General features: G+C 43.5%; 9 protein-coding genes across 19 annotated transcripts; 4 read left to right on the forward strand and 5 right to left on the reverse strand.

Annotated features, from left to right (window-relative positions):
* The first annotated feature begins 800 nt into the window (after nt 1–800).
* On the forward strand, nt 801–6,952 carry LOC105275226 (protein yippee-like 1). The gene is made up of 5 exons (XM_011331925.3): nt 801–1,063; nt 4,038–4,362; nt 4,474–4,517; nt 4,674–4,782; nt 4,870–6,952. The coding sequence occupies exons 2-5, from the start codon at nt 4,261–4,263 to the stop codon at nt 4,957–4,959; spliced, it is 345 nt and encodes a 114-aa protein (XP_011330227.1). The 5' UTR covers nt 801–1,063; nt 4,038–4,260; the 3' UTR covers nt 4,960–6,952.
* A 192-nt stretch (nt 6,953–7,144) lies between these two features.
* On the forward strand, nt 7,145–11,512 carry LOC105275227 (tonsoku-like protein). Its single transcript, XM_011331926.3, has 2 exons — nt 7,145–7,503; nt 7,578–11,512. Exon 2 carries the CDS (start codon nt 7,629–7,631, stop codon nt 11,370–11,372), a length of 3,744 nt encoding a protein of 1,247 aa, XP_011330228.2. The 5' UTR covers nt 7,145–7,503; nt 7,578–7,628; the 3' UTR covers nt 11,373–11,512.
* A 72-nt stretch (nt 11,513–11,584) lies between these two features.
* Nucleotides 11,585–12,854, reverse strand: LOC105275231 (U6 snRNA phosphodiesterase). Its single transcript, XM_026973962.1, has 4 exons — nt 12,705–12,854; nt 12,396–12,538; nt 11,903–12,237; nt 11,585–11,798 (listed from the first exon to the last, which is right to left on the reverse strand). Exons 1-4 carry the CDS (start codon nt 12,818–12,820, stop codon nt 11,607–11,609), a joined length of 786 nt encoding a protein of 261 aa, XP_026829763.1. The 5' UTR covers nt 12,821–12,854; the 3' UTR covers nt 11,585–11,606.
* A 157-nt stretch (nt 12,855–13,011) lies between these two features.
* Nucleotides 13,012–39,473, forward strand: LOC105275230 (serine-rich adhesin for platelets). Of its 4 annotated transcripts, none has more exons than XM_026973957.1 (16): nt 13,012–13,175; nt 17,076–17,816; nt 18,158–18,747; nt 21,636–21,723; nt 21,791–22,137; nt 22,220–22,438; nt 24,245–24,284; nt 29,388–29,521; nt 32,109–32,157; nt 35,213–35,350; nt 35,447–35,599; nt 35,660–35,838; nt 35,914–36,117; nt 36,206–36,352; nt 36,430–36,523; nt 36,611–39,473. In XM_026973957.1, the coding sequence occupies exons 1-16, from the start codon at nt 13,154–13,156 to the stop codon at nt 36,919–36,921; spliced, it is 3,456 nt and encodes a 1,151-aa protein (XP_026829758.1). In that variant the 5' UTR covers nt 13,012–13,153; the 3' UTR covers nt 36,922–39,473. The 4 variants fall into 4 exon arrangements, with proteins under 4 accessions (XP_026829758.1, XP_026829761.1, XP_026829759.1 ...); XM_026973958.1 differs by lacking the exon at nt 13,012–13,175 and adding an exon at nt 13,605–13,744; XM_026973959.1 differs by lacking the exon at nt 13,012–13,175 and adding an exon at nt 14,061–14,188.
* LOC105275229 (WD repeat-containing protein 74) lies at nt 38,625–41,979 on the reverse strand. 4 transcript variants are annotated; one of them, XR_893205.3, is made up of 11 exons: nt 41,459–41,979; nt 41,219–41,366; nt 41,036–41,131; nt 40,642–40,948; nt 40,456–40,553; nt 40,172–40,373; nt 39,841–40,104; nt 39,675–39,732; nt 39,462–39,483; nt 39,129–39,350; nt 38,625–38,864 (listed from the first exon to the last, which is right to left on the reverse strand). XR_893205.3 is itself a non-coding variant. In XM_011331930.3 (11 exons), exons 2-11 carry the CDS (start codon nt 41,514–41,516, stop codon nt 39,335–39,337), a joined length of 1,269 nt encoding a protein of 422 aa, XP_011330232.1. In that variant the 5' UTR covers nt 41,517–41,611; nt 41,712–41,979; the 3' UTR covers nt 38,625–39,334. The 4 variants fall into 4 exon arrangements, 3 of the variants coding, with proteins under 3 accessions (XP_011330232.1, XP_011330231.1, XP_011330233.1); XM_011331930.3 differs by having other exon boundaries at nt 38,625–39,350; nt 41,459–41,611; nt 41,712–41,979; XM_011331929.3 differs by having other exon boundaries at nt 38,625–39,350; nt 41,459–41,627; nt 41,712–41,979.
* A 122-nt stretch (nt 41,980–42,101) lies between these two features.
* Nucleotides 42,102–46,120, forward strand: LOC105275234 (D-glucuronyl C5-epimerase B). Of its 3 annotated transcripts, XM_011331942.3 has the most exons (7): nt 42,102–42,347; nt 42,558–42,843; nt 42,992–43,139; nt 43,237–43,365; nt 43,445–44,158; nt 44,267–44,454; nt 44,561–46,120. In XM_011331942.3, the coding sequence occupies exons 3-7, from the start codon at nt 43,002–43,004 to the stop codon at nt 45,090–45,092; spliced, it is 1,701 nt and encodes a 566-aa protein (XP_011330244.1). In that variant the 5' UTR covers nt 42,102–42,347; nt 42,558–42,843; nt 42,992–43,001; the 3' UTR covers nt 45,093–46,120. The 3 variants fall into 3 exon arrangements, with proteins under 3 accessions (XP_011330244.1, XP_011330243.1, XP_011330242.1); XM_011331941.3 differs by having other exon boundaries at nt 42,102–42,355; nt 42,558–43,139; XM_011331940.3 differs by having other exon boundaries at nt 42,558–43,139.
* Nucleotides 46,121–46,266: 146 nt separating this feature from the next.
* On the reverse strand, nt 46,267–49,247 carry LOC105275233 (neurogenic locus notch homolog protein 1). The gene is made up of 7 exons (XM_011331939.3): nt 48,688–49,247; nt 48,302–48,450; nt 48,086–48,217; nt 47,800–47,973; nt 47,418–47,671; nt 47,077–47,299; nt 46,267–46,985 (listed from the first exon to the last, which is right to left on the reverse strand). Exons 2-7 carry the CDS (start codon nt 48,393–48,395, stop codon nt 46,615–46,617), a joined length of 1,248 nt encoding a protein of 415 aa, XP_011330241.1. The 5' UTR covers nt 48,396–48,450; nt 48,688–49,247; the 3' UTR covers nt 46,267–46,614.
* Nucleotides 49,248–49,600: 353 nt separating this feature from the next.
* Nucleotides 49,601–53,085, reverse strand: LOC105275232 (polyadenylate-binding protein-interacting protein 1). The gene is made up of 9 exons (XM_011331937.3): nt 52,914–53,085; nt 52,411–52,778; nt 52,222–52,340; nt 51,919–52,131; nt 51,669–51,848; nt 51,448–51,560; nt 51,144–51,363; nt 50,677–51,068; nt 49,601–50,545 (listed from the first exon to the last, which is right to left on the reverse strand). The coding sequence occupies exons 2-9, from the start codon at nt 52,541–52,543 to the stop codon at nt 50,458–50,460; spliced, it is 1,458 nt and encodes a 485-aa protein (XP_011330239.1). The 5' UTR covers nt 52,544–52,778; nt 52,914–53,085; the 3' UTR covers nt 49,601–50,457.
* A 14,054-nt stretch (nt 53,086–67,139) lies between these two features.
* LOC105275235 (inhibitory POU protein) lies at nt 67,140–102,901 on the reverse strand. 3 transcript variants are annotated; one of them, XM_011331944.3, is made up of 4 exons: nt 101,838–102,900; nt 83,713–83,769; nt 78,978–79,166; nt 67,140–75,961 (listed from the first exon to the last, which is right to left on the reverse strand). In XM_011331944.3, exons 1-4 carry the CDS (start codon nt 101,997–101,999, stop codon nt 75,197–75,199), a joined length of 1,173 nt encoding a protein of 390 aa, XP_011330246.1. In that variant the 5' UTR covers nt 102,000–102,900; the 3' UTR covers nt 67,140–75,196. The 3 variants fall into 3 exon arrangements, with proteins under 3 accessions (XP_011330246.1, XP_011330245.1, XP_011330248.1); XM_011331943.3 differs by having other exon boundaries at nt 78,960–79,166; nt 101,838–102,899; XM_011331946.3 differs by lacking the exon at nt 83,713–83,769 and having other exon boundaries at nt 78,960–79,166; nt 101,838–102,901.
* Nucleotides 102,902–106,122: the final 3,221 nt, after the last annotated feature.

Genomic DNA, 106,122 nt, shown 5'->3' on the forward strand with positions numbered 1-106,122 from the left:
TATTTTGTAGCGTAACACAAAACCATAGCGGTATACTAATGTAGCCATTTATAGTTGCCATTTTGGTATGGATACTGATATATGAAGGAAATGTAAAATATTTAAAGTGCAAGGAGATTTAAGTGCGTTAATTTTACATTGAAACAAAAATGATCAGTACTCTCGTTTCCCGCTTGTTTGATCTTGATTTGTAACTTTGATTTGTAATTTTGATTTGTAACTCGTTCGTTGAATTTGGAAATTCGAAAAGAAAGATAAATGCTACGATCTTACGTAAGTAAAAGTAAGCGTGCATGTACCACGTGAATTGTACAGTATTTGTTTTAATGGCAATGTATTAACAAAATTATGTCTCTGTCTCTTGGATTGATCGAAAAGTGTTTGTGTTTCTCATATCAGAATGAAGAATCACGCGAGAGGGAAATGTTGCAAATTATATATAATTATTGCACTAATGTAATATTTTTAAAAATATACAGATTAGTGTATTTTCTTCGCCGTTTTATTACATTTATTTCAATTAATCAAATTAGAAAATAGTCGGTTTGCAAGAAACGCGTAAAACATTTCAAATAATTGTATGCTTGTAATAGTTGTAATCGGTCAAATGGAAATTTGAGTAAAACACGCCAAAGCAGCTAAAGCGCGCGGTGCGCACTTCCCGAGCTCTCGACGCGAAGGTGAACGACGCTTCGAACCTTCGAAGCGACAGCGGGCAGCGGCGTTCGCGTGCTCTACCGGTGATGTCCGAAAGCAAGACGCGCCACTCGGCGCGTGCGCACGGGTCACCGTATGCGATTCCGCCTGCGGACGAACCGAAATAAATCGAACGACGCCGAGTCGATCAGCAGTACGTTGTTGGCCGTACGTGAGCGTTTCTTGCGTCAGTAATGATCAAAACGAACTGTGGTGGTCGTCGTGGTTGTTTGTGGTACTGCACAAAGACGAAGCAGCTGTGATTGGCAGTTTGTGTCCCGAGCTACGAGACGCAAGGTAGAGAGAGGATCGAATACTCGCATCGTCGCTCGCTCGCTCGCTGCAGCGCTCACGGATACATATGGAGGTACGTAAAAAGCTTCGATGCGATCCCCGATTTATTTCCGTGCACGCGTCTTTGTTTACTTTAATAATGCCCCCGCTGTGATCGCGCGATCATAACGGACGATGATGCGTCAGAGTCGAATAGTGATCCCGATAGTAGCGGTAACGCGATAACGAAACGCGTCGTTGGTAAAGTTGGTCGACGCATCGCAGCGCGACGCCGTGCAAGCGCAAAGCGCGGTACTCGGAATTTCGGAGCTGTTTCGCTCGTTTCACCGTGTTGCGCACGTTGTATCACGAGAATGGCTCTTTTATCCTGCAACTCGCGTCGCGGGTGGTGCGCGATCGTCGAGTTTGCCCCCAACTACGCATTATCGCATTTTCCAATTTCTGTCAAACGTAGCGAGAAACGAGCAGGAGCTCGTCCAGCATCGAATCGCTCGACGATGCTCCTGCCTGTAGGCGCTGCACGCGCGTTAAAGCATCGGGCTTGTGTACATTCTCAGCTGATGGAGCCTGTCAGCTGCCTCGTTCGTCGTGCCTTGCCCCGCCGCCTCGCCTCGTCTCGATCTTATTTCATCTCACCTCACACCTCGTTTCGCTCCATCTTGCCTCGTCGTCTCGTCGTACGTGACCTACCTGACTGTAACCGTATCACTGTGACAGTTGACAACCTCCTTTTCCCGTTATCCATCGACATTACTCTCGATCGATCGATTTTACCGCCTTTCTCGCTCGCTCGTCTATTAATCTCTCGTTTTTCGAATCGTCCTTTTTACAGGATCGCGCGTATTCTCCATTACCTTTGTTTTTCGCAGTTTTCACCGTCGCTTATTGCGACGCTGGTGCCGAATTGCAATTCGTGCAACGCAGTTCTATTTATTTATGTACCGTTTTTGCAAGCGTACACGAGCGCGTATACGAGCGTAGGTGTATGATAAGTGGATGCGAATACGCAAACGGCAGTGTCACGAGATAATGCGCATCGACTTGTTTTGTATACGTTCACAGCTGATCCCAACTGCCGCGTCATAAAAATATCGAAGCCATTATCTCTCGAGCAAGCTCCAATACTTGTACGGTAGCTGCGCGCACGCGCGCACATGTCGCGACTATTTCTCATAATAATTTGCTACATCTTTCATCGAGCGATTATTCCGATTATTAATAAGCGAACGTCTTACCATTCTATCCGCGTGTATTAGCATCGTCAAAGATGAATAATGCAAGACATATATATAAATTAACCGCGCTCCATGCGTGTGCATGTGTATGCGGTCCGCTAGATGCGTGATAGAGATTCCCTCTCCCTCGTTATTTATACAAGTTGTCGCGATATGACCGCGCCATAAATACCTTGTTTTTCGTACGTATGTGCAATTGTGCGTCAAACGTCAACACTACAGTCTGTAGGTACTCTTGTATCGCGTCGCGGAGCGCATCAATGGCACGCGATGACGAAAGAATGTCTCCTTATCGCGCGCACTCTGCGTCGTGTACAGAGGAACGTGAGCTTGACACGGGTCTTCGCAAAGGGAAAAGGGGAAAAGGGGAAAAGGGAAAAAGGGTCGCGCGTTGTCCTTGCGAATGCGGACACATTGATGCACGCAGCTGTATGCGCGCGGCCGCGTGAACCTGTTGGACAACGGTTTTGTGTACATTTACAGCTGAGTTGACTGTCAGCTGACTGCGCGACAGAATGTGCCGTGCGCGCGTGCGTCTTTCCTCGCCTCCATGTTTCTTTCTCTCTCCCTTTTGGGCCATGTCATTTTTCACTTTTATATTCTTTGTTCCGTTTGTTCCGTTGCTTTTTCGATATTCGTTGGTGCTATTTCAGTATACTCTGCTCTTTCTCTCTCTCCCTCTCTCCCCTCTAATCGGTGCGTTGCGGCAACGTGGCGACGACGAGGGCAATGGCTCCCGCCCATTTCATCTTCGGACCAACCCCGCTCGCGTTCGTACGTATCTAATGCGGGGTGAAGGGTTACGACTGGCATAAATTGCACAAAGGACGGTTCATAAATAACTGCGGCGAAGGAGGGCCTCGTACGCTTCGACCCTCGGTCATCAACCCTTAACTCGCCGCTCTCTCTTCTTCCTTTCATTTCCTTCAAAAGTATTAGTAATTCGTCGCGGTGTTCCGAGAAATTACGACCGACTTTTTCGGTCAGTAAAACGACTATAATAATAATATAACAGTGATATAATAGTAACGTAATAGTAATATAATAAGAGAAAGAGATGATTCAATTGTTATCTTTGCATTTTTCTGTTATTTCAATTACGTTATATTATTCGAACGTCGTGGAATAGAAAGGTTCAGCCGTTCGTCGTGACGCATATTTGTGCAAAGAGAGTAAAAAAGACGCCAGTGCGTCTGCAATGAGTAGCAATGACCTTGACTAGTGTGTTGACTCGCAAGCTCTGTTCTCTCTTTGTTCTCGGGCTCGTCCGTTAGAAAACTCGTTCTCTCGTTCGGTAAGAAATTCCGTTCACTTGTGAATTGGTCGACTGTGCGCAAATCTCTCGATAATCGAAATGCTCTTCGTTAATCAATTATCGCGACATTACTAGCAAATATTAGCGAAACAATTGTAATTTTTTACAAGATGTAGACAAGGGTAGAGTATCCGTTTCGAGGACAAGCAAATAAGACGCTGAAATTGCTTGTATCGTTAATGATTTCTAACAACGTCCTTGTCTCTTTGTTTGAATGCGCGTCAGTCGATACGCGGCACACCCGATGCAGTTGCTCTCTGAAAACCACGTTGCTTTCAACGTCATTTTTACAGTTGTCACAAAATATTAGAAAAAGTTGCGACGACACGTGCACCAATCAAAAAGCGCCGAAAAAAGGACAATGTTTTCTCGTGATGCAGACTTTGACATCGCGACGAGAGAGAGAGAGAGAGAGGGGGGGGGGGAGGATCGATTCGATTAATTGAAAACATTCGACATAAAGACGCACGATTCTGATATCAGGTCGCTGCTTACAGGTGTCCCCGAACCGGCGCTGTCTGAACCAGCTCAACAGCTGATCGGAGTACGAAGCGGCGGTGAACGGGGCTACAATCGCACCACCACCCCGCGTTTCCGAGAGATTGAATCTTGTGTCCGCTAGGTAAAACACGGATATCTTGGCGGAGAAGACGGATCTATCCTCGCGCGCTTCGCAGAAGGATAGAGCGAAGTGTGTCTCGCTCGCTTGGATACGCCATCATGGTGAAAACTTTTCAAGCGTACCTACCTTCCTGTCACCGCACTTACTCGTGCATTCACTGCCGTGCTCATCTCGCTAATCACGACGAACTCATCTCCAAGGTGAGCGATCGTCGTCTCTCCTTGCTGATTCCTCGCGACAAAACTTGACGCAATGTCTCCTTTCTTTTTGTCACTGTCATTCAATTACATTTTATCCGTTTTACGTTTCAGTCCTTCCAGGGCAGTCAAGGTCGTGCCTATCTCTTCAATTCCGTGTAAGTACAAATAATCGGACGATGGGGAACACACGTTGCTGCGGCATCAATAAGCCGTATCGATGAAATATTCATTTGGCTTTGAAAGTTTTCCTTTGAAATGGAAGCTAGTATACTTGTGTTGAAGTTTGATAATCGTGCCATCTGTATATACAGGGTGAACGTTGGTTGCGGTCCCGCGGAGGAGCGAGTTCTGTTAACTGGACTGCACGCTGTCGCTGACATCTATTGCGAATGTTGCAAAACCACCTTAGGATGGAAATACGTTAGTTATCGAATTTAAGAAAAGTTGAAAAAAAAAAGAGAGTGAGATTATCGATGGCATTAATCACATGTAACGATGTATTTTTAGGAGCATGCGTTCGAGTCAAGTCAGAAATATAAGGAAGGAAAGTTTATAATTGAACTTGCCCACATGATCAAGGAGAATGGATGGGAATGAAGAGCAAAAGGGAATAGAACAGTTCCCTGTGCCTCTCGTCAAACTTTTCCTAATAACGCCTACAACGTTGTTCTAATTAACAATGTGCGGCCCCCTCTCTACTCGAACCACCAACGAAAGTCTGTGATTTCATTTGTGATTTATAATCTTAATCTCTCGTAATCTTCGTTTCGGACAATTCAACATCGGTTTGCTTCTCTGATCAAATCGAGTTAAGCGAGGGCGATCTGTATTCGCCAGTGAACACACACACACACACACACACACACACACACACACACATCGCAACAATACATGTACACGTACATCACCGGGTGTTGTAAAGAAATTATTTTTCAAAGGAAGAAAAGATAGTAGAGTAAGACGATAATGTCGAGCTACGGTGGAGTATGAATGGGGAGTATGATGAAGGTGCCATGGTGGAAGTAAAGAAGCTAGATCGCTCGGTACGAGCAGTGGGGTGCCCCTCCTCTCTAATTTTGATTCATTATCTTTGTAGACATTGCGTGGCGGCGTGTGTCAACACTGTGAATGTTAAAAATTAAACGCGCGGGGCACCCCGACAATCAGTTTTATCCACATTTTCTCGCACTGGAACAGCGCAAGTGCCACAGACTTTGCCGGACTGATTGCCTGCCTGCCGCGTCTATCATTGGAATTTCACTGCCGATATTCCTAATACTAATTAAGGATTACTACGTCTCGCATCCTGACGTGGTGACGTACTATAGTCTCTTAGTTTAGCGTACATTATAGAATACTAAAGCCTATATTACGTTATTATAGGACTTTGTGGATATAGAAAATAGGAATAAATCAGAGTGATGCAAGGGAAGCACGGGGAATAAAAGAAAGAGAGAATAAATGTAATGTAATGCAAATGAGTCGTCACATATATATGTGACATATATACATATATGAAAGAGAGAATGTAGAAAAGACTAGTTGTGTGTCACGTGTTACGTTTGGTGTTACGTTCACACGTTTTGCCAGACTATCCGTTCATCTGCCAGTCGCCACCGTTACTGCAGTAGTACCATCTTCTAATATGTTTATGCGTTTTCATCAGTTGGGTAGAGCGTGGGATGATTGGATCTTTAGTTGTAAACTTTTACAACTGCGAAACTTCCTATGTGCACGTAATATATAATATTCGAAATATAGACAAAGATAATTGTACGTTTAACATTGATTTCATTAAGGTAAAGATTAATCATCATGATTACGCGAATCCTACTATTTGCAAACAGATTATTTACGAGAATACGAGGCTTTTTTTATTCATTCGCTGAACATTGCAACACGGTGTATAACTGAATCGTCGCGTTAGCGAAATGTCTTTGTAAACAAGATGATGATAAATTTATCACGTTTCACTCCTTGACGAGTTCTTCCGCCTGCCAACTTTCTTGCTACGATTATCGAAACGATAACGTTAGTAAATTTACGCTGACATCAACTTTCCGAAACTGTTTCTCGTTTTCGTGCACGTGTTACATTAGTGGCAAGTTGCGCCCGTTGCATCAAGAGAGAGAGAGAGGATTATAATTTGTACCGCATAAAATACTTTATGCTATCGATAATCTTTTGCACCATTTTTCACACACAGAATTATGTCTAGATAAAGCATATGTATTTAGCTTTCGACTGCATACATACGAAAGTGTATTTGCGCGTATGTAGGGAAATGTCTGCCTGCTTATCTGCAATCCGACCGTTTGCTCGACTGATTGATGGAATAAATTGAATGAATGTTTGAATGAACGAATGAATGAGCTGGCCTAATATTTACGCTGTCACTCAAAGAGTACTTTTTATATTAATGTACCGATCCCATTGCTCCTTCCCATCCGCACTCACCTTTTCCGAATCTTGTTAAAATGTACCTATCAACACTAATTCCGTAGTCTTCAGCTCCTCCACAACTTCCACCGTCACAAGATTTGCTTTGTAAAACGTGTTCTTAATAAAAGAAAAAGAGAAGGAAAACATATAGAGCGTTGCTGATAATTTGATCGTCCGCGCTCCTCGAAATCTATGTAAATTATCAATACCTCTCGCGAGTCTTTTATATTTTAATGTAAAATTTAATCTGATTATATTTTTGCAATCTGTATTTTTGTATAGTAGTAGAAAACATTGGCAATTCGTAGGAATGTGTGTGTGTGTGTGTGTGTGTGTATTATTATATCTGTATTAATAAATCATGACACTCGACAACGAGTATCACGCACTCGTACGTTGCGAGAAATGTCGAGTCGTACTACTATCCCATTTGTATCGGGCAAAGATGGTGTGGCGACTACCCCAGTTGGCACTGCAAATGCTACGAAACACTACCGTCGCACAAAATTCTGACAGATGGCGTCATGGCTCCATGGCGCGAGAATTGTAGAGCATGTTATCTAACCTCGAAAACCAAGAAAATGACACTTTTAATTGAAATAACAATTTTCGTTGAGTAATTATTATAACCAACTTCCGAAAATTTACTTATCAAGACATGTCAAGCGCAAAGTCAAAATATTCTCATTGAAATTGAAGGTACTGTTTTCGAAACGTTTACCGCGTAAACATCTCGAGTGAAAAAGTTAATAATACAACAATTATTCTCGTAGGATCTTGATAAAGAAATTGTTTATCTCCATCCTCCATCGAAAGCCGTTAAGATGAGCATTGATAAACTTATAAAAAAGAAGCAGCATGCCAAACGAGAGGGGAATCTTTGTCAGTTGGCAGAAATCTCAAAGACTCTCGGAGACACGTACTTTGAGAATCAACAGTCGGAGGAAGCTCTACGGGAATATACGGAGCAATTGAGCATTTGTGAAGGTTTACAAGACAAATTGAACAGTGCGATAGCACACAGAATGATTGGAGAGGTCTATGCGAGTTTGGGAGATTACGAGGAAGCACTGATGCATCAGAATTTACACTTGGAAGGCGCTAGGGAAATAAGAAATTTGATAGAGGAACAACGCGCGTTTGCTACTTTGGGCAGAACTTACTTTTGTCTAGCCGAGAGTTTGAGCAGTCAATCGCACAAGTACAACGAGGCTTTAGCAAACGCAAAGATGGCTTATGTGAAAAGTATGGAGTTGTGCGACCAATTGACAGGGACCGAGATCAAGCTGGAGGAGAAACTGCTGATGCGGGCAAGACTGTTACTTAATTTAGGCTTGACACTGGAGGCACAAAAAGAGACGGGACAGGCGATTGATTTAATTGAGCAAGCGACTGAACTGTGCGTATCAAAGAATTTTCAGGAGGACTTGCATCGAGCATGTATCTCTTTGGCGGGCATTTACGAACGACAGGGCAATCAGGAGCTAGCGTTAAGTTACATCGAAACTGCGGGTACTGTGAACGACACACGTTTGAAGGCCGAAGCAATGATGTCGAAGACAGAGTTACTTATGCGAACTGGACAATGGATCAAAGCGCGTAAAGTATTAATATCTCTGTACACGAGCAGCGGATTGCCAAAGGACATTGATCGTTGGGTGGAGAAATATCTAAGGATCATGGTAACGTTGTGCCGAGCCGAAAACAATCTTCTTCTCGAGAGCGATATTCGAGCGAAGGAAAAATTGTACGAGACTTTGGGCGACGCATCGGTTGCTGCGCAATGCTTCGAAAAGGGCGTGGAATATTACCGGCAGATGCTAGCTTGTGCGGAGAAGACTGGTAGCGAGATAGGTGTTTCCTTGGTAAGTCTGGCTCAAACGCTAAAAGACGCGGGACGTTACGAGGAAGCGCTGCCGTACGCGCGGAGGGAACTCGAGCTTTGTACCGATCCCCGAGAAACGTGCAGGTCCGCATTGTTTCTGGCGGATCTGTCGATAGAGACTAACGCCCGTGAAACGGAAATTCGGGAGTATTACGCTTTAGCATCGAGTTCAGCAAACGAGAGCGACAACAATGCTGCAATTAAGCTGCAAAAGTCCGTTACGAAGGAATTCGCTGGCTACTTGGAGAGTATAGGCCAGTTCGATGAGGCGAGGGACGTGAAGCGAAAAGCGGAAATGTCATTGGAGGCACCGAGTGATACGGAGAGCGAAGCATCCTCCGATGGAAGCGACAAGATTGGCGCCGATGTCTGTCTGGAGGATTTGTCTGATCTGGAAAAGGACGAGGAAACTGTCAAGGTAACGAAAAGGAGGCGAAAGAGAGCATCTACGATCAAGAGGAACGAGAAGGGTGAGACGCAGCTGCACGTAGCGTGCATTAATGGCGATATCAATGCCGTCGAGAGGCTGTTATCGTCCGGTCATTCGACGAACGTTCGAGATCATTGTGGTTGGTCGCCTCTTCACGAAGCTGCAAATCACGGTTACGTAGATATCGCGGAATTGCTTCTAAAGCATGGTGCAAACATCAACGATCCGGGTGGTGCATCCTGCAAAGGCATGACACCACTTCACGACGCCGCGTGCTGCGGGCATTTTTCGATGATGCAGCTTTTGACGCAGCACGGAGCAAGTTTAACGCTCAAAACTCACGATGGCGATACAGTGTTGGATTGTTTGGAGGAATGGAGAGATCGCGTAAACGACTTGAGCCCTGAGGACTTGGTGGAATACGACGTGATGCATAAAAAGCTTTCCGCAGTTATTCCAACGAGAAATAGAAAGCGAAAGAAATGTGATATCGTTGAAACATCGGACGAGAGATCTGAGCTTCGGCAGGTGTCTGCTGGTGAAGATTACAAAAGAACGATCGCGAATTTGAGATGTTTCAACAAAGCTAACAAAGCTGCTGCTGCATTGAAAAGCAGCGACGAGTCGCGCGCACCCTTGGTAAATGAACAACGGATTCTTGCCAATGACGACTGGCTCGAGGACGACGTCGGAAGCATGACAAGGAAAAGGAAAGCGTCAAACGGTCACACTGAAAAGAACGTCACGACATTGAAAAGAAAATCTGCTGATGGAAACGTAGAGAGTGAAAAAGCTACGAAAAAATTAAAAGTTCAAACTAAGGAGGAAGCTTCTGATGCGAGCGAAGGTAGCGACGATAATAGCGCGAGCGAAATCCTTGAAATATTTAAAGAGGTGAAAAGAAAACGACAAACTTGCTTGATCTCGAGTGGATTTACCGTGTCTCGTAGTCCATCTCCGGTGATTAATTCGCAGTCGTCTCCACGGTACAGTGACATCTCGACGAATTCGAAAGAATACGTGCGTCTACGTACGCGTGTCAAAGAGATGGTACTCGATCTGAAGGTAGAAGTTTGCGAAGACGAGCAAGAGTTTTTAACGCGAGTTACAACCGCTGCTGAATGTACCTTCTACCATGAAACCGGCTGCACAGCCAAGTTGCTGCTACAGCCGATAAATGGATGTACCATGGCAAGTATTTTACAAATTGCGAGAGAAAATACGAGCGACAAACTGGAGTGCGAGATGGTCGAGCTGCAGATTCCATCGACCGTCGAGCGATATAAAACCATTTGTCATACTCACGATACAGCTCCCCGCGAGATTACGCTAAAGTGTTTAAAATCATGCGAAAATACACGCATCTTCCGCGTGAAGCCTGACGATACCGATAAAGAATTGCTCGTACCGTTGTTACGAACCTTGGCGTACGAGAGAAACGTTAGGGTGTTGCAGTTGTCGGGCATGGCGTTACTGACAGCAGGAACGTGTTTACACCGGTGTCTCTCGAATCTGTCGTTGTTGCAGGAACTCTGTTTAAAAGGCTGCGATATTGATTTTGCTTGCTTGCGCGAAATAGACTCGTTGCCGACTCAGTTAAGAGTCTTGGACTTGAGCTACAATCCGTTGAGCCCCAAGAGTTGCGACACCCTGCGAAAACTAATTGCACCTCTGCGATATTTGCAAACCCTCGATTTACGTTACTGCGAGCTGGACGATCTTTGTCTTCCGCTTGACAATCCGAATCTGACGAGTTGCGACATTTCGTGGAACAGACTAAATCGTCATGCAACCACATGGTTCCTGAGTAGACAGTTGTTTGATTTAAATCTATCCAACGTTCTCTCTTGCGACCAATCCGTCTCGAGTTTGGACGTAACGAGCACCGTTCTCTCACCTAGTCTCGAATCGTTGGAGCTCTCATTCTGCGACGTAACGGACACTGATGTAAAGATTATTTTAGCACAGCTGCCTAGGCTGTTAAAACTGATACTCCGCGGAAACACAAAGGTCTCTCCGTCATCTGTAAATGCGTTGTTGGCTCGCCAACCCACGTTAACTTATATCGACGTTAGTGGTTGCAAGAGTATCGCGAGTAGTCCAGATGCAGGATTAGTTATACAGAATCCCGAAATGTGTACGCTATTGGCTAGTATGGTGGCTGATCTATGCGACGCCTGGATTAAATTATGGCGAGACACAGCTACCGTAACGAGATTGCCACACAATTTGGCGATTTTCAGACCGACGTAACTTAAGATGGATTAATAAAGATTATAGTTTTAATGTACGAAGAATAGCGCGTTCCTCGGATGATACGACTTGCATCTTGTAATTGAAATCGTAACAAATCGTAATAAATGAAGCGGTAATGTCACCGCGTTTGCGAATTAGTAATGAATCCGTTTCTTTTTTGTAGAAAAACAAGAACGAGAAATTATGCAAGTTCTTTAAAAGAGAGATTTGACAGTTTACTTGAAAGTTGTGTTATTTCAGTCTAAAGACACGATACTTGTTGCCAACTTTACAACATATCTCGTTGACGCATACGCTGGTATCCTCGGGGTTCTCTGCGAAAAATTCACTTAAACTCTCGGTAAGCGATGGCAACAGTTCCTTCAGGTACGCTTCCTCGTCTCCGAGGCACCAGAAGAAACTCACGTGATACGACGAGTCATCCTGCACAGTGGCACAGCGATTAATTTGAATGCGGAATGCGAGTTGTAAAGTAAAATCATCATTCACTAGTGTCCGTGCTCAAACGTTGCACGTGCGATGTTTACCTCGGCAAAAGGCAGCAATCGATATTCATCTAATACACAGGTGATAGCCGCTATTAAGTGTCGTTGCATCTCGTCGTCATTCTGACAGCGGATTCCAAGAAATGTGCGAGTCCTCTCTTCGTTACGGTATACTCTTACATCGGTGAGCCGTAAAACAAATTGGTTGCACACGCAACACACATCCCTCAGCCTCTCGATGAACGATGGGATCCAATGGTACTTTAGGACCAACGTACGACTGAGACTAACGTGAAGATCGGAGACAAGGTGACCTTGGACCGGTAATTTATTTAATGTAGACTTTATCCAAGCGTAAAAACGTTCACTGGCTGTGTCTACAAAGAATTAGTACGTTTGCATAAAAAGATACGGTCGGTAGTATTTGTGAAAATTTCAATACTTTTCGAGATGTGTGATCTGTCGCAACGTATCGATGAATACTATTCTAATTGTAAGCGATTCTAAGCGCTCTCGACGCAAACAGAATACTTACAATTTACATAAATGAACGTTGCCCAATTACCCCGCTCGTGTTTAAAACTGCGCGTTCGTCCATCGTGTAGGAACGGATCGTCGACCAGTTCCTCTGAATACGTGACTCCTTTCCACGATAAAATAGTTTCAGGTACAGCTAATCTAATTAATGGAATGGATTAATGGAATGGATTAATGGAATGTTTTTCATTTAGTGTTTTTGTCTCGTAGTGTGTCTTTCGGACGAATTTTCGTTGAGCAACACTCGTTCTCCTCCATTCGTGACTTTACGAACTTTTGCAAACACCTGATAGAACATTCGAAATACCTGTTGTTTACTCGTCTCGTTGTCCTCGTGTCGACGTTGTCGTCTTGTTTCTTTTCATCGCACCTATCCTCATCCGAGTCGGAAGAATAGGTTTTTATTAACTGTAAACCGGCCATAACTTGTTTAATTTAACGTTTCTTCTTCTTATTATTATGATTACGATTATGATCATTACTGTTATTCTCTGTGACGTGAATCCACGATTTCGGAGCATGCTAACGCTCCGTCACATAGTTTCGATAAACTGCGAAAGGTGGCGACCATCTCGAACGAGGTTTCAGGAGAGTCCGCTACGCGCCTACACTGTCCTTGCTAGAAAAGTGGGACAGTACGATTCAATGGCGGGTTGAGCGAGTGATTTCTATTTTCAAGTAGCACGATCGAACGAGCGAGAGAAAGGCTCCGTTACTTAGCGAGATGAAATGAGAAGAATCGCGACAACTTGATCAATGGCTCGTCCGTACGTACGCGGTACGGTAAATGGAAAATATGCCAAGTAGATGAAAGTAAGGGCAAGAGCGAGCTACGGTGGCGCCGTACGCGCGAACGCGCGTATCGCGTGTCTCTCGACAGTGGCGGCACAGTGATGGCCGGAGGGCGACTGATCGGCGCCTTCTCGGTTGATCCGTTTCCCGTTACCTGTACAGGCCCGATGTCTCGCGCGTGCTCTAGCCGGGTCTGATCTGGCCTCTCCCTTCTGGGGTCGTGGCCGTCGTCGTACGCGTATTCGCCGGCGGTGCTTACGAAGCGCGTAGCCACAGCTCGTCGTAGTCGGTTTAGCCAGCGCGGCGACAATCAGCTGGTCGTTCGTCGCGAGACGTCAGTCGATGTTAACCGGTGCTCCGGGAAGGATGCGCGCCGTACGTTGCCGGCCGCGGAGCGGCCTTTGAGAGCGCGGTTACAGCCTTAACAATATCCATAATAAATCCTTTCTCGTGTGGGTGTCGTGATTGGTGCGTGCCAGCGAGGATCGATCGTCACGAGAGGAAGCACTCGCCTCCGCCATCGGAAAGAAAGAGGATTCTCCCATCTTTCGCGAGGTCAGAGGTTATGGTGTTTCGAGAGTCGTAATTAAAGTTTCAGTGTATCACGATTTCTTATACGTAATAACGTCGCCGGTGATTGCTTGGCAGTTGCGATCACTATCGGATCGCGCGATATCTTTTCGTTTTAGTAGCAACGGGCTGAAAATTGTTGACAGCCGCCGCGGTCGATCAGACCAGATGCGACTCGGAGAGTTATCGCTCGACTGCCCGTACCTAACCTCCGCGCGCGTGGATGCGAAAGTACGAATATGAGAGAATCGATCGACCGGGAAGCTATTTCGAGAAAACTGCTAGACCATTTACGGATTTACGGTGATTCGCACAGTTTCGATAACGCGCAAACCGTCTAACTCACCGTCGTCTTTTGTCGTCGATGTATCAGGAGGAGGCAAGTTCGGTTAAAAGGCAAGCTGCCGAGACGATTGGTCGGCGATCAAGGTAACCTAACCATTTTCATTGACGAAACGTTGCAACGTTTGTTCGTCGGGCACGCGCGCGCTATCGATTACTTGTCTTAATTATCTTGACACGTGGTCGCCTGCTTTATTTTTATCATTCGGCACGGATGCTCTTCCCGTGTTATTTCGATCTCGGTGCGAGAACGTTCTAGCGTCTCGCTGGTTTGCTGATCGCGATTACCGGACGCGTCGTCAGCGAGTATTTAGCAAATATTTACGATGCGTGCCACGTGCATTCTCCGATTACTCGTCTCCCGTAGTTTATTCCCGATTGCTGTCATGTACGCGACAAGCTGATGTGGATCAATCGCGAGATCGCTACCGGTGGTCTATTTTATTGAAAACACATGGTGAAAACGCCGCATCGATGCGTAATTGCTGCCGCGATTATATACAATGGTGTGGTAACGCAAACCGCGACATCGTCGCTCGCTTGTCTTGTACAGAACGACTACATCGACATGGAATCGTTCCGGAATCCAGACGTTCATTTGTACGACGTTTGTACGGCGATAAATGGCGAGGTCAAAGACTAATTAGTCGTGATTGTTAGACAGGCGAGAAAAGAGAGGCCAAATGTTCGTTTCCACAATTTACATATCGGTTGATTACGTATGAGAGAGAGAGAGAGAGAGAGAGAGAGAGAGAGGTAAAACAATTACTTTACCCTTTCAACTTGACGCTGTTTATGCATCAACTCAGAAGCGACAAGGTTCTTTCATCCTCGTGATAAAGAAAATTAACAAATGTAAGAAACAAGAAAGTTGACGATTTGACGTCAAGTAACGAGATTGTTCGTGAAGGAAACCATCGAGACTGACAATGCGGCGACTGGGATTTACCCAACAAATCCCGCTTCGTTCTCGATAACGTTTCGTTTGTGCAAACTTTTGGCAACGTATCGCAAATCTCCATTCTATTGTTGCACGATTTAAGTGCGATCGATCTCTTCAAGCCTTCAATGGGAATACAATGTTTCCATTCTTTTTCTCCGTATGCCGCGTTTACGTGTGCGTCTTGTTTCGGGTCCTTTACCAAAGAAAGCTGCCAAAAATAAAATTATATGCGCACCTGTACGAGTGACTCGTCCAAAATTCTCGGTATAACTGTCAGCTTGGCTGATTTGCAAACGATGCAAATTAGTCAGATTATAAGCGCGTCTCAGTATGGATCGAGACGTATACGTGTATTATAATCTATAATTTCTGCTCGGAGCCACGGAACAATCGCGTTCGTCCGCGGTATTAACGACATATCGTTAATGACATTAACGTTCGCGAGAATCTCGCAACCTTAGTCAATTCGCACGGTATTCCCTGATTCGTTACGGTCGCTTTATCCACTTGGACGGTAATTGATATCGAGCACGTGCTTACCAGTGATCGTCACGCGCTCGAGCCAAGATGAATCGCCTCGTCGTCATCGCAGTCAGCCACTTGGATGACCGCGCGATTTACGCGAAAATGGCCAACGTAATAACGCGCATCGAACTAAAACACACGATGATAAAGTGATAAAATTCCGAGGGAGATTGATAATTTTTTATGAGAGTCGCGATACCTCCTCGAATTAGGATCGAATTAGGATCGAATTAGGATCGAATTAGGATCGAATTAGGATCGAATTAGGATAACCCTGGCAGCGGATTATTCGCGGTGTACAATACACGGTAATCTTATCGCGAAAACTGACCGCGTGGTTACGATGAGATCTTTTTACGTCATTTATTGGCTGATGAAACAAAACGCCGTAAAAAAGGACTTTCTCACGTTTATTACTCGCTTTTACTACGCTCTCAAAGAGAGAGTGCATGTGTCATATACGTGTACATGTCGCGTAATCGTGACGCAAGATGACAGAACGGTACAATTGGAATAAGTCTGCGATTGTGCATTCAAGGGTACGACGATGGTGGGCGTCGCAGCCTTGAATCAGCTGTTTGTTTTCAATGTCGACAAGTATTAATACACGGCGCGTCCTATACGTACAAGAGACGCGTACTCGCGCGAGTTACGTGCGTGAACGCGCTTCGTCGTCGAGCGCTTTTCAGGTGCGTTGCCTCGCTCGAACGAACGTTTGTGAAACTCTCTCACGGACAATCACGCGTGACTTCGCATCCGGAAACACCTGTTGATCGAGTCCTCGAGGAGAATTGAAATAATTTCGCCAAATACCGAAGATATCTGCGTGTATTGCTTATCGAAATATCTTAGAACGTCAAACGTTGCGTTTCACGTCGCGGACGACGTCCACTATTTTTTGCGCATTGTGTACGTGAGATTGGCACATTGCCGCGTGGTACACGGCTTAACGTCGTCTCCGCTGATGAATTTTCTTGCCAAATTCTCGAGATAAGACAAAGATGTGCATCTAGGTGCACGTAGGAAATTGATCAGTGATAAGCTGTCTTTTCAAGTTTGCTCACTCGCGCGAGGCTAGAATCATGTCGCGTGTCCGGCGTTAAACTGATCATTCGGATCGGTCCACGAGCCGAATAGCGTTTTACGTCACGCGTTAGCAAGTACCGAGCGGCGGAGGTTGGCCAAAGATCTGCTAAAGTTTCATCATCGCCTCGCGATTTTGCGTACGATACGACTGGTTTGCGTGACTCATGCACGCGCCGGCCACCCTTGCAAATTGAATCGCACGTTTCGTGAATGTTTCCCAACGAATTTTCCCCGCCGCGTGCGCTATCCCTCGGAGTATCTGCCGAGTATCGAGAGGAGATTGCAGATAACGGGTCGCGTAACGCGAATCGCGGATGTTGCAAACGGGAATAGGCGTTGACGCATTGCGGCGAGTACGCGTCGACGCGCATAGCTAACTAGCGTGTTGCTCTAAAAACAATAATTTACCCTCTCTTTCAGTTACCTCGATGGAGAACTCTGGTAACGATAAGCAAAACGAGTCGGATGATTGCGACGTGAGCGAGAGGAAACGGGAGAACGCCGATCGAAACATGAAAACGGAGGCCAAGGAAACGGGCACGGACCCTTTGATAAATATGAATGAGAAAAACGAGATGAAAACACTGAAGAAAACGCTGTCGACCAACGAGGACGATGACGACGACGATGACGAGGAGGACGAGGAGGACGACGATGACGATGAGGACGAGAGAAGCAAAGAGTCCGCCGATGAGGAGGAACGCAAGGAAACGAAAACCGAAAGTGAGAAGAAGGAGCAGGGATCGTCCACCAGCGACAATACATCGACCAGTACTTCCGACGACGAATCCGAGACTAGCTCGGATGACAAGACCGAACCGGCCAAGTCGAAAACCGCCGCGACCGAGACGGCGCAAGCGGAAACGACAAAGGAGGATTCGAAGGAGAGCGCGACCAAGAACGAAGACACCACGGACGACAGCGACATCGAGGATGATCTGGTCTCGGCGATCAATTACAATACCATCACTTCGCTGGCGGCGCTCAAGGATATGTTGCAGTCCTCCGGGGAGGACTCGGACGGCGTTGACAGTTTCTTTCATCATTATTTTCTGTCGCACGTGAATCGACTACCGTCGCGAAATCAGACGCACAGTCCGTATCCCTGGGGCAGAAGATTGTCCGAGTGTCGAGAGGAGGACGAGTACGAAACTGAGGAAGGTGAGATTCCAGCGATTACGAGCAAAGCGTACGAGATACATAAGCTATTACGCTCGTCCAATGAGAGCTAAGATTAGCTCGCGTGCTAACGTTTGGCAACGCGCGATGCGAAAAGTCACTCCACTTGGGTAACGTAAGCGTATTTATAACGCGCTGCTTCTCTCTTTCTTAAAGGTACGCGGGCGCGATCGTCTTCCTTGTTTTCTCACACACACGTAATTATATAATCGCGGATCGCAATCACCTGCCTTTGCGACGCTTCGTGTCCTTGAGACTTTGCCTCGCTCGGATAGTGAAAGCTTTCTCGCGGCACCTAGATTTATGGTAGCGTAACTTTTCAGGCAAAAACACCGATGGCCCAAATACCGAAGCGAAAAAAGACGACGCGACAAAGACGCAGAGCGAGAAGGCCGACAGCGTCTCCTCCAAGACGTCGAAGGCGTCGAGCCCGTCATCCTCGGAGAACTCGAGTTCGGAAAAGATTGACGAAAAGTCTCTGCCGACGTCCAGTGTCTCGGAAGCTAAGCCACCTTCACCGTCGTTGTTGACGACGACAACGTCAGCGACGTCAACGGTAGCGAGCGAGCGGATCTCGGTCGCGACTACGACCGCGACGTCAACGTCCAAGTCTGGTAGATTTACCACGTCGACGGTGACATCGCCTACCTCGACGACGAAGCCTCCCCTTCGGAGAAGACACACCACTGGTCCGGGCATGACGTTTCCCGCTACGGATCCCCCTTCGTATTCTACCAGCATGACCTTCTCGAGAACCAGCCCGTTACCCAGCCCGCATCTCGACAAGAGGTTCTTCGACAGCAGCTTGATCGAGATGAAGAGCCAGGCGAGCAGCACCAGCACCCTCGATTACGACTCCACGGAGGAGGTGTGGGTGCGTCGAATGGATTTCCTACAGGAGAGGAAACGGCGGGTGAGTGTCTAAATTCCGTTATTCGCGACAGCGGAAGGAGAAGATTTTATTACAAGTATAAGCGATGCTCACACTCGCATGCGATCTTTTAAACAGCAGGCTCGAACGAGATGTCTCGACGAGTTTGTCGATCTCTTTTCTCGCTTTCTCCTAATCTCCTGACGTACGCGTTATCCCAGTCGACGTCCTATTTGAGCTCTCGCTATAATTGCATCAATTAACCAATTGCCGCGAGGCGAAGCAGTCTCACAAATTTGTTTACCGCGATCTCTCGGCGACTCTCGATCGACGCGACGACGTATCGTAGAGTAATCTCGTATTTATATCTGCAAATCGCTCGTTGTTCTCTTCCCAGTTGCGCTGCGATCAATCAGCTCACGAGCAGCGGTACGTAACGAAACGAAATTGGATTCGTCATCGTATTTCCACGGCATTTCTCTCTCTCCCTCTCTCAATGTCCTCTGCAATGGTAATCGTTATCGTACAAACGGATGAAAAAATGCGTCGCGTTTCGCAGCAATAACGTTTCCCATTCGAGAAACGTGAAAGGAACGGTCTAGTTTAAATGTCGCTTTAAACTGTCCCGATGTTTATTCGCTGAAACGCTTTTCGTCTTTTCGCAAAAAGTCTCTTTGCAAACTCGTCGCGAACGCTACCGACGCGATAAGATTGCTCTCGCATAGATATTCAGCGTGCGCGCGCTCAAACAGCGCTTCCGTAAACAACGAGGCTAATGTCCGATCCGCTGGGCATACTTTGAAAAGCGGGGTCTTTTCCTTTCTCCTCATCTTCCAAGCGGAGAGCGGATCGAGCTGACCCAACACTGAGTTTTTGCACGCGCGTCGTACGCTCGGAAAATTGGAAAATTGCTGTCTAAAAAAACGTGGAAAAATGAAAAGATATAAGAATTTACCGTTGGACGCGAATGAGTTTGTACAGTCGTCGTAACGCCGGGCACAACATTCGCGAAGCGTGTCCCAGAATCGATCTTTGCGAGTGGTATAACGTGGTGGTGGGAGGGACATCTTTACGGCCGGCGCGGCGTTTCAATCGCGTTAAAGAGTTCGGAGTAACCCGTCGTTTGTACGCTCGTGCGCTCGGGATTGATTTAGCTGTAAGAATTTAGCCACGGCTTCGAATCTATCGTTGCATCGTCGTAAAGTCGTTGTTGTTCGGTTTTGCAATTGGCATCGGTGTCTTTGCATTTCGAGTAAGAAACGGTAAAAAGAACCGGATGATACGTCTCGTAGTCCGTGTGCCCCAGATTTCAATGTGCCGTTAGCGTCTGGCGAAAAGGGTGAAGCGAAGTGGTACAAGGCTTCCTTTAAGCTCTATCGATTCGTTTGAGAGAGGAATTACTATACCGTGCGAGAAGCTCGCACATATTTTGACTGCTACCTCGCGTGCGTCATCGTACGCGTATAACGACGGCAAACCTTTCCTTAAACGCCAAAGTTCATAAACGGCACGCTTTGTATAATGGACGTGTAACATTCGTATCGTACCGATAAGGATAAGCATAAACGAGGCGCGATATTCACTTTTGTACTAGGAAGAAATTTCAATTTCTTACTAGTGATAATTCAGAGACGTATTGGCATATCTCCAGGCCTTGAAACCTTTTTAAGCCTTTGTGGTGCAACTATTAGGATTATATATTAAGGACAAGACTAACGATCAGATTTTTACGACTAGCAAGCTAGTTGTATCGTGATAAAATATTTGATAAAAATGGATTGGCACGCAGCTGCACGGAATTATCTTGATAGCCGGAGATAACGGCGTTATGACAATTGTCCAGGAAATATCGCTATCGATATGGCACCGTCAGTAATCGGACAGACACGAGTGCGCTTCGAGATACCTCGTATCCACGTTGGATCACTTTTATTATTAGTTTTCGGATACATCCGGTCCGTTTACGCGAAAGTCGTTCCGATAACGTACCGCGCGAAGGTAGTGTACTTGTTATCGAGGGACGCTTCAGCGTTTCAGCCTCGAAATCTCAATGGAAATATCGTGATCGTGAATATTTTACGTTGTTTTCGCGTTGAATTCGCGAAGAAAAAAATGTCGGTATCTCTCGGGAGAGTACGAAAGTACTCCCTAGTGCCGTATTTGGATCGCTGCCCGGAGTATCACGGGACTTACAAGGTATTAAATATTCTTTCTTTAGCGATTTACGTTTTGCCCCACGACTAGATTTGCGACTGCAGATACCAATGCAGAAGGCGAAAGACGGATGGGGATGGATGAGAACCTCTCGAACGTCGCCGTGCTGTCGCATCCTGCTTCGATCTCGTCTCCCGCGTTTTGTGCTACACGGGAATTGGCATAAATGCGCGTAACGAACAACTACGGGATATCTCGTCACGTAGCGCGAGCTGTTATTTTTACATGCATGTTACATTAGGCTAAAATAGCATAACGGAAATAGACTCGAGTTGGACACGTTAGAAATTGCGGACAAAGTGGAATGATCCCGTTGGATATTTCCCAGAGATAAGTCTTTCTTCTCGGAACAATTGCAAAGATATACTTAATATTACGTAACTTGTGAACGGTCAGGTAGCGTTTTTCTCCATGTTTGGATTGAGGTTGAACCTCCCCCAACTCGCAACTAGAGTTATTGCGTTTTACGCGTGTGAGAAGCTTGCGTAGATATAATCGCTATCAACTATCGTTTCATTTTAAACGGTGTTTTATCTAATCATCTTGTCGCGTGTTAAGTTCACGGCTTACGATAGCTTGCAGGATTCGCAGATTCTCTTAACAAATACCCAGTACGTATACGTACGATCAAAGATTCAATCCCGACAATCAATTCGATCGTTTTAAAATCCAAGAGCAAAAATGTTATCGTCGTTTTTTTTCTTTTCTTTTTTCAGGAACTAGGCTCACAACCACTTCCGACGATTGTGACCGAGGACGCAGATAATTCCAGCCATGTCTCTCAAGGTCATAGGCCACGGGCGGGTGAGTTTTAGCGGGTGAAATTAAGCGCCATTAAAGAAAGAGGGTAATAGAATAAGGGAGCTTACAGATACGTGGGGTTCACACTCAAAGACCATCAGGAAGTCGTCCTATGGCAGCGCGCCTAGTTCTGGAAAATCGACGCCTCTTCCGCAGCCGACCGAAGCAGCGTCGAGCTCATCCAGTTCCGGCAAGGATGGTCGGAAGACGTCCGGCACTCGATCCGGTTCCACCAGTCGCAGTAATAGCCGCAGCAACAGCGTCGAACGTAGAAGAAGCGGTGGTGGTGTTGCGGATGAGTTGACGGCCAGTCCTACGCGAAAGCCAGCGCTCTTTGACGCTTTCAGACCTAGAAGCAAGTCGGACGCCGGCAAGAGAAAACCCAGTATTATAGCTAATATGAAAAGTGCCGTTCAGGTAAAAGAGCCTATTCTAGTTTAGAGAATTACAGAATTCGAAAAATCTCTTGATGCGTATCTCTTTTCCTGCCGCTGTTTAGCATTCGTTGCACAGAGGATCACACGGAAGCTCGTCGGTGGATGTACATACGGAGAAGGAACATCATCGGGACGGTCAGAAGGAACAAAGAGAGAGCAAGGAGCAAGGTGGACGACCTAGAGCTGGATCCGAGAGCAGCAGGAATCCCGTGAGCAAAGTCATGGATCTCATCAGGCACAGAAGCCACAGTGCCTTGAGCGCGGAGGACAAACGGAAAGCGGTAAGAGATCTCTTACCGTCTTACGTCCATCGCCGCGACCTTGCGTTTTGCGCATCGCACTCGCGGTGATGGAATTTGCATTGCTAGAGGTAGATGTCTCTAGCGTGAGAGACTCGAGCGTAGGTAAAAGCATTTTCTTCCTCTTTTTTTCTTAATCTCTTTCGATTGTCGCTTCGAAATTCTTGATGAACGAAATTATCCTCCGTCAAAAATGCAGGACAGAGAATATCAAAGAATAAATCGTGTCGTCAAACGAGACGAGAGAGAGACGGTATGAAGCACGGGTAATTGCGATTGAATAGATTATATTCTTTAATTGAATTAAAGACATTTCGATGACGATCGACACGTTGAGATGCAGTACGGTTTGAATACAGCCTTGAGACAATCTTTTATGAATATGAATGAATGAGAAAGAGAGGAGGTCCTTTTGTGCGCATCGCAAGGTGACTCGGCGCCTATGCGGTACCCGGTACGGTTCGGCGGTTAGGCTCGCAATATTTGCGCCGAGAGAACAGGTGCCTCGCGAATGTTTACAAAAGAACGCGTCGAGCTACCGTTAGTGGGAGGTAACACGTGTGTCCATACGTGTATGGATTGAGCAGAGAGAGAGGGCAAAACGACACGTTTGCCATTCAGTGACTCGCCGTACTTGCAACGCCAAACGTGTAAAAAAAAACTTCCGTCCTATCTTTACGAGTGTCGATCAAGATAACAGCGACGCGAGCAACGAATCGTTTTTTCCTTTCTTCCGGGGAAAAGTTCTACGAAAAGTTTCAACCAATCAACCCGGAGTCGCGTGATCCGCGTTTGAATTCGTAAGCGTTCAAAATTATCCAATCGGCACCTTTTTGAATAACGATACATATAAAAATGACATAAATGATCAAAAAAAAACCAAAAACTTGACGATACGGTATTTTGTCGTTACGATGATCTAGATGAGTCTTCGATCTTCCGATTGTAAGCTACAGTTGCTCTCGTAAAACGCTAAATGCCACGTCGGGTTACCGAGAATGCGATATTTGCAACGGACAAATTTCGAGCTGTGCTTTTGAAATGGTGATAATAGCACCAGTGGGCAAACTTCATGCGTGCAGGAATGATTAAAGAACGCGAGACAAGCCTGGCAGAATGTGCGTTGCACCTGTAGCATATGGGCCACGGCGCGTATTAGTAATCGTCTTCTTTATCGCGTAGACGCGACACGGTACGACGTTGCGTCACGATCGTGAAATTTGCGTGAATAATTCTTGCGTGAATTATCTGACGCATTTTCGAACGCGGTGAGTGGAAGGAAGCGGGTCCACGACTGGTCGATTCCTCAATTCCGGTGCTCGACAAGAGCCACGGAGAACCGCGTATTTGCAATTAGGGAATTACGCGCGTCGCGGCGAGTCGAGTCCATCGAGCGGCATAAAGTGACTCCGTGTCGCTTGGTCGTAGCTCTTTGACCGTTGGGTTATGCGCGATCGACCGATAAGGACGATAAACGCAAGATCCCGTGATGTCTTCGTATTTTCGATGGATAAAAAGCGGCAAGAAGGACGATCGTTTCGGCGCAAAACCGAGAAGCCGCTCCTTGGACACCAAGAGTCTCGAGGCGTCTGGCATTCGACTGATTTTGCAAAACGTATATAAATCAAATCAATTCTCTCTTTCTCCGTAATGCCGTGCAACTTTTGCAACTGTTCGCGAATTGATGATGATGGAAATTTTATGCAATAGATTCTCGCAATCGCGTCACGGTGGTAAACATAAAATTTCAAACGACTCCACCCGTTTCTCTTTCCGTTTCTGTTTCAGAGAGCGGCCGTGCAGCATCAGACACAGATAGCGTCGCAGAGTAAGTCCCTGCAATTAAACTGCATTAAAGTCTGTTTAATCTCGTCGGTTATCACGTAGACGCGCGCGTCTACGTGATAACCGACAAATTTGGCTCGAATTTCTATTTTGAGCGGAAAAGGACATCTTAATGAATCTCGACACAAAGAAATCCTCGAGTATCTTCTTCCTGCGAGAGCGTCATTTGTGCTGCCACCTTTGTGACGCGGACGCGTATTGACGATTGCGTTATTGATTTATGAGATTTTATTCGCGGTCGATCGCGGTGTCACGCGAGTATCGCCGAATGCGTACGTACCGACCGAGCACCACCTCGCCTTCCGGCGTTCTTGGCAAGATGGCGGAATCGACGCGAACGTGCATCGCAGTGCGGCGCGACGCCGAGCGGTACGCCAGACCAGTCGCGACGGTACGCGTTCTCGTTCGCGTCTACGGCGATCGATGCCCGCGAGACTCGAAATTGCTCGACGTGACGAACGAAGCATTGCTTTGTCGAGAAAGCGACGTTTTCGTGAATCGCGGCTTTTTTTCGCCGTGTCATTGCGCGCGTACCCGAGCAACGTGCGGAACGAGAGACTCTCGTCCGTGAACATCGTCGTTGCGTGTTCCCCGCGGCAGCGAGCAGGAGGAAGAAGAAAAAGAAGAAGAAGAAGAATACGCGTGGATCGTGTACGGTGGACGGCACAGTGTATTTTCGATGAATCGTACAGCGCGATGGTATCGGCTTCTCGTTAATGCGACGTACGAGTACGTGCATCTGATACGCGCATTTTGGAAATCGTCGTAACCTCGAGAGAAGGTTATAAGTGAGTGAGAGAGTGAATTTATTACGCGAGCGTTGTCCGGCCGAGAGACGCGTCTGTAAAAAAACTGATAAGATTCGCATCGTGTCGCGCATCGTATTCCACGTTATCTCCCCGCTCGAGAGCGAGAGTAAACTACGCGCGCGCGCGCTCACGAGAATCGAAACGAGAGAATCTTTCCGGTATCTTGTCGGTATTTGACCATTTCTTTTTTCTCCTTTATCGTGCCGTTGCGTGCCAGAGAAAAGGAATCGTTATCATCAGTTGTATCAGGAATCGAGTGACAACCGGCGGCGTTTTACCTTTGTAAGACTTTTCTCGTCGCTACTTGCTCGTAACTACGCCGTTTCCGACGAGAGCGTCATTGCATCTCCGTCCTTTTCAGTCATGTGCGCGCGGCGTGATAATTAGCCGTCGAGAAGAAGAAGACGAGACGAACTGTTGAAGGAAAAGAGAGTAACGTCGAGTCGAGCAGAAACATGAACGAGTCTTTGCAATTTTTTGGCAAACTTTCCTCTCGAATGAACAAATACGGTTTCGCACTCGCGATACGTATGTAGGTCGCCAGAGAGAAAAATGTCATCTCTTTTACGTATTAAGGAGCATAGCACCGATATGCGTGCTCGATACAGGAGGGTCTTCAAGATTCGCACATTGGTAGTTCCTTATTCGGAACCGGAAACGCTTTAAGCGTATCGTGCACGCACAACATGTCGCGACAAATTTTCAAAAGTCTCGTGCTCGCTCGCACTTTTGTCTCTTTGGTTCTTTCGCGGCTCACATTTCCATCGCAATCGCGCGTATGACACGTTCGATAAGAGTGCAGTTTTGATAACATTTGCGGTCGTGGCGAGTCAAACGATAGGTTTTAAACTCGGCAAGTAAATACCACGACGTAACGTGGGTGTAGCGTAAATTTAACCCGCTGCTTCGAAGCGGGTGACAGCGGAATTAAATTTGGAAACGGCTCTCGGTAAATAACGAATTCTACGTCTCTTATGTAACACGCGTAATTAGAGTAAACAGAGTGCGAAAAGCAAAAATCAGTTGCGCGATTGTATTCGTAGCGCGTTGTCACTCGACACACGTGACTTTTTTCGTCACTTGGTATCGTATCGCACTCGAAATAATAGTGGCAAATTACGCGCTTATCGACGCAAGTCGAACAAACGTTTGCGTAGTAGATTGTGGACAAATACCAAAAGCACGTATCTACTCCACGAGATACATATTCTTTATCGCGTTATACGTGTAGTCTAAATCGAATTACCGGGGTCACGAGATATCCGTGGATACGTGATCCTTAATCCGTAACTCGAGGTCTTCGCGAGGAAGCGCGCACGTCGACGCTGTCGTTGCGATCATCGCCACGCGTTTGATCAGAATTTTTATACGTTTCCCTCACCGTTTCCATCACCGTTTCCATCACCGTTTCCATCACCGTTTCATCGTGATGCGTCTCTTTTTGTTTTTTTTCCTTTTCAAATCCGTTCATTAACAGTCTCTTTCTCTCTCAACGCTCGCCTCTCGACAACTGGCCTTCGATCGATACGACCTACTTCCTCACCCTCGACCCCGAAATTTAGCGGTGACCCGATTGCAGCATTATTGAAATACTGTTTAAGGAAGCGATATTGGAAGCGATATTTCAACTACTTCTATTATAATCTAGTCTAATCGCGAGTGCTTCTCTTGCTCTTCCCCTTTCCCTTGGTTGTTTAATAATTGACGGCACTGACTGCTTCCGCTAATCACGCAATCAGTCTCGTGTCGTGAACGTTTCCTTCTTTTAATCAAACGTTTTCTTTTCCTGTTTTTTCTTTTTTTTCCGAGTAACTTTCGTAAAGCCCTCACGTCGTCACGAGGATGCGCAATCGTCTCACAGTAGGTTTCGATCCAATTGATGTAATAACGATACGTTTAGGTAGAGCATATTAAATTACGTTGCATACGGAGAAAAAGTGTTATTCTTTTAACGATTACAGAAGAAAAAAGTATCGTGAGATGAAGAAAAAGCACATCGTGCAACAACAACGAAACGTTTCTCGTCATTTATTTTGCTTCAGTTGCTGAAATAAATGTATTCCGAATTTGAAAGTTGTACGCTCCAAGGTTCGCACGATGTGCGAAACAGGAAACGCTCATAAGCGAACGTGTGCGATGCGCGAGAGCAATTAACGACTGCTATCGTTCGTGTCTCTCGGCCGAAGAATAACCGGCCGGTTGTTCCGAAATTATTTGACGTAACTCTTCGCAGATTCGACGTCCGGCAAGCGTTCGATGAGCGGCTACCTTCGCGACGCGACGTTACGGAGTTATTGTTCTCGTCTCGCGTGAGATGCACGGAATGAGCCACCTTTTGTCTCACCATCATGACTCCGACAATGGCGGTGATACCAGCACGAGTTCCATCTCGTCGGACACCCGGAATCAGGACACGCGATTCCTGCAGGAGCTGTTGAAGCACGACAACAAACTGTACTTCCACGAGCGACACGTCTCCCGTGGCTCGGTCAGTTCCGCGTACTCGTCCTACGGTTCCAACTCGTCCAATCATCAGTCTCTCTATCACACGATCCACGGTAACGGCCATCCTTTTCATCATCATCATCACCATCGGACGGCGAGCAGCGATAAAGCGTCATCTACCTCTCCCAGTCCGACCAACGAACACGAGAAGCAGCATCATCATCACAGCATACAAGAGATGATACGACATTTCGGTAGGCGGTTGGGACACATTAGGCGACAGAGCGAGAGCCACGAGACTCCGAAGAAACGGGAGGAAGACTTTAGGAATCGTAGTCAGAGCCTCGACGGAAGCGCTAGGCATCCCGTAAATCCTCGGGATGCCGATTGCGAGACCACGTACAGGATTTATGAGAGCATACTCAGGCAAGGTAACGCGAGCGAACGCAAACACCTCTACGTGACATGCTACTACGCACCGTTTTTCAACGGCGCCAACGGCACGTGTCGCCTCTTTCGATACGTAATGATAATACGTGATGTAACAATAAAGAACGATAACTTGTTTTGTAGGCAGCGAGAGAGTCACTCGTGTCCGGACTGCCGACATTGCGAAGCGATGTCACATCGCTCTACTATACTAACGAGACGAGATTATCCATTTCGTATGAAGCATCCTCGAATAATCGGCGATCTTTGTTAGCAGACGAACGTTATTTTCATTTTCCCAGTGCATTTTGTTGCACGATGTGTTTTCGTCGTAATGAGCATGCGGAAATTTCTTTCGCGTGTCGTTAAATTGATCATCCGAGTGACGCGAAATAGTGAATATGGCGATGATACAAAAGAATATGTAACAAATCGAATCACGGCATGCACGAGATCAATGTGTGTGTATTTTTTATTTGACACGAATACGTGATGAAATGTGACGGAGCCAAGCCAAATTTAATGTGGTTAAATTTACGTAAATCGTTCACTGTGTAACGATTTAAGTAATTTGCAAACGTCTGGTCAATATCTATCTCACTCTTGACGACGACGACGACAACGAACGAACGAATAAACGTATCGTGAAACAGACACCGCCGATAAAGCGGGATATCGCTGGAACGTCTCGCGCTGAGGAAGCGGATTTAATCGTAGAAACGTGCGCAAACGGCCTTCATCGAGAGAAAAACAAAATTCCAAGACCCCGATCACGGACCACGGCTCCGCTTTCAATCTCATTTCTATTTTACGTGAAATAATGACCGAAAATGTATCATCGGAAATAGTCTTTGATGATATCGGCGTCTCAATGGAACGCCTGTTAGAAGCGAACGATAAATGTTTATATAACGTATAGTTTTTATAGAGCTTTTATACTACTCCACGGGATAAGCACATGTTTCAATTACATAAATGACACATAATTTTTAAATCTTGAAAGAGATAGTACAATGCTAAAGATGAATTATACAGACGAGTACAAGTAATTCCAAGGGTAAAGAATGAGACGTGATCTCGCTCGCGTTTCTTCCTAGTGAGAATGTAAATAACGTAGTTTTGCACGTAGTTTTGCACGTAGTTTTACGTAACCGACGATGAGAAATTCTTCAATGTTTTGACTAATGGAACTGGACTAGGAACCTAGGACAATTGAACGGTTAATTGCAACGGTCGACGATAATAGAGTACATGTGACATAATCGGTCAGAGTCGATCAACGTTGTTTAAACATGATAAACACATGCGAAATGAACAATCAGTCTGGTGTTTCAGGGAAAGATATAAGGATAAGCTTTTCTCGTCGTGAAATATCATGTGCCAAATACGTCGATTGGTTTCAGGTGCGCTCAGAAGAGGTTCACTGGATCCTACGGCTCGAAGATTGTCCCTCGGAGCTCCTGCGATTCCTCACCGAGCGTCCGACGCTTGCCTAGATCCGGTTCACGCTGCCATATTGTTCAGAGATGCACGGGGAGTAAGTATTTTCCCTGGTCTTTATTTCGCTCTCGTCTTTCGAAACTCTCATTGTCATAAATTTCCAAATTAATTCAAAGTGTTCCCAATGATTTGATCCATTATGAAGAATGGTAAAAAAGCTCTCTTGGATTATTATTACCACGCATGGGTAAATGGCAAGCGATAATCTTTCTTACCATCGTTTCGTGAATCTGCTTATCGACAGTCGCACTTTAGTATCTCAAAGATGTATGTATCATCATGCACGACAGATACTACTCGGGCGGGCAATTTTGTGTCTTTTCTCTGTCTCTCTTGATTTAATTTGCCTCGTTGCACATTGAAATGCGTCTTATCGCGCGCGCGTGATGACGCTCGATTCAATGACTCGACGGATAAAGAACATCCGTGCGTGAATGTCACGATCACGAGAGACCGACGCCTAGTTCCATCACTGGAAAACTCGTTGAGAGCAATGCGTTATCACTGTCAGAATCGATCGTCCCAGATGGAGGATGCGTTTGCCGTCGAACGCGCCGATAACCGATGCGCCGTAAATTTCACACGCAACGTGTCGCAAGCTCACCGACGGACCGTACGCCGAGCGCCATCCTGGACGGTGATCCAGTCGAGCACGAGCGACCGAGCTGGTGCTGATCGCGAGGGAACCTCTCGCGTCGCGTTCCTTTCGGGCAGATCTGGCGGGGCGATCTCGTCTCGTCTCGAGTAACAGCGATGTAACTGCTTATGGATCATCTTTGCGCTTGCATCGATTTGCGCGACTTTTTATCCGGCAAAATTCTCATGATGATGAGAATGATGATAGTGCGGTGCAAGTTGCATTTGGAGAAAAGATGTTGCGCGATCCTCCTAGTGCTCGGTCGTTCCCGAGTCAAGTTTGCCATCTCGTCCGAGTAAATGTAAATGAGCTCTCTCGGAAATTTCACTTACCAACATTTCTATCGATGTTTCGCATAGTTTTACGCGCGTGCTTCTGAAGCACGTTAGAAATACCATGCTACACCATTATCACCAAAGTCTCGCAATCATTTTCAGAATAGTAATTGAATCCCTTGGCGTAAAAGGCCAACACTTGTTGCCACAACGATGCTGCACGTGTCTGAATGGATTAAAAGGCATCGGGCTTCGAATCGAGTTTGCGATCGAGCACGTAAACGTAAACGAGACGACGACAACGATAGCGGGATAAGTAAGGGATAACGTTGAGCTTCTTCGAGATTCTCAATTTCGTTTCGTCTCGTTGGCGACTTGTTCGTCGTTGGGAAAGTGGGAGAAACGGGTTCTCCGTGTCGTATGCGGACGCGGAATATTGCACGTTTCATATCGCGTCATAGTTGCGATATCTCGTCCATCGAATACTAATGTCCCAGCTGTTTGTAAACACAATCGCTATCCACCTTTATATTTAGATACTGTTGCCCGTTACTCGATCAACGAGCCCGCGCTTGGATAAAACTGCTACGCCCGTGCATCGTACAACTACGTCGCGTAGTTATTCCCAGAGTCCATGAAACAACTCGAGTTTCCTCACGTTTGGCTTCTACTTTGCCTCTGAATTTATAACTTGAAATAATGACGATCAATCGGTTTGCACAACGCGACATCATCTTAGCGAGCTTCGTACGAATCGCTGTCTCGGTGGTTCTCGGTTTCTTGATCGGTCGCCGTGGGCGTTTTCAAGCGTACGCGACACAGGCCGCGTCGCCTTCCACAGCTCGGACTCGGACTCTGCTTTCGAGCATTTTCGCCAATTTTTTTCCATTCGCTTTCGCGACGTCAAACGTCATTCCTCGGATGATTTGGATTGATTTGACTCGTAACGCGCCCACGCGTCTTTTTTGCAAAAATTCCTGACAGAAACGCCCATTGTGCACTTGATCGCACGGATCAGATATTTCCTACGTTCGTGGTATGTTCGATTGGTCGATTCGATGAACCATTGACAGGCTGTGACCAGCGCGAAAGAGAATATTCCGAAGAACGCGCTCGCGTTCCATTCCGCGAGTGTGAAAAGCGTCGCTCGTTACGACGACGTGGGCATCACGAGGTGGCAAAATCTAGAATCGCAGACTCCCGCCACCATTAACTCGATTGTTGCAAAACATTCGTTGAGTGCAATTTCTTTAGGATCCTTAAAATAGCCTCGCGTCCTCAGCTTTAATCGATACTCGAGATGTTATTTCGACGTCAAACGAGCGAACCAACCGGAAGTATCACTAAGAACTCGGATGTGGTGCAAGCTGCAAATTCCGGAGTCCTGGCGAATTGGTATACGAAGATCAAGAGACGACACACCTTCAGTCCGAGATCCCTATTGAAACGGGCTTTGGTATATTGTTTTTCCATGCAATTTCTAATTTGCGTATCTTTTGTAAAGGTTGCTATGAAACCGTCTGTGGTGCGTCTCTCGTGACGATTTCCTGAAATACGTTTTCTCGATTTTGCCCTTCACGTTAATTCAGAAAAAACTAAGTTATTGATTTAGAGAGCAAATCTTTTTTTAGCCCTTTCGATTTTTCTTTTCTTCGTAAAAAGATTGTTAACACATTTCGAAAGGAACGTCAATTTCTTCTTCTATTTTGCAGTTGCCAGTGGTGGATCCCTTTTTAGAGAAAGTGTCCCTCTCCGACCTTGGTAAGTTTTGTTATACCACGCCAATTATATTGTTATTTTCTCGATCTTTGTCAAACTTATTTGCTTCGTTCAAACTCGGAAGGTTGAATGTTTATTATGATTCAACATGTATTGAGATTGCAACGTAGCGTGTGCGTGTGCGTGTGCGTGTTAAACGTTTCCTCCTCATCGGAAGAATATATAACTTTTCAGGATACATATCACGTTTTTCTTGCTTGGCGTAATACGGATTAAACAGTGCTTTTTTTTATTTACGTATCAACGGATTCTAGGGCGGAATTACAGCATAATTCGGATCTCCCACGTGTTGCCCGAGTCTGTATGGCTTTCCCTTGAAATCCTGGTACTGCGTCTTCCAACTAGGTATCCTGGTGGATGTATAATGTACATAGAAGCGATCGATGAGTTCCCGGGAGGCCAGCTGGCGTTAACCCGCGAGAGGGTGGGACTCGGAGCGATACAGCTTTGTGCGCTCGCGTTCTACGTCGCACTTGCACGCTCCTTATCTAGGTCTAGGTCATGGTAGACACCGCTATGTCCAATAACTTATTACGTAGCATAGTATTTACGTCAACCAGTTTCCACGGGGATTTGTTTGACGATGAGATTCATTGTCGCCGCCTATTTTCATTCGCGTATTTTGGCACGTTTATTTTAGTTTATGTAGGTTTTGAAATTAAGGTAATGAAAAAAAGATGTGCAATCCGAAAGAACAACATAATATTTATTATTATTACTTAGACCACTAAGAAGTTGGACGTGGACATGGATCGTGGACGAGCCCCCTCGATTGGTACAGGTCCAATTTGTTTAACTCGGTTAACGAGTAACGTACATCGTGTCGAAAGCTTCAAGGAAGCGATGTAGAACTCTACGCGCGCGCGCACATTTTCCTTTTCCTTTTGGCAAGACGGGCCAGTTCGGTTATTCTTGGCAAGATGCTCGAGGTCGAGAAAGCCGAAACTATCAAGAGAGAAAGAGATGGATAAAGATGTTAACGATGGACCGAGACTGACTAGACAGTTGTTGCGTTCACCAGCGACGAAGCTGACGATTCCCGAGAGAACTTTGATCCAACGTTGCAGAAAGGTGATGAAAAAGGGATTTTCGTGACAAAGGAACAGAGTTGCGAAAAGATGACAAACTGAAAGGGACCCGTTTCGATCTGTACTGGTGACTCTCGAAATGTATAATAAATTCGAGGTCTTTATGGAGAAGACACATTGTAGCGATCACGAATTGCACCAAGTAATTTATTAATCGTCATACGATTATCGACGCGGAGGGTTCGACGATGTTAAACGATGCTGACCTTGCACTACTACTCAAATTCCGAAAGCGTTCGTGCCGCTTTAAGACAGGTCGCGGCTGCATGGTGGAGTCAGGACGACGATCCCGTGTATTCGAAGGATCTCATCAAGGAATTTGAGGTGGAGAATCCTCCCCTTGAGGACGAACTTGCTTGGATCCTCTCCAAAGGTACCGCCGCGATATACACGTATCAGATTGCGCGACTATTGCCAAAAATACATCAAGAGCTTGAGGAGCTTATTTCCCAGACGAGAGTTACAATTGCAATACGTTTTCCTTCCAACGAATTGTTTCGACAATGACGGTACGTTGTTTCTGGCTAAGTAACCATCTTGTCACGTCCATAATGCGACATATTTTGACCGGACGGTTAATGCATTTCCCGCAGCACGACTGCGTTTCTTCTGACGTCTCTCTACGTCTCTCTACGTTTGCATCTATGTGTATCAACGTACACGCAAACCAATGTACTTTTAATTCGTTCCGCTCACTGCAGCTCTATTCGTGAGAGCTATTCGTGAGAGTTATTCGTGACTCCGCCGCGTTCTTCGCTTCCAGCCAGTCGCGTTGTAACCGCGTCCCACGGCCTTTCCAACTTGGCCGAAGCATATCGAGACTCTAGCAGTTCGAGAACATCGTTGAATCTTGTGCAAGTGTAAAAGCATATTGTGTAAAAGTTTACTTACTGTCTTTCGCTTGTTATCTTTCCTTCCTTGACGCATCTTCTTTCGTTCGCGTTAAGGGGAACAGAAAGAAAGCAACTTTCTAATTTAACGCAGAGTGATGGAAATTTGCTCGAGATCGACAAGTGGGTTATATAAAGATGCTTCAAGTTTCAAAGAAAAATCGATCAGTATCAAAGTGACCAGATTATCTTTCCTCGGTCTCGCAATCAGTGTTGTTCTTCTTTAAGTATATGGATGTGGAATATATAGTAAGTATATATACGTGGAAGAACAATTACATGTGCGGTTAACGATAATTATCGTTTGTTGTGCATTCCATTTAGTACCATGTTTCATAGAATAATACAATTCCGAGAAAATTGCAACTACGTTCTTCTTCACCGTTGTCTTTTATGTCGTCACATATTTAATGGGAGATGATTATTCTACAGCTTGTTCCGTATTCTTTCTGTATGATATAATTTATCGGCATCATTCATTATTGTCCACTTCATTCGTCCATTTACCATCGCAATTTTTTCTGTATTTTAGAGTACTTGGCACGAAATCAGTAATATTTTCTCACTATTAATCATCCACTGGAAGTATAATGAAGCTTTCGAGACGCTTAATCGCGAGTTATTGATCGTTCAATCGAGTTTTATTGTCACGTATAATGTCGTTAACCCGTGGCAACTTTAATTATTGGGTCATCGAGATCCATGTTATCACCATGTGAAAGGGAGATGCGTATCACTGTATTTATTATGCAACATTGACGTTTTTTATCTTTACACCGATTCATCATTATAGGCGAATTTGCTATTTTATATTATAAAATAAGAATTTTCTAAACGGTACGATAGAAACCGCAACTCGTTCAGAAATAGTGAAAAAGTTATATTGTGTGATTCGAGTAATGTAAACTCGATCGATTCCACGCGCCGAGAAAAGTCTGTTGTATAAATGTTGAACGCGCACACGCACGACCAGACATTGCGAGAATTTCGAGCGTCTTGTTAAAATGTTACGTCGAAATCAGAAGGCACTTTTCTACTGTGAACTGTTTGGACTTTCAGAGGAGGATGAATCGCAGATCTTTGTTAAATTCTTCAAGTTTCACAAATGCTACGACCTAATACCGACCAGCGCCAAGCTAGTCGTCTTCGATACACATCTCCTCGTTAAAAAGGCCTTTTTTGCTCTCGTCTATAATGGTGAGCGAATTCAAGTTTGTCCGATTACCAGAGAGATGTGTTTTCTATCCAAGAGACAATGGTTAAAATAACGCTGGAATGTTTTGTTTTTTTCAGGAGTGAGAGCCGCACCGTTATGGGACAGTTCCCGACAACAGTTTATCGGTATGTTGACCATAACGGATTTCATAAAGATATTACAGATGTATTACACCAGCCCGTCGGTAACGATGGATGAGTTGGAAGAGCACGAGTTGGATACGTGGAGAAGTAAGTTGTTTTGCGCCTCACGGTGTTTAAGAAGCGTTGAACAAACGTGAACTTTTTCAGAGGTCTTGAAGGATCAAGTTCATCCCCTCGTGAGCATCGGACCGGATGCGTCCCTGTACGAGGCCATCAAGACCTTGATACAAAACAGAATCCACCGATTGCCTGTGATAGATCCCGATACCGGAAACGTCCTTTACATCTTGACACATAAACGAATACTTAGGTTCCTTTTTCTATATGTGAGTTGAACGCGTTTCTCTCGAGGACTCGCTGCCTTGGCAGGCATTATTATACGTTTTACATTTGGATTGCAGATTCACGAGTTACCAAAACCATCGTTTACCAATAAAACGTTGAGAGAGTTGAGGATAGGTACTTTTGAGAACATAGAAACAGCTACCGAAGAGACTAGCATAATTTTAGCACTAAAGAAATTCGTCGAAAGGAGAGTCTCGGCACTACCGATCGTCGACATCGAGGGAAAGTTAGTGAACATTTATTCAAAGTTTGATGTTATTGTAAGTCACATTTTTTTTTATCACTCGTAAGAAATTATCACGCGTCTCGAATTATAACGGCCAACACGAAAGGTGTGACTTTTTTCAGAACTTGGCCGCGGAGAAGACGTACAACAATTTGGATGTTTCGCTGCGCGAGGCAAACGAGCATCGTAATGAATGGTTCGAAGGTGTGCAGAGCTGCAAGTTAGACGAGACGCTGTTCACTATAATGGAAAGGATCGTCAGAGCGGAGGTAGGAGAGTTTCTTTTTCGTCTATTGTGCGTCCATCGAAGAGGGGTAACGATTAATTTTCGTCTTGTGTACCTTAGGTCCATAGACTAGTAGTGATCGACGATGAGGATAAAGTGATCGGTATAATATCCCTCTCTGATCTGCTCTTCTACCTCGTTCTTAGGCCTTGTGGTGAGTCGAACACGGAAGACGTAAATTGGAACTTGAACTAAGGATTCTTTAGCGAGCGACCTACAATAATCTCCTTGTTGATTCTAGGTGAGGATGGCAGTAGCAATAAAGGTAGTTGTATATCGTTGCGAGCACAGGATTCTCTCCCGTCGAAGGCTCCGAGTTCCGCACAATCGGAAACGTCGCTCGCTGACGGAGAAACCGAGCAAGATGCCGCCGCGGAGCCGAATCGCGATCAATCGGAAGAAGCGCCCGCGACGCCTAGTCCACCGTCGAGCCCGGTCGCGTCAGACCTCTCGGAACGAACCTCTCAATCGACATTAGTGAATCAAACTCAGGAAGCGACGTGGCGGGACGTGATAAACATCTGTGTCTCGGGTGTATCGGGTGGAGAGTGAGGCACGTGTTTACCGTGTATTCACCGCACGTGTCTCGGACTGAATCGGGATCGGCGCTGCGTTTTGCTCGCAGCGACCCACGAATAATATTACGTATTTGTACATCTTTTGTTGTTATCGCTCGAGCACGAGCACGATGTTGATGACGCGATCCACGAACGAAGGGTGAAGACATGCCCGTTTCAGAAATTTTAGCAACAGAGTGGCGCATTAATGGGAAAATTTGTTGAACGTGACACGTGTTGTAACAAATACGATGCTCTGTATAGTGTATAAAGTTGTTTAAGCTTAATTTTTTATGGTACAAATGCTACACTTGCTAGACGTTCGTGCTTTCCGCCAGGGACGATAGCTGCGCCGTTATTTGCTCGGAATATTCTTTAAAGATTCTTTGCGCCCCTCTATAATCGAGCGCTAAAAGTAGATTTTGTTTCATTTACCTTCTCCGAAGCTGTAGATATTTGTTTCGATCGGTCAGTTTTAATTAGGATACGTCAAGGTTAGAGAAGAAGCAATTGTTGGAGAATACACAAGTGCGACCTGTCCTCGCGTGAGGTCTTGTGGGTTTCTTTCTACAATCGTGATATATCGCCAAATTAAAATGTCTCTTCGACCAATGTCCTACGTATTTACGTCTGTCGGAACCACATTTGTGCGACTCTTCCTTGACTCGATCGATTGCCGTTGGAAATGTAGTGAGTGTTAGAGATACCCAATCCAATTAATTACTGGACCTTGCATAATAAATGGATCATTTTAAATACACCTCTATGCTTGTGAATAAGCGTGATACTTTTACGTTTCGGATATTATTATTTCCGCGAGATTGTGTGTAAGTCGATATAATCGGTTACAAAGCTAAACGCAAGCAGCTTGAGTCTTGAAAAATTCCGTCTCTTTTATTCCGTTTTGATCTTTTTCATTATTTTTCATGTGTCATTGTCAACGCACGAAGTCGAAAGGTAGATTGCTCTGCAAAAAACAAAGCAGAAGAAACATTTTTGCAATCTCTTTTTTACTCTTATAATATTAAAATCATGTAATCGTAATCACACACACGGTACTACGAAACGGAAGAAAAGAGCAGGCAGAGAACTCCAGTATTGACAGGATGCGGATGGAAGCGTAACGATACGTGGACAAGATTATTTCAGTTGTATATTCTCTGAAAGTGCATAAAAATTTAATCTACCAAAATGGTTTTGCCTACATCATAATCTGATTGATATCACCGACTGTTATATATATCTTTCCTTGAGTGTTTATTTTGAGAGAAAAAGAAGAGTATTGTATAGTTAAGTAGCACGAAATTATCATGTGATATTTATAAATATATCTATTATATAAATAATATTTTAAAATACACCGAAAAGATTAAAATATATTAAAATACTCGAACTTTAATGTGATATTTGACTAAATTCATACATTGTATAATGATTGCTGACGATACGACTGATTATTCAAGGTGTTGGGATAAGCTTCTTGACTTGTATCGAACAATTTTAATTAGGCGAGTATCGACGCCTCGTTGAAAGAATAAGAATACATTTTTTGGGCGATTTAATTGAATTAATCCGTATTCGATGTATACGGAATTAAACGAGGGCAACAGACAAAAGGGTTTGTATTATTTAGTAAATTCAGCTGTAACTATATTAGAATTCGTGTCATATCGTGAGGAGAGTTTTAATCCACACGTTGCGAGGAAGAGGATTTTATTGATTATAAGTTTTACATTACGATTTTTTTTGAGCATAGAAAGCTCCAAGATGGATCACGTGCATTTTTGTGGAGATGCTGCCGATGAGTGTCATTGAGCGAAACATTCTTTCAAAACAATTGTTGATTCTATATAGTTGAGTTAGCCACCTAACCACCCAGAGTAATTTTGTTTGGAAATCACGTAAATAATCTCTTTGTTGAAGAAAATGGAATATGTCCTGAAAACAAGCGAAACTTTCACTCTTGTTACTTTCTCACGTAGGAATGCAGGTGATGGTAGTTAAACTCGATTTTGAAGGGGATAGTGCCTGTAAATGTAGCAAGTGTATTTCTCAACACGTTGGAATGCGCGCATAAATATTCTGTTTGAGATCTAGACGCAGTCGGGATATGACAAAGCTAAAACATTAGCGTTAATCGATTAACGGGAGATGTAGTAGAGAAGATGTGTGCAGAAATTTTTTTGTACAGCTGAAGAATACCATTTAATGTGCTGTAGTCGCGAGCATCGTTTCTTCTTTAGTACAAAATACGCCGCAACCTTGCGAATTGTTGCCACGTTCTCACTCCTTCTACTTGATAAAGTTATTAAGGATTACGCTGTAGCCTGTGCAGCATATACCGCGTACTTGGCTTCGACACGACTTGTTACTTGTTGAGAGCACGTAGAAATTGTCGAAGGAAATGTTTAGCTTCTCTTCAGTCTACGTAACATTAGAGAGACGATTAAATTCGGTGCGCGCTGCATCTAAGAACCAAAACAATACAAGCTATCGATGCGCGCTATTAATGATAAATAAACTGTATGATACTACCTTCGTTCCTTATTAAGTCTTTCTTTATTTTCCCATCCCAGCACAAAAGGTGCAAAATTGCAAGATTTAAAGTTAATTAACATTGATCGTATCAAGGAGATATGAGGATTCACGATATATATATATATATATATATATATATGTATATATTACTTTAAAAGATTAATTTTATTTACGTAAAATTACGTGAAACATTAACTCTTTTTGCAATACCTTGCTTAATCTCTTTTCTGTTCTTCCTGTTCCTTGTTTTTGTCGAATCTTGGGACCTCTAACATAAGAGAGGAAAAAAAAAGAAATAAGCGTGATAAAAGCACATAGTAGCAATAATGTAAAATAATGACGACGTGTGTAACAAGGTTATCGCGACTCTACTTACATCACGCTCGATCGATGACCGCTCCTCTTGCGTCAGTTTAATGCGTTTCCGTCTTTTATTGAATTCTACGCGCTCACTATCTACCGCTTCCATTTTGTTGAACAGTTCGTCGTATTCTTCTTCGCTGGCCACCTCATTTCCGCAAGATCGCTTGTCGATATTATCGCAATGCAGCTCTACTACTTTCTGTTTATCATCAATTATACTTTCTATGGAGAAATCTGATCTCACTACCAAACACGTCAACTTGGACGTTAAATAAATCTGCGAGGTAAAATAATTACAGATATAGATTCTTTAAATACTCGATTGTTCGAAAAGTGGATGTTACCTTTTTCAAGACTTCTTTCGTGTCGACGTGATGTATTCGTAGATACCTGTCGAGACTAACGCTCGCAACGTATGGATTACTCATGCTACAAGCCACTCCGGTTACACCACCAGCAAATCCCTTATATGTGTTTAGTATAGTGCCCGATTTTCTCAGATCAACGAGATTCATCCGTCCTTTGCCTGAACCTACTATGATATGCCTACAACGGAAGCGCAGCAAGTTGATACAATAACAGTAAAACAAAAAAAAAAGAGAAAATATTTCGAAAATATATGCCTCACCTTTCTGCGGGTGTAATGCACAGGCAAGTTAAAGCTTCGTCTTGAATCGTTGTATTTATCACAGGACGTCTTTGTGCACGCGGATCATACAAGCGTATCTATATACAATATATATATATATATATTTTTGCAGTCGCAGACAGTGTGTGAGAAACTAACTCTGTAGAAAAAAATTAAATTCTTTACATGTCCATATCTACCGGCTGTGACTATTTGTTGAGTTGCCGGTAGGAAGTTCAAGTCTGATATCCAGATAGGTATTCTTAACTCCAACCAATCGTGAGAAAGATTTTTTTCGCTAAATATTAACGTTCGTTTCTCCAGGTCAAACAATTTCAGCCTATTTTCCAATCCCCCAGTTGCTATTATATTCTTCTGCACACGCGAGTGACACATTTTATCTAGATTCTCTCCAGCATTTACCAATATCTCTTCCTTCCCATTAAACGGCCACGAGCTTACCTCACCAGATTTAACAGCTGTTAGGATCGATCTGACAAAATCAATGACAATGACAATGACAATGACAAGTTTTATCATGTAACAATTTCTCGAGTTGTTTTACTCGTAATTAACTTACTCATTGTATCGTGATAGCCCATTTATGCTTCCTTTGCCCGTGTTACAAGGAAATGAGCATGTAAATTCAGAGCTCTCAGAGTCATAAACCTTTATTCTGGAAATCATTCGTTCATTCATGCTTACATTCTACATTAATATCAAACGGAAATAAATGTGCTTTCTAACGAGTAAAATGTATTACCTCTTATCCTCTTTCACACCACATGCGATTAGAACATCTTTTTCATCTTCGTTACTCCACGAAATGGTGGTGATCTGATCGTTTTCTCTTATCGAGACCAAGTCCTGTATATTTTTTATTACATTCGCCTTCTTCTCAATTTTAATTCCTAAAGTTCATCATTGACACAAGAATAAATAAATGAAGCAACTTGTAGGCTATATAACCTAGCTATATAATACTTGTGAAATGTGTAATTACCTTTAAAAACACCCGACTTTCCACCGACGAAAACGTTAAAATTGTCTTTATAGCTCATTATGGACGCACAGAATTACATATATCAAATACAAATTCACGTCAACGACACACTGACACACTGCCACACTGCACGTGTGCACCGTTGCACGTGCGCTGCGAAAAATAAACACTTAATATATAGTGCAATGTTTAGTTATATCAGCTGAAAGTAAGATTATCTCTGACCAACTATCGAGTTGTATTGCTAGTTCACCTTTTTTTCTGTTTATTCAGAAAAAGAAGAAAGAAGCTGAAAAGTGAAAAATCATGGGCCATGTGTCATAGACTAGCTCAACTCACTAACTTTTCGAACAAAACTAGTGGAGACTCGTAGTGGAGGTTTGCGGAATTAATTCTTACAGCTCGTTTGTAATTTTCAACCGCAGTACTTTTATTTCCCTATTAGATATGGCTGATTGAATCGATCAACGGTGTTCATACTCTTACTAGAGGCGCACACTCTGCATCTCTGGGGGTCTATCTCTTCTTCATGGAGTGAAAATGTGAAAAATGAGTAAATTTACTAGAATATTTATAATTTAATTGGTCAACACCTAGTGAATTTGCTCACTTTTCGCATTTTCACTCCGTGAAGAGATACGTAATAGACCCCCTGCAATGAACATTTTATTCAAATGTTCAAAATTTAGTTCAACAAGGAGCCGCTACGAGCCTCTACTGTGTTTTTACTGGGAAATGAGTGATATGAGTGATGCAATTGAATGACGGATCTCTCAGAAGAAGTAATTTTATTTTTAAATAGTGACGCTCAACGACGGATCAAAAAAGCAAATTTTATTTAAACTAGAACTGTTTAACCGTGGATTACAAGAAAGGTTTTAATTTGCAGGTAATAATGTAAGTTAAAGTATAGACTTTTACTTTACATGTTAGAATATTATATGGCAGCTAAAAGTTTATACACATTTTCTCGATATACATTTTTTCTTTTCTCTCTCTCTCTCTCTCTCTCTCTCTCTCTCTCTCTCTCTCTCTCTCGATTTTCGACAAATCGTCACGTGTGCCACGTGGATCGTAACCGCTAATGTAATCTTTGCAGTGATATGCAGTGGTAATGACGATTTCGAAATACTGTCTCGGTACGTTGCACTCGGTGCATCTACGAGGTTTAGCCTTGAACGAAAGGTTCAATGGATAAATGCCTTAAAATTGCAATCAAATGCATTCTGCATTCAAGAATGATAGCCGCACATGTCCCTTTGTGCAAATCCTTTGTAGTTATCAATGTTGGGAATGAGCTGTGGAAATGGGACAATCCTGCTTTTGAGTCGTCTCGTTCGATGTAAAATTGCAAAATGATGAAATGTTTATGACGTTCACTCGCAGTAAGTTTACAGCGACCTCGAGTTAATAAGCACGCTGAAATCACTTGGCTAGTAGCTATCTACGTAGGACAGCTGCTATTACATGGCCCAGTTAGAATATATAGCGATGCATATGTTTATGAAGAGATACGATGTTTGGTATTGATAGGTTTAGTATAATGATGCGATTGAACTTCAAAACAATCTTGCTTATATTGGTTGTCGCAACATTGAGTTCCTTATTCACCTCGTGGAATAATTGTGGAAGCAGCTTATTGTTCCATACTGCAGATTGGAAGACAAAGTATCAGCATAAGGTAAAGCAAATAAAGCAAATGTTCATCATGTTGCGAGTTAGAAAGCGTTATCTCGTGCTTGTAACACGTTTTATTATATACATGGATTATCCCACAGGATCGTGCAAGTACAGAATTGGGATATCAGGAAATAGACTGTCATATAAACGGTGATTATTCGATAGGGTGTCGTAAAGAAGGCGACGAAGTATACGTACCGTTCTCATTCATCCACAAGTACTTTGAGGTCAGTGAAAACAAAGTATTGTAGTCGTCGACGTTGCATTCATAATAATTTGTTTTGTACAACGTTGCACGTGTTGCAGATTTATGGAAAATTAGCTACTTACGATGGCCTGGAAAGATTCGAATGGTTGCACAGCTATTCGAAAATAGTGAATCCCAAGGGAAAATATGATCCACGTGGTGTATTTATGACCTTTGAAAATTACAACGTCGAAGTGAGGGATAGAGTCAAGTGTATCAGTGGCATCGATGGTGTACCGATATCGACACAGTGGGAAAGCCAAGGATATTATTATCCCACGCAGATCGCTCAATTTGGATTATCGCATTATAGCAAAAATTTAACTGAGCCAGAACCACATAGAAAATTAATCGAGGACTCGGATAAAGTTAAACAGAATTGGAACGTTCCTCAGGGATCAATTATCACTAGGGTATACGACGAGCAAGTTAATAGTTACGTTTTGAAATTTGCGACGCCCGAAACCAGTAGCTCTGGGATTTCTTTACAATTGGATCACGTGTTGGATTTTGTCCTGAAATGGGATCTCAATATCAAAGACAATGGAAGTATCACGATCACGCTGCAGTCGAGAGAAAAGAAAGAGACGTATTATCTTCACTATGTTACGAGCAATACGGTGTTACATAATTATAACGATCACGTGTATTATGGAATCGGCCAAGTTAGTCATCAGTGGAGACGTCTGACTAGAGATCTTGTAGTTGACTTACAAAAAGGTCTTTATTTGAATGACAAGAGCAGAAAGAAGTTACCTCGATCGAAATTAAAGGTAACCACACACGTGGTGGTCGTGGATATTTTATCTCTCCAATGTCCAATATCCAATCTAATGAATGTAACATTCAAATGATTTATAAGCGAATCGCCACTATTGCAGGTAGTACGGATTACTTTGTACGGTTCTGGTATGATCGACAATATGACATTATCAACCAGTGAACATATGGAACAATTTTATGATGCAGCGAGATGGTTCGTCGCTAATCAAAACATCACCTCGGGTGGTTGGCCGAATCCAGTCAGAAGAAAAGTAGCACCTGGAATGGCTGTCCTCGAACCTGGGTGGTACGTTTATTTTGTAGCAAAAAATATATATATATATATATGTATGGTATCTTCAAAAGCCGATCCGCAGATTGCAAATTCTGAAAGGAGAAATTTATGTTTGCAGGTACTCGAGCATGGGTCAGGGTCACGCGATATCGGTATTAGCGCGCGCGTATTACCATTCCGGGGAGGCAAAATACTTACAAGCCGCTATTAGGAGCTTGCGACCCTTCAGACTGTCCTCGATTAAAGGAGGTGTAGCTGCGCTGTTCTTAGGCAAATATGTTTGGTACGAGGAATATCCTACGACTCCTTCTTCTTTTATATTAAATGGCTTCATTTATTCGCTTATTGGCCTGTACGACTTGAAGAGTATAGCAACGGGTAAAGACGCGGAGGAAGCATCCAGACTCTTCAATCAGGGTATGACATCGCTAAAGAATATGTTAACGTTGTACGATACTGGTTCAGGTACTACGTACGATTTGCGTCATTTTACGTTAAAGACGGCGCCAAACTTGGCTAGGTGGGATTATCATTCTACTCACGTCAATCAACTTCTTCTTCTCAATTCCATAGATAACGATCCTATTTTTATCACGACAGCTGAAAGGTGGATAGGCTATATGAATGGCAAAAGAGCAGCGCATAATTAATCGCTGATTTCAATTATATCATCGCTTCTCTCTTTGTTATTTATTTCTCCACTATTGTTATATATATTTCCTCTATTTTTGTTTTCTCATGTAAATTTGTTGTTGTTTTTACCTACACCAGATACCAGATGTACATGTACGTCGTCATATTTTCGTCGTTGTAACGAGATCCTACAATCATTTTTGTACAATATAATTTTTATTTTGTGCATACATGTCGAAATGGTAGTCACGCGATCAAAGCGAATGTATAATTAGTTTTGATATTATTTATTAAGCTAACATATCCTATTGATATTGTTATGAGAAGCGAAATAACCGTAACAATATAGAGAGTTCCGAATGTACTTGTAAATTAGCCATTCGTAGCAGTTGAAGCAACTGAAGCCTTCTGGTTAAAAATCATATAACGGTGCTGCCACTAATTATAGCGATCAATATGTAGCGTGATTGTACGCGACTCACCTAGCAATCACGATACATTTAATAAGCACAAATTCGGCGTACTGTCAGAGCAGACTGACAGCAGATATTGTCATCATATTGATGCTATTTATTGAAGCTTGTGGACATAACGTTACATGGCCAGAATCAAGTTAAATCTGCCAAACGTAATGTAAACGTAAATAAACACTGTAGATTTCTCTCAGTTTTTATAAACAATCTGCTACTGTTAAACGATCTGCTGTTAAAACGCATCGGACAGACGCTGCCACCGATTATAGTGATATTTTGCTGATGGATTGCTAGATTTCTGTCAGCATTCTGTCGATCGAACAATGTTGCATGACAAGCATCGACGAGATTTGTAGCAGATATTTCGCAATCTCTCCCCTCAACAGATTTTACTGCCAGGGTAATTGTAATACAAGAAAGATTGTAATTATTTATTTTTTAATAGTAACATTAGGACAAGTGACTTTTCTCTAAGGAACTCACCTAGTTTTGCAATAATTGATTTACGCTACATCTACACACTAAACGCGTAACGTTAGATTTATTTATTCAATAAAAATGATTGTTTCAGTTGTTGTGTGTGCAACGCATAATTATAAATAATTTGGATTTCTTCTTTTCAAGTAATATATATATATAATCTGGCAAAAAGATTTGCACACGTGAAACGAGGATAGGCAAGAAAAAGTGGATGGATCAGGGGGCAAGCAAGAACGTGTCCTGTTACGTGTATTTATTTCCGTTATCAAGACAATCTAAAAGAACGAGACGCGCGACCAGTCGCAGCTTGTAAAGAGATGTCGAACTTTGCTACGAATGGAAGGAGCAGCATTAGAGCAAAAGATAGTACGGTTTACGGCTTCGTTGTTACCACTCGCGTAAAAAATAAGCGATACGTTTCACGCGCAGAAATCGTTTTTCGCAGAAATGTGCGGAAATATTAAGTGTAAATACAATATGTAAATACAGCATGTAAATACAGCATGTAAATTAGCGTGAAACGTGGAAAGTTGAGAAATTGAAAGGTCGAGTCGAGTAGCCTTAAAAGCGAAATTGGTTTCGTTGACTAGTAGTAGCGGTAACGATAGGCACGTCCGTAATTGTATACCGATTTGCTCTCGATTGGATTACAGGTGTACAGGGCGTCGCCTCTGGTCCCTTGCGGACACGTGCAGACCGCTATGTGATGTCGGGGCGTGCACGTGGCACTCGGGCCGCACTCGCGACCGGTACACGGGTTCCTGCACGTAAAGTCGATGCACGCTCGATTGTCCGGGCATTCGTTGTCGGTGAAACACTCGCCGCGCTGGCAACCCACCAAAGCGTTGCCGATGTAACCGGTGGGACATGTACAGACCGGTCTCTCTTTACCGGTATTGTCGTGGCCCGGAGTACAAATCGCATTCGTACCACAGGGATTCGGTTCGCAGAGGTCACCTGAAAGCACGTGTAAAGCGTCGTTAAAGCAGCTTCTTTCTTTTTCCTCTTTTTCTTTCGTTTCGAAATTCGGAATTATATCATTGCTCACGTGGTTCAAACAGTCTGCAACTGACGAAAGGATTGCCAGTCATGTGCTTCGGGCAACTGCAAACGGGAGTGATGCCGCGTAGGTTGCAGTCGGCGTTTACTCCGCAAACGCCGTCGCACGGATTCACGCATTTCTGATAGAGGCAGGCGGGTTTGCCCAGCGGACATTCCGAGTGGGTGGTGCACTCCGGTCGACACGCGACGTACGGATTTCCCAGCCATGTCTGAAACGAGAAATCGTTCCCACCACTCTATTTCGTCTATTTCGTCAGAGGCAATCTAAGTCTCGTACAGTTTGCGCTCTCGCGCCGTAATTCCAAGGATAAAGCGGAGGCGTCTTACTTTCGGGCAGCTGCACGTTGCTTGATGATTAACGACTTGGCATTCCGCGTTCTCGCCACATTTGCAGGGGCTCTCGCACCTGAACGACGACGAGCACGCGAGATGATGGGAGCACTCACTGTCACTTTCGCACTCGTGTCGGCATCCAGCCAACGGCGAGCCTCTGTAGCCCGGTAAACAAGTGCAGACTGGTACTTGATTGATCACCTCGCACTGGGTATTCTCTCCGCACGGGCTGGGTTTGCAAGCGGCTTCTACATTACATCGATATTCGATATCCGATATCTTAATCAAGGCAAGAGGGTCCAACATACAAACGCGTTTTTCTTCAAAGACTTGAAAAACGTTTGTCTCTTGAAGAGAGAAGCAGAGTTTTACGTACGAGGATCCGCGATGTGGCAACCTGAGAATGGATCGCCAACGTGTCCTGGCAAGCACTCGCAGGTACCTATGTGATTTCTCGTCTGGCAGTTTGCGTTCGCACCACATAGACCGACGCAGGGATCGACGCATCTGTTGTTCGTGCATACTCTGTTGTACGGACAGTCGTCGTTAACTAAAACGCCAAAGAGAAATAAAAATAATAAGTAATTTGTAATTTGCAGTTTAGTTGAGACGAGGGATTAGTGATATCTCGGGAGAACAGTGATATTCGGAGGTCCACTCACTCAGACATTCGACCCGCACGCATCTCGCGAGTGGATCTCCCATATGCAGATTCAAGCACGAGCATACCGGCCGTCCTTCGCTCATTGTACATCTCGCGTTCACTCCGCATGTCGCATAACTGTCGCAGCCGCCTGCGTACATAATAACGCGTGCATAAATCGAGAATGATTCACATTAAACGTTTCAGTTTTGCGTAATGGGAAAACAGGACTTACCAGATGCGATTATTCGCGATTGTATGTATCGACTACCGTTGACCACTACGACCAACAGAGGCAAGAGTAAGATTGCACCTCGCGAATAACGCATTTTCCCTTGTGACTTGACTCGATCTTTCCGACGCGACGCGACGGTAATAATGATCCTGACGATAAAGACGAAGGAGGAATTAATGCAACTTTAAGATGTAAAGGAAAATCCAAATACTAAGAATAAAGATGTACAATAACAGCACGAGTCGACTTGCGTTACAAACATATTTTTCTTGCAACAAATACCTCGTTTCTTTGTATAAAAAATAGGCAAATCGTGCTGTAGTTGCATTATTCCAGACTCGAAATTGTCATTTTGTTATACAATATTAAACAATAAAACAATTCACCTTCTCTTATACCACTTGCAACCTTACTGCGGTAGAGCCGCGACTAACTGATTTACTCGTCGATCACGGAGATGATGAAGGTGCGGAAGGACAATTTGATCCCACCATGCACGACCTTCAAATTTCCCACTTGAAATCGCCTACGCACGACCCTGATTATTTCTCAAGGTGCTCGATCAACTTCGCTTACATATTTATAACGCGTTTGTATGCACGGCCATAAACGTATAATTTGAAATTTCTGAAAAAACGTATGTTGGTGTGCCACAAAGTGGATCTTCCTCTTTGACTCGCAATTTCTTGGCATACGACATTCCATATACGCTGACAACACAATACGTCACTCCAAACAGGCATGAGTAATCACGCTGCAGCTTCCTATTTGGAGTCGTACGACTCCGATGAATCCGCTTGCGCGCCAAAGATGGACCTCTATGCGTGTGTGTTTGATGCTAGCTACGCGACGTGATTCGAGTAAACTGTAGCATGAATTTAACGCTTGACTGCAAATATGATACGGTATGTTCTTTCTCTGCTCAACAGCTTCTTAGTCGTCACATTTTGTAAAATTTGTAATCGCGCTGATCGAGAATGCACAAAGTGGACAAAGTAGGCTAGAGACGTGCGTCACATATGCAAATGTTGTGAATAAAATGCTGAGATAATGAGTCGATATCATTGTTTAGTAATCATCTCCGTTTTATTATATGTGTTATGATTCGTATCTTAATTTCAAAGACATTTATTTGCGTGTTTAAATTCTTTCATTGATGCTCATTAATGTCAATCTTGATGAACGCTGATTTATTCCAAAAAGGGAGACTATTTCAAAGTAATTTCGTGAAGAAATGTTGCTTCAGAATCTCAGTAGCTCAGCGTTACGTATGCTTGCAAAATTAAATGTACAAACAAGTATTATAAAATCGACATTATGTATTTAAGAAACTGTTTAAATACACGCACGCGCATATATATATATATATATATATATGTTTAAATAAAACAAAATATATAGTAGCAATCATACGGAACATTTATCTATATACATGATGATCCATCAGAAAACGAAATAGCCAAATAATTCTTCAAATTTAAATATATGTCAAACAGAATATACCTTGAAAAAGATTCTAGAGATATCTCTCCAAGCATCCAACTTAATGACAGTATCAGAAAGTTATAAAGACATGGCGAAAGCTGAAAAAATGAATCTTAAGATTCCTTCTTGTAAAATGGCTGTAAAATGGAAATTTACATAAGCATGACTGTATCTTCAAGTGCAAGTTATTCAGTGCAAGGTATCTCGTTTCAGTCGTTTCTGATAGATCACGTGCCACGTGCCACATATATATCATATATGCTATACACACGCTGTATGTAATCTCGTTATTGCTATCGTGTCTATACATGACGAACATGACAAGTTGAAAATTACTCGCGTTTGCGTGTGTTTGCTCTGTTCGCTCTAATGGTATTCGCATAGAGACTACGTACATAATAAATATATTTTATCTCTTTTAGTGGAAATATCCTCGTATTTAACTCTCGTAGCGTCATTGCTTTGCGTCGCTGAATCCAATTTTAAAACAATGAAATTATTAGTGATAGTGATATTGCATAGGGTGCAAAGTACTATGCGTATCATAATTACTATGAAATTAAATAAAAAGATTACATATTTATATATAGCGAGATATTTGAACCACTACACATTGTCACATTGTCCGTATGAGATTATAGTCCATAGATATCCCAGTTTGCCTTGGTCTTTTATTTCGACTTGTCTTTTAAAAACTCTTCATAAGCAGTTGCAATTTCGTCGTCGTAATTGTCGTCCACAGAAGTGTCTTCAGACGTTCTGTGCAATTACAACAATATATTAATATAATATATTAATATAATATATTAATATAATATAGCAATATCGCAGCAATACCATTAATATCTCGTGATAGCGTATATGAAAATTTCACTTTCATTCAAACTTACTCTTGATCATCTGGCTCTACCCTTATGTGATCTTGAAGAAACTGACTTTCTTCCGCGGATAAAATTTCGCCATCAGGACCGTACATTACTGGTAGATTGAGCGAGTGGTCTACTTGACGGGCTAGTGCAATGCCCGTTTCAGAGAAATCACGTGTGGATGCGCTTGGTTGCTCCGACTGTTGTTGAACGTCACTCGACGATACGTTATTCGTCTCAGAGGAGGTACACCTAGCACTTCTTCCCCAATCCTTCCGTAATTCGTGGACACTGTTTACCATATTGCCTACATGCGTGTCAACTTGTCCATTATTCACCAGTTCCGTTAATGCACGCATCATATTTTCCATTTCTTCTTTCCTGTGCTCGTCCTTTTCCAATATACGGCCTGCCAGCTGCGATACGTGCAGTCGGATGAATCCGAGACTCAAGAAGGATCACCGTGTAATCATTCGTGGGATGTGACTTACCTTGAGCGCTTGGCATATATGTTTTACCGAGTTTGACGCTGGTTTTAGCAATACTTTACTGATAAACCGTACCAAAAGTTCTCCTATAAGAAAAGCGTAAGGTTCATCCATCTGAGCGACCAACTCGGATAAAAACAGTATCAGTCCATTGCACTTCTTTTGGTCGCGTTGACCCTCGTTCTGCCAATTCAGTTCTTGTAATCGAGTCTTAAGCTTACATCTAACAATCCGTAACAATATATCGTTAATGACGATAACAAGTCGACGACTCGAAATCATTTTCAGATGAAACATTTGGACTTACTGATAATACAACATCTCCCTGTACATCACTCTATCTGTGACCGTTTTTGCGCTAGTATCGAGATACTTGCAGAACCGGGCTCCATTGTATAAAAAATTACTTTCAGTCATAGCCTGCAATCAAGGATAACGATAGTCTATACGACACACCGATCGTCAACTGGAGTCAGTGTGCACGTTCGTTGATTCTCGTTGATAAAAAATCAATTTTTGTTCCTTTACCGATTCCATTACGGTTGCTATAACTTGCTGGCAACGCACATTTTCGTCCAATCTAAGTCTGTTCACGAATGGCGGGACCAAGATAGTAAATTCAGCAGGACTCATGATTAAAGTCTTGATGATACTTTCCAAATGTTTAAAAATCTCGTAATTGTAAGCTTCTTCTTCTTCGTTCCCCTCCTTTTTCCAATGAAAATATTAACGACACGTAGGACAATCTCCTATGGTGAAAAGAGCACAGTCGTGTTACCTTGTTGTTGTCCCAATAATCTTGGCTTTCACTATTGTAGTCGTCGTAATGATCGTAATTTGCAATCTCCGAGTGTTGTTGCGCGTTGTATTGCTGAGCGGCATCTTGGCAAACGTGATTTTCCATTAGGATTTGAGAAACATATACATTTGGTGGTGTTTCACGAGCGATTCTGATTCGATCTTGTACAGAGCTCTTTGGAATCGTGAATTGCTATGGACAAACCGTTAGATCGAGAGAGTTATCAATGCGATCGTATAGTTTGACAATATTTCATTCGACGCTGTAACGCGAATCGCTTACCGGGATCTGTGATGAAGACTGTAACTGTTGTATGTATCTTGGGACAAATTCTGCCGCTTGTGGTGACAACAAGGACTTTTTCTCTTCCAGACTGTCGGCATTTAATGAGGAAACGGATCCTATGTACATACAAAAAGTATCTTGACAGTGCCTTGATTCTCAGGAAATTTGCAGTTGTTGTCAACTAACCTGCGCTAGAATGATTACTGGATGCAGCATGAGGTCGCCTGAGTTCTTTGCTGTCGTGCTGTAACCACGCGCGACTTCCACGGCCTACGCCCTGTTTCGCCGGCTCTTGTTTGTCCCTTTCGAGAGGATCCATCCTCTCCACAGAGCTGTCGCAGAGCTGTCGCAGAGCTGTCGGCCTGCCGAGAGGAAGACTCGGTTCAATCGAAATCGGGCGATATCGCTCTCAATGTCTCGTGACAACTCGAGATCACGCTCGTCCACGTCTCGTCTGCCTCTTCCTCTTTCTCTCGATCGCACTTTATTTCTCTTTGTCGACACCGCAATAATGTACGGGATATATTCGTTGTCGTCGCACCAATTTCTTAGCACTTGAAATAAAATAGATATTTTCAAGAAAGAGAGAAAATGAGAAAGAATGATAGTCGAGTTCGACTAGTTCCCGTAAATTCTCTTCTTTTCAATATCGTTTCAGATCTATCCGTGAATTAAATCGAATGTACTACCTTGGCAATAAAAATTTCCGCGATTCACAGAGTTGAGCCGTCCTATGCGAAAATAAAGCCCGCTTTGATCCTACGTGAATTCGTATCATTTGAAAATAAAACCACTCCTTCCCCCTCGTACTCCGCGATCCGCCGTTAAATCAGGTTACTATCTTATTTTTCTGTCAAAAACAACGAGGACTCGTAGCGGAGTTTCGTGGAATGAACTCTCGATAATTTGCGCGCAAACACGGGGCTGTGGCGACATCTGTCAGAATGTTCGAAACTACCTAGCCGGGTTTAACTCAACGTCCGCAGCTCTGCAACTCGCTCGATAAGTGTCAGCGCCTGTAGAATAGCAACCCTGCTGGCGAGTAAAAAAACTTGGTTCCAAACTCTGCCGCTACGAGACTCCGTAGAACGAGATAACAACCAACAACGAGTCGACGTCACTCGGCTGCTCGGCATCCAGTCAGAGACGGAGTTTTCCCGAATTTTCTCACGTGTTACAACTTGCGGATTAAACAAAACTTTGATCTTCAAATAGGGGCGACTTGAAAGATTAATAAACCTGCGTTCTGTAGTGCATGTAGCAAAACCGTATTCCTTGTTTCCCGAATCTTCTTTAAAGCTCGTGTACATTTCTGCAGCAATGTCGTTCACCGACGAAACGTAATTGTAGAATTTGCATATTTTCACGAGCGCTTTGATCGTGAACGTTACCATTTCGTGGATATACACACTCGAGTACCAATGAGATCGTACACGAGAAACGAGCGCAAACGAGCGTTTGAGCGATATAGAATAGCCAGAATTGTCATTAAGCCCCGTGGATGGTTTCCCATCGGGACCCGTGGGATTTCCCGGCTGCGTACCACGTACACACGAGGGTGTGTGCGCGCGTGCGTGTGTGTAGCACGTGTGTCGCTGTGCCTCGATTCCCCTGATTCTTATATCGATCCGACAGATCTGATATCATCCAGCGTTATCCCTTGGGCTCTCACTCATCTGCCGACAAAAGAGCATCTGTGCGAGCCGATCCGTAATGCTCTCGCAACCTGTTCACAAGTAGCTTGCCCTACGCACAGCATGAATTCATTATCAGTCTAGTATAAACATATTGCCCGTATGAATGGGGGTGCCGTCAGTCAAGGAACGAGCAGAGCTGCGTTTTTGACCCCGAGACTAAGTTTACGGTGTCATCTTCCGTCCGTGAGTAACACGCGGTGGTAATGATGACGGATGTGACGAGAAAGCATTGAACGCGCGCGTTTACGATGCAATAGATCGTTGTCGCAACTTGTACAATTCTCCAAGTGATAGTGCAATGAATCGGCTGTGGAGACGCAGTTATTTTTATCGTAGGCTTCAACCTTGCTGCACCTGTACGCGCGTGTAGCGCACGTGTGTGGTCAATCCCGACTCTTGACTGTGTATGCAGGACTGCGGTGGCAGGTGACGGCGTGTTGTGAGCTGCATAATGAATAATGCGAAAGCCGAACCACAAGCCGTTCCTGTCCTTCCACTTGGCTGACTGAATGACAGCCAGTCTAGGAAAAACCACTGATTGGCTGTACATACCCCCGGCTCTCGTGCTTGTCACATCTCGCGTGTGTGTCTGTGTCTGTGTCTACCTGCGATCGAAATCAAGCTGCACGGCGAGACTTGATTTTCGTATTTCTGGGACACGCTATCGGAGGGCGAATTCGACGATGGGTGGTTTTGCGAGTTGCCGTTTCGCCAACGCTTGCACGTGGAAATGTCGTCCGATTCACCGGAGCTTGCATCGACAATTAGCTGTGACGCGTACATACGTGCGTCAATGGAGCCGCGAGCGTAACATTTTCAATGTTTCGTCTTAAGAAACATCACCGCTTTTACGGAGCTTTCGCGCGAGTTTCAGGTCGACCGTGTCCGATCGGAGAGGGTGCGAAAGCGCTGGGATTTTACGAGCTGATCCCACTCGATCTACTAGTGGTAGCACTCGAAAGACATCTCTAATGGGAACGAGCTCGCGGGACGAGCTACCCCTTCGTCCTGAATTGAAGCAGTTTTTTTTTCTTTTCCTTTTTAATAATGTAAAAAAACGGTTGTACATTTATCGATATCTTTTGCTTGGAAATATGCGAGATGAGATGACAATATCACATTGCGGATCCAATAATGAGGTACGCCATTTTTGATATCCATCTCGATCGTCACTTTGACAATAGATAAAAGTGATTCTCCGGGAAGGTTTCGCGCAAAAGTCTTCTTCCGGATCTGCATACCATCGCGCTCTCCGTTTCCTAGAACACTCCTTGCACGCAAATTGGGGTCAACGTGAATACTTAATGCGAAACTGTGGTCGAGCAGGAGTCAAGGTGCAGTGATGGGAGGCAGAGAGGAAAAGGCCGTTTGCCGTTCGCCCGGCGTGCCAACTTAGTTAGGCTGTCTAATCAAACGACTTCACACGGTACATCAGCGACGATGTATGCAAAACGGTTTCTCTCGTTTGCGAGAACGATGCAGGTTTTTTTCTGAAAATCATTGATCCGACAGGATATTCGACTTATCGATGGAACGAACAACAAAGTTTCCTTTTAGAGATTAAGTACGTCGGAACGTAATGTCGGAAAGATTAAATTAGTCATTATCTTTTTCTTGAATTTCGTTCACGTTTCTATTATTCTTGTCAAACGATACGACGACGCGACGTTATGAGATTGTTATTAATATTTATCCTAGGATTGGGTACATGCGAATAGACGCGCTACGTATTCTAGCCTCCCACGAAGATTTCGTTGCAACATTCTCGTTAAAAATGCAACATCTTTCTTCGTTACTTTTATTTCTCTGAGTTCTGACCATATCATCCCAACGAACACAAATACGCGGACATTAAAAATGCTAAATTAACGCAGTGCTTTAAAAAATTCAGTTTTCATGCGGTGCATTTTCCCCAAGTTACATGTACCTGTGTACCTGTACGCGAGTTTAAGCAAAAGTACAAACAGCAACAAATTATCACGCATAAACACAGAGTTTTGGCTATAATTTATAACAATACATATATCGAGCGTCTCTCATTTGTCGCATCGTTTAATCGTAATTGGAAAAGATGCTTGAAGCAAAGATTCACACGCGTGACGTAGTAGTGGCGGTCATGGCGAAACCGCGCAGTGCCGGGTGTAATCGTGAAGATGACGCTTATCCTCTAATACAACATTCCGGCCATCCTCGCCATCGTGGTCACCGCAGTCGCATTAGTTAGGACTAACAACGCTGGCGGACAATCAAGAGCTGATGGGCCATGATTCGCTATGATAATGAACCATGAATATCGCATGAGGCGAGCGAGCTGGGGACGCCAACTCCTCGCTTCGCTCGCTAGGCTCCATACCCGTAGCCAATGGTCGGGGTTAAAGGGAACTGAGGTGGGAATATGAAGGGATGGGCCTCTGCGAGAGCGAGACAGAGAGAGGCTATCGATGCGCGGTAATGCCTCTGTTGACGCTCGGATTAAAGTCCTTTTCGACACACGCGGTCATGTCACTTCCATGTGAGCGCTGTGGAGAGAGAGAAGTATCATTACCAATAATTCTCCGAATAAATAAAAATCTGTTTGACGCATCGATTGAATGCACTTATATATGATGATTACGATTACAAAGAGGTTGCTAAATTGTAGTTGACGGTTATTGATCGGAGAGTCGGCAACGGAAACCCGTTTGGGTTTCAAGTTGTCGGAAATGTAATAATTATTACATTTTGCAAAAGTTTTGCGCACACGCGCACGCATTACATTATTAATAGATAGCGCGTACGTTGCTCTCTCCGTGTGTGTGGCAGCATCCTGGTTACTCGGATCGGAATAATATCACGTTGTTCCGGTCACGAGATCTGCGATCTCGAAGCTCTTTGAGACCACAAATCCAAGGGACAAACGTTTCTGATTTACGGCGTCGAGCCTCGGCTTTTGCTCCTTCATTATTGATCGTTCGTTTATGTTCACCCCGATGCCGGACAAGTTCGAGATATACTCGCGGCCACAAACGGACGAAAAATTGAAGACCGTGCGCGAAAGGAGGGCGAGTGCTAAATAAAATAACGCTCGGCCAGCGGAGAAGAAGTAAAGGAGGAGAAAAATAAGGGTCAGGAAAGAGCAGCCAGCGAAAAAGAGACAGAGAAACGGCAAAACGTAGATGGTGAGGAAAAAGGAGACGGAATACGTTTACATGCGCATGTGTTTTTGCGGAGCTGGCGGCGTGAGCATAAGTACCTATCTATTTACGAGGTTCAAGAGACACCACGGGCGCAGAAACAACATTCGCGTAGAAACCACGTTCGCAGCGAATGGTTATACGGAAATTCAAACAAGTCAGCTATGCAGATCCAAATGTTTCTTTCTGTTTTTCGCATTTCATCAACCGCACATCGATTCGTTACATCGATTATCGCTGCGCCCTTCTGATCAGCAACAAACCAACGAAAAACCAACGTATTTTATCTCGACATTTTTCGCAAAGTATCAAAGGCTGGTGGTATCACGCGCATGAAGGTAAATGTGCTTACAGTGCAGATTTTTACTCGGGAATTTTGTAAATTTAACGCCATATAACGCACACAGTGCGCTATGACGGAAACCGTAACCTACTACGATATTCAATGTTATTAAGCCGTCGATTGTCACGTCAAAATTGCTACGAATTACAACGCTAAGCCATCAATTTATTATCTTGTAAACGTCAATCGGTCAAAACAAGCCTTTATCTCCTTTTGTTTCATGAGTTTGTTTAACATTAGAATAATTAGATTATTCGACATTAGTGCCTTTTTATTTCATTTTACCACTCTCATCTTTTCGATCTACGAATTTAGGCCAATTTCATTTAATAAAATAATTAATTGAGTCATTCTCGACTCTTTCGACTCGGACATTTCGTGAAAGCGATTCGTGATTTGAGAGATTGGCTTTGTAAATGAGGAACTCGAGCAATTTTTTGATAAATGTGGATTGGTCCTCGGATCGCAAAGAGATTGCCGGCTCCTCTCATCGGCAGCTCTACGATGATCTACTCGTGAGCTAACGGCGAGAGAAAAGCGCGTGGCGGGGGGTGGCGCGGCTCGGTGGTGGAATCGCGAGGATCGCTCTGCGGGAGAAAAAGGGGAAAGAAGTAGCCGGCCACGGAATATGCGTGCACGCGATGCAAAGGGGCTGGCGCTCTATAAGCACTGTGCCACTGTTTCAGCCGCCGTTTTCGAGCAGCGCGAAGCCGAATGACTGAGCGAGGGTGCGGGCCCGCGTGGCCCGCATTGGCTGTTGAATTATATATGAATGGAGCGTAAGGGCTGTTGCCTAGCAACCGCATACACCGCGCTAAGACAAAATGGAGAAGCACGCAGCATCCGCGTTCCTCTCCCAACAATTTCTCTTTCTCTCTAATGTCCAAACCGTTTTTTCTCACTCGTATATTCGCGATCTCGAAGGTTTCGACTATGCTGATGGATTATCGAGTTGTCAAATCAATGATAAAAGGTCAATTCGCAAACGACAGTGCGTCCCTCAATCAGAGATCCCTCAATTTAACGATGAGAGATACAAATTTTCGCGGAATGAATATACTGTACAATTTAGAAAATGTCTTTTCATATGCGTTCCATTTTGTTTTTTATTGCAAAATTATTCTAATAAGGATGAGACGTTAAAACTTTCCCTTTAGCCGTATGCGTCTTTTCTTATTTCAAATAGAGAAAAAGAGAATTTAATCATTAGGAAAAGTATTTTCTGTCGTGTCCTCATTTGATTAGGATGTACGTGAGTGAATTTCATTTCGTCCCTAAATAGCTAAATGCAATCTGAATCTCGCTTTAATTCGATACATGCTGGTTATCCCAAACGACTTGGTACAACTAAAAGAATAATTTACCCACGGTAAGTTGGCAAGTTCGTATTTCGCAGCAAAAGTACTCGCAACGCACCAGTCTCCTCCTATATTAACGCACATTGTGCGCTCTTTTTTGCGTCCGCTATTTCTGCTGTTTTACGTGCGTGAGTATTAAGCTGATAAGTAGACGTATATTTGACGGGAGCAATGCGCCTCCATTAGCAAGCACTACGCCCGATCTCTCCAACCCCTCTTCCCCACACTCCGCTCCAACCATTATATCTGAAGTTCCTATATAGTGCAGGATGAACCACACGCGCACACACACCGGTACCATCATTATGTCGAAAGTGTGCATTATTCGGCGCTCTTTTCTTCGACATACACTTAATCAATCTAAAGCTTTTACGCTCTGGTGCGTGTATGTGATTTGCTTTCACCTGATTTACTTGCTGCTCGTTTCTCACATTTGTCATCAAGGACTCATTAAATATTCTTTATCGGCTATGCACGTTCGTTGTTTGGTGTAAATCTGCGGTTTCAATGGAGCACCGCCGTCACAAAGTGACGCTCGTTTTTTTCGAGAAGGACATTGTCCTTTTACGTCTTCTTCTCCGTAATCCATTTCAACTGGATTTTTCTCGCAACCTTTTTCACCCACCCAGATCACATCGCAGATCAGCGCTGCTTCCTGGTGACACGCATCAGAGTAGCCAGAGTCCCACACGGCCAAGCCGATCATCTCAAATTACAAAGAGTATCGGAAACGGATTTATTTCGGCGCCCTTTTCTATTCTATTATGGATTTAATAGTATATAATGTCAGATACGAAGCATTTTCCTGATACGCTTGTCCGACTGAATCTATAAAATACCCTCTGTGTGGAGGACATGTATATATGTATATATATACGTCGTAATAATCCCTGTATAAGAAGATTGAGAGAATATTATATACGCATTCAGAGATACACGTAAAATATATGCATGCAAATACACGTGTCTGGAGGCCCCATATGCTTGACATGTTCCTTTAAACGCGGTATACCCTACGCGGTACGCCAACGTTGCTTTACTCAAAATTTCATTCGATACTTTTTAACAATATTCTGCCAATAATCACGATCACGCGCAAGTAGATTTGCTTCCGGAGGATCCGGTAACGTGTAGTCAAATCAATCAAAGCCAGAATTACGCGGATATCTGTTACGAGAGGAAACATCCGGTCTGAAGCATGCAGTCAGATTAAAAGGGTAATAATCAAATATGGTACACTTAATTCTACTGTATATCCCCCCCAGATAATTCCATGGAAAATACATTTCTCCCCCAATCTGAAGACCCCATCCGGGCTGTTAAATATAATCTGGTACCGCGTTTGTTACTTCTTACTCTTCCATCTCCTCCTCGCAATATTCCGAGTTCCCAGTTTCCTCGCGTAGGCTTTGTAGGCGCAGAACAAGGGGTTAACCTCCTGCATTATTCAGCCGTTCATTATATATGAATAAATTTTCGAGTAATGCCGAGATAAAGCTGCCAAGTTTTAGCTACCTGCCCCGCTTGAATATTTAGGAGACACTGTCACGCAGTACCCCGTTATGCTCGGTCTTCTTCTTAACTTTCCCACAGATTCATATATATACATACTCATATATATACATATTATATATAAGGTGTTCTGCGTCAATAGATACTTTTCCGACAGCTCGACCGAAAACGTCCGAAAACGGCGAGATGCGATATCATCCGTTGGATTCACGAGAGAGCATGATGCACGGTGCAGAGAAACGGCGCAGAGAGACCACACGGAGTCGATAATTTGTTACTCTCGACTAATTGAACGTGATAACGGGGCTAGCAGAGACGGAGGTCAATAGGAATTTCCAGCGTTCGTCGACGAGAATCAAAGCGAGGTACTCAATTGTGCAGAGAGAGAGAGAGACGATCGGCCAAGATCGAACCAAGAAGACGAGTGCAAGTCGAGAGGGATCCCACGCGAGGACTCGAGGAGAGACAGGTAAAACGAAAGGACGCCGTCTTTGGAACTTGGAAAAAGAATCATGACTGCGAGTCCGCGACGACCAAACGGATCACCCCCGCGGTAGTATATTCGATATACACCAGCACCGCGGATAACACGGCCAACCCACAGGTTGTGGCGCTACCGCAGTCAACTTCCAGAGACCGAGCAACGTAGTTTTCCTTCTTCTAATGTCACGTCACTACCTAGAAAAGAAACGCATTAATGTTTTAAGAGTATTGGCTGCCTGGCCCTGGTAGTAATTCCCTGGGTAAACCGACGCCGCCTCGTTTGACCATTTTCTATTCCTGCGAGTTTTATACGCGTAGAGCATCCGAGTATCCGACCGTTGCGACGTTGCTGTTTTATTTCAGCACGTACTTTACAACTGCGAACTTTGTCACGTGTAACGCCACTCGATCGCGTCGTGCGATCGAATCGGACTTTTATTTTTTCCCCGCAACGATCGTATTAACAACTTATTATTTTAATATTATATTAACATAAAGATCACCAGTTTGCAACCTGCACGAATCGGAAGCGTTTCGTTATTTGACTATCATTGCCGAATAGAATCTTTCGACGAGTTTCATCGAGACCGAATATTTGTCGCTGTATCGATCGACGATTGTAAGCCGGTGCCTTCGTAGTTTCGTACTTTTCATCGTGCAGATTGTAGCGCTTCCAACGACAATGACAACAAATTATCGTGTCCTGGTTATCTAGAGCTAGAGATTGAAAAAAGAAAAGAAAAAACGCGTTAATAAGACGAGAGCGTAGGAATTAAGGATGAAGTGAGATGGGGAACGATTTGAAGCGGTTAGAAAAGCACAGGAGGGTTGAACCGACAATAGAGGGCGACGGTACGAGTTTTTGCATTATACGGAGATTATCAACCTGTTCGACGAGAGAGAGAGAGAGAGCGCGCGAGTAGCAGAGTATGATGGCACATAGACACCAAGGGAGACGCGTGTGGCAAAAGTAGGGTGGATCGAGAGGGTCGCCGAGAGAAGGGGATTCTCGTTCCAAGTTGGGGGTCGAATAAGGCATACGAGCACGTACACATGCTGCATCCTCTTGGGACACGGTCGCTCTTTATGCTCGATATAATACCGCTCTCAAAACATGCATACTTCTCCGGTTCTCTTAACGCGTGCGTTGCTTCGGCGTCACGACGCGACTACCTAGCGACTGCCTGAAGAAGAACGAGGCGGCGAGCCGTGTACGCCGCGCAACAATGGATAAACGCGCGTACTAGTGGTTTACAGGTAGATGTAGGGTAGAGGTAGAGGCGCATATACATGCACGAGCAAACGCGTTACACATGTACGCGCGACGCTCTAGACGACAAAATTCGCTCGACGAGAAACGATGCGTTGACTCGAGACGGACGAATCAAGCGTAAACGGCGTTAAATTCGTCACTCGCGAATCTAAAATGCAACAATTGAAACCAAAAAACCGCGCGAGAACGACGGGCTTGACGCCCTCCCCTAAGCCGCGACGGAGAGAGACACTCGCGAGAGAGAAACGACTAACGTAAAGGTGGAGGTTTTCCCGTCGATACATTATACGCTTTGAGGCATACACCGTCGTCGACGAGAAAACTCCTCTCCGGTCTTATCCTATTACAGTCAAGCTTGGCACTTTCCAGCTAAGTCGAAGACAAGACCCTTCGCTGCTCCCATTTAGTAATCCCCGACGTTGGCCGGGAGTTTACAAGGAATATTTAAGTCTCCGCTAAGCTAGGATTAAGCGAAGGCAAACACTTTGATTAGCGGAGACGAGCTCTTGTTTTTACTACGGTGGTTGGTACGGTACGTCTTCCAACCGCCACGGCAATTGGGCTCGCGCGGATTAACGTTAACAATTCGCGGTAATCGTACAGGCGTAAGGTAACGCTTTAGAACGCCTTATACGCCTCGCTGGAAAAATTGCCTCGTAAGTTTACCGAACACTGCATCCTTAATCGTCACTCGAGATCTATTGCCCGCATGCGTTCTTCCTGTGACGTCATCCTTGTCATTTATATACCTGTGCGCGAAGAGAAAAACCCTTCGAGTTAGAAAATTCTGCCATTTGTTTCCATCCGTGAAACTTGATTCGCGCAGAGCCATTCATTTTTAACTGTTTGTAAAACAAAATCTATTAAAACAATCATTGATTTATATAGAGTGGCCGCTATAAAGCTCGGTAAAAACCCCAACAAGATTATTCTTCGTGAAAAAATAAATAGCAGATGTCAATAATTTTTTCGGAAAAATTATTATTATTTCAACCTGCAAAAATATTCTTCCTGTTTGTTATTCCTTCCTTCTTCGTTCTCGTAGGGAAGAACCCTGTTGCGACACTTGCTTCAGTTTGCCAATAAAGACATCGCAGTGGAGATCTTGATAGATCTTTCGTAAGGATGATTCGTAAATCCGAGTTTAAATCAATTTTCTCCTCTCGCGACGAAAACCCGGTGTTAATTCCTCGCCTATGTTTTATAATAACGTGCCAACTAAGACAGCGGTAGGCAACGAGGGTGGAACAAAGTGCTCTCCTGCGGCGACAAAAAAGTTCATATTTTTTCAATTACGAGACGAGCGAAGAAGCGAGGGTAGATTCTCGTTGAGGCGAGAGGGTCTTTCGACGCCATTAACACTCTCGTAAAAATACAAAGTACCATGGTCCTTGTCGCGTCAACTCTTCCTACGTCTTTAGTTAAATATAAACTCAAGGACACACTGGACGTACATCAAGATATATTGTCCAGATTTCGTCGGCAAGAAGGAGAAATCGATCGGTTGTAAACGTTCGAGAGAATTAGAAGATCGCAAGATTCGATTCTCCGATGTCGAATGTCAAGGATGCTTGGTGCTGGATGCTGCACGGAACGTTTAATCGAGATGCAAATACAGTGCCATTGACTGTGCAACGAGTAGACGGAGCAAGTCAAGCAGTGAGTCCAGCGTGATCTCTGATTTTCCCGGGGATCGAAGACACTCGCACTTTGGCAAACGACGAACGACAGGCTGAGCGACAGTGGAGGTATTCGAGTGTCGGCATTTGTACGGGCAGTTGGCGGAAACCGTAGGGGCGGTTTTCGGGAAGGGCCGGTGAAGGGGTCGAGAGGGGCGATTGTGTTCTGCGTAATGTATAATTCACCTTCATCGCCCGGGTCTCGCGTCGGCAACTCTCTGGCCCGTCGTGCCCGTTATATCTGTTGCAGTGGCTCGTGGAACGATATATCCGACCCCTCACTGTCACGACATCTTGGAGACCCTCCTTTTCGCTCCCTCGTTTTCCTTCTCCGCCGTCCCCTTCTTCTCTCGTCGTCGTCGTCGTCGTCGTCGTCGTCGTCGTCGTCGTCGTCGTCGTCGTTCCTCTCGGTCTCTGCCGTTCTCGTGCGCAGCGCTGCTCTCCGCTCGTACACGTTCATTCTCTTTCCAGTCACATCCCTTTTTTACTCTCTTTTCGTTTGGTCAATTTTGCGTGTCAGAGAGCCCTTTGTTCTGTGAAGGGAAAGGTAGTAGGAGGGGGCACGTATCCTCGTCGTCCGAGCGGTCGAACAATGTCACATAACTCTGACAATTCCGCGCTCGTTTGAATCATTTATGGGCATGGTCATTGTATCGCAATAACTTTTATGTGACGTGATCGCTACGTGGACTAATGTACAGCTACGCTTGGAAAAGTTGCGTGGCTCGTCTTTTCCCGGTGGCCAGTCCTGATAGAGTCCTAGTGCAGGATCCTAGTGGCAGATTTTATGTACAAATCAAAGATTCGTACAGTAGTCTGTACAGTAGAATTTATTGTTAATGTTGCCGCTGCTGCTACGTATCGTCGTTAGATGCAGGTGAAACGTAGGTTTCAAATCAAGTATTATATTACATACACGTGCACGTAGCTCACATCGTCTATTAAACATGACATGACGATATACGTAACGTGTCACGATGCGCCAAAGCGTTGATAATGAACGTTGATTGTTAATAATGTAGTCCAAGTAATCTTTTATTGGTTCAAGTCAGCTCTGCTGATCCCGTTGGTTTGCATCTGGCTCGATATTTTCTCGAGTCTCACGAGTGTGGCTCGACGCGAGCAAAATGGTAGATATCCACAAGAGACGCAAGGAAATACGGAATTATCAGCATCGTACAATGGTGCGACAACGTGCAATGGTATTTTTAAACGTGACATGCAAAACATGGAAAATGCAATCTTGTCCGAAAAGTATATTCCGGTTGATTAGTTCTGGTGCAGACGGCTAAATGTTCCCGAATCAATATTTAACAGCTATAGTCTGTTCTACTTTTAACTCGGTTGCTAATACGACGGTGCTAGTAACTCCAGCGACGCTAGACGCTCGAGTTACTAAACCGTCGCGCATTAAATCCATTATACTCATCCGTTCTTTACTTGTATGAAACAGTCGCGTGTTTTAACACTAGCCTTCTGGCTATTCTATAGCAGCTTCGACACTCTTTCGCAAAAGTTGAGAAACGTGAAACTTATTCAACGACTACGTACGTTGCGTACGATTCAAGCTGTGGTGAGATCTCCTCTCAATGATCGCGGGAGCCAACGAATCCGAAAATCAAACTAATCGGCGCGGCCCTCAAGCTCGGTAAATTGGCTGCCCGAGTCTCCTCGGGCTATTAGGCTGTCGGGAACGAGTGCGCGTATAGAACACCGGTTAGCAGCGGCACAAGTGTAGCGATAATGCAAACATGATTTGTAACACAAAAGCTACATGGGTAGGTACGCGCCTGCCACATGTTCTGGAGAACGCGAGCGTTCGTGTCAACGTGTGCTCGTTCAATACGAGCGAACGAGCCTATATAGTCCTTCATCCTTACGGCCGATGTATATGCAAGCAAACAAGCCTTAGGTCTCTCGACCAATGTTTGCTCGCCGCCGTGCCAATTAATCAGCAGATACCGTAAACTCATTTCCCTCGCGGCTTTTTCTTAGTCGCAAACTTATCGTGACATCACTACGCACGGATTATCTTTTTTTGCTTCCCTTTTTTTCTTTTTCCATGCCGTGTAATCGATTTGTCAACTTTCCTCAATCGCGTTAGACAGAAGGAGGGAATTTAATAAACGCGATAGTGGACTTTCTCTTTTCGTACAAAAGTTTCACGAATTCTAAGAGGTGTTTTTAGTTTAGAGTAAGAAGGTCGAGTCAAGTATCTTGACTCTACGCGATAGTGACCAGTAAATGAGGAAGTTATCGCGCGTTCAAGTAAAGTTTTCCAAATCTGCCAATCTTTTCTCATTGTCAGTTTGATGTATTTTCAATTTCTACACAAGCGCGTCGTCCCTGTATAGAATATTTTTAACTGCAACCCCCTCATAAATGGCACATATAGATTGTCGAGGCAAGTCGAAGCAAACATCGATAGCTTGCGGCTAATAGCAGCTACATCGTTTCGTCTTGTTAGCAAATATTGCCCTTTGTAAAATTCACTTGCAATCGATCACGACGCTGTATTATGATTTACCTGCGAAATAGATAATTATGCGGTAGGGAATTTAGCACACGTAACTGAAACTACGACTGTAACGGTAGCCGCAAATAATCGCAGCTGTGTGTTTTGCAGTTTGATCGTGAGAGTGAAGCCGCACGTACTGTGCAGGATACTTAATACTAGATACTTAATACTCAGAAAATTCACGACTTGACTAGATTTCTTTAGCAGTTGCCAGTTGGAGATTGAAATCTCATTAAAAGAGAAAGAAAGGGAAGAAGTTTTCGTTGGAAACATTTCGCATCTCTACGGATGTCTCTCAAGATACTTTAATCCGCGAATAGTAGGAAATTGCGAACAAGTCATTAACCTAATTAAGGTAGGTGCACGCGTAACGAACCAGCAGCGATGTTTATCTAAAGTTTTCTGATGATTATCAGGAAATGATGTCATTTGTGCCGCTACCAAGTGTCATTCGTTTCACGTGAAATGCGAGCACGATGTTTCTGATTTGGATAAATAATCTTTTTAACGGCGTACACGTGTCTGCTGTATAAATTTATAATTCCACGCAATGCTGTGACACGACACGCAATGCCGGTGTCTAGATTCGGTTCAATAAAAACATTGCATGCGATACTTGTGTTCCGTACTCGCAGCCATTACTCGTCCGCTGCTCCCGTACTGTTCCGTAATGTTCTGGACACTGGCAAAATCGCAGGATTTGCAATAATGTAAACACATTGTGCCTGCAGCGCGCCATGTCTCGTGGAATTGAACGTATTTTGCTTGGCAGTAAATGCGTGGAGGAATGACAAAACGTTGTCAGTGTACATTGCACTTGCGTTTGTGGATGTGCTTTTTGACTGTGGAAAATGAAAGGAAAGTGTACAATAAAAATTATCAATAACATCAAGTTTGACTTTATTGTATTATGTACTAGAATATTTATAATTGAGTAGGTACTTGGAACAAAGTTGGACACAAAGTACGATAAATGAATTATGGCACATGATATGTACAGTATGGAGGAATCTTGTTGCTCTTTCCTCTTATCGTACATTGCGCGCAATTTGGTACACACTTTGAGAACGAGTCGACGCGTGCCGAATATGAATCTCGCAATTTAGCGCAAATTCATCAAAATCGTCGTTTGTTCCCTCGCTTTTATCGCCTCGAGTAACGAGTCAAGTCAAGTATCAAGTTACTTAACGCAAACTTTCAAACGAAAAAATGTTTTGCAAGACCGCGCGCCGAGAAATAGGCGTGGAGGAAAATGTATCTGGAGCGACAAAGAAATGATTACGCGATTTACATTGTACAATAGATGGATTTACGATTGATATGCACGTCTGTGTGTGTACAATTTGTCGATTGTCAATTATATACGGCTCCTCGGCGGAGAGTGCCTGTGAATGTACGTACATTCACATTAAGAGCAATGATGCAAGCCAATGAAACGTACGAGAAAAAGGTAACATCAAGTAATTCACTATGGGACACATGATTTATTTATACATAAACATAGTTGTTCGAAACATTGCTCCAAGTTGCACGCAACATATTTACATAGAAATTTCTACAATGTCAGACAATTAAACTAATATTCTTTTATGCGTGTGATATGTCTTTATTATATCGTTTTATTATATCGTTCGCGATAGTTACAGTCTTACTCATAAATAGCGTTTCACCTTTACATCGATCGCATTTATAATTACAATTTATAGAGATTAATGAGAATTTAATCGCAGTGAAATTATGATTATGATTCGTCGATCGTTATTACACACATATAGAGATTCGTATGAGATTCTGACACACCTGGAGTTATTATGAGACACGTTGAGAATGCGTTGTACGCGTAGACATAGTGTAAACGTAAATATAATATATAGTACGATGTTATCTCTATTATATAAACGACGAACCGTGGTCGTTGACAGATTTTACCAGTCTGCAAATGCATACGCAATACTCGATACGTAATACGTAATACGTAATACGTAATACGTAATACGTAATACGTAAATGCGTTGCGAACGCTCGATAAAACACGCGTAGAACGAATGCGGAATGTGGAACGAAAGCGATATATTCTCTCCTTAATGGAAGATAAATATGTTCTACTTCTCCCTTACGCTTCATTTTCAAAGTTGCGTTTCTCCTATATCACTCGCGCGGTCGAAAGAGTTATCGAATAACGAATCGAATAACGAAGAAGAAATCGACGACGACGACGACGACAAAATGGTACTCTTGCTACTCTTTCGTCGTTCGAGCAGTTACGCGTCAACTTTGGCAGAGATCTCTCGCGAAATAATTAGCTATCTAAGCCGGCCACGCGCGCGTGAACACCTATGAGTAAGACCTTTAAATTTTAACAATTCATTTTGGCTTTTCTCAATTTATATGTATAAACATTTAATCTAATTGTTGATAATCATTATTTATACTAATTATTCATTTCCGTGTTACTTTATACAAATGCTCCCGCCATACGTTTCGACGTAATACTTTTCGGTCACCCGCCGGTAATCGCCCGCCTCTACCTCCGTAATCGCGTCCAGGGCGATGACTTTTCCGCATATTGCAATCCGTAAGAATAAACAAATCATGTACGCGCGCATACAAAAATGAGCGTTCGATGATTATGCGCGTCGTATCGTGTGATACGACGCGATCATTTTTCGCTATAGATTATACGGCTCGAGTATGTGTCACGTGTGGATCATTTGCGCGCACGCGCGCCTTATTCGTATTGATCAATTTGTCGACGATTCGTAGAAAACGTTTATCTTTTGTACAGGGAACTGCAGGAATCTCTCGGGGAAACGCGATAGTTTTGACTTTCACATTAAAGTTCTGCCAAATTTGGCTTCGCGGTAAAATCTTCATTGAGTTCATTATGGATAAATATCGTTCAAAGTTCCTGCAAGGATCATAAGACTTGTGATGAGGAATAATAAAAAAGAGAGGAAATAATATCCACGTATCTATAGACAGAAATGTACATCCCTCGATTGTCGTCGATTACGATGAATATGTTTACGTTTACGATTACCGTCAACTGCAGCAAGCCCTTATAACGGCTTACAACGGCCTTCTAAATGATATTATAGCCAAAAATGTATTTACATTAATGTATTACATTTTCTACTACCTCCACTATACGTGTATAAGTATTCGTCGCAAAGTATTCGCAAGGGGAAAATATCAGAAAGTATAATCTCGATGCAATAATCCTCAGACAGATAGAGAACCCTAGACAAAGATAGACCACAGACGGACACGGAAGAAATGATATTTCTTCGTCGTATGATTTTTTTGCAAACTATCCTATCGTCGTCATTTGGCATTTGGCAAGACTATTAAATATGCGTCTCGTGGCGCGTGATGAATGACGAAACGTAATATGACATCACTTGTCGTCGTTACCCTGTATTAAATATGTATACAATAGTTTGCATTCGAGGAGACCCTATTCCGTTTTTCTCAAGCAGGTATTTGTGCGTATCGGTCGAAATCAATCCAATCGCACATGCATAGCGCGTCATTTAAATATAATCATTTCACATTAGTAACATTGTACGCACAGTGATAAACGTCGCAGCGTTACGTCAACATTTTTACGTGTCTAAACGATAACAATACTGTTGAATTATCAGATTTGCAACGATTATTAAATAATGCCAACTAAATATTAATCTTGCGCAATCAAATATTAGCTTGTGCAAATATTGCTCACCGAGATTTCCTTTCAGAGTGAGTAGGCATTTGTTTTTAGAAAAAATGCTTTGCATTAGTCGATTAATTAGCTGTGTAATAAATAATTTTGACGAGTTAACGTTTACGTTGCACGCGATAGCGCACGGACAGGTGTACTCCTTTATTGCAATATATACATGCTACAGTAAATTATCGTCATCTCTCTCTCTCTCTCTCTCTCTCTCTCTCTCCGTACATCCGAAATCACGCGTACCCTTTCGATCGTAGATTCTTTGGCAATTACGCCTCGTGACGATAAAATAATAAGACATTTCTGTTTTTAAACAGAATTGAAAAGCTTGAAATTGTATTTGACATAAACCAAGAAAGATATTAAAATATAGTTTGCAAAAAGTAACCTTTATTTTTAATTGCGTTATTTTTAGTTTGCCTGATCCAAACCGCTATCGATGCATTCTCGTAGAAAAAAGATTTATTTCAAAATCTAAAGAATCATTGATTCCATGGACATTCAACGGTTCCGAAATATCCCAGGCATATAAACTTGCAACGAAACGATCGATGTTTGAAGCAATCGAAACTTTATCACATAAACATGTTAATTAATAGTACTATAACTCATCGACACTGTTTCATCGAATCGCTAAATAATTACATAAAGATAAAGTCAGAATTTATTTGCGCACGTAACGATACAATATAATATATGATTAAGTGAGAAAAGTGTAATTAGCGACATAATTAATGAGCTTAGCAAAACTCAAAGTATGGAATTTCTTATATTTTAGAACGTTTTTGCATATTTACATATATAGTATGTATACGTATGTATTGTGTGTATGTATGTATGTATGTACCCATACGGGACACAGAAGCTTGCAACAATGTTGCTGCAAGTCTATGCGCTCTATCGGTATGTATGTATATGTATATATATATATATATATATACGAGATGTAATAATAAAATAATTAGTTTAAACATTTGTCGTTTATCTCTTCTTTTCTTTATTTATCATATCAACCGGCGTTACTGAGGGACGATAATATTTTCTTTCCGCTAAAATTTGTTCTACGTAAACTGCGCTTTTACCATAGAAAATTTTACTGACAGTTTTCTTCAGAGACGAATCTGAAATATTTTACGGAAAATTTCATGGGACAAAAATCGAACAATTCGTCAAACAACGACTCAACTAATATATACGTAATAATATACAATCGTGTCGTTAATGGACAATTTTATATACTTTCTGGTACATTATCTGACGTCCATTCTGTTCAAGTGCGTGAAACATATTCTGAATTTCGTCTACAGAGATACGAATGATATTTACATAATTTCATCAATTAGGTAACAACAACATTATTAAGAACGTTATTTATAATGGCATCACGATAGTTCTCATACACTGTCTGAATGTACGGGCTATACAAGGGAACAAGATGAAAAACGATCGAAGAAATGGCAGATTCTCCGCGCAACGCCTGACATCCCACAACACATCGCGTTTGCGAGTGTTGAAGAGATTACACGTGTACTGTGACTAGAGAATGCATACTGAAGACTGAATCTGTCCAACCATCGCCAACAGAATCGATATGTTACGCAATGAGGGGTCACGTAAGAAAATAACGTCCTTTCTCTTTTTCTACGAGAAACGGTCGCGAGCGATACAGAGACTTTCAGTAGTCGGAAGTAAAAGGCTGATAAACGCGCTCTGATATCGGCTCCCATTCTTCATCCATTCCATCTCCATCTCGATCTCCATCTCCATCTCCCTTTCCGCGAGCGAATGCACCACATACAGAGAAAAACAATAAATAATGAATAATGAACATCTCGCTAGACTTCTATATTGCACTAAAACTTTCTCTCCACTATTAGAATGGCAAATAGATTACCTATTATATACTCTCCTATAAAATACTCTTATCCCCTCTTACATATGTACAATTTAAAAACCACTACCGCTTTTTTTCATCTTTATCTTTAACTATCATTAATATATATATGTATATTCATTTTCCTGGATATACTTTATCCTCGTTTCACAGAATAGTTTTCCAATGTTGGATACACATGACTATTTAGTGGCTCGAGCTTTCTTTTCGATGATATCACATGCATACTAATTGTAAGTACAATGCTCAAAGTGCTTCTAGTTAGTTTTTCCGACTTAATTTCTCGCGTAAAGTATTTAGGATTTTACATGAGTTTTCAATCAAGTAACATGCATTCGAAATGATGCTCCACCAAGTAAGGCTTCGTACTTGCAAATTCGAAAGAATCGGAAATCTTTTCGACTGCGGGCAGTCGAAACGCATTTTTAATTTGACAGAAAATGAACCACCGTCATGTACAGCCAGCATTAGAGGATATCGCGCGAAATCATAGCATTCGCGACTCGCGTAGCGAAACCATCTCGGTCCACGCCGAACCGACTGTGTTTTCTCGTTAGAATCGCCGTTGCGTCTTATCTCTTTCGCTGGGAGGATGATTTCGTGCTCGAGAATTTCGTTGTCGTCACGGAACAGTGCGATACGACGAATTCTCGTCGATGAGAAGAAAAAGAGATAAACACGTCTCGATCTCGGATTATCCACGCGTGGATACTGCTGACTCGTATCCGTTGATCCGTGCGAGTCGATGGAACGCGATATCACTAACGTCGGATCGATAAGGAGACATTGATCGTCAGGTTCGAAGATAGGATATACCGCGAGACTGAGTGTACCTTGCACGATTCACGTTTGCCCCCTTTTCTCTCCTGGTTCTTCTCGGTTTTTACGAAAATAGTCGGCGCGCATAGCGCATGACGGATGCGCGGACGATCATAAAAAATACGAACAGAGTATAATTAATTCGTTTGCTACGTACTACGGTATTGCTTTAATATGATATGGTACAGTCTTTTCACTGATTGTCCAATATCACTACGTAAAACATTTTTCTTAGCTCTGTTGGTTTATTCTTTCATTCTTTGTCTCTCTCGCTCTCTCTCTCTCTCTCTCTCTCTCTCTCTCTCTCTTTCTCGCTCTTTCATTCTTTTACTCTCTTTTTGCTCGCCTTCCTTTTCCTTACCCTTTTCGTCTCGCATTTATCCCATTTCTCTCTCTTCCTCCTCCGCTTCGCCTCGTTTTCGATTCCTTCTCACATACGTGCATTACATTCACTCGTTTACACGCGCGCGCTATCGTTCTCTCTTTACTGTTTACACTGCACTTTAGCGTCTTCATTAGGATTAATATCACTTTTTCTTCAGCGCGACGTACCCGCGCGTCATCTTTATAACAATACGTACTTTATATTTTATGTTTCGAATTGTACTTTTCAAGACGCGTCGGTAAATTTCCCCTCTTCGGCATTCACTCGTCACGGCAGCCTCGTCCGTGATGGCGAACGACGAAAAGTCCCCCTCGCTTCCATTCCCAACCAGGGTTGTCTGCCGACGATCGATCCATCAATGATTATTGCTCAGTAAATTATTGCGATGGTGACCCACTAATTTACGAGCGTTTCCGATGTAACATTTTATTTTTCCGACGAAACGTACATTTTTAACTTGCAACCATGTAAAATCGTCACAAGTGAAAAACTCTTTAGAAAATGTAATTATTGCAATGTTATTTTAAGCGATATATGCCTAGTAACGAACGCGCATCAAAACTTTGAGCATTTTTACATAATTATTTTGTGTTTTTCAAGTAAAACATTACAACTATAAATTTACCAAAAAAAAGATAAAACATTGAGATTGCAGCGATATTACGAAAAAGAGTTTAATCTTTATCGAGATTTGTTAAATTTTTAATGATAATTTTAATGACAATCTTAATTTTATAGAGACGCGATACGCGCAATGTCGTTTCTATTGTGGATTTATTTCGCGGAAATTTCAAGATTTCGCATATCTGATCGTGATGTGATATGATCGTGAAATCGGCGTGAAACGACGATTTCAACGACGGATGTCATACGACGAGGGGTCGAAGGGCAAATGGCATCGTAAACTGTTTTATCGTGATCGTTGGTGGTGCGTTTCTCGATCTCGTAGTTGTACGGACTTGGAAACTTTACTTTGAAGACTCGCGAAAAGGTATTGTTCAAGCGAAACACACACTGTAATGGTGCATGTATGTACCTACGTTCAAGTGAATTTTTCAACAAATCGTACTTTTAAAAGCGCACATGTAAATATAGTTTGAAATTTTACTTTCTCTTATACGCGCCCGTTATACATGCAGTAAGAAGAATTTTCGCGTTTCGATGAAATGCAACAATACAACAGAAGTCCATCACTACTACACTTTCTGTTAATGCACATGAAAACACTGATAGCGAAGAAAGCGCTGATATATTCCCAGCATATCTACCCGTTTTCCAAAAATCATACCGTTGAAAGCGTCATGCATTATTGGAGCGAGCAGTGTTTTTTCCCGGCATTATCCATGCATTATTCGCAGGTGCATGGTTTGCACCTTGCATCTTTGTTATAAACAAAACGTGTTGTCGTCATATCATCATTGATCTACGTGGTTTTACACTCCTAATTCGGAAGGCGACTGTAAACGACAAACGTTTTGCGAGCGAAATAAAGAGACGCATCGTGATGGCGTATTTATCCATGAACAATTTTTACCTTGGATTTATTTGAAACCTCCGCAAGAGAATTCCGCATAGAGAAAGGAATCAAGGATGAATCCAATATATTTGTACTACTAGGATCACATCGCGATGATATGGCTCATCGTGAAACATTCGTAAACGCGTCACCAACGTTACATTGCACCGGTCGTGTCGTCTTAACAGTACGAGAAGTAATCGTGCGCGAGGAGGGAGAATTGTGAGAACCGACGAGTCGAGAATAGCTCCCTGCAACCGGTGATTCCAGAATATGCACTAGGCATATTACACACGCGCAGTGATAACAAGTGATTCATCTTCAGCCTGTGACAGCCTCGCGTACCGATAGTAGTCTGCCCGTAGCATCGAGCCATCGTTCAGCAGCCGAGAGACTCCGCGAGTGGACATGCCAGCAACTTTGTCCGACGACGACGACGCGGAATCTTTCACCGTACTGTCCACTGGCAGCATCGAAGGAAGCCCCCTTCTCCTCAATCGTCTCGGACTCCTCACGGCCACGCTTGAAACTCGGTCAAGGGTTCGGGTTTGGGCTCGAGACTAGGCAGCTGGTACGGTCAGTTCTGCTGTCACAAGCCACCCTCGGGTCAATGTTGAGCCGCAAATTTCATGCGCTTTTGCTTCTGTCGTTGATTGCAGAACCACACCCTGACGACGTTCTTCTTAAGGTCCAGTTTCTCCGCGATCGCCGCAATCTTCTCGCCCGAGGGTCGCGGCTGTACCGCAAAGTACGCCTCCAGCGAGCGTTTCTCGGGTGCGGCGATGCTCGTCCGTTTTCGTTTCTTCTCGCCGGCCGGGAGGACCGAGGGCGCGTCGGGATCGCGTCGCTTATTCTTTGCCTGGGCCTCCGCTTCCTCCAGCCACGCCGAGAGGATCGGCTTCAGAGCGATCATGTTGTTATGCGACAGCGTCAGTGACTCGAAGCGGCAGATCGTCGACTGTGAGAGAGCGCCGACCCCAGGTAGTTTGAGATTGGCGAGCGCCTTCCCCACGTCGGCCTGCGTGACGCCCAACTTGATACGCCGTTGCTTGAATCGCTCGGCGAACGCCTCCAACTCTCGCGGATCGGTGTCGGCGTCAGGATGGAGCCCCGCCGCGACCGCTGCCGCGGCCGCGGCAGCCATCGCTGGATGATGATGCGCCGGATGTGGTACGCTACCACCACCCCCGCCTAAATTGCCGTGATGATGATGATGGCTCATCATGCCGTTCATGCCGCTGTAGACGGAGGGACCGTGAATGCCCGCGTGGTGCCCGGGTCCGCCACCCGTACTCTCGGACATTGGCGTCAGAGTCGTCATCGAGTTTGCTGGGTCCAGCATGTCGAGGCTCTCCATCCCCGGATGGCTCATCTGGAACGTGCAAATTACCGAGTCTCAATACGAATCGTGCGTCGTTTGCGTACAACTATCTATTTCGTGCCCGGAAAATGTAAATAAAATAATGCTAGATACGATCCTTTTTGTATTATATGTAATAATATCTCTTAGTTGTATCCATTCTCTTTTCCCTTTCAAGAGTCGGATAAATGCAATGGTGCACGTTGAAAGGCCGATGCGCCGTCGTATTGCCAAGTTTGCGGAAATGCATTTTGCGATGAAGCATCCACCATCGTGGTGTGGGAAAGGCATGAATGAAGGGGATAAAAAGCAAAGTTAGATCGAGCGCGGTGGAAAGAGCAGGAAATATGTACAAGGTAACACGCATAATTATGCAGCACGTGCCGCGGCCGTCGTCACGAATGCAAAACGCACCTCCAGCACAACTCTTTACGAATTATTTATGAACTTCTTTCATATTTTTCTCCGCTTAAAGTGCCGTTACATAGGTGGCATGATGCTAACTCGGTTTCTTCAGACTACTGTCGGACTGTCGCTGTTACGTCGTACAGCCGAATACGTGTAGCCGGTAGATGTACCGGTAGTCGTATCGTGATAAAGCGCTCACGATTAAAGACCACTAAAGAATGGATAATTGCAAAAGTTTAGCTAGCTCTGGGATCATTTCTGTATTACGTCCTTGACAAATCCAAGCATACGTAAAGTATCACGCACGTACGCGGAACCTCGTTTCGCTCACATAGAATTATCTAGTCTCACGAGAGCGTACTGAATTAACTACGTACCATGGTTTTGACCATAGGGACCAAACGTGTAATTAGAATTAATTGAAAAATATATTTCGGAAACACAATTTCTGAGTTTCGGAGAAAAAAGATGCATACATGAACGATGTAGGTATCAAAATCGATAATATGCATAATGATACTTGAATCATTCGACAGAGCAATGATTCTCGCGATATTCGAATCAATAATATCCATTTTAAAGCAAGCTTTCACGGGTGTTTCGAAACATCGTGGCATCGTGATATTTCATGCGTTTTCGGTTACGTGAAACACCGTCCGCGATAGAAAAATGTTGTAAAAATTGCTGCTGAAAATATCTCCGTCGTTCACACGTAGCCATTATCTCGCACACATACGCAAGCGCTTATAGGATCTCGCGGGGCACCGGCTTATACACGTACACGCGTAGGCAACATGCGCATCATCTATTCTCATGAGAATAGCAGTATAGCGAGCTAACTGGATGGCACGGTTTCGGTCGGCGGTGGTGCTCTGGGATAGCACAGTTACATCAGAAATGCAAGGGGTGCTGGGGGTGCACGGACGCTGGCGGGCAGCGTGGAAAAGGCAGAAGGTGGAGGCTGTCGGGAGCACCGCCGGCGCCGGCAAATATACAACGAACGCGGGGGACTTGCCCAGGGGCGTACGAGCTAGGGCCCCAGAGACCCGCGCAATATTTCATCATTACGCTGACACGATGGTAGGGTTAGCCGACTCCTATGTTTTGCTCATTCTCCTTGCTCTATTGCTCACCTCAGCCCTCCCCTCCAATTTTTCTTTCCTTCATTCTTGTTCGCCCCGTCGTTCTCTCGATCCCGTGGACGCATTTGCACGCATTTGCACGCATTTGCACGCATTTGCACGCATACATACATGGGCGCTCGCTCCATTTCCGCATTAGTTTTTCCTTCTGTTTTGTCTCTCTGTCGAGAGACGTGTACCCACGTACATCCTTCACCAAAGTTACAATATTCTCTTGCTTGTTCCTCTATTTGTCGTCTATCGCGCATTCCCCCAGTTGTGTGTTTTTTTATACTTTATCCACTTTATATACAGAGGAAAGGGTTTCCAGCGAAACGTACAGCACCGCGATACCTCGACGGACAACGCGCGTATCTCGGCAACGTTAAGAAATCAGAAGAAACCGATTTACGATGATGAGATCATGCGCGCAAATCCGTGGAAATCCGGCATGAGAAGTTAAGCACAGTCCCGGTGTCGAACCCTCACCGCAGACACGCAGGTCTGCGTACCCTTCGAATTCATTGCGCTTTATTGGGGGTAGCGGGGAGTATTACAAGCAGTCGCGACACGGAGATAATATTATACACAAGCAACGCCCCTATATTTGAGAAGATCATTCCGGGTCGATGCGCCGTGGTTACCCCCGGCGGTGCCCAATGTCGCCCCGCGCGCCATTCATCAGCATCAGATTGCTCAGATTAGCATAAGGTACACGAGGCAACAAATTGAAACGCAATTCGCACGAAATCATATGTCGGACCCGACTCTAAGCGGCATAATCACGCGAAATTGCCGTTATCGCGCGGCGCGAACGACAGTTATAAATATAATGCGGCTTATTAACCATTAAAACGCAGGAAATTAAAATGGTTGTCTGCATTGTTCGCAATATTAACAAATAAACTGCGTAAATTAAATTTTTCAACCCGCCAATTAAATATGAATCCAAATTAATTGCCGCGTGTAATTAATTATTGGCAGCGATTTTAACTGACCGTCGGATTCGTTGCATTTTATGCGGACGCGCCGCCCCCGTTGTACGAGGTATTGCAGCGGCGATCTTCCGCCTTTATAATAATTATATCACGAGCAAGTTTTTTATTAGCAGCAAATGCTGTTACATCTCTGAGTATCATTATTATTAGTGGTATTTCGGAAAATATTAATATCAAACGCATATGTGTCAGAGTTTTCTTTCAGTTCGATCAAACACGATCGCGACATGCATAATTCATACGACATAATACATTTTCCTCGTGCTTATTAATTAATATTTTCTCGTCTTTCCATTTTTTTTTCTTGTCTTGTACGCAACAAGTTGTAAGAGCAAACTTGATCTCTTACGCAAGACACTGCACTTTGGTATCGCACACGCATATTATAATATAGGAGCATATATTGTAATATGATATATTGTATCGTAATATCGTAATATCCTAACGTAATATCCATATAATGTATCATAAATGCAGACTCACGAGAAGGTGTGATTGTACCTGATGATGTGGCCGATTATTTGGATGGGGAGTGGGCATGTGCGCTCCGTGATGATACACAGACACGGGATCGTGCTTCAGTGGCATCGGTGTGCCAGCGTTGTGCTTTCCCAAATCTGCAGCCAAAGCCTCCGCTCTTGAAAGTAAGCCATCTTGCAAACCGCTATTTAAGCCACCGAATAAATCTCCCTGAAACACAGAGTATACGCCACGTAACGTGTATGTTTGCATTTTTCTCTTAACTTAAGTTTTTAATTAAACGACTAATGTCGCATATCGAGTTTGTAATCTAACTCTCAATTAAAGAGAAGTACTTTTTTGTACTTTTGTACTTTTACTCAATCTTCATCCGTTTAACACTTATCGATATTGCCAAGTAAATTCTTATCGGATTCAATCCGTTTGACGTTGTCTGGGCAACAGCTGGTTTGTGTGCCAAACGGCAACATGGCTGTACGATCGATATACCAAAAATAATTTCGTTATCCGATATTTAGATTGGCGTTCCGCGGCTTTTTTTATATTCGAGCATTTCATCATTTATTAGATGCATCTTAGGTTTCTCCCGGATTTCGGATTTTTGGTATCATGTAAATTTAATTAAAAGTGCCAAGTATAAGGAGAAAAGGTGAAAAAAGATAAACGACAAGCGAAATTTGCAATAGACACTTGTATCTGTTTAAAATGTCGAAAATGAGTTTTAAAATGAGCCCTTTGAAAATTTGCCGAGAAATTTTCACCCAGTGTATAATAATTGGAAAAACGGCGATATTTGCACGGATAAATAGCATCGAGTTACGATCCCCTCGAGTCCGGTCGAGTCATTGTATTAGCCCGTACACATGCCCTATGATGTTTGGTAATCAAATTCATCCGTTACACTGGAATCGATCCAAAGGATGGATACTTGACCGAGTCCCCCCGGGGACGGTGGACAGAATATATCCGTCAGTATCGCAACGGTGGCGAAACTGGACGAGTCGGGGGATCATCCTGGTTCCCTTTCCTGTGTTTGGAGATTCGGTCCCCCTCGGCCAAGTCAACATTTAATGGTAACGAAAATAGCTTAAACTACGCTACGATGAAATTTATGAGCAGCACAGAACCGAGTAACAAGAAGGGCGGGTGTGATTTCATTTCATGGCGCGTTATGTGCCAAGAGGGTTCACCGTAATCTCCTTTTTGCAACCTGTCGACATGCAGGAGAAAGTTTGTACTTAGAGTAAAAATTGCAACTGCAAGTATAGACGACGATTATAATAAAAACTCAATTAAAACTTGCAACTTGAGCCTACTCGGTATGTATATTACATTTTATACCGATATCACTAGCTAGCCAGCTAGGTATTTTTCAGGATTTTCATTCCTTCCGTAATCTTTTTTTTTATGTTGCGCAAGTCACAGCAAGTGTACGTGTTATCCGAATTAATCTGAGAGAGTTATCAAAATATCGTTAGCTCAGTCGAGACGGGTAAAGCTAAAAGCGATTCACTGCCCACTTATTTCATTACGACCTGTAATGTCCGCATTGCCCGATCAATGTTTCATGCGGAAACCACCGGCGTGTTCCAGCGCTTCGATTATTTATGAACTCTTCGTGTCTTCGTCGAGTACAGCGTATCTACGGCTGTCTCTAGGTTGCTGAACTGCCGTCACCCTTTTTAATTTCAAAATTTCCCTCGTGCACACGCAACACAGTCTCATTTCCATTTCCCCGTAATGAAATGCTCGCGTTTCGCCCAAATAGACGATTGAGATGTTACAAAACGACAAGGAATATCAGTTTGTTCCTTTACAGAAATTATCAAACATCTTGTGTAAGTTATCTTGTATGTATAAGTTACAGTGTTACAGTATTACGTGAAAATTATATAGTTGAGAAAGAGCTCTCATTCATGAAATGTGAAAATGCAATCTTTATTCTCAATGATGAAATTAATGTCGAGACTTGTAGACTCGTAGACTTGACTTAAAGAAGAACTAAGAAAGAAACGACAAGTTTACGAGTAGGTTTAATAACACGATTCGTTACTTGAGCGTATTAGCGCAATAGCGTGTGTAAGAGTGAAACAACCATTTCCACACGTGTGGAAACATTAATGCGACTTGATGTCTTTCCACGCGGTAACTTGCAAGACCCAATGACGGCGTTTTTCACGTAGACATGCCGCTTAATCGAAACATTAGCAGACCGATAAATCACGGTTCGTGGCCAAGGGACAACGCATGCTGGACCCTCTCCTGGCGTAGCGCTTCAACAGTAGTCACTCGATCTTCATGTGGGCGCACACATGTAATGTACGCGAGTGTGTGTTTGTGAGACTGTAAGAATCGAAGCTGTGCCAGAACCGTGTTTCTAAGGGGAAAGGAGCTAAAGTATCTCTCTTACGTTGTTGCACTTTGTTCATCTCGATTGGTAAGAGGACGAGATTTTCCACGCTCGTGTGTTAGCTGCACGATGAATCAGTGGATCTCTGTGTGTGTTTATCTAAGATTATACAATTATAAAATAATGCATTTCGCGTTACGTTAATTTGATAAAACGTTTACACGTACCGGAGAACGAAGCTTAATGGAGCTACCAAGAATACAGATTGCTCTTGTTAGCCACATAGTTAACACACTCGGTCCTGTTGTTTAGCAAAGTTCCTTCCCCCTGGCACGATTCTGCAGTACGTCGTCGCGGTTAATAGAGTCATTTTTCGACGCGTCCGATCCCCCAGCGGACGAAATTTGTCTTCCGAAACTAAGGTATTACAAGGATTAGCCAATTACAATTGAATTATCAGACCCTGCAGTCCCTCTGCGTAATTTATTCGGAAGGAGACGGTAAGCGTGATTAAATGGCTAACGTAACTGATGACGAGATGGGTGTTTTAAGAAACTTTGCTTGCTTCTGAATCGGTGCGTTGGAAATTTCTAAATAACTGATTCCCGTGAAACGTGTATAAAATGAGAGACAAAGGGGGGGGGGGGAGAGAGAGAATCGCGTTCCCGCGAAAACCGATTCCTTTAATCCATTTCGTCCAGAGAGCAGACGAATACAAAATTAGATATCCCGGACACATCAATATGGTACATAAACCCGGAGCGTGTGCGCAAAATCAATTAGCAATTAAAGCCCAGCCGTGTCTGAGCCAAGCGGTTAGTCGGAGAGCCATCCGAGAGCACGAGAGAGCGAGCGAGCGAGCGATCGATAACGGCGTGAAGTAGTCAAGTAGCGCTCGTCGCGCATCGATAAGATATGAATAGCGTAGCATCAATACTGATGCGAGAGCGCATCAATAGCAAATGAAAAAATAAATCTCGTCACGCGGCGTGCGGATCAATTACGTATATCGTCCGTATGCGAAATTAATTAGCGATCAGCTCGCGCGGCGACGGTTACTCCGCCGACTCTCTCGATGCGCGACTCTCGCGGAGTGCGGCGTTCGGACCGTCGGCTATCGGATATCGCAAATTGGGACAATTACGTTATTTCCGTCCGATAACCTACATCACGGAGTAGTCTGACGCATGAATAAGTAAATTCTTCCAGAAAATCTGACGTCTGACACGAAAACGAGGAGACTGTTCAAATTATCACTTGCATGGCGGAGTACCTACTGTCTAGAGTAAAGAACATTATTCGTGGGTTCTCGCGCGCGCTCTCTGTGTAGGGCCATCAAATTCAGTTTCATTCGTAGCGCAGACGCGACTCGCGACCCCGCCGCCGCCGCCAGACTCTCGCGCGGTGGTATCATCGATTTATAATAGCGCTGTTACGCTCCGCTCTCTCCCTTAACGACGTTAATATTATAAGCGTTACTATTGTCGTTAACATTATTAAATTGCCACATCTTTTTACGCCTGTTCTCTTTACGTCGCATCTTATGCCGACTCGCCCTGTGTATTGTATCCTTGGCGTTATCCTACTTTAATTTACATTGTCCATATCCATTTCTGGCCATTTGTCGTCGAACTGATATATCGCTACCATATATCGCTTTATTCGTTATCGATATTGTCTCTATCGTATCGGAATCCTTGTTATAGCTGTTACTTAAACTTTGCGTTTCTTATCTTGACAATCTTTTCGGTAATTATATCGCCTATTATACAATACCGATGTTGATCCATGTTGATTGCGTTAATAATTGACTACTATGGCGAACTGCCGAGAGAAATATGGCAGCCGACGAATCACATTGACTTTGTCGCACCTGCGGGTATCTGTTGCATCCGCGGCGAGCATAAGTGACACATGACTCTTTTTACGGCACTTGACTATCCTGCATCACCTCATCGTATATCTAAATAATCAATTTACTACTGGCCATAATCGTAACCACGAGTTAGCGAGTTTATGCGAGCCCGGCCACCGTAACTACGTGGCTCCGTAAAGCATAAATATTATGGGGCGTTTTGTATGCAGCAACAGTCTCATAATCTCTTCCTCTCCATCGTTTGGTCTCTTTTCCTCTGCCTTTTCTCTTCTTCTCTCTCGTACCCTTTTCTTCTTCTACCGCAAAACACATATACTTACTTGTTAAAAATGACACATGTACATATGTAATAAAGTGTGTAAATATTAAAAACTCCAGAAGCATGAATCTCCTGAATATGTACAGCAAAAATTACAAGAGCAAGTCAAATTTTCAAATCTAACAAACGTTAATCAAATTATCGTGAAAATAGAGAGAGAGAGAGAGAGAGAGAGAGAGAGAGAGAGAGAGAAACGTAATTCTGTACTCACATTATGCCTCGGTGACCAAGAATTGCACATAATGGATGCATCTTCCAATATACGACTCTGCAAAACGAAAACATGCCATTTCTTATCAGAGTCAAAATTTCCATATAATGTTATATAATAGCATTCGACCAATTTTATCTACATTACGCTAAATGTATCGTTTTCAAGTAGAAATGGCAACACGCGAAAGAAAAATCGAAACTTAAATTAAAAGACAAAAATTTCCTCAAAGTAAATTTCCTGTAAAATCCGACAATATTTTAGTGCTTTCTCTCTCATTAAGCACTGCTCGTTGATACATCGTTAGTGGCTATTATCTCGTATATCATGATAAAGCATATACGCGACAATGCGTATAACGCAGAAAAGAAAAGATCAATAGCGGATTATCGCGTATCGCGGAAATGTGTATTCCGTTAGTGGAGATCCGCGTTGAAGAGGAGGGAATGTCACGGCGGTTTCAATTCCACACGCATGGACCGTAACAAATTTCAATATACGACTAATGACCAACGCCGAGGAATATTTTCACCCGGACGAAAATCAAACGTACGCGATTTACCTGTCAACGGCACTTAATATTTATCTGGTCTGCATATTTTATTTTTGCCGATCGTCAGAAGCATGCACGCGTGCGCGCGAGCACACGTACATGTACGCGCCCACGTACTGCACGCATACATAATGCATACGTATACATTTATATTATATTTAAAGCGAAGCTGCGGAAGATTGACAGAATCGGGGCATACCGGCGTCGCGACGCCGTCGCAAATTAAATGAGTCATTTTAGGATTTGCGCAGAACTAGGTAATTCAATATCGTCCTTATTAAAGCGTCGGCCAATTCTGCACTCGCGCGCGTTTCTTGATGACAATGATTATGTCATTATCGGACACCGAGACTAATATGAATACATCACTCTTTCGAAGCGACGTACTCGATTAACGTGTCACACATGTGCCAACGCGTCCGTGGTGATACTTTGACGTAATACGCACGACGTATTTATCGAGCTTCGATCGTGGATATATACTATTTAATCGTGCATTTCACATGGTTTTTCAGTCGTTTGTCATCTTTTGGCTCCCATGCAGCAACATTGCTGCAAGCTTCTGTATATGGGCTGCGTACGGGCTGAGTCGTCTCAGCGAATGAGACGGCTGTGCCGTATTTGTCACGTGATTGATCACAAATGTTTGTCGCGCGTAACAATCACATGTAACGATTAATTAATTAATGCTATAGCACATTAAGCAACGCGAGCGATAATGCACGTCATCTCTTAAATTCCACGTATCCATGTATCGTATACATGGATGTACACGGATGAAGGTAAGTATATACATACGCAAATGTACGCGCACTCGCAGTGGTAGCGGCTGAGATATCGTGTGCGTGTCGGTACATTGCACGAGAGCTGCATCCACCACAAACACAAAAGCCCCTCGCGTTGCATTGCCACTCTATGCGTGCACCAGTGTGCTCTCTACGTGCGAAAGCGCGTCTGTGTTACGACGCGAACTACATTGCAGACTCGTGCGGGTAAACAGACGCAGTCGAATCAGTTTGCCCGGCTAATTGATTTTCCTTCACATGCTCGATGTGCAGCAGAGCGCATTGCATGCGCGCGTAACAGCGCGGCGCAACGCGGCGCAACGCGGCGCAGCGCAATTCGAATATAGAGAGACAGTGCAACGCGTCGTATAAATCCAATCCGAAACTCCCGTTTGATTATCAAGCGAATTCCGCGGCCGATTGTAAATCAACTGCTATATCGTACTGGAGGATCATGCTGATGCTCCGGGACTGGACGATACAACGGTACGGCCGAATATCGGAAATTTAACCCTCTCCGAGGATAGCAGGATACCGAGGCAAAAATTTGATTGAACAATGTCATGGCGTATAGTGATGCGAAACGCGCAAATGCCGATTGGCACTTTTATTCCCTTGAAACGTAAGCGCTCGCTCGAATAATCCACTGTCGTATCAGGCGCAAGCAACAAAAGTTATAAGGAAGCAAGAGATATAAGTTGGATGTTTAGAATGCGACAAACGAATTCACTGAATAATGCAGACTGGTAGACGGTAACTATACGAGGGCAAGTGTCTCCGATTATAACAAAAGTGAGGGGTTCGCAGCCCGGCTCATTTGTTATTAACCGGCGAGAAGGAGCGTTGAAGTGCAGAAAGACTTCGAACACGACTTCACACTTTGACTCGTAGCCCTTGGTAACTTTAGATAATTACCGGCGAAACTTCCGCGAAGAATCTTACGTACTTTCTCGCGATATTCTCTCAGTCCGTTCTCTCGCGATTCACGAGTGTCATCATTGTCGAGATGACTCTACTTTTGTGCGAATTGAAACAAATTCGTTTAGCGGAAACACCATGGATACCATAAGAACCTCATGTGCATCAACGATATTTCATCTTTCCTTACGTGATCAGGTCATCCAGGATAAAATCGACCATTTACCAGTATCACTGACGATTGATCATGGTGCAAGCAAAATATGGAGATGATACGTATCTCGGATACCAGAAAAGAAACCAGCCTGGACTCGTCACGCAAAATATGGAACGGGGATAGCTCTCCAGCTATGTAGATTTAACCTGACGCGACTCATTACGATTTCAAGCGAAAAACACGGGTCTTGAAGCGCGAATCGTCTAAGAGATCGCTAAAGGGAATTTATGAAATTACCTAATTTAATATTCCGGTTCGCAGCCATAGCCCCACCGTAGCCTCTCGTTAACTCTTTCCGTGGCGATTTTTTTACTCTTAATGCGAAACTCGATTAAGCAACTTGAGAAACGACATTTCGCTACAGTCGCACTACGAAAGGCAGAATAAATTCATTTGAATTCTGACAAAATTTCTAGACTGTGTGCGATTGGACGTCGCGCTTTCTCGTTCTTTTCCTGTTGCCATTCTCTCTCTCTCGGTTTTGCTTCTCTCTCCTCTTTCCGCGGCAAACAATGAGAATGCTTTTATTTTTGTTTCCGTGTTACAAATAATAAAAATTGTATTATTTCAGCGTACTAAAGATTGCTACTAGAGATGAATTTGTCTCACTCGAGTTTCAGGACACTGGCAAATATTATCCATCTGACGGCATATTTGAATTTCATATTCGTGATAATGAAAATTCCATGCAGTTTTCCCAGAGTTGGTAATAGAGTAGTAGACTTACGTTTGTATGCATGTCGTTTTATAGCCTACGTCGAACGAAATTGATACATGTTTGATTACAAGTGAAATTTACATTGTTATGATGACTATTAATAGATACCAATAATGCGATAATTAGTCAGATTAACTTGATAAATGCATTACGATGGAAACAAGAGCTTTTATCGTGCACGCGTGCAATGTGCGTCTCTATATGCGCGTTGAAAAGTGTAAAAAGGGATAACGCAATGTTAAAATTTGAGTCGGTGCATTGACAACTCTTGCTTTCGAGAGATCAATGGCCGAAGCAAAATACTGAGGTCAGACAGAGTTCAACACGCCTGTCAAGGAGACCGTTAAATCAGTGAATAATAATCAATTATTGCGCACCTATGACACCGAAGATAGCTTTACTCGACGGCGAGACTTCGAACGCTTATCGAGCTCTTTTTGTCTAGACTGTGTCTATAAACAAAATGCAACGCTTTTCATCCGAGATGTCGTGAAAATTGAACGCTAACATTTCTACACAAACGATGAAACGTTATAAATCGTGATATGCTCTCCACTTATTGTATTGTATAATACTATAATAGTATCCTCGTAGAGTTTCACGTTTATCTGACAAACGCGTGTTGACAAATGCAAGGGAAGGGATTTTGTAAAGTCTGATCAACGCGGAAAACGGATGCGCAAAAGTAAAAACGTGAAAATCTTAAAGTAAGGCGAATGTTGCTTAGGGGTGCAGCAAAGTTGCTCATTATTCCAGATTAGACAGGTACTGCTCTAAAATGAAACGGCATATTATAGAATAAATGCTCAAAGGACAAACATTGATGTCGATCGAAGCACCTTATCTCGGCACCGGCAGTGCAATATCGAAATTGTGACTATTCGATTTATGATATTTACAGTAGAGTCGAAATTGACGGGCGTCGAGCGTAAAAATCAGTGATTTCGTAACCACTATATGTCGGGGATAGCCACGTTCATTGGCTACGTCCTGTTCCGCCCCCGCAGCCCCGCCAATCAGACTGGCGGCTTTCTCTCATCGATCCAAACCATCCGCACTATACTCAGCCGCCATGCTCAGTTCTCTTGCCCGTTCTCCTATCCTTCTCTGACCGCGTGCAGCGATCTAGTGTAAGACACAACGATGTAAAACCAAGAGAGAGAGGAGCGTTTAACGTTGTAAACCGCTTGCATCCTCTTTTTCCACGTTCCGCGACAAGACGCGCGAATCAGTGGATAACGATTCAAAAGATATAAAACGAGACTTGCCATTTGCATGGAACATTATCACCATTCTTGTCACGTTAGCTGATTATACCGACAATTTTCACCTATTTTTACCCATTCGAATCTGTTTGTCTGCTCCACTTTTCTTTTTGAAGTGTAACGTGATTCTACGTGTTTAACTCTTAACGCTTTTTTATTTCGTTTGGTAATTTATCACGTTACATTCTGCAGCATCAGCATCGCGACAATGTTTTTTATTAATGTTTATTTATTAAACATTGCAAAATACAGATTCGACTCGATGATTTCCGCGACAAGCGTAACGCTGAGAAAAAAATAGGTCATGAGAGAAAATAAAGATATAGCAGGTGAAAAGTAACGATCACACGTGAATAATAAAGGAGGAGGTTGCGTGTGCGTGTACGTGTGCGTGCGTTAGTACGTTCGTATGCGTATTTGCATTACAATGTTAGCTTGCGTGAATAATCATCAATTTAGCAATTTATTAGGCGCCTTAAACATCAAAGTACAATAGTTGGAAATGATAATGGACTTGTAATTCCGTACGGAAACAAACTCATCAGTTTCTCATCAACCAATTACGAGTAATACCAGTCGTTAAAAATCGAAGGTAATTTCGTTAACAACTTTACGTGTTTACGCAGCTAGTTTCGGGTGTCATGTAATGACACACGAAATAAAAGTATCAAAAAAATCATTTTCGGCATAGCGCTGGAATTGTACATAATCTATTCCATAATTCCAATTGTGAAAAACAGCTAAAATGCCACAAAAGCTTGCTTGTGATTTGTCACAATGTTTTCCATAAAAACATATTATACAAATGCATTCTCGTTGATATATAAGTTTCTCTACCTGATATGACAACAATGAGACTTGAACAAATAATAAACAAAATTCATAACGTAGAGGATTGTACGTGTATACTATAATAAAATTACTGGATTTCTATTTATTTGTCACGGAAATGTCGTCCACGACGGACAATTCGGAGAGTTCACTCGATTGTTGCTAAATATGATAAAGTGATATTCTTGCGTAATCATTTCTCATCCATCACACGCGCCACTCGTCAAACACGGATGTTGCTTTCCCAGACGAAAGGATAACACTTTCGACGGAGTAGGAATTATGAACGATTCGCTGAACGGGGATGAAAGTTAAGGGCGAAAGCAACGCGTAAACAAGAAGCAACGGTATGCACTTGTCTCCCTCTACGATGAATGTTGTAAATTATTGTAACATCCTGTTCTACGTATAATCGATAATTGATAAAAACTATAATAATCATACCGCGGGATAAATAAAAAACATTAAACATGGAACCTCTTGACACATAGATTTGCAGTTGTAAGCGTGATATCAGGAAATCTATATGCCACGATAAAATATGCCACAACCGATGAACACAATTTCCCACAACTCTTTGCAAATTAATGTCGTATGGAATGTGAAATTTCAAGGTGATAAGAATTACAGCAATTTGCCGCAAATTGACTCGGGGATGAAAGTGCGTGCGCGTCGCAGCAATCGTCGGATATAATTGCGTACGGACGTTCCATCTAGTTACAACGCGACCGCAATAACGCGCCGCATATGTGGCGACGGTGTAGGCATCATCTAATGGAGGCTTGCGCTTCTCCCAGATCGAGTCCCGCGCACCCCGATTCACTCGCCCCTCAGACGATCCGCGCCTCCCTCGGACTAAATTCAACTCTCGTCTCTCCTGTTCCTGTTCTGTCGTTTCTCCCATTTTGCGGCCCCGTCCGTCTCCTTCTGCTTAGAGCACTTGTTCCGGAACCATCTTCCAGTCTCCGGATCTGTCTGTCTGCTCGTGCTTTCGCTGATTTGCACTTGGAAACACCGTCCGCGAAACGTTTTACGCCTTTCTTCCTCTTTTTACTGCTTTACGTTGTTTCATCATGTTGTTCATCCGTGTAAAGTTCACTCGTGTATCAAGTTGGTTCGTGTCGCTGCACTTCTCTTCTATTGTATTTGTCGTACTTTTCTCCGTGTCTCTCTTTACAACACGTCTCTTTACTACGTCTCCCTTCTGCCAGTGTGTCTCTCCGCTTGTTATTTTTCGTTACATCTCCTCGAGTTTTCTTCCCGTCTTTTCTGTTATTTATACACATTCTGCCGTTTTATCATATTACTCTCTTTACTGTTTGAAATTTCCGACACTTTTGTTCTTTTTCGCTACTCTCGTGTTTATTCGTCGTAAGTTGGAACGCTTTCATTGACGTTTCAAGTTTTCGCAGTACCTCTGGAGCGTTGTTTGCTTTCTCGTTCGATCGGAACAAGAAACAAGAAACAAGGAACGCGACCGAAAATATCTCGAAATTAATGGTTTTATACGTCGCGTGATCCTAACGAGTAAGCGTAATTTGTGATAATGCGATATATTGCTGCAACGAGAAACATAAAATTTAGCATAAAAACGATCTCTTTCATTTATTAAAACATGGAATGTAAAAGTGCACTCTGATCGAAAATACATTACCCTTTACTGCATCATCACGTATGTTAATACAACTGGATATTTGATAAAATCATTACAAATAAAAAATGTAAATGGTAAGTAATTGATTTACATATTTAATGTTAGGTGACGCACGAATAATCGGAAAATATGGATGAAATTTTATATTTACGCATAATAGAGTTCTGCGGCGGTACGATCGCGATTTAAAATATGCAATTAGTGTTTTACGGGAAAACACTGTAGGTAGGAGGATACGGTACCGATCTCATTTTACCGGCGTTAATCATTACATACGTTTAAAATAAAATATATGGTCATATTAAATAAAGGATATAGAAAATTCATCTCTGATTGCCATTTCATACTTAAAACTGAAACGTACAGATGTGCAACAGTTGCATTAAATAAACTTGTAAACTGAATGGTATATGTGCGTTATCACGAGTAGAAAATAAATTAATTCGTCATAAGCAATTTTCGAATATGTCGGTAATTTCTGCCTTTTCTTAATTTCATTTGTTTATATCGTATAATAAACTGCATAATAAATATCAAAGCAGCAAAGTTTTCATAATAAAAAGTATCTCGATGGGTTTGGCAGCTGCGTGTTTGCCTCCTAGTTTGCCTAATTGCCTAATAATGTAAGATTTCTTACAAAGAAAAGAATTTTCCAGTTTTCGTAACAAAGATACAAACGTTTTAAACTTTTGTTTTGCGTAAGAAGACCGTGTGCAGACAATCTGTTATGACGAATCAAATCCGCAATATCATGTTATGCATGTTGAGCACGTCAGAGAACGGAACGGACCGAAGAAAGAGAGAGAGAGAGAGCGCGGAATACTGTGACACGTTAATTTACCACCCCTATAATTGGAACAGTAGTAATGCACTTAAGGAAGGATGAGAACAAATAGCGCGTAGCAAGTCTGGCACGTGGCCACACGTGACGGCACGTGGCAACGACACTCGAGCGCGGCCATCTCTCTGTCAAATTTCACAATACCGGTTGCACTACATCGATTTAAAAGGCACTGTGGAAGAGTCTCTTTACCAATGCTGATTCCTACCCAGTTATCCATGTTGTTTAATATTTTTTAAATATTTTTTCATAAATTTAATTTTCATAAAAATTTCTTTCTTCAATTTCACACGATTTCGCTAGACTCTTTAGTGTCTTTATACAAGTTGTTTTATTGGCTGCTATATACCGTGGCTAGCAGTGTATAAAAAATTGACAACCAAGGTTGTTTTTCAAGAAATGTTTCATCAAGTCTGGATCGACAACCTTGATTTTCGAGATGGGCGACTTTTCAAGCGAAAACATGATGTGCTTGGAGAGATCCGAGGATTTAGAACTTGGACTTTACGCCCTCATGGTAGCTAGTTGGTAATCCAGCCCTGGTCCTTACGACTTACCGTCAGGACCATATCCTTCCTGCCCACTTTGGGCTCATGGGCATATCCCCATTGGGGAGATGAGCGCATTAAGAAAATTGAAACGTCGATTTGTCCTCGAAACTCGGTCTGACGATAATTTGATTAAGACCGCCGTTTCTCGGAGGGAGGGACTGCCGCACCAGCGAGGGCCACTGCGTTGCGGGATATCTCGCGATCGACTTCGGTTATCCGTCGATGATGCTAATTTAAACTGACGCGGAATATCCGGCCGTCTTACCAGCGCAATGTCTACCTCGGACCCTTTTTTACGACATCATTGAGATAAGACTACACAAGTATATTGCATTTCTAAACGATCCCGTTTGATGTTCTCTCTCTCTCTCTCTCTCTCTTTCTCCCTTTCGTTTCTTTTGACGTCGTCAAATTCTGTCGACTTGGTTTGCCGGCTATCACGGAAGTTTTAATAATCCAAGGTTATTTTAGTTTTTATTTCTACACGTTGTACTACATGTCGTACAGTTTAGATTTCGTTTTGAAATGTCTTACAAAGTTTTGTATTTTTGAAATACAACTGTCCAATAGATGGAGAGCGTGATGTGTCGTCCTCTGTTTATAGAATGACACATATTCGTCGCGGGTGTTTGCTCTACTCACGCACCATGCGCTCTTATGCTCCACGTACTGTTGTATTCGAGCAGGTGCACGACCGTGCCCCTTCACCCTAACGCGTTCGTCCCTCCCTGTCAAGATACAATCGTGGCGTAAACATATGGTCATAATAATAGACTCTTGATTTTGACGAGGGGGGTACTCCCTCTCAAAGTGTTCCGTGATTGTTTCTCTAGCGTAAACGTAAAATGTATAGACTGGTCATAGGACATTAAGAAGCAAGTGCAGCAAGTGAAAAAGATTTTGTGGAATGCATCATTACCAGTGGTAGTATCGGGCTACAAATCGTAATTGTAATGGCTCATTAAGAAACCTTATTTCCGAATATCAAGTTTGACACCAAGTGTACGTGTGATACAATTTGTACGTTTTTACAGCACGTAAAACAGACTGCTTATGCTGATTTCAGCATTAGTTTGTATAACAAGCATGGCGAACGGGCACATTTGTTTGAAATGAATCAGAGAAGTTTCTCGCACAAACGTAATATAATCTCTTCCATTTTATTGTACGAATTAATGTTACTCGAAATTTGTAAAAGCGGAAATAATAACAAGAGCCATTAAATTGGTAGTACAACGTACGATGGATAATACTTGATGAAGACGCAATGAAAGGGTGGTTAATAAAAATCTCCCAAAATTGGAAGTGATTCGGGCTTCCGTTGTGTCGACAAAATGAGATACCTTTCGCAATACGTATTGAACGTATAAAACACTATCAAACTTTCTCGTGTATGGCATCGCTAACGATTCCTTTCATTTTAATGATCCAATAATTGTTTCTCACAATGGCATTGCATTTTCGGTTATTCAATAGCCAGCAATCGTTACTAGCGACGTAAAACAAATTACATGAAACAGCATAACGTGAAACGTGGAAAATTACTCGTTGTGAATTTAGCAATTATCATGCGCATCGATTAATTAAGTAATTACAATTACAAAGGACAGTAACGACAGCAACACGTCAAACACTTGATCACTATTCGCGCGACTTTATCATAATTTGCAATTTCTTAGTAATTGACAAATATGAACGTTTTCTCTTCTCTTTTTTTTTGCTCGACATACATGTCAGGGAATAATCTCGTATATCGCGAAACAGTTACGTTAAAGTTCCTCGCTATAAGAAAGGAAAGGAAAATCAGACCAGTGTACGATGTATTGTTGTATGTATGGTTCGTATACACGTAACAGTTCATAACGTTTGTGCAAACGCGAGCGGATGAAAAAATAGAGATCTAGCAAATAATACTGCATGAGCCAGCATGCACGAATCGGCTGTCAAAGCCGCTCCGGTTAGTTTGTTATTCAGGGAACGTCTTCGATTGCATGCTGCAAGACAGATCGATTGAATGTCCTCTTGAAAAATTGATTGTACGTTTTATACGATGTGCCGGCAATACAGGTAAGTTGGCATAGGGCATAAACTATACTCTGACGACAGTGTATCAGGTCCGACAGAGTGAAAAAGCGTCGTCGTTTTTCATCGTTACTCCCATTCTCGAAGGAGGATGAGTTGCGTTGCGTTCGAATTCTTCAATCAGTAACGAGACTCGAAAAGATTTCGCGAAAGCAATCTCGGCAAAGCCTATATTATTACTATATGTATCTCGATAATCGCGTATCCGATTATCAGCAAGATTGTTACAGAAGCCAACAAAGTTTGACAAATACTTCAGTAAAGGAAATGGTAAATATTACTTGTGGATTGTGCGAGATAATGTATAACTTATTTATACATCAGTCTAATAAATGTTCGGTCTTACGTAAAACTCTACGTAAAAACACGGGTACATTGGGGACACGTGCGCGAACGCGGCTATAAAAGATAAGCAATTTTGCGATGTGTGCGTTTGAACACGGAATAGCGCTATACGTGACTGAATTCTTAAACGAGAGAATTGCAAGGTTCGAATAGAGTTCGGATGGGGAATGGTCCGTGTTTGTACCGCAACATTACGATCATCTCTTCCACGCATGGTATCCGGTACACGTACGTGTCCCATCCCTTGACCCATGTACGACATGACGCACGCGGCTAACACATGTGCCGTTCCTTGGAGGGACACTGTCCTCGATATGTTTTACAGCATGTAAAGCACGGCCGAATGCGCGTGCAATCATATGATTGCATATGCGAGTAATACGCATCGCAACAATGCATATTGAAACGAGTCGAGTAAATTATACAAATTCAAACGTGTCAAACACATTCAAACATGGTTCAAACAGGATTTTAAATCCATCGGTTTAATGTCGGGAAACTTGAGCGTCCCTGAGAGACGAAGGAGCTTCAACCACACCCCGAAATACTCTCGATTCTCAAATCTTTCCGGAAGAGCTCGACACTCATCGCACATCCGTCTTTACAGATCTAATCGCAACGAGGGGACCAGGACTAATCCAGGATAAATTTAGTACTCGTTAAGTTACGCCCCTTTAGTATTATCGTATTCGCAGGTATACACGCGCACGTATACAAAGCCACGTTTAATTACGAAAGAAAAGGAGGGAGGGAGGGAGGGAGAGGGAGAACGAGAACTCAGGAAGGAAAGGAAGGAAGGAAGGAAGGAAGGGTACGCGGAAAGGGAGAGAACCCACGGAGGGTCCCCCGATAAGTATTATTGTAATTATACACTTAGGTTTATTTCCTGCGAACGCGCACTCATGGGGGTTGATGGCATTATATACCACGGCACCCTAATAAAAATAATAAGAGCGTTAAACCGCGGAGAGAACGGTATGGGAATAATGTTCACCTTTCCGTGTGGCCGGTCTGGTCGACGGAATCGTCGTGGTGCGTGTACGAGTGTGCGGTGTACGAGAACGTACCATCGTGGAGCCACCATTTACAGGGAGAGAGTACACGTGCACTATGCCGATGGTAAATTTTATTTTACACAAATCTAAATTGCTCTTTGGAAAAGTAATGGTGCTCTCAACTGAAAAATTCCTCTTCATTTCCGGATCATGTGTGAATGTGGCGAATTGTTGAAGAAACTTGTAGAAACGGGATCCGAAAGTGTCATGGATGTCAGTTTCGAGAATTGAGTAAGAGTAGTGAAACGTAATCTATGCTGTTGTCAATGGTACATCGTCAAGATTACGTTCTCCACTAAACGGTGTTTCGTAATGTAGTCAAACGCAAGGATATCGTTACTACGAATATCCGAGACATAATGCAACATAATCTTCACGAAGTAGGGAACGATAAAATCGATGCAACAGGGAACTTTGAGAGACAAGGCGGAAGTGCCGTTCGTCCATCTAACCGCGCACGTTTCACTGATACACACAGCGGAAAGCCCCCCCGTGGTGTGTCCAGAACGGTGGTTTACGTGCACCTGTATACCTATACGTGTAAGTTTATTTATAGGTGGAAGACAAGGTCTACATAGATTTACGTGTGTAAAAGCCGCATAGCACAAGAACACGGCGCAAGTCCTATATCGAGCTGTACCGTGATGCGTTTTGTATGGCGTTTGGTGGATAACACAGAGAGCTTGGAAATGGGACTGGTACAGCGTCAAGTCGCGCATATTATCTCGACGAAAATGAGACCGTCGCGTAAAGCACATTATTATTTCCATCGGTGTATTTATGCGTCAAAGCTAATTGAGATTGTTGTCTCGTATGAACTTGATCAAGGAAGCACACCCAGTAGACCAAGTCGCCTTGTCGAAATGAACCTTGTGAAACGTATCTCCCCAAGCACTCGAGAAAAACTAGCTTCCTTTTATCTTCCTTTAGCTCCTTTCGAGGAGAATCGAGTTTTCGAAGGGTGTCTTACCCACGGCGGTTTGCCATAATTTTCAATTGCGCAAATTAACATTTTCGTTCTGCGCGTCTCCGTGAAGCGCAATAAATAAGGGAGCCAAGAGAAGTGAGTAGTAAATATAAATCAGGAGTGATTGGATGTAACTGGGGGTGTTATGTGTCCCCAGTGTCCCGTGTGTGGGATCGTCCGCGAATCTTGTATGGTCAGGAGAGAAAAAGAGAGAGAGAGAGATGCACGTACCCGGCAAACGTAGGTGAAACGATCGTGAAACGATGGACTATCTTCATGTAGCGATGGGACTGAGCTGCCTACGCAATTTTTCAACAATTTCAAAGTATGCATTGTTGGCCCTGTACATGACTCGGGAAGTCTCAAAAGTTTAATTGCCGCTATCGCCGTCTTACAAAACAGACGACTGTTGAACTTTCTACGGGAAACTAAATCTCCATGTATTTTTCGCAGCGATTCGCGATATATACCCGACGTCGACTCCATCGCTACTCTTGTCTATCTACTTTACCCTCGCTATTGCAGACGACCATGATCGACGTACTCGGCCGGCGTCGACGTGTCTCGATACTTGAGAGTATTCCGTGAATGTACGAGCAATGCACTGTCGGCAGAGCGCTGACGTTTCTTATGCCGTCGCCATTTGTCATTTTAATTTTCTCTTTCGTTCGTGTTTGTATAATTAAAAATGCAACTTTTGCGACTGCGAAAGCGAGAGAACTCGGGTATTTGTTCCAATTTGATTTTACGTTATACACAACGGACTACCTAGATATACATGGTTTAAATACAAACTGTGGATAAGTGGTACGTTAGAAGGACCACTTACATAAAAGAATTTATTCGTTTCTTTTATCTCTGAGTTAATTTACAAAAAGCTTTTTAATTTCAAGCAATGACAATGGAATATAATTCAATTGACTGCACATGCACTAACGTCAGAATATTCTCACTGTCGAGAAAGAACTAGAGTTTGGTTAAAGGACTATTTAAAAAGTATGCTGCATCCGCACAAAGTATCCGTATCAAGCGGGAATGTGTCCGTTCAATTTTCGACAGACCAGGGCGGGAAGGGGACACGAATATTCCAGTGGCAAATATCCACGAATAATCTTTTTCAGGCACACACGCTTCACTTTTTTCCTCGCTCGTACACAGGTGGTGTACTCGTGGAGAGGCACAGGTGTAGGCCGGATATCGATTATGCAATCTTGTGGTCGAGCGGGGAGCCCTGGCACGTATACGCCGTAATGCACAACCACGAGCGTCCCTTCACCCCCGCGATTCGCCCCCGCGCGCATAAAATAGTTCAAGCCCGCCCCGTGAAGCACTTTTGACGTTAATTGTCGCCTTACTACCGCGTCGCGCACGAACAATCGCTTGTCACGACGCTACATATGTCGCTCTTCAGATTTTGATAAGAGACATGGGGTGCGGTGTAGGGGGACTCCACCACCATTTATCAAGATTTCTTCAGAAAATTTGTCTTGAACGTGCAAGTACGGTTTGCTGAGGACAGTCTCCCGTTCGATTTTCAGACGAATGATTCGTACAAGTGAAAGAAGTCTGTTGTCGCGGTCAAATCACGGAAGGAGCCGGGGAAATAGTTAACACAAGAGTTAGAAACAAGATGTAAAATATGTCGTTTGCATTTTTCAGCGACTCGATAATAAAATCTCCCTTTAAAAATCGCGAGACAGATTTGATAGATTTGAGAATTTGCAGATTAAATCTCCGATAAAAATTAACGATTTTGGTGATATTAGGAAAAATGTACGATAATGTTACAATTAGAAGTGAGGATATTAATGTTTGACAGGCCTGTGATATGTAATATGCTGTTCCGACAGCAAAAGAGCTTTTACTTTCAGTTGGTTAATGAGTAATGACACGCCGAATATAGAGGACTAATCGATAATCGCTACTAGCCGTGGCTCTTCGCGCGATGTTTATCGCCTGTCGTTGCCTTTTCCATGCAATCTCCAGCAATGGCAGAGCAATGCATCGTGCATTCGGTCATACGAGTCTTGATAATCATTTAGAGACGTGTCAAATTTTCTTTATCCAACATATTGAAATAAGAGATTACATATTACGTGAGGAATAACTGAAAGAGATACAAGTTGTTTCTTGATGTAATAATATCATTGAATTTGACTCTGAAGAATTATTGAAATTATTGAAATGATCGAAATCATGTAAATTGAGTAATTATGAGAGGAGGCGCTTCTTACACCAAATTACACGAAATATTTTTCTTGAACTTGAATTTTGTACAATATTATTGTATATACTAGCTTTTTGTACAATATGAATTATTATTAAGAAAAATTGGGTCGGTGCAAAGCAAATGTCGTTCACCTGCCACTAGAGCCACAATACGTGGCGTTGCGTGATAAATAATTTAAACGAAGCATCCAAATGCGTTTGATATCACACAGTTGGAGCTGCGTGTTGAGAAGAGGCGAGAAGTAAAAATTCAAAGATTAATCACGCGTAAAAACGAGTAGCTGCGTTTATTAAGCCGCATCGTTAATATGCTGCGCGGATGAAAGGGTCGCCAGCCAGAAAACATGCAAAGTAATGTCCAACGAAGCGTGAATAATTACCGTTGAGTCGATGAATACGTAATGCGTCCCTGTATTAATTATCATAGATAATTAACACCGTAGGTGAAAACCACGCCTGATGCTCATAGACAATTAATAGCGATGGACAATTAACCGAGCGACCTTCATCGCGCGATACCTTCTTTTAACCGCGAACATCCACTTGGTCGCGCTTGCGCGAGATCGAAATAAACGAATATAACCCGAATGTGACGAATAATCATTCATCGATCGGCAATACCGTGTCAGCGCGAATCGCTTCTCCAGAGATAACTCGCATATCAAGACAATGTTTTCCTCTATTGCAATTATTTTCCCCTTTAATCTGATTATCACACAGCCGCGATAAAAAGTATTACGTACGGTATGCGTACGGGATGGATAGACGGGGGTGAAAAGGAGAGACGAGATGGTGGTGTAAGTGCGCCGAGGGACGCTCCGGGTAGAAACACCTCTCGCGTTATCGAGAGAACTCAACAGAAAAATCAAAGGAAGGGGCGATTACATCGGATTCGCGTTACCGGGCGTAACAGTACGGCTGTAATCTCATCTAGGCACTCAGCTCGTAGCGACGGTTTTTATCCTATTACGTCACATGAATAAACTAAAGACCGCGATGTAGCCCGGGGAACGCATCGCGCCGTCGGAGAGAGAACCTCGTTTCGTTCGATATGGTTTGGTTTCGACCTCGGCGGAGAAGTCTGCCGAGGGATCGGAAAAGAGTGGACGAGAAACGGACAGCTGGCTGGAGGAGTGGGTAGAGGAACGTGGCTCGACTGTCTTATTCATTTTGTTTAGATATCAATTACTATCCTGTGAAATCTAAGGATTACATACGCAAATACACAAACGGGATTAAAACTTGCTTGTGTCAGAAGTTTTCCCTTCGTTTCCTTTATCGGTCACTCTTGAATTTCATTTAAATCGTCATTTAAGTTATTTAAATCGCGTAACGTACGTGTGATGAAAGTTACTACCTGTAACATTTTCCTGTGAAATTGTTTCACATTAGAAACGCGCACGAATTTCTCTTATTCTACCAAATTAATCTATATGAGCAAGCAAGTTTTGCAAGCAGATTTGAAGGGGCCTGTTAGATCTAAATTTCGACTTTCGGCGCGAAACATCTTGACGAGTGCAAAATTTCTTCGAGACCAAAGGTCTCTAGTCTTGACGAGAAATTTGAATCGCGATGGACAGAACATGTTCAAATAGTTTTACACTGGTGAGGATTTCGTTGTTTGATTGCGAAACAGCATTGTGAAATAGATGCATCACACGTAACGATTAACAATGTTTCCTCCGACCTTGATAGAAAAATAACGCTCGATACCAATGCACGTACTTAAAATGAAAATCCGCTTCGCTTCGCCGGATGGCGGAATATGATTTAAATGAAACCTTGAGACGTTTAATTTTAACTGCATCGCTAATCGAAAGTTATTTTTATTGAGCTTCTCGCCGGACAAATTCTATCGTTGCAGATATTTCTCCGATCAATTTCACTTTTGCATCGACTAAAGGCGCATTTCTAACGGTAGATCGGAAATGTAATTTACCGCGATCAAATTATCGCGACTGATTGACACGATAAATCTCATAATTCAACAAATACATACAAATGCACAGAAACTGCATGCGAGATTTCTCTAGTACGGATTACTTTAGTACTGTTAAACACTTGGAAACGCGCGCAAATGTATAATTTAGTGGCTGAAAAATACCTTTTCAAACTTGTCCCTGAGCAATGATTCACAAATATATATACACAACTCGGAGGAAATATTGATCTTCCCATGAATAACGAAACGTGAGTTTCTACGTATTCTTGATATTCTCCCTACAGCTATATTTATAGACATATTCGCACTAAAATTGAGTGTCTACATGTCGCCCGTAAATATGAGAAATATGAGTATACAGCATGCCGACGCGGTCAAGTGTCAGGCAATGAAAACGAATGAAGAGAAACTTGAACGATGTTTCTCTCCACCCCAGCTTCTTAAATGCTGCGCAGTGTCGTTTTCTTACGTTCATACGGTTTACCACTTTAACCGTATTTTAGATTATCACGGACACGACGGAATGTCCGCATCTCAGTTGTGGAAATGGTTTCGTTTTAACGAATAATACATACGAATAAATCAGTTGAAATTACAATTGATATACATTTTCTTATAATTTATGTTGTAAATATTTAAATATATAAATATTAAATAGGAGATGTGATCGATAAATGGAACTCGTAGTTGACTCCCATCTAAATATTAAATGTTAAAATATTTGTGGGAAACAAAATTTTGTGCAATTATTAAACACGTAAAGATCGAATGAAGAAATATCCGATAAGCCGTATACGCGTTGCTAAAATTTTCTTCACTCATGCGTCGATCCAAGATGTTATAATATGGCGTAATAATTGTGACAAGTTGCTACGTCAACTCGGAGAATTCTCATAGGAAATAACATAGCTGGTAACGTAGCGAAATAACGCGCAAAATTGTTCCCGAGACAATCCGCGGAATGTAAAATGTTGACTCGGAGAGAGGTAAAGAAGGTTGTTCTCTCGTTGGCGCTAAAATAATGTATCGATTTAGCGATTGTCGTGACGCGCATTCATATCGGAGGGAGGGGTGAGCATTTCGAAATCGCGTCTCAGGACAGAGGTTCCGCGAGAAGTTTTACAACGGCATAACGCGCTTCGAAATTGCGGGGAACTGGTAATTTCACTCACCGTAGGATTCGGCATACACCGTCTCGGCGGCGGCGGCATCGGATCTGGCGCGGCGCGATAAGGTGGCGGCGAGTATCTCCCCGAGGGAAAGCATCCCGGGGCGGTGATCGGTGCCCCGTGGAGTCCCTTACTCCCCATCATCTTGTCCGGCGAGTACATCATTGCTGCGAGTCGCTAAGCCTGTCCCGGCTTAGGTCCGCGTTCTCGAGTCGACAGAGACACCTTCAGACGGAGCGATAAGCGAGATACGTGGTGGTAGACCAGCAGCGAGCGCTGCACTTGTTGGCTCGTAGATGCGTTCGCATCTGTGTGATTCGGATCTCGGATGTTGCGTCGGATGTTGCGTCGGATGTTCGTCGTTTGGAGTCGAGCGGAATCGGGCAGGTTCAGTCAAATCACTTTGGGATTCGTAGGACGCGACGCGGCTGCACCTCGCAACGTACACCACTCTCCCTGTAAAATCAGTTTATCGAAACGGCGCGACGAGGACGCTAAACTCCCGCATCTCGGATCGTCAATTTAATTGAAACGCGCGAGCCGCGCAAACACAACGCTCGCGCGTAATCACAGTGAACGCATTTGCGTCGCGCGCGCACTCGTGTACGTGCCGTAATCCATGTATCATCCAGTGACCGATCGCGGACACCTTCGCGTTCGCAAACTAGGTGATCTCACTGGTGACTGTCGATGACACTACTACTGGTTCATCCAAAATCCAAACCAATCTGAACCGTTGTTCACAGAGGTTCACCAGAGCGTGGAGAGCAGATGCTCTATCCAGAGGGCCCTCTTGGACCTCTTCTGGAATATGGGGGGAGACCCGTTGTCTCTCCTCGTCTCGAGCGATCGAGTCACCGGATGATGATCGTGTCCCACTCTCGGCACTCGGGTTTTCGCACTCGGGATCGTGTGTGTGACACACTCCGGGTGGCCACTCGCCACTGCCACGTATGCAAGGGGTAGGACGCGGACTCTCCCGTGTCCCTGTACCGTGCACTTTTTGGCGCTGACTGGCCGGCGAAGAGCGCCTCGCGGATGAACTCTTCCAGGGGGATGGCAGGAGTGCTGTCCGATCGGCGAGCGGGTGGGGGTGCAGAGCGCGGGGTTTGGCGGGTCCTGGACGATGCGGCGGCGTGGCGCGTGCCCACGGCGGGAGGGTTCCACTCGTTCACGGGGGTGAGTCGGTGGCAGCCAGCGGAACGGAGAGCCTCGCCGTACGGGGGCGGAGCTTCGCGCGGTCACGCTTGCGCCCCTAATCTCATGCACGTCGGCCATCTTTGCCCTTGCTTTCAGGCCTCGCATGGGTGTCGCTAACCGCGACCACCCGTTTGTCCATCCTTCCCCGTGTGCGTTTGCACGACGTGCGAGCGTGTGTACGGTGTGTACGTGTGTGTACGTGTGTACACCTCCGATCCCTTCACCCTTCCACGTCTACCTGTGTGTCCGCCGCCCTCGCGCGCTCGATCCTCTCTTTACACCCTCTCTCTATATTTCTAGTTGAGCCAAGAATCCATCTCTCTCTCATCCGCACATCTCCGCAACGTCTCCCGCGACGCGTCTTTCTCCTCCATAGCGAATATCAGCTATTTTACTCTTGCCTCTCTCGCGCTCTCGCTCTCGCACGTTCGCGCTCCTACGCAAATGTCCTAAGCCGTATTATCGTGCAAATCTCACTGGCGTGTAAATACTTGCACGTGCTCTCGTGTTTATTGTAATCTTTATCGCGTCGAGAGAATAAATCTCTTTTCTTTCTGCATTTCCTAGTGGAAAACGTTCCCTACTCGCGAGTACAGGCCGCCCAATCCCTATCTCGCTCGATCTGTTTCTTCAGCATCGCGCTGTGACACCCTGCCTGGTTGAAAAGTCTGCGTTCGCAGCAAACTTCATTCCCGTGTCGCGGTCCGTCGCGCGCGTCTGCACGGAAACCTAACCTTTTCTTCATCTCTCTCGTTTTTTTCACGTATCTCGCATCGCGGTATATCGCGTTTTTCGTGACTGAAGCGAAAACCACGGCTGTCACGGCGCTCTTACCGATGACGTATTAGTAAAATCAGATTCGATCTTATGCGCGCCACACAGCCACTTTATACTTTTCCTCCTAAGAAGACGCGCTTAAATCCGACGTTACTGTCGTAAATGTCGAGATGAACGATGGATCGGTGCGCCGATCGCAGAAACTGCGTATGTAAAATAAAATTTCAATCTTTATAACGAAATTTTCGAGACTGACGTAATAATCGTGATCGAAATGCATTGAGCTGTATTGTTGTAGCATTAATATCGTTACTAAAAATTAATTATCGGAATATTTTTCGCTCTATGGCAAGCAGGCCAGCACATATTTTCCACATTAAACGCTCATGACTGTTTCGATCGCAGAAATATCGCACGCATAAAATCTGTTTTAAATGTCCATGATTGAAATTTGAAATCACTGAAATTTATTAATCCATGCTAATATAACATTTACGTTGTTATCAAATTAACCAGAATATTTTTCATTGTACGACACGACGCACACGTCCACACACAGTGCTCACATCAATCTGCTAATAATTCCGTATCTATAGTAACATTAAATGGCATTTTCATTTGTGATACATAAATGAGGTAACATGTAAATACGGATTAATGTTTTTTAATCTCTATTTAAGTTAAACTCTGATTCATTCGCTTTATGATTTATTTTAACAGTATGCGTAGCAGACTTTAGCAAATGAAAATTATTACATGAGCATTTAATCAATTCCATAAAATAATCTAAAAACATATTGCTGGATAACAAATAAGTGACGCTACAAAAACGAAACGTGCACAACGATGTACGAAAAGTATAAATTATATATTAAAACTAGGTATTTTGTACGTAATTGGCATTACAATTATACATCCTGTTCAATTTGTTCCACCCTTTCAAGCGGTTTAAGTCACGCAAAAACATTACGCTATCATTAAGTAGTCTCGAAGCACACATGTCGCAGCTAAAAGTATAATTAAAGTGACGAAAGGGTACGGCAAATGGTACACCATTCCTCGCATCTCTCTCTCTTATATATTTAATACTACTTTTTTAGCAATTAACATTCATCGGCGCAATAATTTTGTGTCTAACGAGCATGTACAGAGAAATTTAAACAACCAAATCTTCGCAGTAAGTGCAGACTTGTGTGAGCTGTTTTATAGTAAATTTTTAACGTACCGTGAACCCTCCGCAACTCGGGACCCCTCTGTTAGTCCCGTAAGACTTTGGGATTTCGGTCGATCGAATAAACGAATAAAGCCGTTTCGCGCTGTATGAGCCTCGGATGCCAATGAACCCCGCCCCGTAAAGATTGACTCTTTATTACATGTACGATACATAATATATCATTGGATTTTTGTAGTTTGCTTAATGTCTCTGGGATGGTATGTTACGAATGCATAGATGTTACGAAAATTCTAATTGTAACACTTTAAATTATGGCTTTAAGATTAAGAACGAGGTAACATCACGTGACGAGTTGACGTACACATTGTACGATGATATTTGCCCGTTGCATTTCTCGCGTGAGATCCATCGTTCTCCGTATGAACGACGGGAAACGCAAGATGGGAACGGATAAAAACACCAGGACCAAGAAGCATTACCATACGGCGTAACGCGTCACGACAATGTATCGAGACAAGCTTCAGCAGAGAAAAAGATAGGTGGGATAGAACAAGGCGGTGTAAGAGATGAAACGGACGTTGGAATACGGAGGATGCGGATCGCGGGGGAGTACGGAGGGCGGAGGGACACTGCGAGTTTGGCGGCAGTCGTTTTCCGAGGGATGTTGGGCGGAAGGTTCCCGCGGGGCCTGTGTTATCGCCTCGGCAGGATGACCAGCCCGCGGTATCAAATATTAAACCTACTTGCACCGGCAGCCTATCCTCGACAAGATATCCAAACCGTCCTCCCCCGCGCACCGCGACCAACCGGCCACCCTAACCGACCCACCACGTATACCACATCGCCCCGCACCAGCTACCGTCAAAACCTACGCCTAGCACTACGTCTCTATCTCTCCACTTGCTGCCGTGCTTACGTTGTTTGTTCGTACAACGTCGGATATTCGCAGCAAGGCGCACAATTTGCCGGCGCGCAGCCATTTCGTACCGAGGATACCCGGGAAAAATTGTTTTCTGATGATGTTAAGAATCTTCTTAACGCATCTGCGAGAGAGAGACGTTTGCACTGTTTCATGAAATCAATCTGTAGCGAAGGAATTGTGTGTATGTGTCTGTGTATGTTACTTTACTCTATTGA

Source organism: Ooceraea biroi, chromosome 11 (assembly GCF_003672135.1).
Source record: "Ooceraea biroi isolate clonal line C1 chromosome 11, Obir_v5.4, whole genome shotgun sequence".
In the NCBI taxonomy this organism is placed as follows: domain Eukaryota; kingdom Metazoa; phylum Arthropoda; class Insecta; order Hymenoptera; family Formicidae; genus Ooceraea; species Ooceraea biroi.

Bases quoted from the DNA above. Each gene is read 5' to 3' on its own strand.
- LOC105275226 (XM_011331925.3), top strand. From the start codon at position 4,261: ATGGTGAAAACTTTTCAAGCGTACCTACCTTCCTGTCACCGCACTTAC. The intron at 4,518-4,673 runs GTAAGTACAAAT...CTGTATATACAG, and splicing joins GCCTATCTCTTCAATTCCGT to GGTGAACGTTGGTTGCGGTC. The intron at 4,783-4,869 runs GTTAGTTATCGA...ATGTATTTTTAG, and splicing joins CCACCTTAGGATGGAAATAC to GAGCATGCGTTCGAGTCAAG.
- LOC105275227 (XM_011331926.3), top strand. From the start codon at position 7,629: ATGAGCATTGATAAACTTATAAAAAAGAAGCAGCATGCCAAACGAGAG.
- LOC105275231 (XM_026973962.1), bottom strand. From the start codon at position 12,820: ATGGCCGGTTTACAGTTAATAAAAACCTATTCTTCCGACTCGGATGAG. The intron at 12,539-12,704 runs GTATTTCGAATG...TCCATTAATTAG, and splicing joins ACGAGACGAGTAAACAACAG to ATTAGCTGTACCTGAAACTA. The intron at 12,238-12,395 runs GTAAGTATTCTG...AATTCTTTGTAG, and splicing joins AACGTTCATTTATGTAAATT to ACACAGCCAGTGAACGTTTT.
- LOC105275230 (XM_026973957.1), top strand. From the start codon at position 13,154: ATGGCTCGTCCGTACGTACGCG. The intron at 17,817-18,157 runs GTGAGATTCCAG...GTAACTTTTCAG, and splicing joins CGAGTACGAAACTGAGGAAG to GCAAAAACACCGATGGCCCA. The intron at 22,439-24,244 runs GTAAGAGATCTC...TTTCTGTTTCAG, and splicing joins CGGAGGACAAACGGAAAGCG to AGAGCGGCCGTGCAGCATCA.
- LOC105275229 (XM_011331930.3), bottom strand. From the start codon at position 41,516: ATGAGCTATAAAGACAATTTTAACGTTTTCGTCGGTGGAAAGTCGGGT. The intron at 41,132-41,218 runs GTAATACATTTT...AATGATTTCCAG, and splicing joins GGTGTGAAAGAGGATAAGAG to AATAAAGGTTTATGACTCTG. The intron at 40,105-40,171 runs GTAACATCCACT...TTTACCTCGCAG, and splicing joins CGAAAGAAGTCTTGAAAAAG to ATTTATTTAACGTCCAAGTT.
- LOC105275234 (XM_011331941.3), top strand. From the start codon at position 42,975: ATGTTTGGTATTGATAGGTTTAGTATAATGATGCGATTGAACTTCAAA. The intron at 43,366-43,444 runs GTCAGTGAAAAC...CACGTGTTGCAG, and splicing joins TCATCCACAAGTACTTTGAG to ATTTATGGAAAATTAGCTAC. The intron at 44,159-44,266 runs GTAACCACACAC...CCACTATTGCAG, and splicing joins TACCTCGATCGAAATTAAAG to GTAGTACGGATTACTTTGTA.
- LOC105275233 (XM_011331939.3), bottom strand. From the start codon at position 48,395: ATGCGTTATTCGCGAGGTGCAATCTTACTCTTGCCTCTGTTGGTCGTA. The intron at 48,218-48,301 runs GTAAGTCCTGTT...TTATGTACGCAG, and splicing joins ATCGCGAATAATCGCATCTG to GCGGCTGCGACAGTTATGCG. The intron at 47,974-48,085 runs GTGAGTGGACCT...TTGGCGTTTTAG, and splicing joins CGTGCGGGTCGAATGTCTGA to TTAACGACGACTGTCCGTAC.
- LOC105275232 (XM_011331937.3), bottom strand. From the start codon at position 52,543: ATGGATCCTCTCGAAAGGGACAAACAAGAGCCGGCGAAACAGGGCGTA. The intron at 52,132-52,221 runs GTAAGCGATTCG...GTTTGTCCATAG, and splicing joins AGTCTTCATCACAGATCCCG to CAATTCACGATTCCAAAGAG. The intron at 51,069-51,143 runs GTAAGTCACATC...CACGTATCGCAG, and splicing joins ATATATGCCAAGCGCTCAAG to CTGGCAGGCCGTATATTGGA.
- LOC105275235 (XM_011331943.3), bottom strand. From the start codon at position 101,999: ATGATGTACTCGCCGGACAAGATGATGGGGAGTAAGGGACTCCACGGG. The intron at 83,770-101,837 runs GTGAGTGAAATT...TTCGTTTTGCAG, and splicing joins GGTGTATGCCGAATCCTACG to AGTCGTATATTGGAAGATGC. The intron at 75,962-78,959 runs GTGAGTCTGCAT...TGCACGTTCCAG, and splicing joins AGGTACAATCACACCTTCTC to ATGAGCCATCCGGGGATGGA.